This window comes from Triturus cristatus, chromosome 11 (assembly GCF_964204655.1).
Source record: "Triturus cristatus chromosome 11, aTriCri1.1, whole genome shotgun sequence".
Classification (NCBI taxonomy): Eukaryota; Metazoa; Chordata; class Amphibia; order Caudata; family Salamandridae; genus Triturus; species Triturus cristatus.
This window is the reverse complement of record NC_140594.1, coordinates 438411007-438555185: the sequence shown is the minus strand read 5'-3', so window position 1 is coordinate 438555185 and position 144179 is coordinate 438411007. Positions and strand designations below refer to the sequence as shown.

Below are 144179 nucleotides of genomic sequence, written 5' to 3'. Positions count from 1 at the left end.
TATATAAATCTATATGTGTTTATACATGTGATGTACATGGGTAAAGAGTGTTCCAGCCGTCTCACCCCATGGTTTGCGGTACTGGCATTAATCGATCTGCACCTGCACGTTTTCTCCGCCCTCTGATGGGATTTCAGGGCCGTAAACTGGCGAGTGCTTGGTGGGATCAGAATCAGACGGGCTGGGGCAGGCAGCGGTGTGAGGAACGCGTGGTGTGTGCTCATGACGTGCATGCGCGTGCACAAGCGCCGCACATGGAGCTTCCCCGGGCCCCCGTGCCTTGTTGCCTACGCGGCATCTGCATAGCGTGTCAAAGGAGAGGGGGCTTTGTGGAGGGCCTGTGTGTGTGTGGGGGGAGGGAGGAGGGCAGTGGTGGTGAAACTACTCCTGACAGGTCGAGAAGGTGCAAGGTGCATATGATGGTCGTTCGTATCTCACGTACATCCTCCAGCATGCGTGTTTGCCTTCTTTGTGTTTAATACAACAAATGTATGCCCATTTTTGATTAAATAAAGCGAATATAATATCCATTCATCTTTGGGCATTTGAATCATGTCTATCCCACGAGGAGAGAAATGCAGATTTACAACACTGGCCACTGGGACATTTGCAAGTGTGAAAGGAGAGTGTGTTTGTGTTTGTGTGAGAGTGTGTTTGTGTGTGTGAGTGTTTGTGTGAGTGTTTGTGTGAGTGTGTGTGTGTGTGAGAGAGAGTGGGTGTGTGAGAGAGTGTGTGTGTGTGTGTGTGTGAGAGTGTTTGTGTGTGAGAGAGAGTGAGTGTGTGTGATAGTGTGCGTGTGTGTGTGAGAGAGAGTGTGCATGTGTGTGTGTATCTATCAGTGTAGGGCTGGGTGTTCCTGGATATCGGTGCACCTATGTGAGTCTACTGATGTACATATACGTATGCGGGTAGGTGGATATAAACCTGTATATGCATATGTAAACCTTTCCACGCGCGTGCACTATGTATATATCTAGCCTTACTAGCCTTACTTGATAGATGTGTTTCTATAGGGGGCAGAGGGGGGTCGCAACTGTCTTTAGGTGGGTTTTCAATTACTTCAGATTAGTGAATACTGGCAGCCCAACCAACACGCAGGAAACCCTCTGCATAACTCCTAAAATATGGCGTCCCTGTGCATGTGCTCGTAGGGTGGCACTGTCGTGCATTACACCAGCGTGCTGCGGCTGCATTCATGGCCTGGGAGAGCACGCCTCTCCCCTCGTGTCTGTGCTCGTGGTGCGTAAGTGTTGTGCACTGTACACCCCCTTGCTGTGCTCCATTCACGGACTAAGAGAGCACGGCCCCTGCTGTCCTGTCTGTGCAAGTGTAGAGCACTGCAAACACCCGTGCTGTGCTCCATTCATGGACTGAGAGAGCGCGGCCCCTGCTGTCCTGTCTGTGGTGTGTCAGTGCGTGCACTTACTCGTGGCTGTGCTCCAGTCAGGGGCTGAGAGAGCACGGCCCCTGCCCGCGTGTCTGTTGTGTGTCAGTGCGTGCACTTACTCGCGGCTGTGCTCCAGTCACGGACTGAGAGAGCATGGCCCCTGCCTATGTGTCTGTGGCATGTCAGTGCGGTGCACTGTACACCCTCATGCTGTGCTCCATTCACGGCCTGAGAGAGCACGGCCGTAATAAAATAGCAATAGGGAATAGGATTGGTGACGTCAGCGCTCTTTGTTGTGCATGCACTAAGAGCACGTTGATTGCAGCAAAAGTGATATGTTCGCTGACTGCACGCAGGATCACCCGAAAAAAAACCTTGTTGAACTGATGGAGGGAGGACGGGTAGATGGATGTGTGAGGGGTGGCTAGATGGATGGAGGGACGTGTAGATGGATTTGTGAGGGGTGAATGGATAGATGGAGGGACGAATAGGCAGATGGAAGTGTGAGGGGTGGATAGATGGAGGGACGGACGGACAAGTAGATGGATGTATGAGAGGTGGGTGGGTGGGTGGATAAAGGGATGATGGGCAGATGGATGTGTGAGGGGTTATGTTATGTTATGTTATGTTATTAAGTCATTTGTTAAGCGCGCTAACACTGATTAGTTTCTTGGCGCTAACTTGACAGTAACACAATCAAAGGCGGAAGAAATGAATTAACATGCTTGTCTAAAGAGCCATGTCTTCAGCGTTTTCCGGAAGAGTAAGAGATTTTGACAGGACCGGATTTCCAGGGGAAAGGTGTTCCATAGGCAAAAGGCCAGTGTGGCAAATCTACGTCCACCAGAGCGTTTGAGTTTAAAGGGAGGGGTTTGAAGAAAGCCTAAGTGGAGTGAGCGAAGATTACGGGGAGGAACATATCTGGAGATTAGTTGATTAATAAATTTAGGGCTTTTACCATGTAGTGACTTAAAGATCATGCAGCCTGCTTTGAAGAAGCAGCGTTGCATGACCGGAAGCCAGTGCAGCTTAATAAGAAGAGGAGTAGCCGCCTGCCACCTAGGCTGCTTCAGGATCAGCCTAGCAGCATGGTTCTGCACCATCTGGAGACGCTTGAGTAAATAGTTTGGGAGACCCAAGTAAATGGCATTCGCGTAATCCAGATGGGACAGAACAGTGGCGATCACAACCTGGGTAATTGCTTCTGGCATTAAAAATCGCCTGACCTTCCTAACTTTTTTTAGCTGATAAAAGCACTTGGAGACCACTTGTTCTACTTGTGCCTTTAGTGAAAGGTCGCTGTCCACAATGACTCCAAGCGTTTTGGCCGATGGTGAGGGTTGCGGAGCTTGATCCAGATCCAAAGGCCAGTAGTGAGGGCCCCAGTACTTGGCACTGTCCCCGGTCAATACCAATTCGGTTTTACCTGGATTTAGTTTCAATTGATTTTGATCCATCCAGGATTTAATAAACCTCATTGTTGACTGGAAATGACTTACGGATTTTTCAGAGTTGTCAATGGTAAAGAGTAACTGCAGGTCGTCTGCGTAATTAAAGACTCTCACCTGTTTGTCCCTCAAGGTTTGTATGAGGGGGAGTATGTATATGTTAAAAAGATGGGGTGACAGGGAAGAACCCTGTGGCACTCCGCATGAGATGAACTGTTTAACACCAGTCAAGTCCCCCAGACGCACGGCTTGGGAGCGATCCTCCAAAAAAGACCTCACCCAGCAGGCCGCCACGCCCTGTATGCCGGCCTGTCCGACACGCTCGACCAAAATATTATGGTCGACCGTGTCAAAGGCGGCCGACAAGTCCAAAAGCACCAGGGCCTGGGGAGAATGTCTGTCTGCGCAGTCTCGAAGTGTGTCCAACACTGCAGTGACCACTGCCTCCGTAGAGTGTGCAGGCCGGAATCCAGCCTGATGAGGGTCAAAGCAGGAGGACTCCTCCAAAAAATTAGAAAGAGTTTTCGCCACGTGTGCTTCCAGGATTTTTGCCAGGTAAGGCAATAGGGAGATGGGCCTGTAGTTTGCCTTACAACCAGGATCCGCTCCGGGTTTTTTTTTTTTTTTAAATTTGTTTATTCAGGTCAGCAGGTAAATGACAATACAGTTAAAGGTGCTGCAAGCGCCCGCTGCTGTGGGCTGTGTCCGAATATATCAAGCACTGTAAATCAACGTGAATGCAATATTCAGTTTTCATATAACACCCAAATACATTTTTACAGAACCAAAACTAACACGAACTCCGGTACAGATGGAAATCAGCAGCGCACAAACCGTACACACGTGACAATACAGAAGTGAAGTCTACAAAGGGGGCACTACATAGCAAGCGGCACACAGCAGTGACGAACCTTGGTAGGCATCGGACCCAAGTGTGACGCGACCCACGTGGTTCCAGCCATATCCCCCACAGGCCCATTATCCGGTCCGGCCGGGCGAAACACCCTGCCCTTCCCACCTCCCCGTCTCAGAGCATGCACACCTAGTCAACCACCGGCAGCTGTAAAGTAGGCTGGAGCCCAGCATGCTAGGCCAACCCCGCCCACCCCCCAGCCCCCTCAACCCATGTCGTCTGATACTGCCCCCGCCTGGGAACGTGGAGAGTCGGGGGAACCCGCCCCCTCCCGGGTCCACTGCAGGAAGGGCTCCCAGATGTCCCTCGGACGGGAAGCGGTCGGCATCGTCTCCCAGTAGTATGCCAGCTGTGCATTGCCATATGTAACATCTCTCACCCATTCCGTAAATTTGGGCACGGATTTACGGCCCCAGCGCACCGCCACTTGTCTTTTAGCATAAAGGAGCAGTAGCGCGTGTAGTTTCCTGGTCTTAGGTGGGGTAGCCTGGACACAACCCAACAGCCCCAGAAGTGGCGACGGCGCGTCAGTTCTGTGAAGGATTTGATTTATGGCCGTGAAGACCTGCACCCAGTATTCCTCCAGGCGCGGGCAGCTCCATGCCACATGCAGGAAAGAGGCCCGCTCGGCCCCACACTTCCAGCAGTTGTCATCCTCCCTCAGGCCCATACGGTGCAGCGAGCGCGGTGTGCGATAATACCTGTGCAAGAACTTGAAATGAACCAGGCGCAGCCTGTAGTTAGGGGACAGCTCCTTCAGCTGCCCACAACAAAAGGCCCATTGCTCTTCGGACAAAGGGGTCTCTAGTTCCTCGTTCCACACAGTGAGCGAGGTAGGTACAACCACTGGGGCCTGCTCTTGCATACAGTTGTAGAGCCGGGACACCCGTTTTTTGGGGGAAGCTCTCGAGAGTAAGTTTTGTAATGCCTGAAGTTGTGGGGGTTCCTCCGGGAATTGCGGCCACAGCGTTTTGCAGGATTCTCGTAGCTGGTGTAGGGTAAAGAGATCACTAAAGGTCTCCAGCGAGTCCGACTCTTCTACCGTCGGAACTCCAAAGGTGCCCTCCGGGTAAATATCAGCAAACGTGCGCAGCGTCTTTCCTCTGACCACAACAGGCCCCCCTCTATCAAGCAGGCAGGGAAGCAAAGGGTTGCCCCTCAGGGGGGCTGCCGGTGCATACAGGAGGGGAAGTCGCGCCCGCCGTCTCAGCTCCTGCCATGTCCAGCGAAGCAGGGCTACCGTGTCCACATCTCCGGTGGGGCGGGACGGCTTTCCGAATACTGCCACACTCAGGGGTAAGGAAGCAGCGGCCGCCGTCTCCACTGCAATATGCGGTTGGTAAGGTGTGGGGAACACCCAGAAGTGTAGAAACTGCGCCTGCGCGCAGAGCGCATATAATGCCATGTCTGGGGCCCCCAGTCCGCCTTGTCGCAACGGGAGAGTAAGCAGCGCCCAGGAGGATCGAGCCTGGCCCCCAGCCCAAACCAGCGACAACAGAAGTGAACGCACCCGTGTGTGGAAATGCGTCGTCAGAGGCAAGGGTACATTCACGAATAGGTATAAAAACTTAGGGAGGACCACCATTTTTACGAGGGCAATCCGCGCAACCAGAGACAGGGGGAGCTTATTCCAGAGTTCAACTTTCCCTTCCAGCCAGTCTACTGCCCTGCCGAAATTCAGCAACCACAAGTCGTTCAGGCTACGGCTAATCCAGATCCCCAAGTATTTGACCGAGTCAGTCTCCCAGCGCAGGGGATAATCCGAAGTTACCTCCAGTGTGGCATCCGTCAGGGGGAACGCGACCGACTTGGACCAGTTGATCGCCACACCGGCCAGTCCCTCGAACCGCACGAATTCCCTCAGAAGCGGGCTCAGGTTCTCGGCTGGATTGGTGACATATAATGTCACATCGTCTGCGTACAGGGAGATCAGCAGGCTGCGGGAGCTAAAGCCTATACCCCGTGCGGTATGATGTTGGCGGACCCGAGCCGCTAGAGGCTCCATGGCAATGGCAAAAAGTAGAGGGGACAACGGGCACCCCTGCCTGGTCCCGCGCGATATGCCAAAAGGCTGTGAGATCAGTCCATTCACCCGCACTCGTGCTCTTGGAGCGGCATACAGGGGCCGTATCAGGTTTATGAAGAGGGGACTAAATCCCATTCTCCCAAGAATCCTAAAAAGGTAGGGCCACTCTAGCGAGTCAAACGCTTTCGTTGCGTCTAGGAAAACGACCGCCGCCTGTACAGAGGGGTGAAGGTGATGTAGGACAGAGAATATCGTTCTCAAATTGTGGGACGTGGCGCGGCCGGGGATAAACCCCGATTGGTCGGGCAGCGCCACCATCGGTAACAGGGGTTGCAGCCTGTCTGCTATCAGTTTAGCGTAGATTTTGACGTCCACGTTAATAAGGGAGAGCGGACGGTACGAGTCCAGCAGCTGGCTATCCTTGTCTGGTTTCAGCAGCGTGATTATGAGTGCCTCTCGCATCGAGTCCGGCAGGGAGCCAGTCTCCTGGGCCTCCGCAAATACCGAAAGGAGCTGGGGGGCAAGTTCATCAACGTATGTTTTATAGAAGGTGGTGGTCAGGCCGTCCGGGCCAGGGGCTTTATGCGCGGGCATGCTCTTTATCACTTGCGCCACATCACGGGCGGTGAACGGGACATCCATGTAGCGGCGGTGGTGGTCGCTAAACCAAACAAGGGCGATCGAGTCGAGGAAGGCGTCTAGGGACCCAGGAACCGTGGTCTGTTTAGAAGTGTACAGGGATGAGTAGAACTGGGCAAAAGCAGTCAGGACTGCGTCGTGCCCTAGCCGGAACCCACCCCCCATGTCCTGTATGGAGGCGATAAAGTGGGACTGCGCGCGCGGGGAAATCAGCCGCGCCAGGGTCCTGCTAGGCCTATCTCCCTCCCCGTACCGACGGGCCTCCGCCTGCTTACCCAGGAATTTTACCTCACGCTGCGCCTCGGTTTCGAACTCTAGGAGTTTGGCCTTCATTTGGGCCGCCAGTGAAGGCGACGGGTCAGCACAGAATCGTACCTCTAAGTCCCGTAGCTCCCTCTCCAATCTGCTCAGGATCCCGCGGATGGCCTTGAGAACCCCGGCCTGCCTGGAAATGCACTGACCTCTGATCACCACCTTAAAGGCGTCCCAAAGGGACGCCTCGGTAGCCACTGACCCCGTGTTGGTTTCAAAATACTTCGCAATGTCCTCCCTAATTTCTTCTGTGAAAGCAGAGTCTGTGAGCGCGTGCTGGGGTAGTCGCCAGGAGAACGCGCGGGTAGGGGCATCAGGTACGCGGATCTCCAGCATGCAGGGGGCGTGATCTGATAGTGACCGTGCTTGAATGTCCACCTCAACACCCCAGGTCGCCACCTCCGGCGAGACCAGCCAGTAATCCAGCCGGGACCATGCCGCATGCTGGCTCGTTATGCAAGTTCCCACAGCATCAGTGGGGTGCCTATCTCTCCATATATCCGACAGCAGTCCCTCGGCCATGATATCTGAAATGACTTGTCGCGCTCTGATGTGGGTCGGTCCACCCGCCCCCCGACGGTCCATTGCGTCCACCAGTGCCACATTAAAATCCCCGCCTAGAATGATAGTGGAACAATCCCGTAACACAATCTGAGCCCATAGTTCCCTGAAGAAGCCGGGATCATCAATGTTAGGTCCGTACACTGCAGCCAATACAATCTCCCTCCCCTGCAGCACCCCGTGTGTGATGGCATAGCGGCCTTCCTTGTCCAATACAGTGTGATGTTCCTTCCAATCCAGCCCGGCCCGTATGAGTATTGCCACCCCTCTAGCATAATTCGAATAAACAGCGGAGTACACCCCTGCCCACCGTGAGTGTTTCAGCCTGTGTGAGGGAGAGGAGGAAAGGTGCGTCTCCTGCAAAAAGCAGATATCTATCTTGTGTCGGGCAAGATACCCCTGCATTAGTCGAGCTTTCTTGTAGTCCCCAAGCCCTCTAACGTTCCACGTCAATAACCTAACGGTCGTCGCCCTATCAGTCATGTGGTGTTTCTACGCCCTCGCCCCTGCACCGTATCGCCAACCCAGTGTATAGTCCGTGCCCCATGTGTGTCCTCAGTGTGTTAAAATGCCAAAAATCATATCCATCGTACCATAACATGTTGAACTGCAACAAACCCAACTTCCCCCGCCGCCCCCCACCCTCACCAACCCCCCAAACAGGTTGTGACCGATCCCCAACATGTACACGCAAAACACATGTGCACATGTTACCCACAAACAATGGGAGATACCCCACGGGGCGTGGTGCACCAAACGTACTCCCCCGCTTTCACAGGGTGGCTGCAACATAAGCAACCCAGAACACATCCAAGTCCCTTGTCCTGTCGAGGAGTCCCAGTTCTGGAGTTAAATCGCACACACCAGGGGTAGGCCTCACTCGGCACCCCGGAACCCCGAATCTGGCCCACCGGAGCGATCACCGGCGGGAAGCGAACAACCCAACTCGCAAATCCCACATTAAACAGCATGGGTGGCCCTGGCCGCCTACTCACGTCCCGGTCAATCATTGTCACTCAGGCGATCTTCTACCAGCTCCGCACGTGGCGACGTGCGTCTAGCCGCAGCTCCACCGAGCCGCTTAGCGAACTTCAACGCCTCCTTTGCCTCGGTGAAGTAGTGAGTTGTGCCTTCATATGTCACCTTCAGCTTGGCTGGATATAACAGTGCATATGGGATGTTAGCCTGTAGGAGCAGCTTTTTGGCAGGCAGAAATTCTTTCCGGGCAGCCTGCACCAGAGGGGTGAAATCCGGGTAAAAGGAGATGTGGTTACCTTTATGTTCGATTTTCCCCTTCTCACGTGCAAGGCGTAGGATAAGGTCTCTGTCTTGAAAGTTCAGGATCTTAGCCAGGATCGGGCGCGGCGCCGCCCCCACTGGTGGCTTCTTCCCCAGCGACCGGTGTGCCCTCTCGACCGCGAACATCGGGGAAAGCGCCGGATCAAAGAGCTCGTGGAGCAGCTCCGACACATAGAGTTCCATCTTGCCCATGCTCGTCGTCTCCGGGATGCCAGTGATGCGGATGTTGGATCTGCGGGACCTGGCCTCTAAATCATCAGTCTTGGCCCTGAGGAACGCCAGTTCCTTATCCACAAACGAGAGGTGTTGCTTGGTCTCCTGTCGAAACTCACAGCATTCAGTGCGTTCGTTTTCCAGGCTGTCAAGCCGTGATTCGTGCGAGTCCACCTGTTGCTTGACTGACTCCAGCTGTGAGGCCATGGCGTCCAATTTCGCATCAATACTCTTCAGGCTTGACCTCACCTCGAGCATCAGCGTGCGGTATTCGCCCTCAGGCCCCGACCCCTGCGAGGAAGATTCCGCCGCCACTAGGTCCGCCGCCTGCTGCTTGGCCTGGCGTTTGTGTTCAAATGTGAGCCGGGACTGTTTCGCCTCGTTTTTCCCTCCCATGGCGACTGGCCTGACACCGTCCCCTGCAAGGAGGTGACCGCTGGGGCAGTCCGGTATGGCAGCGTTTCCCGGTCAGCGCCTCTCGCGCCGGGGTCCACCTTCGGGGTGCAGCCTCCCCGTCTCCTCTGCACCCCTATGGCCTCAGTTCGGTTGGAGCACAGCGAGGAAGCACGCCCGCCAGCCAGGTCTCGACTGCCCCCTCTTTGCCGTGCAGCGCGGGTGTGGTGTGATGGGCCCCGTGCGCTCCAACTGACGCTCACCTGTGGCGCCGCGTATGGTCACTCTGCCGTCCCCTCCGTTTCCGCAGGTGTCCACAGGAGCTCGACCGTCCCGGCCCAGCCGCCCTCAGCGAGGTCAGGCCGCGTCTTCAAGTCGCCAGTCTCCAGGCCCAGCAGGAAATATGCAGTAGTTACAGGCTACCCCTTCAGCAGGTGTGTAGGGGCGCGGGCCAAGCTGTCGGCCAGTGATCGCCAGGCGCCGCACAGGTCAGACTCCCGGCTGCCTTCTACGATGTCTACAAGATGGCGCCCGCGCCGCCCGGGCAGTCTCCTTCCACGGCCGGGCGCAGGCCGGCCCGGCAGCGCTCCACACAGCGGGGCAGACGGGGCACAGCGGCCGGGACCCCAGATGGTGCCGCTCCCGCGGCGACGGACTCCTCTCTACTACTCTCTCCCGGTCCGTGGGAGCAGCCAGCCGCTCCACCCCAGGCCCGCACAGCACCGGCCTCGCGCAGCCGCAGCCAGCCGTCTCCAACGCACTCAGCAGCGGACGCTCACCAGAGGATCCAAGCGGGCGGGGAAGACAGGGGCACAGCTCAGCTCCGCGGCCACCAGCTGCCTCCAGACGATCGACAGCAGCGCTGCTCGATGTGCGACACCCTCCGGTTCAAACTACGGGACTTTTCGCGTATTTGGGTAGGATTAATTCAGGATTTGATAGTGCAGCCGGCGGAGCTCGCTCACAGAGCGGCCATTTCGCTGCCCGGTTGGCCACGCCCCCCGCTCCGGGTTTTTTTAATAGTGGTATGACCGTGGCTTCTTTGAAAGCGGACGGGACTATGCCCGACGAGATGGAGTCATTTAGAAGGGCAAGGACAGGGGTTGGGTAGGTGGAGAAGCATTCTTTCAGGATACGCGGGGGACAGATATCCAGTGGGGAACCTGATTTGACTCTTATCATTAGTTCCAAAAGCTGGTCATGGGTTATGGGTTGAAAATTACTAAGGGTGGCAGAGCCAGTCTTTATTGCCATGCCAGTTGTTATTAAAGTCTTAGATTGGGGAATGCTCGTTTTTATGTCAGTGATTTTGTCACTAAAATAACAGTTCAGTGAGTCACACAGACACTGGGTGGGGATTACTTTAGGACGAACGTTCTCCAGGTTGGTCAGTTCATTAAAGACAGAGAAGATGTCTTTAGATTTGTTTGAGGAATCAAGAATGCGGGAAGAAAAATACTCCACCTTAGCTGCAGAGATGGCATTCATATAATCCTTCCTCGCCCTAGTATATTTAATTTTCCCCTCAGTGTCATAATCACGGCGCCACAAGCGCTCAAGCTGACGTAAAGCCAGTTTCCTGCTTTTCAGATCAGCGGAAAACCATCTATTGGCATCCGTGCGCCGTGCGAGTTTGATTCTTTTGTACGGGGCATGGAGATTGCTGGCCACTTGTAGCCAGTCAGTTAAGGAGGAAACTGACAGATTTATGTCATTGTCCAGGAAGGGGAAATCATTGGCTAGTGACTGTAAAAAAGCAGTCTTATCCATAGCATTCCAATTCCTGGCTAATCTGCCCGCAATCGGCACAGTGGTCCTAGTGTGAGTAACACAAATTTTAAATTTAAGAATAAGGTGATCTGACCATAGGCAAGGCAAAGTTAGCGGAGAGGTCACACAAGTGGTATTAGACCACACCTGATCCAGTATGTGTCCTTTATCGTGAGTGGGGGAAAGCACCAGTTGCTTAAAATTGAGGTTAGACAGGAGGTCGGTCAGTTCCGCCGATTGAGAGCCCTCTAATGGATCTTTATACCAATAATTGAAATCACCTACTAACAAGACCCTGGCGTGATCCAAAGCTAGATTAGCAACTTGCTCACTAAAGGCCAAGGGAAACCATGCCATTGAGATGGGCGGTCTGTACAAAAGAACACATGCTATAGTCATGTGAGTAGTGACAATTTTTAATACAAGATTATCTGTATTGACTAGTGTCAGACAAGTAAGAGTAGTGACATCCAGACTAGAGCGAATGATCGCCGCAACTCCACCTCCTCCTTTCCCGCTAGCGCGGTCTGCCTGGATAATATAGTAGTCAGGTGGTAGAGCTGCTATAATATCAGGTGCTGAGGTGGAAGATAGCCACGTTTCTGCCAGCAAAAGGATGTCAGGTTTCTCTGTGTCAAGCAACAGAAAGATGTCCATCTGATGCTTGACAAGGGAACGAGTGTTGAGGTAGAGGATAACAAGCGAATTGAGGGGTGGACTGGGTAGAGCCACACATGCTGCACGAGTGGAAAGATGACAGCCTTGTCTCAATATACCATTCTTACAGAGGGTTGGTGGATGGATGGATGGGCAGATGGATGTGTGAGGGGTGGGTGGATGGATGGAGGGACGATGGGCAGATGGATGTGTGAGGGGTAGCTAGATGGAGGGATGGATGGGCAGATGGATGTGTGGGGGGTGGATAGATGAGGGACAGGCAGATGGATATGTGAGGGGTGGATGGATGGAGGGACGATGGGCAGATGGATGTGTGAGGGGTGGCTAGATGGATGGAGGGATGGGTAGATGGATGTGTGAGGGGTAAATTGAAAGAGGGACGGATGGGCAGATGGATGTGTGAGGGGTAAATGGATAGAGGGACGGATGGGCAGATGGATGTGTGAGGGGTGGTCAGATGGATGGAGGGACGACAGGCAGATGGATGGATGAGGGGTGGATAGATGGAGGGCGGTTGGGAAGATAGATGTGTGAGGGTGGATAGATGAAGGAATGGGAAGATAAATGTGTGAGAGTTGGATAGATGGAGGGGCGGGCAGATGGATGTGTGAGGGGTGGATGGGTGGAGGGACAGGTGGATAGATGTGTGAGTGGTGGGTGGATGGAGGGACAGATGGGTGGATGGATGTGTGAGTGATGGATAGATGGATGGGTAGATGGATATGTGAGTGGTGGGTGGATGGATGAATGCGTGTATGAATGGTTGACTGGGTGGTGGCTGGAATCCGAATTGATGGCTGCATCCGAGGGACTGTACGTTTTTGGATTGCTGGACGGGTCGCTGATGTAACTGTGGGGCCAGACCCCTGAAGGCCCCAAGGCCTGAAGTGCGGCTTTGTCGCCATTCGCGCTGGCCTGTGTCCTCTGTGTGTGACCTGTGGCCACCTTGAGTGTCGTATTTCCTATGTTTGGCTTTTCTTTTGCAACCAATCCTGTCCCTAAACTTCTATAATCGGTTAATTGGCACTAAAACCAGACTCTGGCCCTCAGGATGTATTAGTTGCTCAGACATGGCACACGTGTGGCTTAGCTCTATAAAGCCACCCTCCATGGGCACTCCAATCGTGTCTTTCCACAGAGATGTGTGAGGGCTACAGGCGAGGGGTCAGTATTACCCCTGGAAGTGCAAATAACCCCTCTCCTGCCGGCCTTGATTTCACGCTATAGGACAGCCATGTCAGTGCTGTTCAAACATCTCTGCCTGCCGCCCTTTCACCCCTGTCACTCCATCATTCCATTCACAGACTGGCATTCACCCACCTTCGAGTCCTTTCATCTGCATAACCATTCGTCCATCCACCCACCCACCCATACATGCATGCAATCACCAACCTCCACTACACTCGTTTAAAAATATTCTAACACTTTCATTTACAGGGCCCTCCTGCCATGTACCCATGGAATCACGCGAGCCCCCTCCCCTCCCCGCACTCCTCCTCTCCCCCAGCCACTCACGCGTCTTCTCAGGGTTCCCTCGACGGGATATTCTTTCAAACCATCCCCATACCCATCCTCTCCACCCGTTTCCCAACTCACTAACCGCTTTGCCTACGAGGGTATTCTTCTATTCACCCACCCATCCATCGAGTGAGGCATGCACCCAGCGTCACCCCAGCCACTCACGCGTCTTCTCAAAGGTCCTGACGGGATCTTCTTTCACACTATGACCACCCCCCTCCCCCACCCCCCCAACGCCTCCCACGGGTCCCCCAACAGGATCTTCTTTCAAACCATCTCCATACCCTTCCACTCCACCTGTTCACCAACTCACTGACCGCTTTATGTACGAGGGCATCCATCCGTTCCCTCATCCAGCACCATTCCATAGGCACACCCCGGACCCAACTGCCCATCCAACCCAATGTTCAGTCATGAACTTAGATATGCCGTCCGTCCGTTTCTCTACCCATATGCTCGCCTGCCCCCCGACCTCTTTCCAAAGTCCCATCTATCTATTCCCTCACGTTCACACCTGCTCCTACTTGCACATCCCGACATGCTTCGCGTGTCCATCGCTCCACTCATGCACCCAGCCATCCACACATGTACCCCCCCCCCCCCCCCCATCCAGGAGTCAGTTACCCCGCTAAGAACCATTACATTCATCCAGGTATTCATCCTTCTAGCGTCGTTGGCTGCAGAATTACTACGCTATTCGCGCGCGCACGTTTGCAGTAGGTTTATCAATGCGCGACTCCCTGGTATAGGAAGGGTTCGTGGGAGGAGTCAACGAGCCCCTCGGCTGCACCTGGACGGTGGAGTCCTTCCGGCCAACCTGCTGCAGGGCCTGCCTGGCAGAGTTGTATCGGAAGCTTTCTGTGCCAGAGAATTTCATGAAAGCAAATTGACACTTGTTTTTTGTACTAAAATATACCCAATGCCTGCAATGTGTGTTCTCTAAAGAGGGATCCGTTTCTATATATATTTTGGGTGCTTTAGTCTTCTTTCCCTCTTTTATGCGGAGTGTGGAATCATTTTGCCAACCTGCAGGAGACCCGTATGAAGCCAGTGAAAGCCCGTGTAGGCGTCTGACCGCCACACTCGCCTGCCCATGTACGGGGTAGTAGTAACAATGCACATTGCATGCCGGGATTCCGAGTGCAGTGTCTGGGCATTCACCCCAACCTCCTTAACGTTGTTTTCAAGAATAAAACACCCAATTCATCGGGAGAAGATGCGACAAATTAGTCTATACTCCTAGCTTCACTACTGAGCCAAATGTGTGATTCTCGGGAAATCACGATATCTCCTTTGACCTCATTTCCCTCAGATGGAGGGTGCTTAGTAATGACTCCAACCGTGAATGAAAAACTGCAGCGAGGAATTATTTTCTCAGCACCATCGAAAACAAGGCTGTTTTCACTGTAGTGTCAAGACTGCCCGGGGGGTTGCGCAGCGGCCCCTCAATAGGGCGGCCGCCTTAGTGCCACAGGAAAGCACTGGAGTCGTCAGTTTAGTTCCCTGGGCCAGGTCCAGGGAAGACGTCTGGCCGACCCCATTTCCAGGGAGGGGGAGGAGACAGGGGTACTTAGGCTGTCCCCCGGCCACCTTTCGGCCTCTTGTCCCTCGCCGTCTCGCCGTGCCCGCCCCTCCGCTTACCCGGCGGACGGATGATATACGGTTTAGGGGGGGGGTTAGGTTCTAACATGTTGTTTTGTGTTGCAGGAGGAGTTACAGGGCGATCCAGAGTCTGCAGATACCAAGGGGTACTTCATGCAGCAGCACAGCGTGGTGCTAAGCCAGGATACCCAGGGATGTCTTAGCGTTGTCCCCTGGAAGAACTACGGCGCCCCGTTAGTCCTACGGGCGGTTGTGGGTCTGAGCAACCGGGGGCTGCCAGGAACGCTCCGCCCACCTCTTTAGGGGGGGGCGTGAGTAAGCCAGTGGACTGGTGGTCCACGGATGGGAGGGGTGGCCCCTCCCAAGATTTGGTATGCACCAATTGGCGACTGCCACGGTGTAATTTAGGCTTATCAGACGGGCAGGCGGCATACGGGTTGGCTTGCCCTGGGATCGCCCGTAAGATAACCCACCATGTTTGCATATTGGTTATGCTAATAAACCTGCAGCAAATTTTTCCACTAACAAGGTGTTGTGTGGTTTATTGATGTATTGTGTGTGTATATGTGACTACAGTTGCCAATATTGGCACTATGAATGATAACCAGGCTGCGTGAGACAGGAGGCGCCTAGAAGACCTGCACAACTCAAGCCACACATCCAAACATGTAATGTAAGGGCCCACGGATGGGCGCATCCCTTGTACGACACAAGGGCACGTTCATTCATTCAATACCTGGCAGACAAGGGGGGCCCAACTGAGCTAAACCGAAACTTGACTCAAACCAGACTTAGCACCAAAATTACCCAATTAAGAGACTCCAAGTGGTGTCCCATGGCGCCTACTTGAACCAATCCCTGACAAGTGGTAACCTGAGGCCCCAAAATGGGCCAATCAACGCCAAACGCTCTTCAGGCATGCCGATCGAATTTAGCCCTGGCAAGTGGTTTCCACCAGCACGCAGTTTATTTCAGGGCCACAGAGTGTCTTCTTGATGACGTGGTGGTAAAATTATCACACTGAAATCATCATTTCACAAAGATCCGGAGAATTCTTAAGTAGCGGGTGAAAAATGTTGCTTCATTACGTTCTGCATCAGCTGTAGTAAACAAGCATTGGCATAGCCAATAGGTCTCGCCTTTGGAACCGTATAAGTATTTAGTTATGCAGCACAATATCCTTACTGCAACAACATTAACTGTTGCATGGCTAAACACTTTTAAGGTCCCAAAGGCGAGACCTATTGGCTATGCCAATGCTTGTTGCTTTTTCCATGTGTGCCACCTTGTGCAGCACACATGGAAAAAGCAAAATGCCATTGTTCGTTTATGTACAGGAAGGTGTCCCTTCCTGTACATAAACAAACTTTTTTTTAAAAAATGCCATTTTGTCACTTTCATGTGTGCTGCATACACCGCATGAAAGTGACAGAATGGCATTTCTAGGATTGTTTATGTGCAGGAAGGGACACCTTCCTACACATAAACAATCCTCCCCTGCACGCAGAAACTTGCACTCTGGTGCAAGGGTGCCTGCGTTGGAGCTAAGTTGCTAAACTTAGCACCAATCGCAGGTGGAAACGCAAGGCTGCCCCACATTCTTGTAAATATGGTGCAGGCTTGCGTTTCAGAAGTGGAGTAGAGAAGCTTTAAGCCGGGAAGGCTAATGCATCTCTCCTCCACTTCCTAGTACATATCCCCCATAGTTTGCTGTTTACCACAATGTTATCACTTGCAGGATGTCTGCTCAAATATGACTATTTAAAATAGGGATCCCATTCCTTAGCACCTCTATGGCAATCTTGCCTACTCGTACTACCTTTTTTCACATCAGAAACAATTTTTTAAAACTTCTTTGTATCCTTCCAATCTGAGGCTTCCGTTAATTTTATCCACCGGCTGCTGTGAGTGTCCAATTGTTTGTTTTTTAATAGCTTTTAGACTCTTTTCTAAATTTCTGGAACAACACTTCTTTAGTCTGGGAAAGGTGTTGGGTAATTAGTGTGTTTGAGACTTTGCATTTTACATCTAGTCAATCTTGGATCAAGGCATTCGGAATCGCGGACTGCCAACACTGCACTATTCAGTGTTTTCCCAGCGCCTTCTCGCTGACACCAGAGGCCCGGTATACCAGGGCGTAACAATTCTATATTCAAAGTAACCACTTATTAGGGTGCTGTAATAGTGGTACTTATTTTTAACACACTTAGTCTCACACGCACATCACAATAGGGCCCCCACTTGCACTCACCAACCGGCAATGAATGGAATAAAGATCTCCACTAAAAGGCGCCTCTAAGGTCGCTGATCGGGGATTGCAGCGACGCTCCGATTCGGAGCAGACCTGATGATGATACCTGACATCTGGGCCACCTGCTGACGATATATGACAGCTAGTTTGCCGGATGTGTGAGGGTCTCTTTCCTGAAGGAGGAACCTCCTCCTGACTTATACTTTTCCACAATCTTTGACAGCCTCTATAGGAACAGCATACCTTTGTACTTTTAGATTCATGCCTGGGCTAAGTATGCTGGACCTGTCTTAAATAGCCCCCTGTTCCTCCTTGTTTTACATATTAGTCGCCCAGAACAGACCATAACCCACCATATAGCAGGGAATCACGTTATTATCATCCAGAACAAGCCACAGACCGCGGCGAATCACGCAGTTGTACCTCAGAACAGACCAAGTACCGCAGGGAATCACGCAGTCAGCCAGAACAGACCACATACCACAGGGAAACACGCTGTTATCACCCAGAACAGACCACAAACACCCCGTATACCACCCAGCACCTTACCGCATGCGTCAAATGACAAGCAATGAGCTTAGGACCCTCGAGGAAGAAGCTAAGTGGAAGGCCAGTCTCATAGGTCTTTTTAAAGGCCCTCCAGCCCCTCCCCTTTACTCCAGGTGAGGGCCGCACGCGGGCTACACAGTGTCGGACTCACTTAAAGGGCAGCCAGACAGTGCTCGATGGGTTTATCTGACAGGTCAGTGTGTGGGCCGTTTTTAGGGCGGTTATTGGTCTCTATAAAGATCTGCTGGGCCTGTTTTTGCTGTTCACTTCCCACACATTGTCTGCAGCAACATCAAATCCATGCAGTATTCCCTACATTGCAAAACACTTACACACCGTGTCTTTTTATACGTTCAGTACTGCCCCAATTTGCACATATGGGCCACTTTTTTAGCTACGTAATTTTCAAACGGGGGGCACTTTTACTTTGGGGGCCTATTTTATATCTCAGTCCCATCCTATTCAACCTCAACGGGTTTGAAGCTTCCCAAGACCTGGTTGACGCCTACTCAGAGTAAATACCAGATTTTCAGCTTCTGTTTTTCCAGAAAGGACTTTGATGTCACTAAAGTCCATAATTAAGGATCATTTTTTCCCTCTGGGTGTTTAGACGTATCCAGATTCTCATAGAAACCACAGCCCTGGAAGCATCGCTTTCATGGACGTTTTCTCCCTTTGTTTGTCGCACGAGTAGGCCTGTCCCGTTTATCCAGCCTCACCTTGACACAAGAAGGAGGATTTCCAGGGCTCTCCAGTTCCCATTTCCATGCGTAACTCACCTAGTTCATGTTTGTACTGTGCATTGTAGGATTTGTAGTCTCCTTTATCCATTAGAGTAGAGACTACAAATCTCAGAGTGCAAAGAATAGTCCTGGACTGGATGATGAGCCACTGATTATGGACCTAGGAAACTTGGGAGCTCTGGGATTTCTTCTCCACGCCTTAAAACACAAACAGGAGAAATTGGTTGTCCTTGGAAACGCTTTATTGTTGTTGTTTTTTACCAAATTCATCTCATGGATGCTTGCTAAAGATATGCATTTCGTTGTGGGAGTAACTAAACCCACTGTAATGCAGGTATGGATACATTTTATGAAGCACATACTCTGGACTGAACGGCTTCCAGGCACTTGAGAGAACATTGCGTGTGTTTGTATATTTGTATTCTGTGTCTAGGCAGCACCCGATCCTTCCTCAAAATAAATATCAGCTCCTCACTCTTCCCAACATAGATCACCAAGGTCCGCAGTAAGTTTTGAAGTCCAGACCCCCATGGCCATTCAGCACTGGCCCCCGCTAAGATGGCTACAGGGGTGGAAGTGTTGAATCAATTGTTTTGTCAGAGATCTGAGATGGTGTCACCTCGGGTGTCAGATGAGCTGTCAGTTGCCAAAAAGAGGCCCCACTGTCCAAGCAGGAAGCCCGCTTGAGGCGCTAGCTGATAATCAGGGCAATGCCACTGGACGACCAAGGAAACCATCATCTCTCGTAGAAGCCAGCCTTTCCCTTAAGGGCCAGTGTAAAATTCCAACTTTTAATGTCATCAGGAGTCTTAATGGGTTTATTGAGAAAAAGAACAACGAGTAATCCGCGAATCACAAAAAGGGTTTTTCCCAAATTGTCTCTCAGTTCTCAAAAGTATCTTTTTTCGTTTGGTAGTTCCTGTGGTAACTAAGGTTGGATGTTGTTCAATGTTTTCCACTGGCCTCCAGGACTGATTTTGCCCTTCAGGTAGAACATACAAGAACAAGGTAAGTAGCCATATTTTTTTAATGTAGTAGTCACCCCTTTTTTAGATTTCGCATGCACAGCGCTTGCGCTGTGCTTGAGAAATCTATTGTTTTTAATATAAATCTTAAAAGGGACTTACATCCCGCCCCTTCGCTTTCCTGGGTTTTCATTGGTTCCTGTGCTTGGCATCTCAGGGATGGTGTGGGGAGGCCTGGAGGGGGGGGCTTCATATTGTGCCAGTTACAAGGAGTCCTTTTTGCAGGTGTGTCCTGCTATTAGGCCTGCTGCCTGGCTGACCATTGAGAGACACTGCGAGACACCCATTGTCAGCACTTTACAGTCTTCACTGTTTTAACTCTCAGCCCCCAAGCTATTCGCACACCTTCAGCCCGATATGAGCTGTGAAAGAGGTCCTTGTAGGTGGCAGAGAGGGGAGCTGTGGCCCAGGAGGAGACTCCACGAAACAGCTTCCAGAGCCCTGAAGGTGTCACTTATGTAAATTAGAGGAGCCTTGCACATTCCACTTCGCCCAGGGCCCCAAAAATTCTAGCACAGGCCCTGTGTGTGCATGTGTAAAATGTGGGGTATTCAGAGGGGTATTCACTAGCTGGGAATAGCCCCGGCCTGTGCCGCCACTCCTCTTGAATGTACGCGGTGCTCTGTGTCTGCCTGCGTCTCGCCAGTCAAGCCGCACTTTATTAAAACTCCATCTCCGTACTCTGGGCCTGTCGAGTGCTTCTGAGGCAACCACATCTGATGCCCACATAGCGGAACAATGCTGCATTTTTCTAGACAGCAGGAAACCCTTTCCCCTTTCTTGTGAGACTCGGACTCTCCAGGATTTGCCTACAGGATAGGAAACAGGCAGTGTCAGAATAGCCGTAGTTTACATTGCCACTGTTGGCACATTTTCCCAATTGCATACCGCCTATCACTCAAGACACGAGCTGTCAGTATTGTGGCACCATTTTGCTTTCCGTGTCCAAGTCTAAAGTACAACTTCTCCCATCCGACGGCTTGGGGATAGTTTTAGAATCATATTTAGAGATGTGAATGGTAGCGCTGTATTTCCCGTTTTTCAGATGCTGCTTCAGGCAGCATGGCAAGTGTCATCTCAGTGAGAATACTGTTTTATTAATTCATGGTCCCATATGTTATCTTAGGAGCCCTCTGCCGCCAAATATCAAGACTATGTTGTTTCGCTTTCACTCTGTGCCTTGTTCTTTCACCACCCTGCACTATCCGTCCCATAATCACACTATGTGTGATCTTGTACATGTAGAGCCCAGTGGAGAGTTTAAGGAGAAACCTAGTGCATTTACCAATGCTTGTTTTATTTATTTTCTTTCTTCTTATTTCTCATTCTTCTCTGAAAGAAATGTGACTCAGCCTTTTCCTTATGGACTTTTCTTTCCTTTTGATCCTAAGGTTCTCAAAAAAGACAAGCATTGGCATAGCCAATAGGTCTCGCTTTCTGGACCTTATAAGTATTTAGTTATGCAGCACAATATCCTTTGTGCAACAACATTAATCGTTGCATGGCTAAACAGTTCATAAGGTCCCCATTGCGAGACCTATTGGCTATGCCAATGATTGTTATTTATTGACTTTTGTAGCAATGGCGGCACACCACGCTTTAGCTTTAAAGTTTAAAGCTAAAGCGCTGCATGCCGCCATTACTACAAGTCAATAAATAGAGAAAAAAAATTGTGCAGCCGCTTTTTTTTCTGTTTATTTACTATTGAAGCAATCACAGCACGCCGTCCTTTAGCTTTAGATTTTTAAAGCTAAAGCGAGGCATGCGGCTATTGCTATAAAAGTAAAGAAATAGAAAAGAAATGCAGCGCACGCCCGCTTTTGTTTCTTTATTTATTGACTTTTGTAACATTGGTGACACGCCGTGCTTTAGCTTTTGATGTTTAAAGCTAATGCACGGCATGCCGCCATTGCCACAAAAGTCAATACAGTCTCGTGCAGGGTGGTGGGGCATGCTGGAACAAACAATAAATACAATGTGTTACAGTCAGTAAAGTTACCAAAATGCAATTACATCGCCATAAAAGTCATTGCAGTGTACTGCAGGGGGCTGGAGCATGCCGGAGCGAACAATAAATACAATGCGTTAGGGTCAGTAAAGTAATCAAAACACAATGCATTATATCAGCAGGTCAGCTGCAGCGCAGGAAGGACGGAAGCAATGACGGGATAGAGGGGTGTGAGCGAGATGGTCAGAGATGGCCAACCCAAAAAACAATTGGTGATGTCCACTGGGAGGGAACCAAGCACACAAAGGAGGGACCGATGGACAGTATTGACTAACCAGACTAAAGGAATTTAGGACCCCAAAACCACCCTCAGAGGAACCCTCATCTACAGACCCCCCGGACCACGCACCAATTTCAGCGAAGACATCGCAGACTTCGTCAGCCCACACTCCCTCCCCTCCGCCGACTACATCCTCCTGGGAGACCTCAACTTCCACCTGGAGAACTGCAACGACAACAACACCACCACCCTACTGGATAACCTCTCCAACCTTGGACTCAAGCAACTGGTCAACACCCCCACCCACTACGCCGGACACACGCTCGACCCCATCTTCTCCTCCAGCAAACACATCTCCTTCAACCACACCACCAAACTCTCCTGAACGGACCACAGCTGCGTCCACTTCAGCTACAGGAAAACCACAACCCACCACCACGCTCAACAACCACCGAGAAGACAATGGAACCGAATCACCGCCGACCAACTCACATCAGCTCTCTCCCAGAACCCGCCTACCAGCACCTCAGACCCCAACGAAGCAGCCAACAACCTCACGAGCTGGATCTCCGACTGCGCTAACATCCTGGCTCCCCTGAAGACCCGAGCGAACTGAGCCAACCACAAAAGAAGCTCCTGGTTTAACTCCACCCTCAAGGACTCCAAAAAACGATGCTGCACCTTCGAGAAAACCTGGCGCCTCGACCAGACCGACAAGAACATGTCAGCCCTCAAAAACGCCACCCGCAAACACCACCAACTCCTCCGCGCCGCAAGAAAATCTTCCTTCAAAGACAGACTTGACAACAACTCCCACAACAGCAAAGAACTTTTCGGCATCGTCAGAGAACTCTCCAACCCTGACGCCGAAAACAACGCCATCACCCCCTCACAAGACCTCTGCGACTCCCTCGCAGCCTTCTTCCACCACAAAATCACCGACATCTACAACAGCTTCACCACAACAAACGCGAACCCACCACCAGAAACCACCCCCCACAGCACCACCATCCACGCCTGGAACCCGATCACCACCGAGGAAACCACCCGCACGATGAACTCCATCCACTCAGGATCACCCGCCGACCCATGCCCCCACCACATCTTCAACAAAGCCGACAACATCATCGCCCCCCATCTCCGAGACGTCATCAACACATCCTTCACCACCGCCACCGCCACCTTCCCCGAGAGCTGGAAACACGCCGAACTCAACGCCCTCCTCAAGAAGCCAAAAGCAGACCCCACAGACCTCAAGAACTTCCGACCCATCTCTCTCCTCCCGTTCCCAGCAAAGGTTATTGAGAAAACCGTCAACACTCAACTGACTACCTTCCTCGAAACCAACGAATCACTCGACCCCTCGCTGTTCGGTTTCAGGGCCAACCACAGCACCGAGACCGCCCTCATCGCAGCCACGGACGACATCAGATCCCTGACCGACAAGGGAGAGACCGTGGCCCTCATACTCCTTGACCTCTCCGCAGCCTTCGACACGGTATGCCACCGCACCCTGATACAGCGCCTCAACAACGCCGGCATCCGAGGCAAGGCCTTGGACTGGATCATCTCGTTCCTCGCCGGAAGAACTCAGAGAGTCTGCCTCCCCCCCTTCAGATCAACAGCGACCAAGGTCATCTGCGGCGTCCCACAAGGATCCTCCCTCAGCCCTACCCTCTTCAACATCTACATGACGCCCCTGGCAAACATCGCACGCAAACACGGACTCAACCTCATCTCCTACGCAGACGACACTCAACTCATCCTCTCCCTCACCAACGACCCTTCCTCTGCTAGAACCAGACTACACGAAGGAATGAAGGAAGTAGCGGACTGGATGACGGACAGCCGGCTTAAACTCAACACCGACAAGACGGAAGTCCTCATCCTAGGCCCTACTCCCACCCACCGCATGGGACGACTCCTGGTGGCCCCCCGCCCTAGGCAGCACTCCCCAACCCACCGACCACGCCCGCAACCTGGGCTTCATCCTGGACTCCTCCCTCTCAATGACCAGACAAGTCAACGCAGTCACATCGGCATGCTTCAACACCCTTCGCATGCTCCGCAAGATCTTCCACTGGATCCCCACCGACACAAGGAAGACCATCACCCACGCCCTCGTCACCAGCCGCCTGGACTACGGCAACACCCTCTACGCCGGCACCACGATCAAACTACAGAAGAAACTCCAACGAATCCAGAACGCCGCCGCACGCCTCATCCTGGACGTCCCGAGCCACCACCACATCTCCGGACACCTGGAAAAGCTTCACTGGCTCCCAGTCAGCAAGAGGATCAAGTTCAGACTCCTCACCCATGCACACAAAGCCCTTCACAACCAAGGACCCAAACTCATCAACCACCGCGTCTCCTTCTACATACCCACCCGCACCCTGCGATCGACCGGACAAGCCCTGGCAGCCGTCCCCCGCATCCGCAAAGCCACCGCCGGACCACCTCTCCTTCAGAAGGCAGCTCAAGACCTGGCTGTACGAGCAATAACCCCCTCCCCCCCCCCCCCAGCACCTTGAGACCCTTACGGGTGAGTAGCGCGCTTTATAAATGCAAATGATTGATTGATTGATTGAAGGAAGGCCAACTAACTAACCAGAAGCGCTGGGAGTGTTGAATGCCCATATCCTGAATAGAGGGCATGTCTCTGAGAGACAGCGCACGTGCTGCCTAGGTGAAACCTAAAGAAAGTCTTAAAAGGGGCTTAAAGCCCACCCATTACCCCGACACAGCCACATCTCCGGACACCTGAGAGACCTGCACTGGCTCCCCATCAGCAAGAGAATCACGTTCCGACTCCTCACCCACGCACACAAGGCCCTCCACGACCTGGGCCCCAGGTACCTCAACAACCGCCTGACCTTCTACACTCCCACCCGCCAGCTACGATCGACCAGCCACGCCCTCGCCGACGTTCCACGCATTCGAAGAACCACCATGGGAGGAAGATCCTTCTCCTACCTGGCGGCCAAGACTTGGAACTCCCTCCCCATCCACCTCCGTCTGACCCAAGACCACCTCTCATTCAGGAAGCAACTTAAGACCTGGCTGTTCGAGCAGTAGCGGACCCCCCTCGCCCAAGCCTCCGGTGAGTAGCGCGCTATACAAATTTCTTGATTGATTGACCTTTACTTACCATTGGATGGCTCCCACGTGACCCCCACCTCATTATACTTACCATTGGCTGGCTCCCACATGGCTCACTTGTTACTTGACTTACCGTTCTTCCTATTGGTCAGTGACTGCTCCTCGCCTCCTGGGCTGCCAGTCTTTGTCCTGCCGTGGAGTCCAGGCCAAAAACAGCTTCTGGTGTCCAGTGTCTTTTCACTGCAGGCTTAACTATGTACTGTTTTTAACTTCACAGTAGACAGACTATAAAGAGGATGTGAGCGTGCGTTTAACATGCGAGTATCTGTAACGTTAAACTCAAAAATCATGCATAACTATCTACAGTTTAATGCAAAGATCTCCTCTTTGTTAGTTGACATAACTCTTTTCCCCTCTTCCACCTCGGTGCCTCGCTATTTCTTGTCTTACATTCGTGGTTAAGCGCTGCTTTAGGCCCTGCGGGCTTCTCGGCGCTTTCCTTAACATTCGCTCATTGATAGTGGGGCAGGCCTCTATCACTGCCAGATGCCTCTCCAAAACTTTATTTATAATCTTCTGACGGGTTATAAAGAGACAATACTTGGCGCGAGGCTCGCAGAATAATGCCAGTTAGCGACTATATATAATAAATATCTGGCTGCACCCAGCAGACTTGGGGTGGTCAGGGGAAGCATCGTGTGATTTATGTGGAGGCTGGTGGGTCAGGATGAGAGGCGAGGGGTGTGAGAGGAGCAGTTTTATGGTAATAACAGCGGCATGCGGAAGACCCATGAATTATTCCTCTATCTCTGAAACAAAATCATTTCCATGTGCTGCTGCCATCCCAAGGCCGCTGCTTCCACTGAAAATAAAGACCAGAGAAAATTAAAATAAAATGGTGGTGCTCCCCAGTGTTCCACTTGGAATAGTCTTGTAAAAGAGAGAACATTTGCAATAAGATGTAGAAAGATACGTTTTCTTTAACAGCGCCTGTATTTCTATCTAATGGGTGTTGGCGCCATATGGCAGACACTTTGTGCTTTATGCATGGACGCACCTAACAACAAGCTCTGGCAAAGCCAACAGGTTTCGCCTATGAGCTGGATTCATTTTTAGGATAGAATCCATTTATCAACACTAACTTCTTTACTGCTGTCTTCTATGTGTTATCAACATTATTTGCAAAACACTAAAAAAATCATGAATGAAAATAAACATGCATTGGCAGATCCTAAATGTTTGATGTATGCAAAGTGCTGATGTTTTTGGCAATGCATGTTTCTGCACTGGAGATCGAGCGCAGACCAAAACCTCTGTAAAAGGATGCTACGGAAAACAAGCATTAGCAAAAACCGAATGTGTGGTGCAAGTATATGCCACACAAATAGAAATTTTAAAAATATGCCACCGCATAAACATATTGTGAGAAATTGGGTTGATTGTTGAGGGGGGTTGAGCCCTTCTCAAGCAGTAGCCACAGTCCCCGTCATGGGGTAAATCACATAAACCTCAATTAACCTGTGCTTAACCCTCTGTTAACATTGCACAAAAGTAGTCATACTTAACTTAAAGGCAATGTGCTAAGTATTTATGCAGCAAACAAACAGCAATAAACATAAACACAACAAAGGACAAATCCAAAACCAATTTAGAAATGTGATTAATATTTAATACATTATTTGGTATGAAAATGACAAAAATCCAATCAGTAAAACTGGAGATATCTAATTTGAAAGATTTCAGGTAAGTATATTCCCAAAAAGCACAAAGCGCCTCTCACACTTATCTGGTCATGTGAGACCAGGTAAAAGTCACAAGTTCAGGTAGACCGCAATAGAACATGGGCCGGATACAGGGACAAGGTTTATCCTGCTGAAAAAGTTAACTTCTAAAGTCTAGCGCAAAGAGTTCCATTTGCAGTGGATGAGACCGTGAGGAGCAGGGGAGCCGCGCAGATGGTCGTCGCTAAAGCATGAAGATCTGTCTGGCCTCATGAACATCGTTGCTGGAGATTCCCATTGGGGGTCACTGCTGGTTGTCGATGCTGTACCATAAAGTACAGATCTGTGTTGCCTGTTTTCACTGGCAGTCACTGTAGCTCAAAGAATCAGGTTCACCAGAGTTTCACATTGAAGGTTGGTGTGGGCGGCAATATCTTGGTGCGAACAGTCACGTTCGCAGTCACAAAGATACCACAACTTCAGGATTTCTCCTTTTTGAGTCAGAGGAGTGCACTCTGATGCCAGGCAAGGGCCCAATAGACTTTAATCAGAACTCAGGCACCCGCTGCTGTACCTGAAGATGGAATCACAAATAACTTATGTAATTTAATATCAGTAATCCATGTATTAAATATCAATAAAATGTGTTTTCAGCAGTTGACCAAATATTTTTATAAACAGCTATAGGTAAGTGAAAAGCCAATTTATTTCTGAAAGCTTGGCTGTTCTTCTTGCGGCTGCCTTTTACTCTGGATCTGCAGACTACAGTTCACAAATTGTATTTCTTGCACTTAAACCACTAAAAAGTGTGGGGGAAGCAAGAGACAGAAAGAGAGACACTGAAGGGACATTCCACCTAAAATGTAATCTGATCATAATATTGTGGCCAGAATGTTATGACTACAAAAGTATCATAGAACAAAATATGAAATATTGTGGTCACAATGTTATGGCTACAAAAATATCGAAAGTGATCTGGGATGTACTAATTTTGTAACAGAGAGCCCGTCGGGTGGTACTTGGCCATTGTGCACAGCCCTTATCAGTTCGTACTGGACCTATACCTTGGCAATACAAAGTTTTGTGCCTATGTCAAAATGATTTTAATTATGTAGCCACCTGCACGGATATTGAAAACTGTCAGATCCTTTGGGACTGGATTGTGTGTGTATGTATATATGTATATACTGAAAGCAAATCCTACCTGTGTGTGGCTCCTCTGATGGGGTAACTCTTTTGCGGCGTAATGTTTAACGGCTGGCCCAGCCGTAGAGGAGCACCGCTGCGCAAAGCAGACCCTGGGCGACGCCAACCGGCGTGCGCCCCTGAGGGAGAGGCGCTGGGTATTTAGGCGATACTGTGTCTACGTGGAAGGGAGTTATGACACAGCAACCCACTTGGGACTTATTTTGATTTTATGAAGGGATTGCACAGCAACACATTAGAGTAAGACAAGTGACACTGCAAATACCACAATGCCGTGCGAACGGCCACGCCCACTGAGGCCAGGTATTATGATATAAATCAGGTGCACTAAAGACTGCTGTGTTTTCCTGTTCACAGCAGAGCCTAGACAAAGGGCGGGAGCCCGAAACGCGTCGGCGTCAAGCTGAAGATTTGACTGTGTGCAGTATTTCGGTCCACGAAGCAGCCTTCATTAAAATCCTGAGAGCAAATCCTACCTGTGTGTGGCTCCTCTGATGGGGTAACTCTTTTGCGGCGTAATGTTTAACGGCTGGCCCAGCCGTAGAGGAGCACCGCTGCGCAAAGCAGACCCTGGGCGACGCCAACCGGCGTGCGCCCCTGAGGGACAGGCGCTGGGTATGAAGGCGATACTGTGTCTACGTGGAAGGGAGTTACGACACAGCAACCCACTGGGGACTTATTTTGTATTTTTTGAAGGGATTGCACAGCAACTCATTAGAGTAAGACAAGTGACACTGCAAATACCACAATGCCGTGCGAACGGCCACGCCCACTGAGGCCAGGTATTATGCTATAAATCAGGTGCACTAAAGACTGCTGTGTTTTCCTGTTCACAGCAGAGCCTAGACAAAGGGCGGGAGCCCGAAACGCGTCGGCGTCAAGCTGAAGATTTGACTGTGTGCAGTATTTCGATCCACGAAGCAGCCTTCATTAAAATCCTGAGAGCAAATCCTACCTGTGTGTGGCTCCTCTGATGGGGTAACTCTTTTGCGGCGTAATGTTTAACGGCTGGCCCAGCCGTAGAGGAGCACCGCTGCGCAAAGCAGACCCTGGGCGACGCCAACCGGCGTGCGCCCCTGAGGGACAGGCGCTGGGTATGAAGGCGATACTGTGTCTACGTGGAAGGGAGTTACGACACAGCAACCCACTGGGGACTTATTTTGTATTTTTTGAAGGGATTGCACAGCAACTCATTAGAGTAAGACAAGTGACACTGCAAATACCACAATGCCGTGCGAACGGCCACGCCCGCTGAGGCCAGGTATTATGCTATAAATCAGGTGCACTAAAGACTGCTGTGTTTTCCTGTTCACAGCAGAGCCTAGACAAAGGGCGGGAGCCCGAAACGCGTCGGCGTCAAGCTGAAGATTTGACTGTGTGCAGTATTTCGATCCACGAAGCAGCCTTCATTAAAATCCTGAGAGCAAATCCTACCTGTGTGTGGCTCCTCTGATGGGGTAACTCTTTTGCGGCGTAATGTTTAACGGCTGGCCCAGCCGTAGAGGAGCACCGCTGCGCAAAGCAGACCCTGGGCGACGCCAACCGGCGTGCGCCCCTGAGGGACAGGCGCTGGGTATGAAGGCGATACTGTGTCTACGTGGAAGGGAGTTACGACACAGCAACCCACTGGGGACTTATTTTGTATTTTTTGAAGGGATTGCACAGCAACTCATTAGAGTAAGACAAGTGACACTGCAAATACCACAATGCCGTGCGAACGGCCACGCCCACTGAGGCCAGGTATTATGCTATAAATCAGGTGCACTAAAGACTGCTGTGTTTTCCTGTTCACAGCAGAGCCTAGACAAAGGGCGGGAGCCCGAAACGCGTCGGCGTCAAGCTGAAGATTTGACTGTGTGCAGTATTTCGATCCACGAAGCAGCCTTCATTAAAATCCTGAGAGCAAATCCTACCTGTGTGTGGCTCCTCTGATGGGGTAACTCTTTTGCGGCGTAATATATATATATATATATATATATATATATATATATATATATATATATATATATATTATCTACTGGCAGTCGCCAGTAGATAGTTATAGTTAGGACCTATTTTCCATAGGAAATCCGCAACATTCTATTCCCAATAAGTCTGGCGCCGGTTGACGAATCGTCGCGAAATTTTCCAAACTTTTGGCCAGCTCCACTCCGCTCCTACCCTGAAAGTTTTGTGGTGATTTGTCAAGCGGGGGCTGAGAAAAAAGGGGGGTCCCAAAACGCGTTTTCCCCATGCAATTTCCCATAGGATCTGTTGTCGCAGCTACAGCCCGAACCGCTGAACGGAATGACACCAAATTTGGCAAAGAGGTAGTCCTCAGTTCAGACTCATGCCTTTTGCATAAATGGTGTGAATCCATTCAGTAGTTCCTGAGAAAATTAGAGTTAAAAGTACATAAATATCTATGGCCGGGGAGGATCCGCGGACCCTACCCGCACCGTGAGCGCACCCTCCCCGAACCGAGCGCGCACCCTCCCTATCGCGCGCTGAATGCTAATTGGCTGTCGAGTGTCTGTCTACATTCGAAGCCAGGAACTGTTGGCGGCCATTTTCTGCCTCGGTAGAAGCGAGGCTGAAGAAGCAAGGGGAATAAGTGTGTAAAACTTATAAAGGGGGCAGAGTGGAAATACTCTGACCCTCTAGAGGTGCTTAGGGGGTCCTAGAAGGACCCTTTTAAAAAAAAAAAATGGCGAAATGCGCGCACGGTGTGCGCTTCCTATCGCGTTGGGTGCACGGATTCTCTCGCGTTGGGTGCGCGGATCCACGGAATTTTTGGGGGAAAAAAGACAAGAAATCATTGGTTGTATGACTACTTTCTACACTGAAAGGTAGGGTGTATATTTCTGTTTTTTAAAGTTATGATTCTTATTGTTAGTAAGGAACATTATATATGATAAGCTGATATGTTGAAAAGTCAAGCACACTTCCTGTCTTGTTTAGCAACATTGTGTGCTGAACTTGTGACCTGTATGCTCAGTGCAGTGTTTCATTACCTGTTTCTATGGTAAGAGGCAGAAGGCAGATTGGGGGAAGGGTTGAAATGTATTTCAGTTGGAAAGGGTTGAAATGTTTAACCAATAGAAATGTGTGTTTGCTTTTGAGTTTATGTGCGAAGGATTGTGATTTGATGTTTACATATATATGTGTGGAAAATGAAAGGGAAACTTTTCCATTCTTTGTTTTTGCTGAGAGGTGCACAGTGCAGAGATTCTGTCAAAGAAAATCTGGTGTGTGACTGATACACTTCTTAATCTACAAAACAACTTGAAAGGTGAGTTATTTAATTGTGAGGGGACGTATGTAGACTATTTTGATTTTAATCAGACTAATGTATTTCTCCTGCTAAAGTGTAGGGAGTACTTTTTTTCTCTACAATCTTATTGACAGTGTGTGTGCATGTAGAAACCATTCTGTGATAAGCATTTGTGTTTTTCATGTGTTTGCAGACAGATAACTGTGCTGTTTTTATATTTTGGTAGAATTAGAAACCAGTCATTGTTTATGAATTTGTGAAATGAGTTATGTTATGTTTCTATACTAAAATGTAGTACTTCTTCTAGATGAAGAAATGTGTTTTGGTATAGTGCAAGGTATAGTGTTGTTTGTCTAGAATCACACAGTGAGTATGTGTGCATTTGGGAACCACTGTGAGAGAAGCATTTGGTAACATCGTGTATTTGCTGACAGATAACTGTTTTAAATCCTGTCATGTTGTCAAGTTTTAGTAGCATTAGAAGCCAGTCTTTGCTTATGCATTGATAAAATAAGTCATGCTTTGACACTAATGTGCTGTACTTTAATATGTAGATTGTGTGTAGATTGTGTGTAGTCTCCTTACCCCTTGCACAGTAGTGAATGAGTTTTGGTAAGCTGCTAGGGATAGTGTTGCTTGTCTAGAATCACACTGTGAGTCTGTGTGCATTTGGGAACCACTGTGAGAGAAGTATGTGGTAATATCGTGTATTTGCTACAGATAACTGTTTTGAAACCTGTCTTGTTGTCAAGTTTTAGTAGCATTAGAAGGCAGTTTTTGCTTATGCTTTGATTAAATGAGTCAGGCTTTGACACAAAAGTGCAGTCCTGAAATATGTAGATTGTGTGCAGTTCCCTTACCACTTGCACTGTAGTGAATGAGTTTTGGTAAACTCCTAGGGATAGTGGTGCTTATCTAGAAGCACACTGTGAGTTAGTGTGTATTTGGGAACCACTGTGAGAGAAGCATTTGGTAACATCGTGTATTTTCTGACAGATAACTTTTTAAAAACCTGTCATGTTGTCAAGTTTTAGTAGCATTAGAATCCAGTGTTTGCTTATGCGTTCATTAAATGAGTTAGGCTTTGACACAAAAGTGCAGTCCTGAAATATGTAGATTGTGTGCAGTTCCCTTACCACTTCCACAGAAGTGAATGATTTTTGGTAAACTCCTAGGGATAGTGTTGCTTGTCTAGAATCACACTGTGAGTCTGTGTGCATTTGGGAACCACTGTGAGAGAAGTATTTGGTAACGTTGTGTATTTGCTGACAGATAAATGTTTTAAAACCTGTCATGTTGTCAAGTTTTAGTAGAATTAGAAGCCAGTTTTTGCTTATGCTTTTATTAAATGAGTCAAGCTTTGACACAAAAGTGCAGTCCTGAAATATGTAGATTGTGTGCAGTTCCATTATCAGTTCCACAGTAGTAAATGATTTTTGGTAATCTCCTAGGTATAGTGGTTGTTGTCTAGAATCACACTGTGAGTCTATGTGCATTTGGGAACCACTATGAGAGAAGCATTTGGTAACATTGTGTATTTTTTAGCAGATAACTCTTTTAAAACCTGTCATGTTGTCAAGTTTTAGTAGCATTAGAAGCCAGTCTTTCCTTATGCGTTGATTAAATGAGTCATGCTTTGACACTAATGTGCTGTACTTAAACATATAGATTGTGTGCAGTACCATTACCTCTTCTAGACTAGTGAATGAGTTTTGGTAAACTGCTAGGGATAGTGTTGCTTGTCTAAAATCACACCGTGAGTCTGTGTACATTTGGGTAAGGATTGTGAGAGAAGCATTTGGTAACATAGTGTATTTGATGACAGATAGCTGTTTTAAAATCTGTCATGTTGTCAAGTTTTAGTAGCTTTAGAAGCTATTCTTTGCTTATGCATTGATAAAATGAGTCAGGGTTTGACACTAAAGTGCAGTACCATGTACTATTCTCTTCACTGTGCCAGAACTGAAAATGTAAACGTTTTACCCAGGAACTAACCTAGCAGTAGTCTGATGATTTAGTCAGTTTCCAAGTACTCATGTTGTGAACCATACATTACCACATAGATTGCTTCAAATGTCTATGCAGTATGCATGCAGTCTTCTAACATACTATACACTTGTCTTTCACATTTTCAATTCGCTAGTCAGTATCCATACACTTCCAGGAAACACCCTGTAACTCCCTTTGCAGTCCTCTAGGGACCCATTCAGCACCATGTACAAATCCATTCACTGTGCCAAAACCCAAACACTTATAAATTCACCAAGATACTATCTTTGCAGTACTCTAATCATTCAGTCAGTGCCTAAGTATTCATGCACTGAGCCAGGCCTTAGCACATGGACTGCTTCAAACCCCTATCCACTATGTATGCAGTCTTCTAACCACCTAGACACTTGTCTTCCACACTTTCAATTCCCTAGTCAGTATCCATACAGTCCAGCAAACATCCTGTCACTCCCTTTGTACTCCTCTAGTGACCCATTCAGTACCAAGTACTAATCCATTCCCTGTGCGAAAAGCCTACCACTTGTAAATTCACCTAGGCACTCTCCTTGCTGCACTCTAATCATTCAGTCAGTACCCAAGTACTCATGCAGTGAGCCAGGCCTTAGCACATGGACTGCTTTAAATGCCTATCCAGTATGGATGCAGTCCTCTAATCACCTACACAGTTGTCTTTCACACCTTCAATTCCCTAGTTAGTATGCATACACTTCTAGCAAACACCCTGTCACTCACCCAGTGTGTCTCCTTATAGTGCTGTAATAATTTAGTCAGTTAGCATGTACAGGCACATGCATCAAGTAAAATACCGGTCGCAAACGGGCAGATTCTCAGAATCTGACCCTTTGCTCCCGGTATTTTTGCATTTGGGATGCATCATCCCAAATGCAAAAATCGCTATTTAAGGAATCTCAAAATTGGGATTCCTTAAATAGCGATTGCATTTAAGGAATCCCTAATTGAGATTCCTTAAATGCAATGCATTACAGTTTAAAAAATAGCGATTTCGCTATTAGCGTGAGCAAATTACCATGAGGCTGGACCTCATGGTAATTTGCGAAAACTTAGAAAAATGCACTTATTTGCATTTTTCTAAGTTTCATGTTGCCCACACACATGCCCTTAGAGCATGTGTGTATGCAACATTTGTGCAGAGTGAACATACATGGGTGCAATAGGGTGTCATTTTGACACCCTTGCACCATCGAAATTGCGGGAGCAATTTGCGAGTACCTACTGGTACTCGCAAATTGCTCCCGCAATCTCTAATTCATTCCTATGGGCCTGGAGGCCCATAGGAATGAATGGGAAGACATTCCTTAATTGCGACTCGCAATTTGCTAGTCGCAATTAAGGAATTTGTGGGAATCGCTATTTCTTTAGCGATTCCTACATGCATAGGGTTTTGCTATTCCTTAATTGCGATTCCTTAATAATCGCTATTAAGGAATCGCAAAACCCTATGATGATGCATGTGCCTGGTAGTCTTTTAGTGAGGTAGACTTTAGGGCATGAACTGCTTCAAAGTAGTATGCACTATGCATGTAGTGTTTTAACGATCGTCACACTTGTGGTTCAGGGCTATAGTTTCTTAGTCAGTTTTGATATAAAATGTGTTTGTACAGTAATGGAATAGTATAAATTTGAAAGTTATTAATATACATTTATTTGTGATTCTTTTTTACTGATACAGAACAGGAGTGTTTCTCATCTGTTTGCACTCTTCTCGTGCAAGATTGTTTGGATGAAGGGTCCTTAGGTGTTTCATCATACTTGCCGTGCCGCACGAGTATTTTTTGTTAGGATCCCCTCGTAACAGAACTCTTTTGCAAATCTTGCGCGTGACGTAGGTGGCATTGGTCTTTGTTTGCCCCTTGAGAAAAGTAGAACATTTCCTCCTATGTCTAGTGGTTGTTGTCTAGAATCACACTGTGAGTCTGAGTGCATTTGGGAACCACTGTGAGAGAAACATTTGGTAACATTGTGTATTTTTTAGCAGATAACTCTTTTAAAACCTGTCATGTTGTCAAGTTTTAATAGCATTAGAAGCCAGTCTTTGCTTATGTGTTGATTAAATGAGTCATGCTTTGACACTAATGTGCTGTACTTAAATATGTAGATTGTGTGCAGTACCATTCCCTCTTCTAGACTAGTGAATGAGTTTTGGTAAACTGCTAGGGATAGTGTTGCTTGTCTAAAATCACACTGAGAGTCTGTGTACATTTGGGTAAGGATTGTGAGAGAAGCATTTGGTAACATAGCGTATTTGATGACAGATAACTGTTTTAAAATCGGTCATGTTGTCAAGTTTTAGTAGCTTTAGAAGCTATTCTTTGCTTATGCATTGATAAAATGAGCCAGGGTTTGACACTAAAGTGCAGTACCATGTACTATTCTCTTCACTGTGCCAGAACTGAAAATTTAAACGTTTTACCCAGGCACTAACCTAGCAGTAGTCTGATGATTTAGTCAGTTTCCAAGTACTCATGTTGTGAACCATACATTACCACATAGATTGCTTCAAATGTCTATGCAGTATGCATGCAGTCTTCTAACATACTATACACTTGTCTTTCACATTTTCAATTCGCTAGTCAGTATCCATACACTTCCAGGAAACACCCTGTAACTCCCTTTGCAGTCCTCTAGTGACCCATTCAGCACCATGTACTAATCCATTCACTGTGCCAAAACCCAAACACTTATAAATTCACCAAGATACTATTTTTGCACTACTCTAATCATTCAGTCAGGGCCTAAGTATTCATGCACTGAGCCAGGCCTTAGTACATGGACTGCTTCAAACCCCTATCCACTATGTATGCAGTCTTCTAACCACCTAGACACTTGTCTTTCACACTTTCAATTCCCTAGTCAGTATCCATACAGTCCAGCAAACATCCTGTCACTCCCTTTGCATTCCTCTAGTGACCCATTCAGTACCAAGTACTAATCTATTCCCTGTGCGAAAAGCCTACCACTTATAAATTCACCTAGGCACTCTCCTTGCTGTACTCTAATCATTCAGTCAGTACCCAAGTACTCATGCAGTGAGCCAGGCCTTAGCACATGGACTGCTTCAAATGCCTATCCAGTATGGATGCAGTCCTCTAAATACCTACACAGTTGTCTTTCACACCTTCAATTCCCTAGTTAGTATTCATACACTTCTAGCAAACACCCTGTCACTCACCCAGTGTGTCTCCTTATAGTACTGTAATCATTTAGTCAGTTAGCATGTAGTCTTTTAGTGAGGTAGGCTTTAGGGCATGAACTGCTTCAAAGTAGTATGCACTATGCATGTAGTGTTTTAACGATCGTCACACTTGTGGTTCAGGGCTATAGTTTCTTAGTCAGTTTTTATATAAAATGTGTTTGTACAGTAATGAAATAGTATAAATTTGAAAGTTATTGATATACATTTGTGGGCGTGGTGCATCCTCCAAAAATTCATCCTTAGATTCGGTGAATATTTTAAAGCGACAACATGTACAGTTTTTGTAAGTTAAACTTATAAAATTTTGTTAGCTGTATGCATTTTATATATCTGTGATTTGTATCTTGTTTTTTTGTTTGAGAATAGCATGTTGGGTTTTTTTTTAACAATCTTTGAGATTGTTTTTTTTTTTGCCCGCTGTTAAGTGATGAGTACGATTGAAATCACTATTTTTTGTGAAATTTAATATATTCTGAGGACAGCAAAAAAGGCAAAAAAATTACTTTGTGGAAATTATGCTGTGTTGTAAAAAATGTATTATTACATGTTATAATTTTTTTTCCTTTTCTTTAACAGATCTAAAATTTTAAAATAAGCAATTTTTATGAATTTATATTGGAATGAAAATGTGAAAAAAATGTGTACCATTTTTTATTTCTATTACTGTGAAGGTAAGTTTAACTAAGTCTCAATATGCAGAATGAGGAGGTCTGCAAGAAGCTACAAAGATGAAACATGTTTCTAAAAACACTCTGTTTACACCTATGTAGTTTTGAAATCTGACCATAATCAGATATCATGTGACCTGCAAAAAAAGAGATTTGAGGGGTTCATAATATTTCCCATTTTAGCTATTGAAGGACTGCAATTATTTCAATCATTCTTCTTTGAACATCTTTGCAGACAAAACTCTGTGCTTACCTTTTATCATTCGCAAGGAATTTTAAAAATGGAAATATGTCACTTTTTGTAACATAGTTATTGTGTAAGATACTCGTTCATATTTACAAAGAGAGGAAAAGGCACTCTGTGCACTTTTTATACTCCATGTAAATACAACCTCATCATGTAGACCACTTTGTGTTGAAAGGGTGTTCTATAAGTGTTGTTGTGCATGATTGCACTTAATACTCATAGAACAAGACACATGTCTAGATTTATCAGAAATCATAAATCTCGATATGTGTGTGAATGGTGCACCATTCTAAAATTGGTGTAGGAAAGCACAACAAGGAGAATTGTTTTAATTTCTCCACATTTGTATATCTTCAATGCATGCTGAAATGTTCAGCATACATTGAAGGAGAAAAATGCATTTTCTCATTGTTTTTGTGCAGGAAGGTGTGTCTTCCTGTAGAAAAACAAACAGCATATGACACAGATATCCTTCCACTATGGTGCAAGGGTGCCTGTGTCACCACATGGCTGCAGTTTAAGCAGCCGTGTAGGCAGAAGCATAGATTTGCAACATATTTATGTACATATGTTGCATCCCTGTGCTTCGGAAGTACTACAGCACACTGCAGTTAAAGAGGTTACTTTGTGATGCTGCAGCACTTCCTCATAGTTCTGCACTTATACATTCACCATACGCTACTAATGCATTCATTCAGTCAATTAAGTACTACACATACATTCATCTAAACTTTCACACACTAACAAACAAATTTAGCTCTTTTTTTAAACCAGGAAAGTTAGTTACAAGAACTTTTTTATTTCTTCTTTCTTCTTTTATAAATTTTTTGGGGTTTTCTGAACAATTTTTAATTTTTTTTGGTTTTTCTGCAACAAAAAAAAACAAAAAACAAAACAGGAGAAACCAAACAATGAACTTCAGGGAACAATAAAATTTTTTTAAAAAATAGCAAATGTGACTTTCTTGCCTGCGGCAGATCAGATTGATCGACTGCTCACCATAGCACAAAGTCGCATTGCACTTAGTGCAGAGCACTTTTAAAAATTGAAATTGAGGACGGATGTCCAAGGTTTGGGCTGATGGATGCACTCTTGATGTGCTCGGCTGCGATGAGGTGGAAGGCGCAGGAGCAGGAGTGTTTCTCATCCGTCGGCACTCTTCTCGTGCAAGATTGTTCGGATGAAGGGTCCTCATGTGCTTCATCATACTTGCTGTGCCGCACGAGTATTTCTTGTTAGGATCCCCTCGCGACAGGACTCTTTTGCAAATCTTGCACGTGACCAAGGTGGCATTGGTCTTATTCTGCCCCTTGGGAAAAGTAAAAAATGTCCACACCACTGAGGAAAAACGTTCCTTGGGTGGTGCCTCCTCCAAAAATTCATCCTCAGAGGAGATGCAGGTGATGCCTGCTGCCCTGAAGCCATTTTTGGTTGAAAAAAGTTAGAGCTAAGTGTAAACTTAGTCTAAAAAAATCTTCTTCTCTCCAAAGAGATGGTTCTCTAAAGAAGGTCAAAGAAGAATGATTGAAATGGGTGGGGTCTTTCAATAGTTAGAAGAGGGAGTGTAATGAACCAATCAAATCTCTTTTTTTGCAGGTCACATGGGATCCGCGCACCCTGCGCTAATGCAGCACGCACCCAGCGCGCATCCGCGAAATTGAATTAAAAAAAATTATAGGATTAGATGTAAAAATATATTACTTTTAAGACTAGTTTAGAGTTTGTCTTCAATTAAAATTCACATGAAATACATATATATGTTTTTTTAAATGTTAAATACTTCGCAGGATCCACGCACCTACCGCGTCATAGACGCAGATGACGCATCGCGGAAGCGTGTAAACATCGCGTTACGTACATCGAACGTGTCGCATATAGGCTGGGAGTCGCGTACCGGTCGCATTGGAATCGCGCACTAACCACGTACCCGACGCATACCATGCGCGGATGCTAACGCGTAGGAATCGAGAACGGAGCGCATAGGGTGCGCGGATCCAAAAACATTGAAAAAAATATATAAATTAAAGTTTTGAAAATATAGTTAAAAAAATATTTTGAAAAATATAAAAAATATGTTTGAAAAACCCATTAAGTTCAAATAATATTTTTTAATTTTTAAAAGTATTAATTGAAAAAATAAGTTTAAAAATTGGTGATAAAAAAGTATTTTAAAAAAACGTAATTAATGAAATTGACACACTGAATTTGAAAAATATACAAATCCAATCAAAATCATTAAACATGATATCTTCAGAGATAAGTTATAGATAGGAATTAGCATTTAAAAAACCTTTGAAATTCACTGAAAAAACCATAGGTTTCATGCACGTTATAGTTAGAAATTGGCATTTAAAAAACCTTTGAAATTCACTGAAAAAAAACAAAGGTTTCAGGGGCGTTATAGTTAGGAATTGGCATTTAAAAAACCTTAGAAATTCACTGAAAAAACCTTAGGTTTCAGGGGTGTTATAGTTAGCTGGACATTTCCCTCATACAAAACCCTAGAAATTCCCCTGTTATAGTTAGTTCAGCTAACTATAACTCGCGCCCCCGCAATGCACTGCTGATGACGTCCCATATTACATCACTCATGACATGGTCAGTGACATCACTGATGACATCACTGATGACATCTATATATATATACATATATATATATATATATATATATCCAAGAAGAAAGATGCCTGTTGTGAAGGAGCCCACACGGGTAAGTTTCATTCTGCCACAAATTTATTGAAAGAACAGCAATGTCCATGCAGTTGTAAAGGCCTCGCATTCATAAAAGTTCAACCGACGCGTTTCGAGCGTGAAAGCACTTCTTCATGGGCTGGTTATCGCTTTTAGCAGGAGTCATGGCTTTTTTCTCTCGGCACTAAATATATACAATTCTCCCGCCTCAGTGGGCGTGGCAACCCAGTGGCCTGCTGGTAATTGTAGTGCTTCGTTTCTTGCTCAAGTGAGTTGCCTGATTCTTGCCAATGATAAAGCTTGAATTAATCCCAAGTGGGTCGCGGGGCACATTAGGACTGCTTGCCATGCTTGTTACCATCTTCCAAAGGCAATCACCTGTCCTTAGTGCTGCAGCGTCGGTTGGCGCTGCCGCAGGGCTGCACACGTGCAGCGGGGCCCCCTCGCAACTCAGGCAGGGCCACTAAATCACCCAAGAAGAAAGATGCCTGTTGTGAAGGAGCCCACACGGGTAAGTTTCATTCTGCCACAAATTTATTGAAAGAACAGCAATGTCCATGCAGTTGTAAAGGCCTCGCATTCATAAAAGTTCAGCCGACGCGTTTCGTGCGTGAAAGCACTTCTTCATGGGCTGGTTATCGCTTTTAGCAGGAGTCATGGCTTTTTCCTCTCGGCACTAAATATATACAATTCTCCCGCCTCAGTGGGCGTGGCCACCCAGTGGCCTGCTGGTAATTGTAGTGCTTCGTTTCTTGCACAAGTGAGTTGCCTGATTCTTGCCAATGATAAAGCTTGAATTAATCCCAAGTGGGTCGCAGGGCACATTAGGACTGCTTGCCATGCTTGTTACCATCTTCCAAAGGCAATCACCCGTCCTTAGTGCTGCAGCGTCGGTTGGCGCTGCCGCAGGGCTGCACACGTGCAGCGGGGCCCCCTCTCGACTCAGGCAGGGCCACTAAATCACCCAAGAAGAAAGATGCCTGTTGTGAAGGAGCCCACACGGGTAAGTTTCATTCTGCCACAAATTTATTGAAAGAACAGCAATGTCCATGCAGTTGTAAAGGCCTCGCATTCATAAAAGTTCAGCCGACGCGTTTCGTGCGTGAAAGCACTTCTTCATGGGCTGGTTATCGCTTTTAGCAGGAATCCTGGCTTTTTTCTCTCGGCACTAAATATATACAATTCTCCCGCCTCAGTGGGCGTGGCCACCCAGTGGCCTGCTGGTAATTGTAGTGCTTCGTTTCTTGCTCAAGTGAGTTGCCTGATTCTTGCCAATGATAAAGCTTGAATTAATCCCAAGTGGGTCGCGGGGCACATTAGGACTGCTTGCCATGCTTGTTACCATCTTCCAAAGGCAATCACCCGTTCTTAGTGCTGCAGCGTCGTTTGGCGCTGCCGCAGGGCTGCACACGTGCAGCGGGGCCCCCTCGCGACTCAGGCAGGGCCACTAAATCACCCAAGAAGAAAGATGCCTGTTGTGAAGGAGCCCACACGGGTAAGTTTCATTCTGCCACAAATTTATTGAAAGAACAGCAATGTCCATGCAGTTGTAAAGGCCTCGCATTCATAAAAGTTCAGCCGACGCGTTTCGTGCGTGAAAGCACTTCTTCATGGGCTGGTTATCGCTTTTAGCAGGAGTCATGGCTTTTTTCTCTCGGCACTAAATATATACAATTCTCCCGCCTCAGTGGGCGTGGCCACCCAGTGGCCTGCTGGTAATTGTAGTGCTTTGTTTCTTGCTCAAGTGAGTTGCCTGATTCTTGCCAATGATAAAGCTTGAATTAATCCCAAGTGGGTCGCGGGGCACATTAGGACTGCTTGCCATGCTTGTTACCATCTTCCAAAGGCAATCACCTGTCCTTAGTGCTGCAGCGTTGGTTGGCGCTGCCGCAGGGCTGCACACGTGCAGCGGGCCCCCTCGCGACTCAGGCAGGGCCACTAAATCACCCAAGAAGAAAGATGCCTGTTGTGAAGGAGCCCACACGGGTAAGTTTCATTCTGCCACAAATTTATTGAAAGAACAGCAATGTCCATGCAGTTGTAAAGGCCTCGCATTCATAAAAGTTCAGCCGACGCGTTTCGTGCGTGAAAGCACTTCTTCATGGGCTGGTTATCGCTTTTAGCAGGAGTCATGGCTTTTTTCTCTCGGCACTAAATATATACAATTCCCCTAAAAAACAATTGAGTTTTTCATTTGTGACACTGAGGCGAGATTTGAAGGCCTGCACAGCTATTTGTTATAGATATTTTGCCTTTGTTTGGTTTAAGTTCCTGGGTCCATTAAGTAGGGCATTGCGTCAAGGACCTAAGGAGTTGGCACGCGAGTTGTTGTAGGATGTTTGTTGGATGATGAATGGGGTATGTAGTATGATTGTCGGACATTGTTTGAGAGTAATGTATGAGTGTGATGTGGTTAAAAAATCTTAATTTTTCTAAAAACGTATTATTTTTCTAAAAACTTGGTATATGTTTATAGTGGTGGCTTGTTTGTTGTATATAAAGGTTTAGAGAGATAATTGAAAAAACATAAAGTAAAAAATCTTTTTGGAATAAACACTATTAAATAGATCTTTTGTTCTTGCTCCTTGTAAACTTGGTATTTATCACTAATGATCAGTATTGGCAGTTGGTTTGTTTTTGTTGCTAAAAGGGCTCAGCCTTACTGATTAGAGCCACACCCATTGTTGTTTCCTTCCCTAGTCAACAGCAGCACTGGACTTAACTCAATACATACATTAAAAAGATTTTAAATCTATAGGCAAACACTTATTTAAAGGTTAACTTAAGTTAAAGAAAGGAAATAACTATGGTGTCCTGCACTGCTTAAATTTAGAAACGCCTTCAGTTGTAAAGACATCTTGCAGCAAAAGTGTAAAAGTATGATAAAGTCTGTTCAAAATTCTAAAAGCATATATTATTAACATGCAAATTGTTTCACCTTAGTACAGGGATACTCAAAGTACGGCCCGGGGCCACATGCAGCCCTCCTGAACTTTAATTGCCGCCCCCTGGTGAACAGCAGCACTGGGCTGCTGTTCATTTGACAGAGCAGGAACATTCAGAAAACTGTGAAAGAAATGGGATTCCTTGATTTACACGTTAACTAAAGTAACGGAAAAGAAGAAAAGAAGGTGTCCTGGATAACTTATCTTTAGGAACACCTTTAGTTTTAAAGATATCTTGCACTAAACATGTAAAACCATGATAAACTCTGCAAACTTCAAAAAAGTGTATTTTATTAGCATGCATAAGCGTTGCTTTGACTTTACTTCTTAGTGCATGCCAATAGAGCATTGTGGCAGTCAGGGTTCACGTGAAGGCTCGGTTTGATGTCCACACCATGCTTCTGTTTCGAGTACCCCCTACGTCCACCTTTTATCCCTCTGACCATTGCCCTGCTGGCATTGAGGTTCTGTAGCGATCCGAACCCGTGAAATCGGTATCGTAGTACTGACACGATTTTGGTACCAATGAACCGCAAATGATCCATTACATACATGACAGTGTTTTCGCTACGCAACTAGCATGAATTCACTGAGAAATAGGGCATTCTGTTGTAAAGTCATGGCATCCATTTTAGTTACGGCATCCATTTTGTTTCTTGCCCTCACATAGCCAATGAACGGGCAATGACCCCGACAGAGTCACCTTGTTAAGGACCCGAGGAAGCTGACGCTGCGTGACTAGGCAGAATCAAGATGCCTCCCTTGCCTGAGGCCAGTCCTGCTATACTGGTTCTCGTGTCCGTTGTCCTGACTGAAAGGCCGAAGACGGTAGCCATGCCCGTTTATGATCCATAAACACCTTTTATCCTACTTTTCAATCCTTTGCATCTGGCTCTGCTCCTCTCCTTCTGGGCTTTTACAATGGGGAGGTTACGATTTTTATGATGGGGAGGATCGGGTAAAGAATGGAAAACTGACAAGGGGACCTGATCGAATACCGAAAACCTACAACTAATTATTGTTTGATGTCTATTTACTGTTTATTTGGGATACCGGGTTGGGCATGAGAAATATTCATGTAATGTTGCCTAAAGACATTTTCCGTGTATTTAAGGAACAACCCACTTAATGCAATTCGAACAGTCTCGTAGATTCTGCCTCTGTGTGGTTCCTATGACTTCTGTGTCCCTGCAGTAAATAAACCTTGGTCTTTGACGCCACCATCGAGAAGCCCGTGTCTCTGTTTATTTGTGTACCGAGACAGGAGGAACTCAGGGGTCTTTGGGTGTTGTTTCCCTGACACCTCTGGACTTTTGAAAGTCCAGAACCTCAAATTGGCGCCCAAGTGGGGCGACGTCATCCGGTACCGGTCCAAAGCCTGAAAAGTTCAAGAAGTTTCGTGTGAAGATTCCAGAGGGAGGTACCCCGCTTCATCGATCCCTGCATGTCGTAAAAGTGGCCCGACGATCTCTTCCACGAGGGTTCCCGTTCCCAGACGGCTACAGAGGACCGCTGCCCTGACTGTCGCCCTATCTTGGACCCGAGGTGCAGACCTTAGTACGGCGAGACGTAGACGGGATCTCCTTGGTGACGTCTTCCACATTTCAGTTAAGTATTAAGTGGGTTACGCTCAGTTTGGTTGTTCTTTGTTGCTCTGGTTTAATTCGTAGATTATCATTGGTTGCTCTTGTTTAGATAATCTTTGTTTTGGTAATAGTTCATTTTGGTAGGCCTAAGTTCTTTGCGCATTTTGGTTGGAATTTGTCTTTGTCTGTCATGACTACCAGTAGTAATTGTTTCCTGTCCTGGTTACGTTGCAACGGGGATTCCCGGTTGGAGGATTCGTGTTCAGTTCCTCCGATTGGAACTCCTACATATGAGCTCTATTGTAAACATGGTGTGGGTCCTATTACGTATAATGAAGTATGGGTCCGTTATACCAGAAAAGATGGTGTCCTTAGTTGGCCACCGCATGGTAGCTTCGAAACCGAAATTCTAGACAATCCAGAAATGAAGTTGTTTAAGAGAAAAGCCCGGCCGGCAATGTTTGATTCTTTTCGCGTATGGCGCAAAGAAGCCAAACAGAGAGAAATTAGGAAGACGAAGAAAGAACAGTAAGAGAAAGGGTTGACTTTAATGGAGTCTGCTAGGCAGCTACATGTCAACGAGACTGAGAAAGCAATGGAGATGGCGAATAGAAAATATAATTTGGCAATTGATAAATGCTACCCTGTACTGCCATCTTGTCCTACTAAGCCGATGGAGGATCATGAAAAGGATCCTCTGTTGTCTTACCTGTTGAATTCACCTCCACCGTATGCACAGGGTATTACAGTACCACAGTTACTACCTGTTGTACAGCCAGCTGCTGGTCAGCCTGGAATAGTTGCTCCACTTCCTTTGATTCCAGCTCCTGTCCTTCCCGTAGTTAATGTTCCTTCGGCACCCCCTCTTCCTGGGTCGCCTGTTCCGCCTTTGCCTGTCGTTACGCAAACTGCTTTACCTGCTACTCCCACCCTTACTATTTCATCTGCTCCAGCTGCCCTATCCCCGAACGCTATGAACATCCTGACTCCGCTTTCCGTTCGTCGGAAAATAACCGACTCTGTAACTAATATCTTAACTCCTCTCTACAGGTCTTTAATTGGGACCCCCGTTTCTGACTCTATACAGAGACGTAGCCAGCTTCCTGGTCCTCAGGAACGAGACATGTTAGATTCGACAGCTCTTAGGTGGATGTCGAAAGCTGCGAAGTATGATGCACAAAAAGTGTTAGATACCTTTATGCAATGGAATGAACCAACTCAACGTTATGTTTTTGACGTGATGTGTTCTCTTGTGCGTGAAGAATGGGAAGATGATGACTTAGATTCTGTCCCCTCAGATCTGATAAATATTCAACAGAAGTTCGCCGCAGGAATGGTGATAGGTTCAGGAGTAAGGGGAGCGATAGAACTGATTTTAGCTTATAGGGATGATTCCCCTCTTCGAGCGACAAGGGACCCTGATGGTTCACCGATTACTACTAGGAAAAAACGAGGTCAATATCCGATGAGGGAAGTTCCACCGATATGGCGTGATGCAGTTCAAGCTGATGCGGCTAATGGTATTGCAGCTGCCCCGGCACAATTCCAGAGAGTGTGGATACACATCCCTTGGAAACGGGCTGAAGTATTAGCAGTAAAACAAGCGTTGCCAGACCCACGTAAAAATCCTGCTGGTTATTACAAAGAGTTAACGCAGACAGTTCAAGCGTGTGTCATGAATTTGGCAGACATTGAAATGTTATTTGGTAATGTAGTGCCACAGCCTATATGGGCCAAGATTCGGCAAGAGAACCACCCAGTCGCCTTAGGAGGTGATTGGCCAGCTATTGTAGCAGCAGATGCGCAACAAGTTGGCGGTGCTAAACCTGAACCTCTGATTGCTGCCCTACCTGGCAGAATAATTAATCTGATGAAAACGCTGATGCCAGCGTTACGAGTTAATTGGGATAAACTATCGGCATGCAAGCAAAAGAAGGACGAAAGCGTCTCTGACTTTTTCACTAGATTTGAAGAGACCTTCGTAGACCACAGTGGACAAGATATGAGTACTGAGGGAGGCCAGAGATTATTTGTCGACAAGTTCGTGTTTAATTTATTACCCGAACTTAGTAACAAGTTAAAGGATTCTGAAAGTGCATGGGCAGTGTCGACGACAGCACAGATACTTGCAACTGCTCAGTATTACGAGAATAGAGAGAAGGAAGAGAAGGAAAAGTCAGAAAAGAAAACAAAAGATTTAAAGACTAAAGTTCTTTTGCAACAGGCGTATCCGCCTCGCTCGAATCAGTCAGATTCACAGTAGCGACCCCATTTAATTATGGTTTTTCCCGACAACAGTTAGCATGGAATCAGTGTGCCTATTGTAAAAAGGAGGGCCATTATAAGAAGGAGTGTCCGGTACTGCACGCACAGACTAGTGGTGTCCCAGCTCAGAGAGGTAATGTTGGGTTTATGCAAACTCCTAGGGGTAGAGGACGTGGTACAATGACACCACAGGCTAATCACCAATCGAATTATTTCGATCAGCGAAATGCACAATCTGCGCAAGCAGGTAGATCTCCACAGTATCATGTTGAAGATTATTATGATCATAATGAAGAGATTCAGAGAAGCGAGTACTAGGACAGCCACAGGCAAAGAGAGGGAGTAGTATCAGTTCCAGTTGATCAGAGTGGACCTTATGTCGCAGTAGTTACATCAGGCGTGGTCGAACCGTTTCTGTTGGATACTGGTGCGGCAAAAAGTTCAATTATGCATGCGAAACTCCCTGGCGCACCTTTGTCTGGCTTAACGAACACTTCAGTAGGTTTCTCAGGCGCCCCTGTTCACAATCCTGTTTCTAGTCCTTTATCAATTTCTGTTGGGCCATGCGAACTAGAAGCACCCCTTATTCTAACAACCGGTTGTAATGAGAATCTGCTTGGTTTAGATCTGTTGAAACGCCTACATGCGACACTGTACTGTTCTCCTTCGGGAGTACAGCTCACATTAGGCAAAAGAGTAATCTCTCCAATGTATATGTCGATGGATAAGCTCCCACCGGAGCTGCGTTCTCTCCCTGATACTCTTTGGGCAACTGGTCCTAACGATGTAGGCCTCTTGGAAATTCCCCCTTATGTGGTAAGTCTAAAAGCGGATGTTAAATTCCCACGAATCCCACAGTATCGGATTTCGAATGAAGGGGAACGTGCACTCTTGCTGATTGTGAAAGACTTGATACAGAAAGATGTGATTGAGGAAACTAGAGGAAATATCTGCAATAGTCCTGTTCTACCGATTTTGAAACGCACTGACCCTTCCAAACCTCCAATCTACCGGTTTGTGATTGACCTCAGAGAAGTTAACAAAATAGTGATTCCACAGTTTCCTGTGGTACCAGATATCACTGCATTATTAACGTTGATTCCTGCCTCAGCCTCATGGTTTACAGTTATCGACTTGAAAAATGCCTTTTTCAGCATTCCGATAGCCGAGGAAAGTAGAGACATTTTTGGTTTCTCCTTAGGAGGTCGCAGTTTCAGATTCAAACGCGCTCCACAAGGTTATTGTGAGAGCCCTTCAATTTACAGCCAAGCATTGAAGAGTCAATTAGATGCTCTTGTACTTCCTCCTGGTGTTGCTCTAATCCAATATGTAGATGATCTTTTACTGGCTGCTGATGACAAGGGAACTTGCAAAGCAGCTACAATTTCTCTATTACGTCATTTGTCAGACTTACATCACAAGGTGTCACCTTCTAAACTGCAATATTGTTGCCAAGAAGTGACCTACTTAGGTCATCTTTTGTCAAAGGAGGGAAGAAGGTTGACCCCAGAGAGAATCAAAGCAATTTCGCAGATGACTGTACCAAGCACACAGAGAGAAGTGCGCGCGTTTTTGGGTATTACGTCATACTGTAGGCAATGGATCCCAAATTTTTCTCTCATGGCAAAACCATTGGTAGCCCTGACTGGAAAAGGTGTTCCGAGCCCTTTGCCATGGTCTGACGAATGTCAACAGAGCTTCTCTGACTTACGTGATGCGCTGTGTTCAGCTCCTGTGTTGGGTACTCCTGACTACAGTAAGCCATTTACACTATATGTCCATGAAAGAGAAGGTTGTGCGTTGAGTGTATTAACGCAACAATTTGGTGACAAACAGCGACCTTGCGCATATTTCTCATCCACATTAGATCCGGTAGCCAGAGCATTGCCAAGTTGTTTGAGAGCTACAGCAGCAGCTGCAGTGTCTATTCGACAGTCTGCTGGACTAGTCATGAACAACATGTTAGTAGTCATGGTTCCACATGCTGTGGATACACTCATGAATCGAACGAAAACTCAGCACCTCACCAGTGCTAGACTATCAGGCTATGAGCTGACGCTTTTGGCAAACCACATTCAGATTAAGCGATGCAACATATTGAATCCAGCAACGCTGTTTCCGACTACTCAGGAGTCGAGTGATTCAGAGCCCCATGATTGCTGTTTTAGAACTGAGGAAGAGACAAAAGGTCGGATTGATTTGAAAGATACTCCGTTACTAGATCCAGACGGCACTTTATATGTCGATGGGTCGTGTTTTAAACTACAGAATGGTGATGTGACGGCCGCGTATGCAGTTACGACTTTGAGTACGATTGTTGAGACTGCAAGAGTAAGTCAGAATTCTGCCCAAGCTGCAGAATTAATTGCATTAACAAGAGCGTGTGTTTTAGCTGAGGGAAAGAGAGTGAATGTGTTTACTGATAGCCAATACGCCTTCAGCGTAGCACATAGCTTTGGACGTCTCTGAAAAGAAAGAGGTTTTCTCACGTCCCATGGAACTAAGATCCAACATGGACAGTTAGTCAGCGATCTATTGGAATCTCTGACCCTACCGAATGAAGTTGCGATTGTGAAGTGCAGTGCACCTCGAAAGATTACGGATGATGTTGGCCGTGGGAATGCGTTTGCTGATGAGGTCGCTAAAGAAACGGCCAAGAACATGACGAGCCGAATGTACGTTGCAACGTCTGCAAGATGGATTGCTGAATCAGGGATGTGTGAGAATACGATTGAAAGTGTGAAAGCAATCCAGAATGAAGCAACTGAAAATGAGAAGAATGAATGGAAGGAGAAAACGGGTAAAATGGATTCAAGTGGATGTTGGGTTGATTTGTCTGAGCAGCAGCGTTGGATGTTACCTGATGCGTATGTGCTCGCAGTAGTCACGATGGCGAATGGAACGGCGCACATCAGTTCGAAAGGGATCTGTAAAATGTTAGCTCCAGTATGGAAGAACGATGGAATTACTAAGTGTGCGGAAAGAGTGGTGAAGAACTGCATGATATGCCTGATGCATAATCCTGGCAAGGGAACCCCAACCCCAACTGGTCATTTTGCTCCCCCTTCTTGTCCCTTTGAAGTTATTCAGTTGGATTTCATCCACATGGATAGGTGTAACAATCTTAAATATGTCCTAGTGGTAGTCTGTGCCTTTTCAAGATGGATTGAGGCATATCCGTTAAAGGACAACACTGCTATGTCCACTGCCAAAATCCTCCTTAAAGAGTACTTCCCCAGGTATGGTATGCCACGGATTGTTTGGTCGGACAATGGAAGTGAGTTTGTAGGGAAAGTTATGAAGAGTGTGTGTACGGGTTTAGGTATTACCCAAAAATTTCACAGTGCGAATCACCCGCAGTCAGCGGATTTGGTTGAAGGGTACAATGGCACTCTGAAACTGAAGCTTGCTAAAATTCAAGCTTCCACTGGTCTATCTTGGCCAGATGCACTGCCTTTAGCTCTATTGTCCACCAGAGCGACTGTACACTCTCGAGTAGGGCTTAGCCCATATGAGATTGTGTTCGGTCGTCCTGCTAATGTTTGGGGAGTCCCTAGGCCAAAGGAATTCAAACAGATTGAATACCCAATGTTGATTGATTATCTTTATGACCTGACTGCTAAATTAAGCCTTATTCATCAACAGGTATTCGAATCCTTGCCTAAACTGCCAGAGAGTCCAGGCCACACGTTGAAACCAGGCGACCAAGTTGTAGTACGGAACTTTGAACGAACTCGGAACCTCCAGCCAAGATTCGTGGGTCCGTTCCAGGTACTCCTCACAACAAGAACTGCTGTACGCCTAGCTGGAAGGAAGAATTGGGTGCACGCTAGCCATACGAAGCGTGTCCCTCTCCCACTCCCCTATGATAACTGGGTTAGACAGGGATTTGGCGTATCCGAGACAGAACCTGTTCCTAGGCACATCCCTTTCAGTGATGCAGAGTACATAACGGACCACCCACGAACTGAAACACAGAACTTTGACACCTCAGCAGGAACCGCTCCTTTGAATCCTGGACCGAGTATTGTACAAAGTGAACATTTGTCACCTGTGGAGTCGAACATTTCCGCACCTGTAGACCAGCTATTTCAAGATCAGACAAGATCCGGAAAGTACAGATATAATCTACGTTCTCATGTTATGAACTAATGACATTGCATAATTACCTTTCTGTTTGAAAACTGTTTTGATCTTACTGCATTCCATTCAGTCAGGAAGTTTGCTCAAATTTTTATCTTTTTGTTTTTATTGTTTCTCTCACCTTGCCGTCTGGGTTACCGTAGGGTCGTAACGTGTGCCTTGTTTTAATTTGCAGGGAATCAGACATAAGGTCGGTTTCTTCTGTCTATCTTGGGAACTCCCAGGGTAAACAGAGGCAAGTTTTTAACAGGTACAAACCATCCGTTGCGAACGGTTGTAGAAGATGGAGCTTCCTGAACTGCGACGAAATGTGCACAAGACAAAGCTATATGACATATTATATAGCAAATGTTTTCTGATGCAATGTACTCTGACACTTCTAATTGTTTTAATAACTTTGGTAGGCGGAATTATTTTTGGTATTCAGTTGATCTTTACACCTGTTACATCTACAGTATCTCCCCATGTTCCTGTTTCTCCGACTGTTGTCTCTCTTCACTCTTTCCATCCTTTTCCTGCCCACGAGCAAGCTCAACGCTCTGAGTTTATAAATAACACTTTCATTCAGCTTTTGCACCAACATCAACTAGTAGTTAACACAACAAACTGCTGGGTGTGTGGCTTGATACTACATACCATGGACAAGGGCATCCCTTAGCTGGTTCTGCCCTTTAGTTATAATGGATCATTCTGGGCATTTCAGACCATGTTCGCTTATGCCCTAGAGACCTATCCTCCACGACCTCCGCGTTCCACTCGGTATAACTCTGCTAATAGAGCCTTGGTAAAAGGAATCACTGACATGGTTAGAGATGTCAATAACACTCCGTTCATTCCCAAGGATGAATTGCGAGTTTACATGGGTTGGAATGTTACGGAATATGGCATTACTCTGGGGGAGAACAAACGTAAAAGCTCAACTCCGATCTGGGTCGTACCCCACCAAGGTCAGGTCTGTTTGCAAGGAAATGGGAGGAATCCGAAAGCTCGACTAGGGAAGAGTGACTGTATTGAAACATATGTTTTCCCGTCTCAGTCTTCCCCTGCATTCTTAGCTGCTAAGGGTACCTATTTTGTTTGCCAAGACAGAGCATACACATGGCTGCCTGCTGACTTCTCAGGCTCATGTTATATCGCTCAACTGCTACCTCCGACATACACTGCTGCACCGGACTATCACAAAACTAGAGTTGTGAGAGGTGTTTTCAGTAAAGAAGATACTGCTGGCCAAGAAGCAGGAGACTTCTTCAAAGGTTTCCTTCCGTTCTGGGGGCCTATGGTTAACAGTAGAAACTTACGTCAACTAACATGGGTAGTTGAATCCACTATCACCGAAACTGCGGGTGCCCTTAGTAACCTGACAGCTGAGCTTCAAGCGGATCGCCTCATGACGTTACAGAACCGTATGGTTCTTGATGTGTTACTTGCAGATCGAGGTGGAGTATGTAAGATGATCCAATCGAGTTGCTATATTTTTATCCCAGATAATGCGCCAACAGTATACAAGGCCATCTCTAAGTTACACAAAATCTCTGACTCTATTCATGTAGAGGAAGGTGACTGGTCATTAATGGGATGGTTCTGGAGCCTGTTGTCTGCGTGGGGATGGAAGGTTCTGATAGTCACTGGTGTTGCGTTGGTATTTTTATTTTCGTGCTGTCTCATTGTTCAGTGTGGTCCTGCCTTATGTAATCTCTGCATTTCAACATGCGTAAGAAGACCACCTGTTTTTAGAGATACGCCACGGGATAGAGTAATGCTTCAACAACATATCAGTGACCTGATGAACATAGAAATGGACTCTGACATAGAGTAAGTTATTGCCTATGTAAGGGCAAAAGGACGGTCTGAGGTTCTGTAGCGATCCGAACCCGTGAAATCGGTATCGTAGTACTGACACGATTTTGGTACCAATGAACCGCAAATGATCCATTACATACATGACAGTGTTTTCGCTACGCAACTAGCATGAATTCACTGAGAAATAGGGCATTCTGTTGTAAAGTCATGGCATCCATTTTAGTTACGGCATCCATTTTGTTTCTTGACCTCACATAGCCAATGAACGGGCAATGACCCCGACAGAGTCACCTTGTTAAGGACACGTAAGCTCGAGCCCGAGGAAGCTGACGCTGCGTGACTAGGCAGAATCAAGATGCCTCCCTTGCCTGAGGCCAGTCCTGCTATACTGCTTCTCGTGTCCGTTGTCCTGACTGAAAGGCCGAAGACGGTAGCCATGCCCGTTTATGATCCATAAACACCTTTTATCCTACTTTTCAATCCTTTGCATCTGGCTCTGTTCCTCTCCTTCTGGGCTTTTACAATGGGGAGGTTACGATTTTTATGATGGGGAGGATCGGGTAAAGAATGGAAAACTGACAAGGGGACCTGATCGAATACCGAAAACCTACGACTAATTATTGTTTGATGTCTATTTACTGTTTATTTGGGATACCGGGTTGGGCATGAGAAATATTCATGTAATGTTGCCTAAAGACATTTTCCGTGTATTTAAGGAACAACCCACTTAATGCAATTCGAACAGTCTCGTAGATTCTGCCTCTGTGTGGTTCCTATGACTTCTGTGTCCCTGCAGTAAATAAACCTTGGTCTTTGACGCCACCATCGAGAAGCCCGTGTCTCTGTTTATTTGTGTACCGAGACAGGAGGAACTCAGGGGTCTTTGGGTGTTGTTTCCCTGACACCTCTGGACTTTTGAAAGTCCAGAACCTCAGCATCGGTACAGCCCTCAGGCTTGCCACAGGCAGTACTTTGCGTTAGTACATCAGGTTATATAAGTGCCGAATAAGTATTTCTTTTTAAATGATAGTTTTAAAACATGATTTTAGAAACTTTTATTCTTCCGCCCTCACCCTAAAACAATATCAATAGTGAAATAAGAGGCACTCTTTTGGTAGTCTGGGTTTATATTATACATGATCAACATTATGGTTTAATACATCAAACACAGGAGAAGGTTTTGTAGAGCACACATCCTGAAGTCATGTATTTCAAGATCTTCACATGAATTAATGACAAAGGAGGGAAAGTGAAATAAAACAATTGCCTATGATCACACAGTTTAGCTAAGTGTAGAAGCCCGGATTAATCCCAAGTTTTTGGTTTTACATTGTGCAATTCAGACACTAGACGTATATGCTGCACTTCCCCTGCACCCACCTTACTGCCAATCCCCCCCAACTGCCACCCTGCGGGCATCAATGCGACCCTCCTTCACAGACCAATTTTTGTGGCCCCCAGGAAAATGTATATGAGTACTCACTCTAATATGTGCCCATTTCCCAATGGTTGTTTGACAGGAGCAAAAATAGTATATTTGATGCCTACACAGCCCATTGTGTTTTTTCTTCAATTTCTCTTGCATTGGGATTTGATTAGTAATTCTTGTTTGTACTGGGTTGTTTTCTTTTTTTATTTATTTCTGTACCTGTTCAAGAAGTATTTTTGAGTATTAAATGTAAAAGTATTTTTAAAATTATCGTTTGTTTTGTTTTAATTGTGTTTTGTTTAAACTTTGTGTACTTATTTATTATTTTGCATATTTGATTAATTGATACACATTAGTTTTAGAAATGTATTATTAAAAGATATTTTAATATTTTTTTTAAATATTAACAATAGTAATAGGTATATATTTTATACTGTTTTGTTACATAATATAACTTTCATATCATTTTAAAGTAATGTTAAAGTTAGTTGTATGTCTCGGAAGCAGGAGAAGGACTGGAGTGTTCTTCACCTTTTCCAGAAAAAGATCAGAAAGTGGGGAGAGCTTTGACGGGAAAGTGTGTGTGTAGCACTTTCCTCCCTTCAGAGAGAAGCTGCCTGAATCAGCACATAGCGAGCGCTTTATTCTCCCTGTTGTGGTGCCAAAACGTTTATGGTGAATGCGTCCTTTTCCCTATTGTTGTGCTAACAGAAAAGCACATGGTGAGGGCTTTATTCTTCCGGTTGTTCTGCCTTGAACCAAGCGTGTGGTGAGTGCTTCTATTCCTCTTGAACAAGGGACCACTGCACTGTGTAAACCCAAGCACGGCTGCCTCACAGGGGGACAGGGCACGTGTCTGAGGCCATAGTGTCAGCACGAGCCCGGGCGTGGCCCCCGCAGGATGCTGTTGCAACGAGGGAGCCACCACGTAAGAAGGAAGTCCCAGGCAACATCCTTTCCCACGTTGCCTTGCAACTCCGATGTCATAGGGCAGGGCCCAGCCTTGGAGCAGTGGCGTAACACATGCCCCACAGCCCCCGCAGTGTGGGGCCGCCCAGAGCTGTAGGGGCCCCACTCTGGCCTAAGAGCTCCTGATTAAATCCGGAGCGAGGGCCCCTCCATGTACCTTGCATGTGGCCCCCTCAAGTTTTGTTACGCCACTGCCTTGGAGGAGTAGTACCAGAAGAAACGAAGCGGCAGAGTGATCCCATTGGAGCGAGCAGCGCTTTAAAGCCTCTGAGCACCCCTCGGTCTGAGAAGCTCCAGCTGGCGTGTGCGCCGCTCCCGCCTTCCCCTCCCGAGTCACACAGAAATGCCAGCCCAGTGGCTTTTGGGGCATCTTCTGTGCAGTCCCTGTGAGTGTGGGCATTCGGGGGGCACAGCTGGTCCCGTCAACCTGACTGGAGTGGCCGTGCCCCCACCACATTTTTGTCAGTGGCTGCGCCCCGTGTCTGCGGGCAGCTGTTCCATTGTAGAAGTTTGGGGGCATTTTGTTTCTTGTTGGCCTTAAGGGGGAAGACCCCAACGAAGGTCCCCGGTGCAAGTATACCCCACTACTAATTATAGGCGCACAGGTGCACCTGCAGCCTACAGTTTTGGCTGGGCCTCCCCAGTACCGATTTACATGTTCTCTTAGTGAGTGATTGAAGCGAAACCTATTCTGCTGCACCTCATGCCCTGATGTGTTATGCATGTTGTTTTTGCCCTGCTTGGTCAGTATAACAAGTACTGCTATCTTTAGAAACTGCATAATATGTACAATAATGGTGTTATGCATAATGTTCTTGTATGACTTGTGTAACTTATAAGTATTTGCTTTATTGCACTAAATCTAATGCCATGATAATTGCCTAACCGGCAAAGCGATCTATGATGATAGAGCAGAGGTATTCCTCTTACAAATTTGTGACAATTTAGAAAGAAATGATTTGTGATACTACTCTGCATAAATGATGACAAACGTGTGTTAAGTTCCACGTTTCTGGAAAATGATAAAAAATATCATTCTGATTTAGATACTGCATTGTAAAAGCATGCAGAATGCTAGAAAAAGCTCATGTTATATTTTATGTTTACTTTAAATAGATGTGAATTGTTAACATTTTTAAGGACATTGATCTTATGGTTAAATAATGTGATAATAATAATAGCAAAGAAATTGTATATGCAAAAATTAACATTTCACGTGTTAAAAATAAATAGTAATTCATGTCTAATGTGTGCACTGAAAATGACAAAAGAAAAGTAGGTGCTACACGCATTTTATTTAAAACTGTTTTCGTGACTCTTTCTTCAAATGTACCTTTAAGTATGTGCCCCTTAATAACATATTGCAAAGACTTACATGTTCTATATGTGTGAAACCGTGACACTTTCAAAATGTATAAGTACCCCATACTTACATGAATTAATTACAAATTGATTGAAATGTTTATTAATAAATGTATGTGAGAGATTAATACTTTGTGTTAAGCAATGCGAGATGAATAATTTAACATCATGAATTGAAGTGTATCTCACCTAGGTCTCAAATGTTGCTTCTTTTCTTTTTCCAAACAGGAACTTATGAACTGAATAGTCTGAAGCCTATGGGCACTTTACGTAAAGCTGCCACTTGTGCTCCAACTATCAATTGCTTCCTTTGACATCTAGAGCACAGTTTGACCAAATTTGCAACAAAAACGGTTACTTGCTAGAACAGGTGCTTGAGAACTAACTAGAGGAAATACGAAAGCATGCTCTTGCTTACTCTCTGAGTATCTCACTGTTCATATGACTAAACTTACAATGTTTTAAGGAAAACTATGTAATTTGTATTACTTAATTCTTCTGGATTGTATACTTTTTAACTACTCCATCTTCTCTTCCTATCGAAGACGTCCAACGGGACATAGTGGTCTGACAATTTTGGTGATGCCTAGGGGTGTCAACCTGAAACTGATGGAGTATAGTGGCCCAGATTTTGGAACTGAACCTGGCTTGGTTTTGCTTGGCTTTTGGCTTGGCTCACCCACTTTGCAGCTTTGAGACTGAGAAGAACAACGTGAACTGTGACGTAATACTGCGATTGGTATGCTAGCGTAGTGGAACCTTTTCAGCTGAAAGGTTCACGTCATGCTGCTGTGACTTTGATTTCCCAGGTACAGACTGAAACAGATTACTGTTTTATTGAACTGGAACTGGTCATTTGGAACTCACTAAACTTTCCTAAGAGTTTGTATGAGGCTCAAGTGATTTCCTTTTGATTCAAATGCTATAGACGTCTATAATCACACTCAGCTGAATAAGATTCTTTCCACAATCAATTGTGGGATCTGGCAGAGTTTAGTATTACCTTATTAAAGCCAGTATTAGTTTAATTCTAGGATTGTATTGCTGTTTTCATTTGATGTTCCTTACCCTTGAATGAAATACTAAAACTTTGAGACAATCTAAACTCTGCTGATTCTGACTCATTATTTCCTGAGGGATAAATAACTTGAAGGATTTCCTTTCGGGTTGATAAATTTGGGATTCTATATGTTGTATAATAATCTTTTGGATATAGCAATTATCTTATTCCTGGTCCTCATTCGATAATTGCTCATCCTCCGAATAGCCTGTCCCTTTCAGCACAGAACAAGATCAATCGGAGGACCAAAGGATTTTGATAGATAGCAAGAAAGTTGTAAGATTAAAATAAGTGTTTCAGATTAAAAATTTTAGGCCCAGCACGCCAACGCTACAACAAGGTATTGGTATGACAATTGCACACTGGTAAAGTTATTTATGTGAGTGTGGTCTAATGTATTGTACATATAATAGAAAGTGATATTTTTATTTAGCCTTATATGGAGTCTCTTTTGTAGTGTAGTCTTTGTGTCACTGGTGTGAGTGTGTGTTCTGCAAATGCTTTAACATTGTGTTAGACCCGGCCCTCGTAACATAGCTAGACCTGGCCCCTGCACCTCACACCAGCCCCCAAAACCCACGGCCTAGCCGATCCTTCCCTCCAGAACTCACACGCACCCAACCCGGACTTCCCCGTCCGTGGCCTTTCTCCCTTCGGCCACACCGGGCCCGCGTGCCCACTTCATGCACCAAGATGGCCGCCCGGCCCCAGCGCGACCCTGGCCTAGAGGCGCCACTCCGGCTGGAGGACATCACGCTCCCCTTGGGATGAGAGAGGGCGGAGCAGTTTCTATCACACCTCTGCGCTTCCCTGGGACGGTGGGTTTCGATCGACCTGCCGGCCTCCCCGAGGGCTGGCTCCACGCCTGCTGGGTGTCTGGGACTCCTCCCGACCCAGCCCTGAAAGGATCAAAAGACAATGGCAGGAAACCCCAACAAGCGACCCCCAGGTGACAAGACCCCTGCCTGCACAGACTCCGGACATCAAAGAGGAGTCGCCCTATAACAAGGGGTGCTCTGGGACTGTCCGGCAGATTCGCCTTGGAACACCTGAGCCCTGCTGAGTGACTCGCGGCTCCCTGAAGATCGTAAGACCTCCGAACTTGTGCTTGAGCCCTGCTGAGTGACGCTCGGCTCCCTGAAGATCGTAAGACCTCCGAACTGGTGCTTGAGCCCTGCTGAGTGACTCGCGGCTCCCTGAAGATCGTAAGACCTCCGAACTTGTGCTTGAGCCCTGCTTAGTGACTCGCGGCTCCTCGAAGATCGTAAGACCACCGAACTTGTAACCGAGCCCTGCTGAGTGACTCGCGGCTCCCACCGACTCTCTTGGTCCCGCCGGACCCCACGACGACAAGCGTATCCCCCAGCTCGAGGATTGTGAGCTGTGCGCCGGGTACGCTCCTGCATTTGATCCATATCCCCAAAGACTGTCCCGCTACCTCCTAACCCCCTCCAAGACTCTGTGAGCCCACGCTCTGCTTGTATATATTTGCCTGGCTGATCATAAAGATCCTACCACCTCGATCTGATAAAGATTTGCTCTTAAGAACTCCTCGTGTGGTGTCTCTCTGTCGTGTGGTGCCGAGTGTGCGATCCTAGATACGAGGTTCCTCCCCTGAGGAGTCTCCCGCCAGTGCCCGGCTACGATACCTCGAGGGTGGGTCTCAGGGCAGTCAGGGCCCCCTCCGGGCCCCTCTGAGGCAGCCTTCTAACACATTGCTTCTGGAATAAGACTGACTCCTCTGCCAAGCTACCAAGGGGGTGAGCAGGGGTTATCTTGGGTGTGTAACTCCCTTATCCTGACTAGAGTGGTGGGTTTTGCCTGGCTTAGGTGCATACCCTAGCCAACCAGAAACCCCATTTCTAACAGGTGCACATCCATTAACTACATTTAAAACATTAAAGAAAAGAAGAAAAAAAACTCACTTACCTTGCGGCACATCTGCGCTCCAGTCCGATGTCCTTTACTCCTCCAGCGCACGCCCCAGGAAACCTCGTAACCAATCCTGGCGCTGCCCTTATGCTGTTAGCAAGCTTGAGAGCAGCGCCAGGATTGGATGAGGCAGGCTCTCTCAGCACTCCAAAGAGCACTGGCGGCCTTTGCTCTGTCTCAACCCAGCTGTCCAGACAGCTGAGTTGAGAGGTTTAAAGTGTACATGTCTGACTGGCTGTCGTCCGACAGCCAGCCAAACTTACATGCGCACTTTAAACATAAGTGCCCGGCCATAACTTCTTTCTGCTGCTGCCAGTCAGCAGCTGCCTCGCCCCCATCCTCACACTCGGCTTTGGGTTAATAAAAAATAATATGGTAATACATCCATTTTATTTTCTATCTTTGGGGCACGGGGGTCATTCCAATCAGTGGGTGACGCTCCTATGCCTCAATGGAGGAACCTCCCCTACTGTGCTTGAAGCTGTCCTTCCTTATAAAATATCCAACAAAATTCTGTTGTTACTTCACCCTGAATGGCCGCAGATTTTTTTACTTACCAAACCAACCTCTTGCAATTATCCATTTGAGCGCCACTAGCCATCCTGTATCACAAAGCCCTAAATTGCAGCACTCTTGAAGTCACAACCACTGCATTGTCCTGACTGCACTCACTCAACTGACCCATCTCCCTCCTCCCCTTCAGGGCCAAAGTCACAGAGAAGATCGTCAATGCCCAGCTAACAAAATTCATCTAAGAAAACTCCATCCTCGACCCCTCCCACTCCGGTTTCCGCAGCAACCACAGCACCGAGACCGCTCTACTCGCCGCCACAGACGACATCCGCACCCTACTCGACCAAAGACACACCGCAGCCCTTATCCTGCTCAACCTCTCTGCAGCGTTCAACACCGTCTCCCATCGCACACTCACCCCCAGCCTCCACGACGCCGGCATACAGGGAACCTCCCTTGACTGGATCCGCTTGTTTCTCACCGGCAGAACCCAAAGAATCAGACTGCCACCATTCCTCTCCGAACCCACGGAAACCAACTGCGGAGTACCCCAAGGATCGTCTCTCAGCCCCACGCTCTTCAACATCTACATGGCCCCCCTCGCCACCATCGTCCAACACCGTGGAGTCAGCATAGTATCCTATGCAGACAACACCCAGCTCATCCTCTCCCTCACCAAGGACCCCATCACCACCAGGAAGGAATGAAGGATGTCGCATCCTGGATGAGCAGCAGCTGCTTGAAGCCAGAGGTCCTTGTCCTTAGACCCTCCCCCTCTTCATGAGACAACACCTGGTGGCCTACGGCCCTCGGCAGTCCCCCCACCCCCACTGACCACGCCCAAAACCTTGGCATCATACTCGACTCCTCCCGCTCAATGACCCGACAGGTCAACGCCGTCTTCTCTAGCTGTTTCAACATGCTACGCATCCTCCAAAAGACCTTCAAATGGATCCCCCCGAATCAAGGAAAACCGTCACCCATGCACTCATAACCAGCAGACTGGACTTCGAAAACGCCCTCTACGCAGGAATCTACAAGTCACTGCTCCACAAACTCCAGACCATACAAAACACCGCAGCCATACTCGTCCACGGCATCAACCGAAACAAGCACATCACCCAGCACCTATGCACCCTCCACTGGCTCCCCGTCGAGAAGAGAGTCACTTTCAAGACACTCACCCACGCCTACAAATGCCTTCACAACATCGGACCCCAATACGTCAATGAGAGAATCTCCTTCCACGTACCCAATAGAAACCTCCGATCCGCCGACCTCGTCCTCGCTGAATCCCCACGAATCCACAAAGCCAGAACAGGTGGAAGGGCCTTCTCCTACATCGCGGCCAAGACCTGGAACAAGCTCCCTATCGACATCAGACACGCCCCCTCCCTGAACGCTTTTAGAAAGGCACTCAAGACCTGGCTTTTTGACTGAATGGAGCTGCTGACCCCCCACACCTCCCCCCCAGCGCCTTGAGACCCTCACGGGTGAGTATCGCGCTTACAATTCACCTGATTGATTGATTGATTGACGCCACTCTCTGGTACTTACGCACAAGATGCAACCAGAAATCTGCTTCTATGTAACAGCCAGTCTTCAGGAGAATCTGTCAGGTTGTGAGCGTCACTTTTTGGGTGTAATTATGGGAATGTTTGAGGAAGTCAAAGATGTCAATGCACCAAAATACCAGGAGTGACAGAAGTGACAGCATGCACCCTTTGACCGTGATGACATCACAGATTTAACCCCTTTGTCTCACCTTTGGCCTCTAAATATCATCCTCTGTTCTGCTGACAGATTAGGGAGAGGCTAGGGGTAGAAACTCCACAAAGCAAACATGGCTGTTAGAACCTCATTAATTTCTGTGCTTGCTGCTCTCAACACGTTTGCAGAGACTAGGGGGGCAAGGACAGTTCCAGGGGGTCCCAAAAGGTAGGGGGTAGAACCTGCTACCCCGGGTCGTCCTAATTTACATCCAGCAGCACTCGATTCACGTTGAGATATAGAAATGATAAAAGGGCCATCCGGTGAGTGATGTCACAATACATCTCAAAACCCCGACTGACGTCATCCACCAAAGGAACATTTTAGAATGCATTGGTCTGTCGTTTTTTTGCGATGGTGAGCCTTAGCTATGCATATTGGGCCATACTGCTTGAAATCCTATCACTGTAAACTGCTTGGATGTATCCAACAAAACTGTACCTTTACCTGTAAATAAATCCATGCATACCTCACTAGCTACCTGTTTATATTGTAACGATGCCCAAGAAGACCTGTAACCTACAAATGTTTTAGACCCATACTACGGAACTGCAGCATTACTTATATAGGGACTGTTGGAAACGGCCCTTTTTGCAGGGTTATCCCCAAACTTTTTGCTTCTTCCTCCTTTATTTTTCTGACCTGTGGTTGTTGGCAATAGGACTCTGAGCACTTTACCACTGCTGATCAGTGCTAAAGTGCATATGCTCTCTGTATAAATTGTTATATTGATTGGTTATCCATGATTGGTATATTTGTTTCACATGTTAGCCCCTAGTAAAGTGCACTGGGTGTGCCAGGGCTGGTGATTCAAATGCTACTAGTGGGCTGCAGCACTGATTGTGCCCCCCACAGGAGTAGCACTAAAATGATGTCTTAGGCCTGCTTGCAGTGCCTATGTGCAGTCCAGGACTGCCATGTCAACCTGGCCAGTGCACCCACTGGCCAGGCCTTATCCTTCCCTTTCTGTACATGTCAGGCATCCCTATGGTGGCCCTAGGTACCCCCCTGGGCTGGGTGCAGTGTATCTGAAAGGTAGGGCATGTACTGAGGTGTGTAACATGCCCTGGTAGTGAATTACAGCCATTTTCGTTTTTCACTGCTGAGAGGCTATCTTGCCCATAGGATAGAATGGGGAAGGCTGTTTACATGCCTATCTTCCCATAAGGGCAAGATAGAAAATCCAAGTTTGGTATCTTTGTGTTCAGAATTTAATTATACATCTTTTTAGCAAGATGGTTTTTAAATTCACTGTGTGAGAATAGCACTTTTTAGAAAGTAGCTATTCTCCTGTTTAACCTTCCTGTGTGCCTGTGTGCTGGTTGGCTGACTGGTGTCATGTGATGGGCTAGGTGGCTCCAGGAGCCTGGATGAGTCAGCAGCAGGGTGAATAGGGAGATCTGCTTTAGATGGGTGGGAGGAGTAGTCCCTGGGTTTGAATAGGGCTGTCCCTGCCAAACACAAAGCTGGCTCCACCCCCTGCTGGCCAGGCTGAGGACTCTGCCTCTGCTGGCACAAAGAAGGCTCCACCTCCTGCTGAGCGTCTAACGACCCTGCCCCTCACTCTGAAAGGAACCAGGTGCTCCAGAGCAGAGCACACCCAGGAACCGGTTTGAGCAGGGGAATCCCCCCACTGGAACAAAGAGAGACAAAGACTTGCAGGGGTATAAGAAGAGGACCCCAGACACCTAAAACTTTAGATCACTTTGGAACTAAGGAGGAACCTCTGACAAGGAGAAAGCTGAAAAGAACTGAAGAGGAGAAGACTGCCTGCTTGCTGTTTTGCTTTGCTGCCAAGGAGAGGGGAAGGACTTTGCTGTGTCCCCTTCTTTTGATTCTGATCTCCAAGGGCCTGAGAAGAGCTGTCTCCCTGTTAAGAAGTCCCAGGAACAAAAGGACTTCACCACCAGCTCCCCTGGAACTCTGCTGAAGGAGTTCTGACCTGCCTTGGAGTGCTTGCCCAGTCTTGGGGCCTCAGGAGGTTGTTTTGCTGTGTTTGGGAGCTGGGAAGCAGAAGCGTGAAAAAGAGTAACTGGTACCCAACGCATCATCCGATTGCGTGTCGCAAGAACGAGAGTGCGTGGAGAATTTCATTGCGGCGTCATCGCAGCACCCGGAGTCCCCGCATTGCCGAGTGCGTCGAGCATCGTCCCGGTGTGAGAAGATTCCTGACGCTGCGTGCGTCGACGCAGAGTCCCGTTCCATGGCGCATCGAGAGTTGCGGCGCCGGAAGTCAACGCTGCACCGCGCATCGTGCCACACCAAAGAGTGTCGCATCGAACCTGTGCGTGAAGCTTCCCCCTAAGAAACCTACGCAACGAAAGCCAAAGTCATCGCATCCTCCCCCTACAGATCGGAGCCGGCGCATCCACCTCTGCTGCGTGAAGCAGGGCTGCTGCAAAGCCTCCCCAGGATCTCAGGAGTATCGCATCGCCTTTGCCATCTTCCTTGTTATAGCTTTTGGGAACCTTATCGCAACTACAGGTACTGTTGGGCACGAAAGTGTCGCATTTTGTGCATTGAGAGTCGCATTGTGCAAGACACTGACTTTTACATCCTGGAGTACTTTCTGCAAACTCTTGAACTATCTTTAAAGTAACCTTTTTGAATTATATGTTGGTTTTTCTGTAGTATTTGGTCTTGTGAAGTTTTTATTAAAGATACCTTATTTTTCTAAAACTGGTGTGGAGTAAATCTGTGGTGTTTTCACTGTGTTACTGTGAGTGTTGGTACAAATACTTTACACATTGCCTTTGATAGCCTAGACTGCTCAGGCCAAGCTACCTAGAGGGTGAGCAGGGGGTATCTTAACAGTGTATCCCCCTTTCCCTGACTAGAAGCAAGGGTCCCTACTTGGACAGTGGTACCTACCCTGCCAACTAGAGACCCCCAGATCTAACATTGGTGGTCAGCGGTGGGATTGAACTTGTATTTGTACTTGACCCACAGTAATTGGTGTACATCACTAGGAGTGCAGACCAATAGACAACCACATACTGTATTTCTCTATTTTTGAGTAACTCTTCAAGAGCATCATGTCTCAGGTGGCAACAAGTGAGAGGGCAGAATTGGAGTTTTCCATTGAGGATTTGTATTCGTACAAAGTTGAGGAGCTCAAGCAATTCTGCAAAGACCTTGGTTGCCCTGTGAAAAGCGGATCTAGAAAGGATGTGCTACAAAGATTCTTGAAGGCCTGTTGGGAGGCCCTAGAGGAAGATGATGCACATGAAGAGAATGGTTTTGTTCCCCAAGATCTGCCTGTGGGCAGAGCAGTCTCAAGGGCTGGCAGCTCCCATTCCAGTAGGGGGCTCTCTCCAGAGGAGTTGGAGGAGAATCAAAGGGTGAGAAACCATGAGTTGGAAATAATGAAAATGAAAATGAAGCAATCGGAAGTAGACAAGGCGGCGGAGGAGAGCAGGAATGCCCGTGCCTTGGAGGAGAAGAAATTGCTTCTGGCTCATGAGTTGAGGATGAGGGAGCTTGATTTGGAGCTCGAGAGGCTTGAGGCCATGAGTGTCTCAGCTGAGGAAGAAAAATGGGTAGCTCAAGAAGTGAGCTTTGCTGAGTTGGAGGTGGAGTCCAGCTTAGATGGTGGCAGCAAGATTGCAGTTTCTAGTGCTGAGAGTAAGGTACAAACACCCAGAGATGTGGCACCTGACTTGAAGGAGGGGGTTGACATACACCAGAGGGTTCAGGTTTATGATGTAGTTCCAGTGGAGTGCAGTGTCCCTGAAGTGGATTGGGGAACTGGCACAGGGGACCATATTCCTAGTGGTGGGAGGGACACTCTACTGACCCTAGATGAGAGGTACAGGGAGAGGGGTTCCCCCATGGTAGAAACCTTGGTGTGTGAGTGTGAAGACCGCCCAGAAGAGTGTGAGTTGTGTGACAGAGACAGTCAGGTACTGTCTTGCCAATCTCAGGAGAGTGGTGTGGGGTACTCGTGTGAGGCACTGGAGGGTGAGGCAGAGGGTAGCTTGGTTAACAACTGTTGGGGGCTGTATGATTCATTTGTTGGAGAGCATATTTTAAGTCCCCGTTTTCCAGAGCTATGTCAACACCCGGTGGAGTGTGAGTTCTCTGGTTCCAGAGAGCTTGCGTTGGAGGCAGACCTTTGGTTGGATGCCAAAAGGTCTGGAGAGGCCTTGGGGAGTGATCCCAAAAGGAGTGGCCCAGATATCTTCCAGACCTGTGAGGTGGAACAGGTTCAGTGTAGCCCGGTTAGGTCCCAGTGTAGTGGGAGGGGTGTAGGGGCTCACGTCCTGTCTCAGTGGAGAAGGGGTGAGTGTGGGACTGTGGGTCCCAAGGTGCCCGAAACCCAGTCTCAGGGCCTGGAGGGTTCCTTAAGGGAACACCAGGTTGGGGGCCTAGACAGTGCTAGTAGGCCATTTGAGGAGGATCTCCTAGTGTCAGGAGAACCTGGAGCCTCTGTAAACAGAGCTCCAGTGGTTCTGGTGTCTGGCGGTACCGCTCCAGTTGGGAGGGTGCAGAAGTCCAGACTGAGGGGTGAGAGGGGGATGTGTTCCCCAGTGGGAGAACCAGTGGGTCAGGGACCAGCCAGAAGGGCTGAGTCCCCTAGGAGTGACCATGGTGACACCACTTCTGTCCTGGGGGATCTTCACGCACTGTCAGGTGGACAGGGGCCGGGAGATCTGCGCCAGGCAGACTGTCACGAGACACATGAGTCATGTGTCACCCTCGGGGAGATACTGTGTGAATCCCCAGAAGTCCTGGCATGCCAGGCAGGTGTGCAACCGCAGGGTTTAGTCCCTGGGTTGGGAGGCCAGGTTCAGGATCTGCCTGACCTGGAGGGAAGGACATCTGTAATCTGTGTCCTGACCGGTTTGGCTTCCAGGGGTACCACTCCAGTGGGGAGGGTGCAGCACTCTGGAAGGGGGTGCAGAGGGAGGGAGTCCTCGCCTCTGACCCCGGTTGACCTGGAGGGTGTAGACCCTAGGTTGGAGGGCCAGGTCCGGGGTGTCCCCCCTGACCTGGGATCCCAGTTGCAGGATAGAACCCCTGAACTGGTAGGTGAATGGTGCAGGACACCTGCCACAGGTGCCCTGACTATTATAGAAGGGGGTACCGCTCCAGGTGGGAGGGTACAGAGCCCCAAGGAAGAGGAGGACTGGGTATGGAAAAGCCTACCCCAGCCTCCTGTCCAGCCACCGGATACAGGCCCGGGGCTGGTCGGTCAGTGCCAGGTTGTCAGACCCGACCTGACAGGGAAGGGAGTGGACAAAGGGTGCCAAGCACCTGGGGCTACCGCTCCCCACCCTCTGACGCCACAGGGGTTTGAGGGCCCTGAGAGGAATAAGGCCTGGGTCTCATCCCTGACCACTGTCAGTGGTCACTGTGGCTTGCTGTCTGTCTGTTGGGACACACCCGTGAGCAAGTTAAGGCTAGGTGCTGCACAGGTGGTGTCCACAGGTGAAGAGAAGGGTTCCACATGGGTTGGCGTAGTGGACCCTGAGAGTGTGGATGGAGAGATCCAACCGGGTTCAGGAAGGCATAGAACAGGAATAGTGCCCTGCTGTTTGGGCCAGTTTCCGTGTTCTATCGCCCTAAGCAGGGAATCCCATCGAGGTATCGCTTGGTCTACCCTGGCTTTAGGCTGGAAGGGGGTTGTGTTGGAAACGGCCCTTTTTGCAGGGTTATCCCCAAACTTTTTGCTTCTTCCTCCTTTATTTTTCTGACCTGTGGTTGTTGGCAATAGGACTCTGAGCACTTTACCACTGCTGATCAGTGCTAAAGTGCATATGCTCTCTGTATAAATTGTTATATTGATTGGTTATCCATGATTGGTATATTTGTTTCACATGTTAGCCCCTAGTAAAGTGCACTGGGTGTGCCAGGGCTGGTGATTCAAATGCTACTAGTGGGCTGCAGCACTGATTGTGCCCCCCACAGGAGTAGCACTAAAATGATGTCTTAGGCCTGCTTGCAGTGCCTATGTGCAGTCCAGGACTGCCATGTCAACCTGGCCAGTGCACCCACTGGCCAGGCCTTATCCTTCCCTTTCTGTACATGTCAGGCATCCCTATGGTGGCCCTAGGTACCCCCCTGGGCTGGGTGCAGTGTATCTGAAAGGTAGGGCATGTACTGAGGTGTGTAACATGCCCTGGTAGTGAATTACAGCCATTTTCGTTTTTCACTGCTGTGAGAAGTTGGCCTGGTATATGATGCTCACTAGTTAAAGTGATCACCTTGTACCATGCCAAGCAACCCTTATGGTGTGGTTGTAAGTCAACCTTTTCGGACTAGCTGCCCTAGTGGTAGCGTAGGCTAAGCAGTATTTGAGGCTAAACTCGTGAAGCGTGTTAAGCCAGCTGTTTTACCAAATGCAACCCCCTTTTATACCAATGAAAGGACACCACACAGATATATATTCAAAATATATATGTATTTATTTCTCAAAGTAACCCCTAGTCTCTTTATGAGCACAGGAGCACAAATCGTCAAACAAGATTATCACAGAATACACAGAAGTTGCACGTTATATGGATAGGCCCTGGTGGCCACTCAAACCATATACTAAAATAGTGGTATAAGTACCACAAACAGGAAAGGGAAAAGGCCTACGTCCTCTAGAATCGCTGGGCCTACAAGGAGCTAACGTCAGTTAGTGACCAGGAGGTCCACGGGTGGCGTGTGCAGAGCAAATAGTCACACGCGTGCTCCCATAGGTTTCAATCGGTGCGTAAAAAGTACAAAGTTACTGCAAAGAGGATCTTCCGGATGGACTAGGAACTCAAGATTTGGAACACAGGCACTAGAGATGTAATACTACACTTGGGCACAGGTGTGCCAGCTTTACCTCACCCACAGGAAGCGGGTGCATAGGCCTCGAAGTGCGTCGGGTTTCTTCTATCTGTTCCGTGGAGCTTGAAGACAAAGATGCTGCAGGCGGTCGGTCCGGGAGAGATGCAGTGGATCCAAGAGTGGATCGGAGATGTTGAAGACCTGTAAGCAGAGGGGACAGTGTTCACAGTCACTAGCCAGTGACCAGCGTGGCACCAGGTGGGTACCAGGCGATGTCGGGTGCAAACAGGAAGGAAGGTGTAGCTTGACTCTGCAGCCACGTGGTCCCTGAAGGTCGACGACGTCCAGGAGTCAAGTCACGAGCTGTCCCACGCAGGCTCTCGCTGTCGGCGGTGTCGGCGACTTGATCGAAGCAAACAAGCCTTGGCAAAAGCAATTGTTGTAGGCAAGGAGATAAGCTGATGGTTCTGACCAGCAAGGTCAGAGGATCTGCTCCTTTGGAGGGGAGCAAGGGCCAGTCTGGAGCAACCAGACCAGCGGTGTTTGTCGTAGATTTCGTCGCCAAGATGGCCACTAGCCAGCGGGCCAGCAACCGGTTAGGCGCGTCGAGTGGCAAAATGCAGAAGGGCCCCACGCAGAACGTGGAGATGCTGGAGGGCTCACCTTTGGTGCAGATGCTGCTCGAGGGTTGGGCTTCTCAGGACCCAAAGCACAACTTGGAGGGAGCCTCGGTTGTTGCACTGGTCAGCTTGTCGTAGTCGTTCCAAGATGGCTGGCTCCACGTGTCTCGGTGCCTCCACGGGTCTCTTCTTTTCAGGGACTGTGGATCGGGCGGTGAGAGGTCTGAAGGTCCAGGTCTTGTCAGTCTCTGGGCTCGGGCTCCGGCGGGAGGCGGCGGCAAAGCAGACGTTGATTCGCTGGATGGTGCTTGCGTTAGCAAGGTGGTCACTCCCTGACCACAGGGGAGATTTTCTTCAGTCTTCTGTGCAGCAGAATGTCGAAGTTCCCGTCTTCTTCTTAGTTTCAAGTTGATTCCAGGATGTCTTAAGTCTTAGGACACAGCTCCTACCTTTAAGCGGATTCTAGGGGCCGGACTACCTGCTAGGTCCCTCCCTATGGGTGGGACCAGGAAGGGGGGTGGTTACACCCCCAATCCTTTGTCCAGCTCGCCCCAGGCCCGGGACTGGTGTGCCCCAGGACCGGTTTGAACTGGCATATGCACCGAGGCTCCTTGTGAGCCACAGGCATGTCTGGTTTCTTTCAAGCCCTACCTGACCAATACACAAAATCCTGTCTGGGGTGGTGCACGCACCTCCCCTGGCAGGAAACCCTTTGTCCACACCTCCCAAGCTGGAAGGACTCCCAGCAGCAGGAGGGCAGACTTGTGTCTGTGGTGGCAGCATCCATTTTGTGGAGCTGAGGCTATGTCTGATTTTACCCGGGTTTCAGGTACTGTACATGTCGTGTCCCTCTAGAAGGGTGGAATGCTAACCCCGTCGCCAGAATTGGCGAGGGGTTAGTATTCCAATTCGTATGACACCTTACTCGACATGTTTTGATAAAGCCAAACCAAAGATAGCATTTAACCGCGAGGTTCATAATGCACTTAAGAGTATATGGTATGACGATATCTGGAAACAGTAGAAGGAAGTTGTTCCGACCACTGCAGACAGGCTCAGCTCATGCCAGAGCACCATCTCACATGGAACCAAGCACTCTGCCTTCAGGATTGTTAAGGCCTGCCATAGGAGTGACTTATAGGTTAACATGTGTTCCATTTAAGGTTAGGTATAGGTATACTACACCTAAGTAAGAGGTGGTTACACCAACTTACCCCAGCTGAGTGATCAGCCAGTTGTGTCAAATTTGTTAGGCCAAGCCTGGGGTGGCATAATACATGCTTCAACCCCTGGCAGGCCTTGGGTACACCAATGCCCTGGGTACCTAGTGTACACTGGTACAGGGGCTCACAGGGTGATCCACTTCCAATTGGTTATGCACCTAGGGTGCATAGTTTTAATTTAGTAGAGAGAACAGCAGGCTGGGGGTCTGATTGGCAGGCCCACAGCCTCAATATGTCAAAAACCAGTGAAGCAAAAAGCAAAAATTTGGGGTGACCATAGGATAGCAGACCCTACTCTCCTACACAACCCCCCCCCCCCAAACGCTGGGACATTAAACTAGCCTTGACCAGTCTCGTCTTCATGTCCTAAGTGGAAGTACCTGGAGAGACCATCTGCATTCCCATGGTCAGTACCTGGCCGGTGCTCCACTGTAAAGTCCATCCCCTGTAGGGAAATGGACCACCTAAGCAGTTTGGGGTTTTCACCCTTCATCTGATTTAGCCACAAGAGGGGCTTATGGTCGGTCTGAATCTTGAAGTGAGTGCCAAACAAGTATGGCCTCAGCTTCTTCAGGGCCCACACCACAGCAAAGGCCTCCCTCTCAATAGCTGACCAATTCTTCTCTCTGGGGGTCAACCTTCTGCTAATAAAAGCAATGGGTTGGTCTTGACCATCTACATTAAGTTGTGACAGCACAGCTCCCACACCCAACTCAGAAGCATCTGTTTGGACAATAAACTCTTTGGAGTAGTCAGGACTTTTCAGGATAGGTGCAGAGCACATGGCCTCCTTCAGGTCATCAAATGCCTTTTGACAGTTTACTGTCCACTGAACCTTTTTGGGCATCTTCTTGGATGTCAGATCATTAAGAGGAGTCACAATGGACCCATAGTTCTTAACAAACTTCCTGTAATACCCAGTCAAGCCCAAGAAAGCTCGAACTTGAGTCTGGGTGGTTGGAGGGGACCAATCCTTGATGGACTGTATCTTACTCTCCAGTGGTTGAACTTGGCCCCCACCTACAAGGTGGCCCAAATACACAACCTTACTCTGCCCTATCTGGCACTTAGTAGCCTTGATAGTGAGGCCTGCCTTTTGCAGAGCCTCAAGAGCCTTCTTCAGGTGGATCAGGTGATCCTCCCAGGTGGAACTAAAGACAGCAATGTCATCAAGATATGCTGCGCAAAAGTCATCCAACCCAGTAAGGACTTGGTTCACCAGCCTTTGGAAGGTGGCAGGTGCATTCTTCAGACCAAAGGGCATCACCACAAACTGATAATGCCCACCTGGGGTTGAGAATGCTGTTTTGGCCTTAGACTCCTCAGCTAATCTGATTTGCCAATAGCCAGCTGTCAAGTCAAATGTGCTCAAAAACTTTGCAGAAGCTAGTTTGTCTATGAGCTCATCTGCCCTTGGAATAGGGTGTGCATCTGTCCTGGTGACAGCATTGAGTCCTCTGTAATCCACACAGAACCTCATCTCTCTCTTGCCATCTTTGGTGTGAGGTTTGGGGACCAGAACCACTGGGCTAGCCCAGGGGCTCTCTGAGGGTTCAATGACACCTAATTCCAGCATTTTATGTACCTCAGCCTTTATACAGTCCCTGACGTGGTCAGGTTGTCTGTAAAGTTTGTTCTTTACAGGCAGACTGTCACCAGTGTCCACAACATGGGTACACCAGTCAGTTTGACTAGGTATCAAGGAAAACATATGTGAAAATGATTGTAGAACCTGTCTACATTCAGTCTGCTGATGGGCAGTGAGGTTGCCTCCAAGGGTCACTCCTTCAACTGAGCCATCTTCAGGGTTCTGAGACAACAGGTCTGGGAGAGGGTCACTCTCTTCCTCCTGTCCCTCATCTGTAGCCATGAGCAAGCCCATGTCTGCCCTGTCAACATATGCTTTAAGCCTGTTAACATGGAGTACCCTGTGGGGACTCCTGGGAGTTCCTAGGTCCACCAAGTAGGTGACCTCTCCCTTCTTTTCCAAGGATTGTATGGGGTCCAGACCATTTGTCTTGGAGTGCTGCTGGGGCCACTGGCTCCAACACCCATACCTTCTGTCCTGGCTGATACTCAACCAAGACAGCCTTTTGGTCATGCCAAGCTTTCTGTAAGGCCTGGCTTGCCTCAAGGTTTTTAGATGCCTTCTCCATATACTCAGCCATCCTGGAGCGGAGATCAAGTACATAGTCCACTATGTCTAGCTTAGGCTTTTTGAGAGGTAACTCCCATCCTTCCTTCACCAAGCACAGTGGGCCTCTCACAGGGTGCCCAAACAACAATTCAAAGGGGCTGTAGCCAACTCCTTTTTGTGGGACCTCTCTGTAAGCAAACAGAAGGCAGGGTAGAAGGATGTCCCATCTTCGCCTGAGCTTTTCAGGTAATCCTTTGATCATACCCTTTAGGGTCTTGTTGAATCTCTCAACAAGCCCATTGCATTGTGGGTGATAAGGGGTGGTGAACTTGTAGTTGACACCACATTCCTTCCACATAGCTGTCAAGTATCCTGACATAAAGTTGGTACCTCTGTCAGATACTACCTCCTTAGGAAACCCCACTCTGGAGAATACTCCCAGCAGGGCCCTGGCCACAACAGGTGCTGTAGTGGTCCTAAGGGGAATTGCCTCTGGATACCTGGTGGCATGATCCACTACCACCAGTATAAATCTGTGCCCAGATGCAGTGGGAGGATCCATGGGACCCACTATGTCTATTCCCACTCTTTCAAAGGGGACCCCCACCACAGGTAGTGGTATTAGGGGGGCCTTTGTTGTGCCACCTGATTTGCCACTGGCTTGGCAGGTAACACAGGAGCGACAAAACTCCTTTGTATCTTCATTCATATGAGGCCAGTGAAAGTGAGGGACAAGCCTGTCCCAAGTCTTGTTCTGGCCTAAGTGTCCTGCTAAAGGAATGTCATGGGCCAAGGTAAGAAGGAAGCCCCTAAATTGCAGAGGTATGACCAACCTCCTGGTAGCACCAGGCTTGGGGTCTCTAGCCTCTGAATAAAGGAGCCCTTCATCCCAATACACTTTATGGGTACCTTGAGCATTCCCAGCAGCCTCAGCAGCAGCCAGCTGTCTGAGGGGTTCAAGAGAGGGACAGGATAACTGAGCCTGCCTCAAGTCAGCCCTTGAAGGTCCCCCTGTCCCCAGAAACTCAACCTGATCAGGTTCAAGCTCTTCAGGGACAGTTCCTTCAGGGTCCTCTAGATCAGCTTCCTGGGAAGGCTGATCATCACTCTGAGGCAGGGGGGAAGGCACAGCCTTGACCCTCCTGTTCTTCTTCTTGGTAGGTGCTTGGTCCATTGTTCCAGGATCCAAGACCTGAGGTTCAGTGAGGCACTTTTTGGCCTGTGACCTGGTCACAGCAAGGACATGTGATGATATACCTAACATCTCTGCATGAGTCCTGTACTCCACTTCTGACCATAGAGAACTCTCTAGGTCATTGCCCAACAAACATTCTACTGGGAGGTCTGCACTAACCACAACCCTTTTGAGGCCAGTTACCCCTCCCCATGAGAAGTTAACAACTGCCACACTGTGTGAAGTAGTGGCATTGCTGGCATTGGTCACCAGGTAGTTCTCACCTGGTATGTACTGTCCAGGGTCCACAAAGCCTGGTGTCACCATAGTGACACTGGCACATGTGTCCCTGTAGGCCTGAGCCACTTTGTCATTAATTAAAGGAGTCTGTCTGTACTTGCCCAGGTTACTGGGGCTCACAGTCAGGGACAAATCAATGTCCCCATCACAGATCAAGACTGCCTGTGTAAGGGTTCTGTCTAAGTCAGAATCTCCTTCAGTTCCCATAGTGATTCCCACTACACCCTTTGTCTGGGGACCAACACTGCTAACAGTAGTACTGGGAGCAGGTGCCTTAGGGGCAACAGTGTTGGGGGCTCCACCCTTTTTGCAATCACTAGTCCAGTGAGTTGTATTTTTACAATGATTGCACCAGGGTTTCTTCTGACCTTCTTTCTTCTTCTTGGACTGTTGGGACCCACCCTCCTTAGCAGTAGTTTGGGGCCCTGTTGAAGACTTCTGGTCTTTAGGTTTCTGATCTCCACCCTTTTGGTCTGTTTTCTTCTGATCACCCCCTTGGCCCTGGTTCTGGTTCTTTTGCTTAACCCTGGTTCTGACCCATTTGTCTGCCTTCTTTCCCAATTCTTGGGGAGAGGTCAGATCAGAGTCAACCAAGTGTTGATGCAGTTGCTGGTTTTGACAGTTATTTAAAATCTGTTCTCTCATCATCAAATTATACAATCCTGTAAAATCAGATACCTTACTTCCCAGCAACCAACCTTCCAAAGCCTTAGTGGCACATGCAACATATTCAGACCAGTCCTGAGTCTGTGTCTTTTGGGTGTCTCTGAACATTAACCTGTACTGTTCAGTGGTTAAGCCTAACCCATCTACCAGAACACTCTTCAGGACTCTGTAGTTTCTGACATCCTCTTCTCTAACAGTGAGGAGTCTGTCTCTGCCTCTTCCTTCAAAGGAGAGCCAGAGGATTGCTGCCCACTGGTCTTCAGGAACCTGCTGTACTTTGCAGGCTCTCTCAAGAGCAGTTATCCATTTGTGGATGTCATCCCCACTTTTGTAGGGGGGCACAACCTTAGACAGGTTCCTATTATCAAAGACCCTATCTTTGTCCTTAGGGACAATGCTGCCACCAGTGGGTATAGACCCACTCTCTCTAGGTTGCCTAGCCTTGTTCAGTTTTTCTTCCATCAGGGCTACTTCTAGCTCCTGCTTCCTGATCCTCAGCTGGGCTTCCTGCATTCTGGCCTCATGTTCCCTCCTCTGAGGGGTGGTCATCCTTTTCCTGGAGTGACCTTGAGAGCCTCTAGAGCCATGAGAAGCATTGGAGTCACCTGAGCGATTCCTTTGCCTCCCAAGCCCTGTGTTAAGTCCACTGGGGAGATCCAATGGGGTAAACCCATTGTCAGTCCCTAATAGCCTTAGTTTAGCTGGGCCAAGTATAACACTTGGCACTGGGCTAGTTCTCCCTTCATCATCACTACTTTCTGTATCCTCCCCACTTTCCTCCCCTGTAGTATGGTTCTCATCTAAGGGATGGCTATTGGAACTGGGTACCTCTGTAGTATCTTCAGAAGGGGGGCCTCCTGTTCCTGACCCTAAGGGGGCTAACTGGGAAGCTTTCTTGAGTGCTCTCTGATTCTCATCATTCTGTAAGAGCTCTCTGAGCTCAGCAGAGTTTGGGTTCTTGGGCTGTTTAAGGCCTCTAAGAGTTGCCAAATGCCTGAGCTCATTCTGATTAAGGGTAGCAAAGCTGGATGGTGCCCTCTGGGGGTCACTCTCAACAGAGATGGGTACAGTGGACCCCTCTGCCCCGGCCATTGCTCTTAAGTGTGGGTGGATGTGTTGCAATCTACCTACACTTGGGTTTGCCTACTAAACCTATCTAGTAGTTGTAGTCAGGGTGTGCTACTCCCTTTGCTCTACAACAACTAAGTTCAGTAGAACTTATGTATATCTAATCTTGTTTTATATGTACCTACAGGTACCTATGTGATCTTTCAATTGGTAACCAAGAGATTACAATGGTAAAACACAGCAAGCTCAAATCCAACCGCTGCTCACCAATGTGAGAAGTTGGCCTGGTATATGATGCTCACTAGTTAAAGTGATCACCTTGTACCATGCCAAGCAACCCTTATGGTGTGGTTGTAAGTCAACCTTTTCGGACTAGCTGCCCTAGTGGTAGCGTAGGCTAAGCAGTCTTTGAGGCTAAACTCGTGAAGCGTGTTAAGCCAGCTGTTTTACCAAATGCAACCCCCTTTTATACCAATGAAAGGACACCACACAGATATATATTCAAAATATATATGTATTTATTTCTCAAAGTAACCCCTAGTCTCTTTATGAGCACAGGAGCACAAATCGTCAAACAAGATTATCACAGAATACACAGAAGTTGCACGTTATATGGATAGGCCCTGGTGGCCACTCAAACCATATACTAAAATAGTGGTATAAGTACCACGAACAGGAAAGGGAAAAGGCCTAGGGCCTCTAGAATCGCTGGGCCTACAAGGAGCTAACGTCAGTTAGTGACCAGGAGGTCCACGGGTGGCGTGTGCAGAGCAAATAGTCACACGCGTGCTCCCATAGGTTTCAATGGGTGCGTAAAAAGTACAAAGTTACTGCAAAGAGGATCTTCCGGATGGACTAGGAACTCAAGATTTGGAACACAGGCACTAGAGATGTAATACTACACTTGGGCACAGGTGTGCCAGCTTTACCTCACCCACAGGAAGCGGGTGCATAGGCCTCGAAGTGCGTCGGGTTTCTTCTATCTGTTCCGTGGAGCTTGAAGACAAAGATGCTGCAGGCGGTCGGTCCGGGAGAGATGCAGTGGATCCAAGAGTGGATCGGAGATGTTGAAGACCTGTAAGCAGAGGGGACAGTGTTCACAGTCACTAGCCAGTGACCAGCGTGGCACCAGGTGGGTACCAGGCGATGTCGGGTGCAAACAGGAAGGAAGGTGTAGCTTGACTCTGCAGCCACGTGGTCCCTGAAGGTCGACGACATCCAGGAGTCGAGTCACGAGCTGTCCCACGCAGGCTCTCGCTGTCGGCGGTGTCGGCGACTTGATCGAAGCAAACAAGCCTTGGCAAAAGCAATTGTTGTAGGCAAGGAGATAAGCTGATGGTTCTGACCAGCAAGGTCAGAGGAACTGCTCCTTTGGAGGGGAGCAAGGGCCAGTCTGGAGCAACCAGACCAGCGGTGTTTGTTGTAGATTTCATTGCCAAGATGGCCACTAGCCAGCGGGCCAGCAACCGGTTAGGCGCATCGAGTGGCAAAATGCAGAAGGGCCCCACGCAGATCGTGGAGATGCTGGAGGGCTCACCTTTGGTGCAGATGCTGCTCGAGGGTTGGGCTTCTCAGGACCCAAAGCACAACTTGGAGGAAGCCTCGGTTGTTGCACTGGTCAGCTTGTCATAGTCGTTCCAAGATGGCTGGCTCCACGTGTCTCGGTGCCTCCACGGGTCTCCTCTTTTCAGGGACTGTGGATCGGGCGGTGAGAGGTCTGGAGGTCCAGGTCTTGTCAGTCTCTGGGCTCGGGCTCCGGCGGGAGGCGGCGGCAAAGCAGACGTTGATTCGCTGGATGGTGCTTGCGTTAGCAAGGTGGTCACTCCCTGACCACAGGGGAGATTTTCTTCAGTCTTCTGTGCAGCAGAATGTCGAAGTTCCCGTCTTCTTCTTAGTTTCAAGTTGATTCCAGGATGTCTTAAGTCTTAGGACACAGCTCCTACCTTTAAGCGGATTCTAGGGGCCGGACTACCTGCTAGGTCCCTCCCTATGGGTGGGACCAGGAAGGGGGGTGGTTACACCCCCAATCCTTTGTCCAGCTCGCCCCAGGCCCGGGACTGGTGTGCCCCAGGACCGGTTTGAACTGGCATATGCACCGAGGCTCCTTGTGAGCCACAGGCATGTCTGGTTTCTTTCAAGCCCTACCTGACCAATACACAAAATCCTGTCTGGGGTGGTGCACGCACCTCCCCTGGCAGGAAACCCTTTGTCCACACCTCCCAAGCTGGAAGGACTCCCAGCAGCAGGAGGGCAGACTTGTGTCTGTGGTGGCAGCATCCATTTTGTGGAGCTGAGGCTATGTCTGATTTTACCCGGGTTTCAGGTACTGTACATGTCGTGTCCCTCTAGAAGGGTGGAATGCTAACCCCGTCGCCAGAATTGGCGAGGGGTTAGTATTCCAATTCGTATGACACCTTACTCGACATGTTTTGATAAAGCCAAACCAAAGATAGCATTTAACCGCGAGGTTCATAATGCACTTAAGAGTATATGGTATGACGATATCTGGAAACAGTAGAAGGAAGTTGTTCCTACCACTGCAGACAGGCTCAGCTCATGCCAGAGCACCATCTCACATGGAACCAAGCACTCTGCCTTCAGGATTGTTAAGGCCTGCCATAGGAGTGACTTATAGGTTAACATGTGTTCCATTTAAGGTTAGGTATAGGTATACTACACCTAAGTAAGAGGTGGTTACACCAACTTACCCCAGCTGAGTGATCAGCCAGTTGTGTCAAATTTGTTAGGCCAAGCCTGGGGTGGCATAATACATGCTTCAACCCCTGGCAGGCCTTGGGTACACCAATGCCCTGGGTACCTAGTGTACACTGGTACAGGGGCTCACAGGGTGATCCACTTCCAATTGGTTATGCACCTAGGGTGCATAGTTTTAATTTAGTAGAGAGAACAGCAGGCTGGGGGTCTGATTGGCAGGCCCACAGCCTCAATATGTCAAAAACCAGTGAAGCAAAAAGCAAAAATTTGGGGTGACCATAGGATAGCAGACCCTACTCTCCTACAACTGCTGAGAGGCTATCTTGCCCATAGGATAGAATGGGGAAGGCTGTTTACATGCCTATCTTCCCATAAGGGCAAGATAGAAAATCCAAGTTTGGTATCTTTGTGTTCAGAATTTAATTATACATCTTTTTAGCAAGATGGTTTTTAAATTCACTGTGTGAGAATAGCACTTTTTAGAAAGTAGCTATTCTCCTGTTTAACCTTCCTGTGTGCCTGTGTGCTGGTTGGCTGACTGGTGTCATGTGATGGGCTAGGTGGTTTCAGGAGCCTGGATGAGTCAGCAGCAGGGTGAATAGGGAGATCTGCTTTAGATGGGTGGGAGGAGTAGTCCCTGGGTTTGAATAGGGCTGTCCCTGCCAAACACAAAGCTGGCTCCACCCCCTGCTGGCCAGGCTGAGGACTCTGCCTCTGCTGGCACAAAGAAGGCTCCACCTCCTGCTGAGCGTCTAACGACCCTGCCCCTCACTCTGAAAGGAACCAGGTGCTCCAGAGCAGAGCACACCCAGGAACCGGTTTGAGCAGGGGAATCCCCCCACTGGAACAAAGAGAGACAAAGACTTGGAGGGGTATAAGAAGAGGACCCCAGACACCTAAAACTTTAGATCACTTTGGAACTAAGGAGGAACCTCTGCCAAGGAGAAAGCTGAAAAGAACTGAAGAGGAGAAGACTGCCTGCTTGCTGTTTTGCTTTGCTGCCAAGGAGAGGGGAAGGACTTTGCTGTGTCCCCTTCTTTTGATTCTGATCTCCAAGGGCCTGAGAAGAGCTGGCTCCCTGTTAAGAAGTCCCAGGAACAAAAGGACTTCACCACCAGCTCCCCTGGAACTCTGCTGAAGGAGTTCTGACCTGCCTTGGAGTGCTTGCCCAGTCTTGGGGCCTCAGGAGGTTGTTTTGCTGTGTTTGGGAGCTGGGAAGCAGAAGCGTGAAAAAGAGTAACTGGTACCCAACGCATCATCCGATTGCGTGTCGCAAGAACGAGAGTGCGTGGAGAATTTCATTGCGGCGTCATCGCAGCACCCGGAGTCCCCGCATTGCCGAGTGCGTCGAGCATCGTCCCGGTGTGAGAAGATTCCTGACGCTGCGTGCGTCGACGCAGAGTCCCGTTCCATGGCGCATCGAGAGTTGCGGCGCCGAAAGTCAACGCTGCGCCGCGCATCGTGCCACATCAAAGAGTGTCGCATCGAACCTGTGCGTGAAGCTTCCCCCTAAGAAACCTACGCAACGAAAGCCAAAGTCATCGCATCCTCCCCCTACAGATCGGAGCCGGCGCATCCACCTCTGCTGCGTGAAGCAGGGCTGCTGCAAAGCCTCCCCAGGATCTCAGGAGTATCGCATCGCCTTTGCCATCTTCCTTGTTATAGCTTTTGGGAACCTTATCGCAACTACAGGTACTGTTGGGCACGAAAGTGTCGCATTTTGTGCATTGAGAGTCGCATTGTGCAAGACACTGACTTTTACATCCTGGAGTACTTTCTGCAAACTCTTGAACTATCTTTAAAGTAACCTTTTTGAATTATATGTTGGTTTTTCTGTAGTATTTGGTCTTGTGAAGTTTTTAGTAAAGATACCTTATTTTTCTAAAACTGGTGTGGAGTAAATCTGTGGTGTTTTCACTGTGTTACTGTGAGTGTTGGTACAAATACTTTACACATTGCCTTTGATAGCCTAGACTGCTCAGGCCAAGCTACCTAGAGGGTGAGCAGGGGGTATCTTAACAGTGTATCCCCCTTTCCCTGACTAGAAGCAAGGGTCCCTACTTGGACAGTGGTACCTACCCTGCCAACTAGAGACCCCCAGATCTAACAGGGACATATTAACAATGGCCTTATCTCCGCTTTTTTTGCTTTAAAAGCCAAAAAAGCGGAGATAATATTATCGCCCTATCTACAAGGGGATGCATTAGCGCATGTTAGCACCCGTTTTCCCGACGCCTCGCTTTGCATCTCTAATGAGATGCAAAGTGGGCGTCACTGGGCAGTACTGCCTGTATATTATCGCTGATGTGCACATTGCGATATTTACAAGGAGGCCCACGTATTTTAGCAGGTGTTAGTTTTTGGCAAAAACCGTGGTTTTCGCCAAAAACTTCCATCTGCTAAAATGCTGACTTAACTATATTTCCCATTGGGGGGTGGATTATGCTGATACGACCACAGGGTCGTATCAGCAAGGTTATCGCCGTTTTCAATGGAACATCACTGGAAAAACAGCGATGTTCGATGGAAAACATCGCTATCACTGGGATAATTATCGCCATTGCGCTATGCGTTGTTAATACAGCGCTAGCATGGCGATAATTATCAGCGATAGCCGACGATAAACATTTACACGCTGAGGACGGCCAGCGATAATTATCGCTGCCGCTTGATAATATGCCCCATATTTCGGTACGCACTGTTACCTACCTGTATATATTGTAAGATATTATAACCAACATGCTTAAACTGGTATTTACCTGTAAATACTTTGTTACCCTGTATTTTTGTATGTCTATGATATTCCGCACAGGGCTCGGATACCCGCGGGCCATGTTCTTACTTAATAACATTCTCAATAAATAAATTAATAGAATGCCTAGCGTTGGTGATTGTTAGGAATGCAGGAAATGGAGAAGAAAAAAGCTTTTTGCTCTAGACTGGATGGCCATTTTAACGTCAAGGCTTTGCGTACAAGCACCTACTGAAAGCATCCTGGGCAACCTGTTTAGCTTCTAGTTTCTATGATTTCTTAATGGGCCTTAGCTAATAGCCCATGACGCACCATCTCCCTTTCAGCCAGTTTCCATCTGCTGAATTACTTCCTGTTTTACGAGAGTTTGAAACGGGGTAGAGTGCAGTATGGTCTTCGAAAAACAAAACGTCTGCTGGGTCAGATTAGGAGTAAAAGCCGCAACGATATTAAATCCACGCTTTTCCAGTACACTAATTCATGTGTACTCTTCCTTTTTCTTTTTCAAAGGTTTTAACTTTGAGTTTTCAGGGGAAAGTAAATGTGAAAGCAGAAAAATTTCACTGTAATAACAAATGGCAAATTCCAAATAGGCTTTCCCTCCATACAACAGAGGCCATTATTGAGAGCTTGATGGAACCAAATACATCGACTGTTCATAAAGGATGTAAAAACACTTTTACTATATATACATTTAAATATACGTACATATTTTCATCACACAAAGCATCATAAAATGCGATGATACAGAAAGACAAGTCATACCAAGGACTGTAATTTAGCTGCGCATCTACAAGGACGCAGGTGTAGGTCACTCGTCGGGAAATTATGCATTGCATCTGCAGCTGGTCTAAAGTTTCAAAACATCTGGAGAGATAATTGTGAACATGTAAAGATCCACAACTTCAAATCTCTTGCAGTGCCCACAAGTCTGTGCCTGGAATACCTGGAACTGAAGATGAGGTATATATTCGAATTTTTAAAGGAACCGCTCCTGCAATAATATATGTCGTTACTGCCAGGAGACATCTATTTCTAGTGCGTGCTATTACATTATTATTATTACTGCTGGTACATATGTATTATTATATTATACTGCAATCTCAGAAAAAAACGAATCTCTAATGTTCCTACTAGAGTCCGTTGTGACATCTCTAGTCACTTGTAATAATGAAAAAATGTACTAAGCTATTGAAGTCAAGTTGTAATATCAGAATGCAGGCTTCCAGGGGCCAAGGTCAAAATAGGTCACAGAACATCAATGTAGCTACAATTTAAACCAAGTAAATGAGTAAGTGGCCTATTCTTTTCATAATCTGTTTTTCTAAAATGAACAGGGATCAGCAACAATGAGATATCTATGGCAATATGTGTGTACTTTGCCCATGCTATACAATATTACAGGAACACAGACTTTCTCTGCATGTTTCTACACATTCTGACCAAAAGCATTTTTTAAATCTGACTTACTTTAAACTGAGTCGTACATCTTATTGCAACAAATTGCTTATTGCATTTCTGTGTGTTTAGTTTTGCAGTAGAGTCTAATTGTATTCTTCATGTATGAAACATACTATCTCTTTTATATGAAAGAGCAATATGATGAAAAAGGAACACACCAGGATTTAAGTGGCTTGTGGGAAGGTTGATGGTGTGACCATTTATTATGAGTAAGGCTCCATGTTTTCTGTTTTTTACTGGTTTTAACAGATAAATACAGACAGAAAACCATTTATTTTCCTGTCTGTATTTATTTTTAAATTTGGATAAATATGGAAATTAAATTATTTTTTTGGTGAATCTAAATGCTGTCTGTCAGTCATGACTACCAGGCCAATAGCTCTACAGATGGAAAGGTAAAGGGCTAAAAAACAGAAAGGAATTTTAGTAAAGAGGCTTAAACAACAGTAGATATGCACACCCTTGATACAAAAATGTTCATGTTTTCATATTCGTGCATTGATTTATCATCTGTTGGTGTTCATATCATTAAAACCTAACAGGCGTTCAAGCTTGAATGCACATTTATGGTTACATAAATGTGGAATTATACTAGTTTCAACTTCATTTTTTCACAAACCTCAAAATAAATATGGATGAATACAGATAACATTAGCAAAAAATAAATATGGATGAATGCAGATGGAAATGTAAAAAAAACATAAACACCATAAAACTGGGAGCCCAAATTATGAGGAATAAAATACCATCTGGCTCTATGTTAAAAGGATATTGCAAGTCACTAAGGAGTTTCATGACCTTATAAAGGAACTTGGCTTTTGGCCCCCATTCCTTCATATGATCACTGACCTCCTCTGTCACTTACAATATCCTTGTAACGTGCAGCAGAAGGTACCTTATCACAACTATTATTAAAACTATCATTTGTATTATTATTACTGTTATATCTATTCATTTCAAGCATTTTGAAAACTAGCTTTAGGTATCAAGTCTTGATCACTATTAGTTTCTAAGAAACTATTCACACATCCTACAGCTAGTTATACAGGTTTTTGCTAAGTTCACAATTATGGTACAGGTTCATAAGGCCCTTGACTAGGCTAGCATTGTTCCTTGAAGGGCTACTTAGACTTGAATCAGAGTTCCAAAGCCCAATGCACAGATACACAGGAGTAGTATGTGGTGAAGTCCGTAGTGGTGTCCAGCAGCAGCACTGTAAGGGTCACCCAGCGCAAAGTCATAGGTGTCGTTAGAGCCCCGATTGGTGTAGTAGGTCTGCCCGCTGCCTCTGTATCCATAACTGCTGTACCCATAATGGTGGGGCCTTGCAACAGAACCCATGCCGTATCCAAGTACTCCGCCTGCGACAGCACCCATTGCAGCAGCTCCCGCCATCTTCATGCCCTGGTTAGAGCTGCCCTGAGGGCGATAGCCACCAACGCCCATTGGGGGAGCACCTCCCCGAGAGAAGGAGCCACTACGTGCCCATCCCCCGCTTCGCATTCCTCCTCCACCAAAGCCTCGCCCAGTAAAAGCAACATCACTGAAGGCTACCAGCAGCAGCACCACCACGATCCAGGATCCAGTGACGGGGTGGTAGTCCATACCTAGATTACTGCAGGAAGGAGTAAATATCAAGTTAGTGTATTCATTTTTTTTTTAAATATTTCATCATAATGCCGCAAAAAGCACTTTCTTTGAGCTTGAGCCAATCGAGTAACCATGTACACCATATGCAATAATATAATCAATGTTACAGAGCAGAATTTGTTGCTGCAAATATAAGTTAATGCAACAAACAACAATGTTGTTGTAAGCATCCCATCCTCGTCGCCAAATGTAACAAGTGAACACGCAGGTAAGTGAATAAGATTAACTTCTTTATTGGTTGAAACCATAGACGCATCCTCAGCTTGTCAGTTACAGCATCTCTCTGAACAGAAATCGAGCTTGTCAACATTCTAAGGTCGACTTCATTCCAACATTCTACAACTGTACCATAGTGGGGTAAAGGGGAGGGGTGGGCGGAACATACCAAGGGAGGAAGTTACAACAAATGTCTCAACTGGAAATCATTAAAACAGGACAGTAAAAAAACAGTGATACAAATCACAACGGGGTGGGGAACAAAAGGAAGGGAGACCACAACGATGAAATTGGAGTGAAAAAGGTATTAATTGTAAGCAGTTATAGCAGCACTACAGTACAATTAAATATACAATGACTATAACACACATAGTGAGCACTGGACGTGTTTAATGATAGTGAGCGGCGCAGTGACGCAAGAGTGATGAGAACAGCATGAAAGGCGACAAGGGGTAAGAGGAATGTGGTAAAAATTTACTAAAATATATATACAACATTGATGTTTTAAGATTCAGACTAAATAAATTGACCACAACAGCGCCCAAGTTTATGCTGGGTAGTCGACGGCGTTTCAACCTGATTGATTTCAGGTCATCATCAGGACAAAGGTCATTAGTTTGAAAGTAGTGTTGAACTAGATAGGGGTAAGTCAAGTATCCGGATCAGAACAATCAGGAAGTGGAAAACCAGCGAGGCGTCAGGTATCCGCATGCAAACCAAAGTTGATTAGGTACCACAGCGTGATGAATCGGGTAGATGCTTCATTCGTCCCCTGCCTAGCCGCAATGTGGAGGTTTTGTTCCTCTGTTGTAGCTCCGGAGAAAACTGAATGCCACTTTGCGACTCCGCTCCTGGATTTCTTAACATTTCAAACCTGCCTTGATCGCCTGACACTCGCATACATCGCTTGAAACGTCAGACCTCTCCCCAATTCATTGCGCTGTGATACCTAATCAACTTTGGTTTGCATGCGGATACTGTCCTGTTTTAATGATTTCCAGTTGAGCCATTGTTGTTTGTTGCATACTTTACCCAGTCTCACCTGGGTTAACGCCTCTTACTCCTGTATTGGTCTCTTTACAAATATAAGTTAAAGCATACTTCTAAAACACATTTGTCTAAACCTAAATTTGAAAGAAAATGTTTGGCAGTAATTAGTTTTTGAGGAAAATGGTCCAAATAAATATTTGTCACTGAGATAAATTGGGTTATTGGTTGAGCGGGGTGAAACCCTACTCAAGCAACAAGAACTCTTGTCGGAGTGAAACACAAGCAGACTCAAAATTAACCTATGCTTAACCCTCTGGTATTTTGGCACAAACAGTCAGGTTGAACTTAGAGACAATGTGTAAAGTATTTATTCAGCACTTCAAACAGTAATAAGGTGGAAATACAAAACAAGCAAAATCCCACATCAATCTAGAAAAATCAGATTACACTTCAATAAATAATTTAAGACCAAAACCACAAAAATTTAATTAGTAGGACCAAAGATATGCAAGTTTAAAGGTTTTGAAGAAAAAAAGCGCTTACAAACAAGAAGCCCCAATTGCGTTTGTCTGGTAACGGAAGACTGGGTCCAAGTCACCAAGTCAGGCCAACAGCGATGGAGCGCAGGCTAGATACAGGACTGAATTCAGTCCACTGTTGAAAGTACATTGTGTCCTGGGCATATAGATGCAAAGTCCTTGTGTTGGCCTGTGTGGCACAAGCATCAAGGAGCCTTCAACAGTAGCTTGTGGTGCGAGGTCCTGCATCAAGATGCGTAGCACTGTGTCCATACTGGTGAAGCCACTGATCAGGAGCTGCGATGTGGTCGTCGGGGTGCATCGCGCTGTGTCTAGGTCGATTAAGGCACTTGTACTGCAAGGACTTGCATAGAGATGCATCACACTGAGTTGAGATACGTCGAGCTGGGCTGGTTGTTGCATCGAGATGGGTCACACTGGGTTAGTGCTTGAGAAGCCTCTGAACAGAAGATGTGATACGTGCTCCTGTGTTGAGGTGCACCAAGATGTGTAGAGCTGGGCCGATTTTCAGGGTCGAGATGCTTCACGTTGGGTCGGTGCTGCAAAGCCATCAAATAGAAGATGCAATGCGCAGTCCTATGTCGAGATGCGCTGACTTACATCTGCACAGAGAAGCCTGTTAAATCCCAGGTGATCAGAACAGGAGGCCAGCCAACTAGTCCTTGGAGTCACTCTGGTAGTCCTGGATTCACTGGTAGGTTCAGTCCTTCTTACTCAGGCAGCAGAGCAGTCCTTGCAGGCAAGGCAACAGAGCAGCAGGCCAGATGTGCAGTCCTTCTTACAGCAGAGCAGCAGGACAGTCCTTCCTCTGAGACTTCCACAGGTCAAGTAGTGGCCTGAAGATTTAGGGCCTGAGGGTCGTCTTTTTACCGAATGCCCACTTTAAAGTGGGAGCAGCTTCTGGAGTTTTACTGCTACAGAGATGTCTGGAATTTCATGCCGCCCTGCTCTGATCCTAGTCTGTCTGAGGGAACAATAGGCTATTGAAGTGCTTTATGTGTGAACTGAGCCAGTGCCTTTGAAGTGAAAGTGTGGAAGGTGAGAGCTTCACAACCCTCCCCCTATCCTGCCAGAGATGACCCATCCTGCCAACATCGAGACCCTTTATTGTGATGCTGTCTGTCTGGAATGAATATGCCTCATTAGAATGCATGCCTTTTCTCCGCATGCAATTACAAGTTGTAACAACGCTACCATAACCCCCAAGTCGTAACAGCGACTTGCTCCAGGGGGGCACTGGATATTTGAATACTATTATTTACTATTCCAACTCTAGTCTGTGCAACAGTAGAGAAGGTGTTGGATTTTAAATCCAACACCTTATGCCCCCTGGAAGTCATTGTAACGACTTGTGGCGTAATGGTATGCATTGTAACGACCACGTTGTAATTACATGCGGAGAAAAGTATTTGTTGTAAGCTCTGTTTACCGTCTGGAATACAGAAAGGCCTACTGCCAACTACACCTAGTGACGTGACACAGGAACAGGCTGCAGTCGCCAAATGGATAGAACAAGAAAATGCCAACTTTCTAAAGGTGGCATTTTCAGAACTGTGACCTACAATCTGACTTTAACATTAAAAATTGTTTTAAATCACAATTTCTCAAACACCAACCATCACTTTCCTACCTGCTCCCAATCAAACGTTATAACTTATTAAATGTAATAAGGTAGCCCAATGCTATCCTATGAGAGTCGTAGGCCTTCCTGTAGTAAAAAACTAATTTGAGAGTTTTTCACTACCAGGACATTTAAAACTTAAAAGTACATATTCAGCTTTTTAAATGTACAGCACCCTGCCCTATGGGCTGTTTAGGGCCTACACAAGGAGTGCCTTATATGTATTAAAAAGGCAGAGTTAAGCCTGCCAAAGGGTCTATTTTTCCAGGTCGAAATGGCAGTTTAAAACTGCACACACAGACTGCAATGGCAGACCTAAGATGTTTAAAAGGCTACTTAAGTGATTAGCACAATGAGTGCTGCAGGCCAGCTAATTAATAACAATAAACAGGGTCAACCCTATGACTCTAAGAACCATGGTAGTGTAAATATGTGTCAAATAATGGGTTCTCCCACGAGTGATCCCATTATCTGATACATATGCAGGTCAACCAGTAGCATTTCATTTATAGGCCCTGGGTACATGCAGTACCACTTTAATAGAGACTCACAGACAAAATACATGTGCCAATGGGGTGAAAGCCAATTTCACCATGTTAAAGAGAAAGCACAAGCACTTTAACACAGGCTAGCAGGGGTAAAGTGCACAGAGTCCTAAAAGCAAACAAAAATGAACTCGGGAAAATAGGATGGGCGAAGGCAAAATGTTTGGGTGTGACAATGCAGAGAAGGCAAGTGAAACAGTCACCCTAGAAACTAGGGGTCAGATTTACAAGCCCCCTGCACCACCAGTATGTCACTTTTTGTGACGTACTGGTGGTGCATGTTACTGCTCCATATTTACAAGGACAGGAAAACCAACCCTGCGTGGCTTTTCCTGTCCTTGAAAATATGGAGCTTTACATGCAGTACTTTGCGTGAAAGGGGAGTTCCATGGGTGTTGCTGTGGGTGTTCCCACGCTACACCCATGGAACAAGACACATTTCCAGATTTACGAGGGTTCGTGAATCTGGAAATGCATCAGTATGCTACTGCACCCTAGGGGTGGCGTAGCGAGGCGCAACGAGGAGAAATGTTTTCATTTCTCCTCGTTTTTTCCTCTTTCAATGCATGCTGCATTCTGCAGCACACATAGGACAAGGAAAATGCCTGTAGTGATTGTTTTTGTGCACTAAAACAATCTCCCCATGATGCAGGCACCCTTGCACCATGGTACATGGTTGCCTGCACCAGCGCATGGCAGCAGTTTGTGCGCCAGCGCAGGGGAGAGCACAGGAATGCGACATATTATTGTAAATATGTTGCATTCCTGTGCTTTGGAAGTGCCGCAGCGTGGCGCAGCCAAAGGGCTTGCGTTGCCGTGCTGCGGTACTTCCTTGTAAATCTGCCCTTAAGTTTTCTTTAACCTCTCAATGCATAGCACATTTCGTAGATCCTAAAGGTAAGCATTCTGAAGTTTTCAACACATGCTACAAGAGTTTGCTCCCTTGCCATTCTTTTGACTATTTAAGATTCGATAATTCAGAATTTATCCAAGAGTCTAAACACTCAATAGACATCCTTGGTTAAACCAGTCCTTTTAACTAATTTGTAACTTGGCTATGCATCAATCTTATTGGTTTAAATGGTCACTTTTTAAGTAAGAAAAATACCCATATTTCCCGATATAAAGTAGCTTGCAGTTTTTTATCCATTTTTCTCAAAAACAGTGGTCAGATGGTTTTCAATACTGCACTTAAAACAGTACATTGTATTGGCATGGTACCAGAGAATCACATTTTCAATATCGACATGCAAAAATATTGTGACCAAAATATCGAAAACCTAAATATTGTGATGGATAGTGCATATATAGGGAGGTATAGGCTTACTATACTTAACTCCCCATATATGTTTCTTGACAATCTATGCATAGAATTAATGATGGTAAGTCTACACTCAAAACTATTTACTTACAGTCACAATATTCTGGTTGTTGATATTTTGGCCAGCATAGTATTGCATGTGGATATATTTTTTTTACTCGATATTCTAGTATACAAGCCTTTTGTCAGACCAGTCCTGTAATGTTTCAACCTAGACTAATGTAAATTGCCAGATTTTAATACTGCATACGCATGGTGCTCAAAGGAGAGATGACTATTAAATACATTACACTGGTTCTTCCCAACCGTCTCAAAAAAGACAAGTGGGTCAAGGAATGTGTAGCCTAGTAAAATAAATACATTTCAACAGCTTAAAGCAGGACTGTATTCTTTTGCCACAATCTAGATGTTTCCCTACGGTGGTGGTCGTGATTCCAAATAGGCTGGTAATTCTGTTTTATGAACAAAATGGGATTCCAAATAGTCCAGTACGTCCAGTCACATATCCACCTCCATTAGCAGATAGAAATATGCAAGTAACATGGGCTAGAATCTGGAAAAAACATGGGTAAAGACCACTTCCTCATGTTATGCCATAATCCTGATGTTAGAATTCATAATCACGTGGTTAAGGCAAATGTATGCCACATGGTATCAGTAATAGTGTGTTGTATTAGCATGCCTTTTTACCAGGCAATGTGTAATCCCTAAAGTTTTTTGAAAACGTATACCATCCTACTATGTGCACATGATCTTGCTTTAGACCACAAATAGTTCTTCAGTGGCAACTGGTATGCTTACATGTACACTGCTCTAGGAATAAACTAGCTTTTACTATAACTAAGATGCAGTTCCTCCCTTTTGTGAGAAACTAAACCTCATTCAGCTACAAGCTGGGAAGCTTTGCCTTGAGTGATGATGCGTCGTCTGGGCGGGCCGCACTTGATGCAATGTCTGCAATTAATGAATCAAGACTGAATTTGAATTGTGAGCCCTGCTGACCACAGTGTAGGTCGGAGGCAGTGGTCAATATTTAGGTATGGTACTCAATGGGAACCTTAAATGGAATGTGCAAAAGGAAGTGCCCACAGATAAAGATTTGGGCATCACAAATAAGATTATATTTTCTTTTCAGGGGCTTGTGGTTTAAATGCAAACATTTTTCCAGTTGGCCAATGTGGCTTTGCTCCTATAGTCCTGGACAAAATGTAAGACTTTAGGATAGAGGAAAGTAAATAATGGGAAAAACATTGTATCATTTAACAGCAGTTGCATTGAGGCTTCGTCACCTGGGCTGGGCTTGCAAAGATTGAGACATGAAACAGAAGCTGCAGGTATAATTTTTGTCCACCTTAGTAAATTGATGTACTCCCTCTTTAAAGGGTTATTCTTTTGGGAGCTGGAGAGAGATAGTGTTATATTTGTGTAGGCTGTCACAAGTGTAGGGCAGCAGCACTCACTTTTGGAGAATATAACTTATTTTCCATTATTCAGACTTTGACCCAGAGCAAGATATAGAAGTGCAGAAAATGGAGAAAGGAGGAAGAGAAATCTAGGTAAACCATGAAGGAGAAAGCAGTAATAAAAAAGAGCCTATAAGTCTAAGATAAGGAAACAGGTTGTGTAGAATGGTGGAAGAGCCTTAGATGGGGATGTGGCTTTGTGTCAAAGATGACCTGCGCAGGTGGAGCTAAATAGCCTGCCGACTGGAGATTTCCTTCATGTTGCTTTTAATTGCTGCTTAGAGAGAGGTGTAAAAACTACTTACTGCTGCTCAGAAGATAGGTTGATCAATTTGGTCCACCTTTAAAGAGGGATGGTGCTTGTTTATATATGTTGTACTATGAAAACTATCTGAGCAACATTTAGCGGTCTACTCTGATAGTCATCCATGCTTCTCTCAGCTCCTCTCAGTGAAGAAATCCTGCTTAGAATGCAGTATATGTATATCCTACTTCATTTTGGATTTTAAGGCTACCCTACAGTATCTTAAATATTTGTTAAACAGTAGTATGATTTGATCTTGTAACGTTTTCACCACAGAGCATCTGCCATTTGGAGTAAATGCTCATCTAATATGTGTTTCTACTTGATTTTTTGCTATATTTAAACTGCTTCTACTGTATTTAATATGGCGGTTTCTTATCTATCTTGCCATAAATTCTTCCATTATTCACAAGGTGTGTTACTTGTTAACAGTAACAATGCATCGGGTCGCTTGGTGGCAGTAAATCCTCCAACCTTCCACTTTATTTATCGCACTCTTTTTATTGACAGAACAAAATGACATGAAAATTGAAAGAAGCAGAAAGTTTCTAAAATGTCTTCTGAAGCCTCTTCATATATTTATATATATATTCACTGAAAAAAGCATAGGTTTCAGGCCTGATATAGTTAGGAATTAGCATTTAAAAAACCTTTGAAATTCACTGAAAAAACCATAGGTTTCAGGCCTGATATAGTTAGAAATGAGCATTTAAAAAACCTTAGAAATTCACTAAAAAAACAATAGGTTTTAGGGGTGTTATAGCTAGCTGAACATTTCACTCAAACAAAACCATTGAAATTCCTCCGATATAGTTAGTTGTACTAACTACATCTCGCGCGCCCGCAATCCACTGCTGATGATGTCACATATTACATCATTCATGACATGGTCAGTGACATCACTGATGACATCTCAAATGACATCACTGTTATTGTTATCCTTTGGCAGAAAATTCACTTAGCAGGTAAGTAGTGTTATCGCTACTTTTTCTTACTCAGTGGTGGATCCTGGATCCAGCACTGGCCAATCTCCTGTAAACAGTTGAAAGAATGTGTTTAAGTCATACAGACGATTTTTTAGGAATATTTTTAGTTTGTGAAAATAGACACTTAGAAACTTTTCTGGTGAAAACCACACAATGGATTCCTATGGAAGGAAATACAAGTTACTAGTAAGTACGCTTAGAATTACTTTTCAGGGTCAGTGCTGGGCTGAAAGATGCAGCCCTGGGTTCTCTCCTGATAACAGGTGAGTAAATCGGAATTCGTAGTTCGGCTGATTTTAGAGGAATATTTGTACAATGGTGAAGGAAGGGGGCGGGCCTGAGGTGACATGTGCAAACACGCCCTGTGGTGCGTTTTAAGTTGGGGAATTAATTCCTCTTCAATCCAGAGGTCCCCTGGGGGCCAACTAGCCCACCAAGTACCTCCAGTATGTGCCAGGGAGCTGCGTTGCGGAGAGGTGTTCAGAGGCCACGCCCCTTTTTACAACACTCTGCAACGCAGCTCCGTGGCGCTTACTGGAGGTACCTGGTGGGCTAGTTGGCCCCTAGGGGACCTCTGGATTGAAGAGGAATTAATTCCCAACTTAAAACGCGCCACAGGGCGTGTTTGCACACATATCACCTAAGGCCCCACCCCCTACTTTCACCACTGTGCAAACGCACCCCGTGGCGTGTTTTAAGTTGGGGGATTAAGTCCCCTTGAATCCTGAGGTCCCCTGGCGGCCAACTAGTCCACCAGGTACCTCCAGTATGCGCCAGGGAGCTGCATTGCAGAGAGGTGTTCAGAGGCCACGCCCCTTTTTACAACACTCTGCAAAGCAGCTCTGTGGCGCTTACTGGAGGTACCTGGTGGGCTAGTTGGCCCCTAGTGGACCTCTAGATTGAAGAGGGATGAATTCCCCAACTTAAAACGCGCCACAGGGCATGTTTGCACAGTATCACCTCAGGCCCCCGCCCCCTACCTTCACCACTGTGCAAACGCGTCCTGTGGCGCGTTTTAAGTTGGGGGATTAAGTCCCCTTGAATCCTGAGGTCCCCTGGCGGCCAACTAGGCCACCAGGTACCTCCAGTAAGCGCCACGGAGCTGCGTTGTAGAGAGGTGTAAAAAGGGGCGTGGCCTCATTACACCTCTCTGCAACGCAGCCCCCTGGCGCATACTGGAGGTTCCTGGTGGGCTAGTTGGCCCCCAGGGACCCCCAGTATTCAAGGGGAATTAGTTCACCCTCTGCAAACATGCCAGGGGGCGTGTTTGCAGAGTGGTGTAAGGAGGGGGCGTGGCCTCCGGCCCGATCCCAGTCTTTTTTTTTTCTTCTTTTTTTTTTAGAAGGGTGGCTGTATAGCCCCCCTTCTTTTCCATTTTTTTGGCCCTGGGGACCCCATCCCCCAGGGCCTGCCCCCAATTTTTGTTTATAAAAAAAATCGGGAAGGGGGCCGCGTGGCCCCCCTCCTGAGGCCATAATTTGCCCCGGGGACCCCATCCCCCGGGGCCTGCCATTTTTTTTTTTTTTGGGGGGTTTAATCTGGGAGGGGGGCCGTGTGGCCCCCCTCCTGAGGCCACTTATGGCCCAGGGGACCCCATCCCCCGGGGCCTGGCCTCTGTTGGGGGCCGTGGGGGGGTCCCCAATCCCCCCACGGTCCCAGCCGGCTCCCCGCGTCCTGCGGGAGCCAGCATTGCTTTTCCACATGGGGAGCAGCTAACATGCTGCTCCCCATGTGGAAAAGCAATCAGCTTTGCTTCATTGAAGCAAGAGCAGGTTTCCCTGCTCTCGCTTCAATGAAGCAAAGCAGTTTGCAATGACAGGGCGGGAGCCGCGAGGCTCCCGCCCTGTCATTGCAAACTACAGTGTCCCGGGGGTGGGCACCACGGGGCACTGCAGGAGCCGGCCCTGGGGGGTGGCGGTCCCCATGTCATGAGTGATGTAATATGTGACGTCATCAGCAGTGCATTGCAGGGGCGCGAGTTATAGTTAGCTGAACTAACTATAACAGGGGAATTTCTAGGGTTTTGTATGAGGGAAATGTCCAGCTAACTATAACGCCCCTGAAACCTATGGTTTTTTCAGTGAATATATATATTTATATATATATATATATATATATATATTCACTTTTCAACCTCTGTTGAAAACTGAAGAGCCTAAGAAATGATCAACCTTCTACAATTGCTGCATTGAACAATTCTATTTTGGATCAAAACGTAGACAAATAAAATGTTGAAACAAATTGATGACCGGTGGGTTGCTATGCAGAGTAGAACTTTGGAAACGGAACAGCTGATTAATGATGCTAAGATATTACTTCTAGAATTACTAGCATATAACATGATATCCAACAACTCCAAAACATATATGAGAGAAAAAGAAGTGGCATAGAAATCTTAGATTGAATGGTTTGAGGGCAGAGGTGGTGGGAGACAATCTTCTGTGATTCTTTTTAAAAACAATTCTCCCTGACTTGATAGGCATTCCTAAATCTCTACAACTGAATAAATGGAGAGTTTTTGCATAGGGAGAAAAGCTGTCACCATCTCCAGGCATTCCTGTAAGTTGGAGTTGTGGGGGGTTGCTAATGTAGGAAGAAATTTCATTGACATAAATGTACCATGTGAGACCAAGGGAACGATTATGCAAATAAGCTATGTCATGGAAGCATTGAAGTGTGGTGAGAACATGGTCGAATCTTGGGTACTCTGCATGTTATCTGGTTGAATTGTGATGAATAAGGTGTCCTATGTGTTGCATGAGGTTAGTCAGTGAGGAATGAGGTAACTCATCTGAGTGCTGACCTCTTAATCCTTATGCTTTTAGTTTGGAAAGCAGACAAGATGGGTACCACGTTGACAGGTCCTGTAGGATGAATATACCAGGACTGCAGCTGTTAGTTATGGGGCGATAGATTAGTCTATATTGATACCGGCCCCCGGTTAGTGCCAATCTTAAGGCAAAAGATTACTTGGGTAGAAAACATGTTTCTAGGTGGTTATTGAGTTGTTTGTATGAAAAATGCAACCGCAAAGTTTCTTGGTAGACTATGTTAGATGTGGGCTTGTTTTGTGGGGTCAGTTTGTTCAATTGAGGGTTTCTTCAAGGGAATTTTACTTTGGTGGCTTTGATTGAACTGAAGTTACCCCTAATTGAAGCGAAACAAGGGAATGGAAATGGAAGAGTTCCAAAGTGAAGGTATAGGTGAAGACTATTTTAAAGGTGTCAGGTGTGCATGGGTCCGGTGAGGCCCAGACATTCTGCTTCAAGACTGGTTAGTTTTTACAGGGTGATCTGCTGAAGTTGTGTAACAGCCAGTGGATTTTTCTTTTCGGAATTAAATAGGCTGTTAGGTTGGCAGTGGTGCTGGTTGGTGGGTGCATGGGTGTGGATGTATGAGGGATACTTTAGTCATGATGTACTTAGCTAGCTTGCAGAGTTCTTGAGGAGGAGATTACTTGGCTATAGCATCTAGGTTGTGGAATTCGTTGATTACTTTCAAGAGCTCTCAACCTCTGGGTGCATTGAACTAATGATCCTATGTGTAGTCTGACACTTTGCATCAAAAGCTGCTGTCTTCTAATGCCTCTGTTGTTAATGGAGCAACAGTTTGAATTGAATTGTGAATGATAAACATTATTTCTTCTGAAGAAGCCCATTTGCTCTTTTTAGTTTCCTTTGTGGCGGTGAGCTGCTGCATGGGTGACAGTTTCTCAAGTGGTGTAACTGTATGGAAAGCTTTGGAAGTTTTGGCTAAGATTTTGAGTTTTTTAGAGATGCTGAAACATATATTGAAATCTCTGAGTGTTGTGATGAGTGAGTGGTCAACTATGGAATGAATTGTATGAGCATGACTTTAATGTTTGTAGGTAGGATGCATTGGTGTTGTGAGAAGTAGAGCAGTAGATGAGGTGAGTTCCACAATCCAGGGTGAATTCTAAAGTGCATTTAGTGGCTATGTAGCCTTTATTAGATTAATTGTTGCTTACAATGTGCTATTTTGAAGGACTATTTTGTATTGCAGTAGGATAGTATGCTCTGTGATTAGTGAACATGTGAGAAGCTGCCCTGGTATATGATGTACACTTATGTAAGTGGGCACCTTGCACTAGTCCAGACAACCCTTATGTTGATTTAAGAGGTCTTAGACAACCTTAGAAAGCACTCTAAGTGGTAGCTGTAGAGAGCAGCCTTCAGGCTTAGTCCGAAAGGTGTGTAAAGCAGCTTGTTTTACCAGAATGCAATCTTATAGTATAGATTAAGAGTAAAAGAACCACACCAAGTATTTATAAAATATGTATTTATTCTACAATACTCTCTAGAATGCTCAAGTATCTCCAATATGGAAATAAACACAATGCACACAATACATTAGTCAGAAATGCAGTAAATAGCACGTTATACACAGTGGACACCGGGGAGGGGAGAAGGGGGGGGGAACAAACCACATATTAAGGAAAGTGGTATAAGAACCACAACTCGAGTCAGGATGATGTTGAGAGGATGTAGAATCGCTGGGGAACCACAGAACCACCCAAGGTAAGTAGATAGGGACCCTACGGAGAGTGTGTGTAGTGTGAGTACACAACTGCGTGCTCCGTACAATTCTATGTGCAAGTCACAGTTGGATTTTTAAAGATTAGGGACCCTTCCCAATGGACCCTGAAGAAACCTTTGGAAGTCAGAAGGTTGGAGAGCCACCCCACCCGTGGATACCCTTGTACCCACGTTACCTACACCAGGGACGCAGGGGGCATATGGGAGAAGTGGTGTCGGAAACCGCCGTCGATTCCAATGGAGGACTTCAAGAAAGAGCCACTGCTGGGAGGGGAGAAAGTGTCCGTGGGAATACAAACATGGATTCTTGAGGAGAAGTACATGAAAGAAGAGGATATAGAGTCTATGTCACTCGGGAGTGACCAGGAGCCCTGGAAGACGAATGGTCTCGGATGACAGGTGCTTCAGGGTGAAGAACAATGACCTTGTCTCTGCAGCTGCGAGGGCCAGGCGACGCTGAGGAGGACCAGGATCCAGATGCAAGCTGTCCCATGAAGGATGTCGAGTGCTATGGGGTCGTGTCTGGCGGAAGCACCAACAAGCCTTGGCAAAAGCAACCAATTCAGGATATCAAAGTTGGGAACAGCAAGGTCAAGGAGAATCACCACAAGGAGGGGAGTCAGGGCAAGCCTCAAGCAATCAGGGAAGCCCACAGGAAGAAAATGTAACCCTCAATTGGACCCACAGGCCAGAGGCACTGGAGTCGCGAGAGGACCTCGAGCAGCTCACCAAAAGGAGCAGGGCAAGGTGCCCACAAGGCGATGTGGTTGAATATCTTGATGGAAGAAGTTGCCAGAGGTTGGGGCTACTGGAAGCCCAATACACTTCTCGCAAAGTTGCCAACAAGCATTTGCACTTGCAAAAGTACAAGGTGCACAGGGGTTTATGTAATGCAGCCCCCCACAAGGGATTCTGGCCTCAAACTCGGTAAGAGGACAGCTCAGGCCTCGAGGGACGTAGAAACCCACCACCTGTGTTGTTGAACCCTTCGGAGTCCGCAGGAGCTTGAGATCAGCAGACCGGTCAGCAGTGTTGAGGTGCCTGCGAATGCAGGGAGGTGACTCCTTCACTTCAAGGGAGATTCCTTCAAGTGTCTTTGATGCTCCACAGGTCCTGAATAGATATTGTACGGTGCACAGGCACAGTCGATGCAGCAGACTGAACAGGATACGAAGTCAGGCCCAAACGAAGTCCAGAGTGCCCAAACGGTAGAAGTGCAGTGGTTTCAGTTCTGAATCTTATCCCACGACGAATCTAGGGACCTACATCCAGGTAAGCCCTTACATACCCTCGGGAAAAGGTTGAGAAGATTCAGGGGACCCTCCCAGGGGAGGGTCTGGATAGGGGGGAGGATTCTCCCATGTCCTTTGTCCAGTTTCGTGCCAGAGCGGGAGCCAACAGCTCCCAGAACTGGTTTGAACTGTACTATGCACAGGGACACCAAATGTGCCCCTCATGCAGACTTTCAGGTGCAGACAAGCGCACCCACACGGTCCCAATACACTAAATCCTGTCTGGGAGGTAGTCACACCTCCATGTGACAGGATGCCTATTGTTCCACCTTCCTCTACTCGAGCTTGGCTCACTCACCAGCAGGAGGGCAGAAATGTGTCTCTGGTCGGCAGCAACCATTTTGTGCTATCTGGGACTAGAAGTTTGGCACCGGTAACACTGAGAGACTAACGGAGGGCTCTGCCAGTGCTTGGAATCATACCTCCCACACTGTTTATGGTGTGGGGGTATGATTCCAACATGTTTGATACCAAACATGATGGGATTCGTTGCAGCAATTTTCAAGATGGTCATCGCGTAATTACCCGGTGCCCCTCTATATAGTATATGGCTGCAACACTGACAACCCGGGAGAATGGACTCCGTAGGCTGCAGGGGTGTACTGCTCATGCAGGGGAACCCTCTCACTTAGAACCAAGCACCCTGCTTTCAGGATTGCAAAGCCCTGCTATAGCGGTGACTTATAGATTTTAATTGCAGTAACCCTTAGATATAGTAATCCTGTATCTTTAGTAAGTGGTGCATGCACCAACTTACACAGGATGCAATGGCAGGTGTTTAGTTCCATTTTGCATGGTCTCTCATGGGTGGCATAATACATGCTTCAGCCCATGGGAGACCTCTGGGGTACCTATGCCCTGGGTACATGGGTAACATAAACAAGGGACTGACACGGGTACCCCTGTATCCAATCTGGGATTTACTAAGTACTGAACACAACAATTTAGGGAGAAATCAGATGGACTGGGGTCCTGATTAGCAGGATCCCAGTCAGACTAGTCAAAAACAGCATCATATCAAGCAAAAAGTGCACATGCCCTTAAGAAGCAGATTCTACTTTCCTACAGAACATTTATGGAATATAGCTGAATGTCAGTTAGGTGTTGGGATGCTGAACGTGTGTTCAGTAACATGCACCTGGTGGCCCACACTCTATAATATCCGGAGTATAAGAACTCTGGGTGGAGTGGTGTGAGGTCTTATACGTGGGAATTATGGGTAAATGTCAGCAAAGGGGATATTGGTGTTTTCTTCATGTGCTTTCCAACATTTACGTCAGCGAGATGTGGTGTAGTCTTTGTAGGGCTGTTGAAAATGTTTTTGGAACTAAGCATTTTCAGGATCATGATTGTCTTCTAGAATGATCTGGTACGGAAGGGGTGGGGGTCTCCCATTTTCTGTGGGTGGTCTGATATGTGTCACCTAACAAGAGAACTGCTAAAGAGAGGGTTTTATTTACAGTTTGGCATAATGAGTAAACTGCCGCAATCATTGGGAGTTGGTGATACCACGAGTTTTCTGATGGCAGAGTCTCAGCTCACTTCACTGTTGGAAACCTTATCCCAGTAGCCCCTTATGCCACAGGGCTACCAGTTTCAATGCATCAGAAGATCCGCCCTATTTAGGATGGGCCCCTGCATAATTTGAGCCAGTGGTTGCAGGTGGGGCTCATGGGCATTCATTTTTGGGGACAAGCATTTATTTATCCGCAATAGCCTTTGATGTAGAGCAAGACGGAGAAAAACACAAAAGAGAGAAGGAAAGAGGAGGACAAAGATGGAAAAAGAGTGACGACAGAGAAAGCTGTGTTGAAAAAGAACCTGCAAGAGTGAGATAAAGGGCAGAGAGTGCCTGGTAGTGTGTATTAAAGAGGCATGAGGTAGAATCAAAACTAAGCAGCCTTGGGATTTGGCAACCCGATCGTCTAAAGTGCTAGCTGCTGGCTTCTGGGCAAAACTGTGGGCACCAGAACTTATTGTTTTACAAATTAAGCAATGGCCTTCCCATGAACATTTGTCCTGCCAGGGACTTCTTGCACTTCAGGTCCAAATGTTTTTTTGGTATTTAAGAGACAAATGGAACAAGACTACAAAGAATATACAAAGCAGAAATTGTGCTTGTTTCTGTTGCAGAAGACATCTTTGAAGCCACAGACGAGGCAAAGCTGCCAGGTTTCCTAGGTCCATGCATGATGTGCTGTTCCATTACAGGATTTTTCCATTGAATTCTGGGACTTGTCCTGTTTTATAATGGAATTTACTACACTACAAGTCACATCAGGGGTGTCTTAAGGATTTTGAGGGCCCCTATTTGGAACAGCTTTGAAATGTATGATCCAATTTCACCCCTTTCTCTTTAGTCACACTTGTCCAAATTCTAAATCTGTTTAACATCTAAAATTCAGGGATAGTGACGTCTGTTTTCAATATTGTAACACAGCACCAGCTCACTAATATTACTGCAAATAATCTCTGTGACACCCTCCCATTTCTCATATGTGAGGTCTTGTTTTGATCTAAAAAAACATTTTTAATGGATGGTGCTTAAAACATAAACACAAAATTTCTCTGCAAAATGGCTGTATTAGAGTCTGACACGTTCACATTAAAAATGAATTAATGGAAAACGTTATTTAAAGCAATCTGTTTAAGAATTATTCAAGGTCATCCGGGCAACACTCTGCAAAACAGAGCTAGCTCCTGCAGGGGGCCACCTCAAAGGCTGGGGCCTCAGGCCAGAGCCCACTTTGCCCATGCCTTAAAATGCCTCTGAGTCACACAATTCAAAGAAAAAAACAGGACTGGAGCGCCACACTATGCATGGACCTGAAAATCATGAGAGGACTGATGAGTGCAAATTATAACTAGTTGTTGATCTGTCAGACACATTTGACACTCTAAAGTCTGACCTATTCTGGTTACTGCAAATTTGAAGCATTGGTCTCAAAGACAACTCTTGGATGGTTGAGATTGTTTAAACCAAATAGGACACAATATGAAAACCTGGCTAGACTATAGTGTTCCTCACAGGTTTCCTGTATCACCTACTCTATTCAAAATCTTTATAAAAGGGTTTTTTTCATTCTACAACAAAATGAGATTCTATACCACTTCTACGCTGATTAATGTAGATTCATCTGTGTGCCAATGGACCTGAAGATTACATTCTTTTAGCACTGAAACAAGAATGCTGGGAAATGGCATCCTGGGTGGGCCAGAGTAGTTAAAAACTTGGTGGTGCAAAGACCGAATTCTTACTTATTAGAGCAAATTTGAAAAGCTGTACCACACAGGTTTTACCACGGCTACATTTACCAAACAGACTTAACCCCTATGGGTCATATGAGCTGCTGAATAACGTTTTACCATCCATATAGGTTTAGGTGGCGCAGCTGCATTTTTCATCTCTGTCATTTAAAACAAACTTCCCCCTTCCCCCCACAGGTTCACCACAAAAAGGTTAATCAGCGTCATTCAATAATTCTAAATTGGACTATTCCAAACCCTTGCATGAGGGTCTGCCCCAATACCAAGCAGCCCAATGACAAAAGGCTTAAAATTCAAGCTCAGTTGAACCTGAAACTTATAATAATTTATAGTGTAAATGACCCCGGTTTGCGGATACAAAATTCGCATGAGTGAAGCTAAAAGTAAGTGTCAGAACGTTGAAAAAAGAGGGCGCTTTGCTGTACTGTCCCAGCAAAAAAATGTATTCTTTAAGTATTGGGGTGCTGCAGAGGTAACAACAGGAGGAGCAACAGAGATACTATAATGATAGTCAATGTTTGCAGAATTTGTCTCTGCAAGTTTATCTTTTCTAGAGCCCGTCTGCAGCCAGACTGCGCCCTGCGCCAGAACCCCTGCGCAATTCCCCACCCCCTCCTCAGAAGTATACTAGAGAGCACCTCCTGCTGCTTAACCACCCAGGTAGGAACTCTTTCCAACATGTTTGATTTTTGTACCAGCTTGGAGTGCCTTCAGTGTGTAAACTGCCATTTGCCCTGTAGACCGAAACCGCTTCTGAAAGTTGATACACCCAACATTAAGCAAAATGACCTCTCTGCCACTCTCCTTTTTTGTGCCACCAAAATTAACAGCAGCCTGATAAATGACAAATATGAAATTCTAGAATTCCTTGACACATATGTGCCAAAGATAGCTTTTCTCACAAAAACATGGGTAGACGAGGCTTCCGCCCCGCCCCGCCCCCCCCCCCCCCCCCCGACTTTGCGGCAGCGGTCCCAGCAGACTGTGCTATCTATAGACGGGATCGGGTATCTAAACGTGGTGGACGTCTAGTGGTAGTTTACCGGGAGGACCTGAAAATTACGTCAGAGCCTGTAACAGAATTAAATTGTGAAGCACTTATTTTTAAATGCAGACTCACTAATAATTATGCTTTTAATGGACTCTTAATGTATAGGCCGCTGAGTCCACAAGCACATTTTCTAAAATCTGTCAATGATCTCATGGAATTATGTATGCAGCTTTCAAACTTTACCATTTTGGGTAATTTTCATTTTCTCTTGGAAGATCTCTCAAATAGAGCAGGGTTCTTCAATGTTGGTCCTGGAGGGCTACATCCATGCCAGATTTGTAAGATAACTACAGTTATATAGATTTGCAAAAAATCTAGCATGGATCTTGCGCTCCAGAACTGACATTGGAGAACCCTGCAATGGAGAAACTGAACAGCTCATTGACAAGTTGAGCTGTTTCGACTTTAAACAGATTGCTAACACTGCCATGCACTCAGCAGGACATGTTTTGGACGGCATCTTTTCAAGCAACCAAGATCTTCAGCTAGAAGCTGTGCTCCCACTTACATGGTCAGATCATAATGCTACCAGGTTTACATTAAAACTCCCTTTCCCGGGGGGGCGTGGCTTGCAGCCGACAGCAATGGCCACAGCCTAGGAGAGCTCCGCGCTCACTAGCATCTCGCACCGTAAATCCTGCCACTAATCCGCTTCCACGGCGACAAATAACAGTAGCACCGACCGCCAGGAGGCTTCGGCAACGCTCGGGCGCTGTCTCGGGGCTGTCGGGGCCGCCGCAGGGACCGCATCAGCGGGGCCGGGGGTGCGGCCTACTTCCCGGGAGGCAACAGAATGGCTAGAGGGCTGGTGGAAGACCGCGGGACGCAATGGAGCAGCGCAGAGACCTGGACAATCCACGGACAGAGCGGAGGAATCGGACTTATCGCGAAAGGGGGCGGCCGGAGGACTATGAAACCGCACCATGCAGGATACACCACTGAGGCAAGAAGAGCAGCAGCAATGGCACGACGACCTGTGCTGCTCCTGGGGGGTGGCCCTGGGGGTTGGACTTGGGCCGCCTCTCCGGAGACTCTCACTGGCACTGAAACAAAGGACCTTCGCAGGCTGAGGACGGTGCCATACTGATAAAGGCTGTGAAAGAGGCTCGCACGGCCAGAACCTGGGACGTCTTCACAGCCGTGGACATATTGAACTTCTGAGGGGGAGACTAGGACTGGGTGCAACTGGCATCTCCCCCCCTGGCACGCAAGTACAAAGTTATGGGGAGAAAGCACTCTGCTCAGTTGGGGTGGTGGGTAGTTTGGAATCCGCCGGGCAGGGAAGCAGGGAGGAGGGTGGGGGGTAAGGGGTGTTTACAGGGGGTTTTGTTGCACAAAGTTCATCTGCATACCACAAGCCTAGTCCACATCTGCATAGACTCTATTGACTACATTCATTGTACAGTACGCATACAAGATAATATAGCATATGGGGCCGGACACGGAACAGTCATTAGGGAAGACCGACAACCCGTACGTCACTGACCACACCAGTAATTACAAACACCTCGCGGTCCTGTCATGGAATGTCAACGGGTTGGGGGACAAGATAAAGCAGGGGCTGGTATTACAGTACATTAACCCCTTGCATGCCCGCCCCTTTCCCCGCCCAGTGCCGCGCTTTGTATAAGCGGGCGGAGTTCATGACGAGCTGGACTCGTCATGGGCACAGCGCCACCGCAGCCCATGACGAGTCCAGCTCGTCATGGGCACTGAAGGGGTTAAAAGGAAAGGACCGGCGGTGGCGCTATTACAAGAATCACACTTGGTAGGTTCCGCGTGTCAAGCCTTAGACAGATGGGGATATAAAATGGGAGTCCATTCGGAGTTCACCTCCGGATCCAGGGGTGTAGGAATATTGATTCACAAGCGATGTCCATTGGTAATACAATAGACCTGGACCGACGCGCAGGGCAGATTTGCGGCATTGCCGGGCCAGTGGGAAGGGAGAAGGTACAACTTTGTTTCAGTATATATCCCGCCGGCATTGCATGGTTCCGCGCTCCCAGACCTAGGCGCATTTCTGCTTTCGCTCCCGCAAAGAGCAACGATTATAGGGGGGGATTTCAACGCTGTAATTGATGCGAACATAGATAGGCGACCCCCTAGAGGATCCAGCAGCTCCAGTTCAAAACTGAAGGATTTCATAGATACGATCGGCCTAATGGACACCTGGAGAGCGAAATTCCCACATGATAGGCAATATACCTTCCACTCAGGAGTGCATAACAGTGAGTCGAGGATAGATCATATATTTACCGAGATGCTAGGGTTGGAACAGATAGCAGAAGTGACACACTTGCCCAGGGGAATATCAGACCACTCCCCGATAATGCTAACCTACTCATCAGGCATCCCAGATAGGCGTAGGCTCTTCCCGATTTACCCATATTATTTAACAATTAAAGAGATTAAGAAAACATTGGTCACCGCCACAAAACGATACTTTACTGAGAACGAACGCACGGTGAAGTCACCAGCGGCGCTCTGGGAAGCCTACAAAACGGTCCTGCGGGGCCTGGCCATATCATCCGTGTCACACCACAAGAAGCGACAACGCCAACAACTCCATTCGTTAGAAGAGAACTTGCAAAGGGCAGAGGCGGAATACGCCGCTGACATCATGGTAGCATCCACGCACGGCTACAGCTGGCACAACAAGAATACAAGACATTTGTATGGAAGGAGGCAAAATCTAGCCTTCAGACTACAAAGCACACAGTATACGGACAGGGTGACAAAGCAGGTAAACTGCTGGCCTGGTTAGACAAAAAAGACAAAACAAATAGGTGGATAGCGGAGCTAGCCACACAGAATGGCACGGCTATCACAGACCCCCAGCAGGCCATAGTAGAGGAACTGGCGGCACACTATGAAGGTATATATGCGCCGACAGCCACGGCCACCATAGAAGACAACAGAGCCTTCCTGCACGACATCCAAATGCCAACGTTGGCTCAAACGGCAGTGCACGCGCTTGAGGCGGACATTACACAGGAAGAAACGACTCAGGCGATACTCGCACTCCACACAGTTAAAGCCCTGGGGCCTAATGGTATCCCAGTGGAACTCTTCAGGCACTTGGCTATGGTTCTAACACCCCACCTATTGAACATGTACAAAGATAGCTTGGAGAAGAGGGAACTTCCCAGGGACCAGCGCCTGGCAACGATAGTAGCGATACACAATCCGGGCAAACCAACAAACAGTTGCATGTCATACAGGCCCATATCCCTGGTCAACGCAGAAGCAAAGATACTAGCCAAGGTGCTTGCAATGCGGCTGCAGCCTTATTTGGGGGCGGTGGTTCACCCGGATCAATCGGGGTTTATGCCGCACCGGAACACGGCACAAAACCTGAGGCGAGTGCATAGTGTCATGGCACGCAAATCCCTAATTAAAGAGGACGCTAAAATCCTTTCCTTGGACGCACAAATGGCGTTCGATATGGTGGAATGGCCATTTTTATTCGCGGTACTTCACCATTCGGGTTTTGGTCCCAAATTCATAAAATGGGTGAAACTGCTATATACGAAACCGATGGCACAAGTGGTGGCCAATGGGAGAATCTCAGACACCTTTCCACTGGCAAAAGGGACACGGCAGGGATGTCCATTGTCACCGCTTCTATTCGCACTAGTACTGGAACCCTTGGCGGCGTGGATACGACAAGACCAAGTAATCCGTGGGCTCAAGTGGGCTCCGGGGTGGGAGGACCGAATATCGCTCTACGTGGACAACATACTACTATATCTGGCCTCGCCGGCCCGCTCCCTCAATTGCCTCATGGAAATCTGTGTGGCGTTTGGCCGGGTTTCAGGATATACAATAAACTGGACGAAATCACATATGTATGTACTCTCAGGCGACCAGCCTCGACTCCCACGCAACTGTGCTGCCAAGATAGTGCCTGATGGGTTCAAATATTTGGGCATCCATATCACGGCGCAGGATGCCCACTTCATAGCTGAAAATCTCAAGAAACCTCTGGAGCGGTTCCGCAGAGCTGTGCAGTGCTGGCGCGCATTGCCGCTCACCCTATTAGGCAGGGCGGCCCTCTTTAAAATGATGGCACTCCCGAGCTTTCTATACGCCCTGCAAAATACACCATTTCCGATAACCCCATCATACTTCCGGGAAATCAATAATGAACTAAACAAGCTGCTGTGGGATGGCATGGCGACGCGTATAGCGATGCACAAACTAGTGAAGGGCTGGTATGATGGAGGAATAGCACTCCCCAACATTAAGGTATACTACTGGGCCTCACACCTGGCGGTAATTAACCAATGGCTTCACGCTGATCAGGAAGACCCAGCCTATCGCATGGATAGGCATCTGCTGGGTGCAGACAATCTTATGGGAGTACTCTACAACAGGAATCAACATAAACATCTCATAGGCTCTACAGCCCACACAATTAAGATCTGGCACGAAGTGCAGAGGGATATGGGTTGGGAAGGAGTCATCACGCAGGCGACACCACTCTGGGACACAAATAAACTAGGAAGGCTAAAGAACACGAAGGGATTCAGACAATGGGACCTGATCGGTATCTCGAGGGTGGGGGACGTGTGGAAAAAGGGGGAGACCGTCCCGTTCACGCAGCTGCAACAGAGCTATGGGTTGGCTGACACAGAGACGTTTAGATACTTACAAATAAGGCATGCACTAACAGCACTAATACCACACGGCACGAAACTGCCAGAATCCTCACCCCTCGAGGACAGGCTCCTTACTGACCATATGACGAAGAAAGCTATATCACTCACATACAAAAAAATCATAAATAACCAACCAGACCCGACACAAACCCTAAAAGCTAGATGGGAGACTGACGTGGGTGAGCTGGATGAGACGGATTGGCAGGAAGCGTTGGCATCCCCAAGAGAAGTGGCGATTTCAGCTAGATTTAAATTAATACAACTGAAGATACTGCATCGTACTTACTACACCAGGACACTACTACATAAATTGCACAGAGCCGATACACCGCTTTGCATTAGACAGTGTGGGAAACAGGGCACGTTCTGGCACATAATATGGCAATGCGTAGAAATCCAGAACTATTGGAAAGCAATAATGCGCACAATCGCGCAGGTAACTGGTATAACGCTGGTTCCTGAACCAAGGGGTTGCATATTAAATGTCTGGGAGGCCACAGACCTCAATCAGGCAGTGCAAACATGGGTAACACTAGGGATGGCCTTAGCAAAAAGAGATATTGCGCAGCAGTGGGGAGCCAGGCAAGTCCCGACACTCCGAAAGTGGTGTAATGGTATGGACGAACTAATGGTAACCGAAAAATCGGTCTACATACACAGAGGATGCCCCAAAAAATGGAATAAGATATGGGGGAAGTGGAATGAATATCGGGGCAACATCTGTGATCCCCCGCAGGAAGAATCCCTATCAGACAATTCCGACTAGCTGGGGTGTGTATAAAGAGCACTGACGAGAGGTGTTTTGATGTGGTTAAAGAGACGGGTGCAAAGGTAATGGGGAAACCAAAAGGGGTCCTTAATGCACGACAAAGGCTGAAATGAGGAAGATGTAATGTACGTTGTGAAGAACGATATGGTATTGCAGAAATGGTTGGAAATGAAAATGTTAATAAAAAGAGTTTAAAAAAAAAAAAACTCCCTTTCCCAAGCACATTAGGAGACACAACCACACCGGCCATTAAATATCAAGCCTGGAACAAAATTAATAAAGATGAACCCACTGCTATTTTACACGCATTGCAACCCACTCCTGGAAATGCTACTCAGCTAGATACAGCTAGTTACTCCGACTGGATCAATCAAGCAGTTACGAAGCTAGCTCCCCTTAACGTTTAAAACCATGGAAATCAACTAACTGCTCCCTGGTTTTCACCCAAATTAAAATCATTAAAACAAAAATGCTGCAGGCAGGAGAACAAGTGCAGGAAAAATTATAGTCTTGATAAAAGAAAGAAATATGAGCAATGTATCCTTGAATACAAAAACATGATTATCTCAGACATAACAAACTACTTTACGGAAAAAATCCCCATAGCAAAAAACTCCTCTAAAGAATTATTTAACACTGTCAAGATTCTTTCTAATCCTACTATCACAAAATCCATGACTCCCAGTCAATCCTCGTGTGATAAACTGGCAATATTTTTCCTAACTAAGGTAGGGAAAGTGTATTGCGAATTTGATGTCAGTCACAATATCATCCATGCCAAGTCTAATATTGAACCCCTAGGAACCAGGAGGAGGCAGGTAAATGAGTTTCCTCTTCTCAAAGAAGAGGAAGTGGTCAAATTAATACAAATCACTAAGTTTAGAACTTCATCCAATCCCTGTCCCCCTAACATTCTTCATAAGATAGCAGCTACAGTAGCAGTCCCATTTACCAACCTACAGAATGGTATTATTCTTAAGGGTCAGGTTCTCAATGTCTGGAAAAAAGCATTTATCCATCCTCTGTTAAAGAAACCTTCTCTTGACCCCTATGTGGAAAAGAGTTCCCGCTCTATCTCATGCTTAAAAATGCCAGCTAAAATTCTCGAAAGACATCTCAATTCTGAACAGTCCGGCTTCCGAGATGAAAATGAAGTATTAGACTCTGTGCAAACTGGGTTTAGGAGAAATCATAGCATGGAGTCACCTCTGATAGCTGCTCCCGAAGAAATTAGATCAATTGTTGACAAAGGAGAAAAGGCTGCGGTGATCTTCTCGGACTTATATGCAGACTTTGAAACTGTGAGTCTCACAGTGCTAGTAGTGGCTTAGATGCCATGGGCATTGAGAATCAGCACTTGAACCGCTGTGTTCCTTTCTCTTGGATAGAGAACAGGCCATCTCCCAGGGAGGGTATACACCGCAACCCTTTTCTTTACCGTGTGGCGTTCTACAAGACTCCTCTCTGAGTTTCAACCTCTTAAATGCCTACATTGCCCCCCTGGACAGGTTGAACTGCTCTTTTGGATTCTCTACAATTTCGTATGTGTTCGATATGCAAATTGTGGTGTCAATCTCAACGGATGTCGATGAAGCCACCAAACTCTTCAACAACTGTATGTTTGAGGTAGTTAGTTGGATGAGAGAAAATTGCCTCAAAGTTAACTCAGAGAAAACGGAGGTCCTTTTGTTCTGGAGAGAGACTTCCTTTAGGAATATATCCTGGTGGCCCCAACATGTGGCCCCCCTCCTGGTGCTGGTCCATAAAGTCAGGAACTTAGGAGTAATCTTTGATGTAAATTTGACCTTCACAGACTAGATAAACAAGCTCACCTCCATCTGCTTTTTTTAATTGAAATCTCTGAGAAAGATTGTCCCGTTTCTTCCATTCGACTTGCAGAAATCTGTAATCATCGCCCTGGTGCTTTCCACACTTGATTACTGCAGTGCACTTTACATGGGTGTTCAACAGCAAATTCTGAACAAACTGCAAATTTTACAAAACGCAGCAGCCCATCTCTTAAAGAGAATCCCAAAGTTTAAATCAGCTGCACATGCATTATTAGAGTTATATTGGCTTCCTATTAAGAAGAGAAGAGCCTTTAAGGCATTATGCACTGCACACAAATCTCTTCATGAGACGGGCCCCGAGTACCTTAAAACAAAATTCAAATGGTACACACCTAGGAGAGCCCTTCGATGAGCTACATCAAGAACAGTAGAGACTCCTAAAACTAACAAAGCAACTTGGGATGGCAGAAGCTGTAGTTCTGCCACCTGTAAACTTTGGAACAAACTCCCCCAGCACCTCAAAGACCAGCCCAACTTTTTCTGCTTTAGATTACAAATAAAAACCTGGCTTTTTACATCTACGCCATTAAAGTAGCAGAACACAGCATGACATCCAGTAGGGGGAACATCCTGAACAACGACTTCAGAACAACGAGTTCCGGAGTCGCGCAAGCCAAACAACGACTTGCCTGAACAACGACTTAGCCTGAACCACGCATGTGCATGGTTCAGGCTAAGTTGGTCTAGTGTTCAGGATGGGCGGAGTTGAGAGGAGCATCGGAGGAACAGGACAGGTAAGAGCGGTTCAGTGTGGGGAGGGGGGTTGGTGTTAGTTTTTAGGGTTGGGAGGGGTTCGGGTCGATTTTAAGGGGTGGGGGTTCATGTTAGTTTTTAGGGGGTGGGGGTTCTTGTTATTTTTTTGGGAGTTGGGGGTTTGTGATTGTTTTTAGGGGGTTGGAGGGGTTTGTGTTCGTTTTAGGGTGGGAGGGGTGCGAGTTAGTTTTAAGGGGGGTGGGGGTTTGTATTAGTTTTTAGGGATTGGGGGTTGTGATCACCTTTAGAGGTGGGAGGGGTTTGTGTTAGTTTTTAGGGGGTGGGAGAGGTTCGATTAAGTTTTAAGGGAGTGGGGGGGTTCGTATTAGTTTTTAGGGGGCGGGGTTATTGATCGTTTTTAGGGGGTGGGAGGGATTTGTGTTTGTTTTTAGCGGGTGGGAGGGGTTAATGTTAGTTTGTAGGATGTTAGGGAGGGTTCATGTATGTTTTTAGGGAGTGGGAGGTGGGGGTACGGGGTAGTTTTTAGGGAGTGGGGGGGTTCGGATTAGATTTGAGGGGGTGTGTTTACCATGCATTCCTTTACCATGAAAATTTGTGGTAAAAGAATGCGTGGTAAAAGAAATAGTGGTTGAGAGATGATTGTACTACAGAGTGCGTGGTTTAGGGAGTCGTGGTTGAGGAACTTGTTGTTCCAACATACAACCATCTAATGGACATTAGCACCAAGACGCCTTTGGGTAATCGTGCGTTTTATAAACATTATCATTATCAATAGCTTAACTCTGCTCAAATGAATTTTATAGAAAAAAAATATTGATGTGGTCATTTAGCGGAGCAGTGCTTCTGCCATTAACCAGCTAATGTCCTGCTCTATCAAATCTGCTGTTACCCTGCCTCATTTAGAGTTGGTTTCTGGAGGTGGGGCCTGCTCTGGCTCACCTGTCCTAAACCGTTAACCTGTTGCCATACACCAAAGGCATGTTTGAATCGCAACTCATTCCCTATTTAGGGTAGGCCCTACAATGCAGCTTTTTCCTGCCTGAGTCCACCATTTAGTGATAAACCCAAGATTTGTAAATTACCTTCTAAAATACAACAAGCATTAAAAATGCAATAGGTCTCGCCTTTTATTAAGTTAAAGCCATTTGCTTTGCTATACCATACCATTAGCAAAGCAAATGGCTTTAACTTAATCAAAGGTGAGACCTACTGCATTTTCAATGCTTGTTTCTTGTGCTCCACAGGGCAGCCCAGCCTTTGACTTAGAACAGAACAGATTACTCAAACCCTCGGCATCAGCAGAGCCTCCTGCCTCTGGTGTTAACCAGAAACCTTTAAAAGTACAAACAAGCACTGGCAAAACCAATTGATTTGCCATTAGTTGCTGATCTTTTGACTTTGCCAATGCCTGTTTTGTTTATGAATGGTTTTTGTACGAAGGTGCACATTGTATGAAAACAAGCTTTGTCTAAAAGCCAAACTCTGTACATTTTTTTTAAATTTAAAAGCACTCATTGCAACAACAGAACCTGGAACTCGATGGGACCACTTATTGTGCAATAGAGAGCCCGTCACTCGTGTCCTGTTAGCCAGTGGCTGACATAGGCTGACACTGCCCCATGCTGTATGCATGTGAGGGACACTACAGCAGGCCAAAGGATGGAGAGGGCTGACTGAAAACCCATCAAGTATGCAAAGTTGCAGGGCTAAATAGCTCAGTTAGCACGTAACCATCTTAGTTGGCTACGCCTCCAACCATACTGCACAAACTTGCCGCACATCCATTTAATAATAACAAACATCAATGAATTCCATACTGCCCCTACAGATGGAGCTCGCAAACAGCAGCAAACACTAGTCTGACATGACTGGAGACTGTGTTAAGCCTCCAGTAAATACAGTCTGGCGTCCACCCTTAAGCACCAGAAGCTCAACCCCAGGAGATACTGTAAAGCCAACAGTAGACATTACGTGAGGTACAGCTGAGTACAGTAGTTGGCCTAGGAGTTGTTGTTTTTTTGGGTTAACTGAGGAGGTCCGGTGGTGTCCCATAGTGAGTATTCATTTATAAATATGGACATCGTTGTTCGCTGAGGTGCAGCCTAGGATTGTTTGTCTGTGGTCAGGCAAAGAACAGCTGACGGAGGAAGGTGTTGGGTGCTTTGAAAAAGGATGCAGTAGGAGATGACGGGACAGTGGTCAGGGCAAAATGGCAAGTGCTCTGGCCTTTGGAACTCTCAAGTACCACACAGATAGGATACCTTAGGAAGATACCCTTAAACACTCCTCCCTTAATCTTGCCACCCTTGAACTGACTGTCCTGGGCAGAGCGGTTAGGAAGGGTCGACATGGTGAGGAGAGAATCCTCCATCCCAAGAGGGCACATTCAGCAAGCAAGAGCCATAGGGAAAGGGGTGAAAGACATGGATCCAAACCCTGAGACCCAGTGATTGGAGGCCTGTAGAATGTGATGATTCTGTTTACAGCGCAGCAATTGTGGGATTACGGTGGCCTTGACTACTTTCTGGGCTGGAGAATAGTAGGATGCAGTATAGGGTTTCTTTTACTCTTTTCCAGGGTGGAGGACAGTAGGACCAGAGCGGATTCCAGGCTGTGAGAGTATGATAGGAGAGAAAGCCAACATCTGTCATTCTTTCCATGATGAAGGAGACCAGAGACTTCCGCTGCAATCTACTGTTAGGAGAATGAGAAGGCCGGGACTTGTAGAGTAACTTACACTACTGTCTCCAAAGTGGCTTGTGGAATGGCTTTCACTTCTCTTCCCAGATTGGAGAGATGGTTGGCAGAACAAGGTGACATCCTCCCCTTCTCTGGGATGGAGAGATGGATGGCTTTGAAGGATCACTTTCAGTAGAGTCTCCAGAGTAGGATGGGTTCCCTGCTCTCTTGGGCGGCGAGAGTTGGCTGGATTTTACCACTTCCTCCCAGGTGAAGATCAAGGGTAGAGCGGTGAAGGAGCAGGCTGTTCAGAGCCTGCTGATGTTTCGGTTTCGTGAGCGGGTTTGGGGCGGATGGACAGACCATGCTGGACCTTCACGTGTTTGGATGGACTGCAAGGAGGTGAATGTGCAGGAACAGATATTGGGGCTGCTTGTCGGCCGGGCCCTGCGACGAGTGGGACCTCATGATCATATGACATGAGGAGTTTGTGGAGGCATGTCCAAGGCGCTGTGAAGAGCCAGGGCACACAAACCCCTGGTGTGAGGAGCTCCTGGACATGGCACTTAAGGAGCTGCGGGCACTTTAATGGATATTGCGAGATGCCCTGAACAAGCCTCTGAGGAGCGAGTGGACCCAGGCAAATGGCACGAGGAGCTGATGGACAAGGCGTTGTGAGAAGTTCAGGGAAAAGGTGCTATGAGTAGCTTATAAATAAGGCTCCCGTTTTTCCATTTTTACAGATAAATACAGACAGAAAATAATGCGTTTTCTGTCTGCGTTTATTTTTAAAAGTGAATAAGTAAAGAAAATTGGGTTTCTTTTAAGGGACTCTATGCTGTCTTTCATGAATTATAGGCCAACAGCTGAGCAGATGCACAGCATGGGAAATTTAAAAAAACAAGGATGTAATTTCATTAAAAAATGCCATGTGTCAATATACCTTTGTGGTATAATGCTAATTTTTACCAGTGGGTATTTTGTTATATAATATTTGGCATCTTAAATAATTAAGACAGACACTTCAAAGTATGAGTGCGAATCTATCAATTATATAAATAGGGAAATGTACAGTTTTACAACTTCATTTGTCCCAAAACACAAAATAAATATGGATAAATACAGATAAAGTGGGCAAAAAAACAAATATGTATAAATACAGATGGAAAAGCTACAAAAAAAAAATACTATAAACCGGGACCCCTACTTATAAACTAGGCACAGTGAGGAGTTCAGGGAAAAGGTGCTATGAGTGGCTTATAAACTAGGCGCTGTGTGGAGCTCAGGGAAACGGTGCACTGAGTTGCTCGTAGACTAGGCGCTGTGAAGAGTTGGGAGATCACAGACCGGGAACAGATTGTGGGAGAACGATCAGTGATAGTGCAAGGAGCTTGTGGAGAAGGTGCTGAAGAACTTGGAGTGCGCAAGGACATCTGAGGAGCTCACGGATACAGGTCTCTAGCGAGGTGGGGCACAGAAACCAGTGAAGAGCTCCGCTTTTTTGCGCTGTGAGAATCTAGGGCAAGGAGGTGCTGGTGGATAGTGTGGTGTGAGGAGCGAGGGTCGCATGCATCAGATATTCTGTGAGTACATTGTGGATGAACCACACCTCAGGAGGATGGGACGCATCGATGGTAGTTTGAGGAGCGATGGACGAGGTGCTTAGAAGACCTCGTGGCGCACTGACGGACAGTTTGAGGAGTTGGACCTCGTTCAAGGTCATGGAGGCTTTTCACTCAGTTTCACCTTTCATGGGCGACAAAACCCATATGCGCCTCTGCCTCGTCAGGGGTAGTAATCGCTGTATAAATGCTATTTAAATGTAAAGGTACTTAATTTGACAGGTTGCGCTATACTACTTATCATGTGACTTTTCCTCCCGGTACTCTGTCTTGCTATACATTGCACTGATTCTGCTTATCCTGGCACGAGGATCCATATATGCGACCGGTTCCCTCTTATAAATGCCGTGTTGGCCTGCATGACCTCTGACCTCAGATCGGGGGTCTCAGACGCACGCCGGTAGCGGCCTGTGTGACCTCTGACCCCAGGTCAGGGTGGCAGATGCACGCTGGTTCTGGCACGAGCAACCTCTGTCCCGGCTTGTGACCTCTGCCCCCCCGGGTCTGGGTCACAGCTTCACGTGGAAGAGGAGCTGCAGGCGGGGTGGGGGGGGGTTGCTGCTGGGCAGACTGCACCTTGCAGCTAGGTGTGCACGCTGCTTGCCTTGGAATCTGCCAAAAAATGCTACCAATTGTGGCGCCTAGGTGAAGTCTATCGGCAACGCCAGATGCAAGGCGCTTTTTTTTTCATTTCTCTATTCAGACAGTTCAGTTGCTGCTGTTTAAATTGCTTGATCACAGGTGGTATGGGGGACATAGAGGTGCGCTGTGATGGATGACACACGGCCCACATCCCATTGGGGCTCTTGTGTGGGTCAGTAAAGGTTTTAGCGAGCTTCTTTATTATTATTATTATTTTTTTTTTTTTTTTAAATAAAGGAGTGTTTGCTCATTAGCACTACAATTTAAACATCTGCACACGAAATACGATCTTCTGCCATGTCAACGCTTCACTGAATAACATTTGATTGTTTCCAACAATAACGGCATAATTTCATAAATTGAAACTGCATAAAAAAATAGATAAAAATTACGCAGTCAAACGATTGTCTTGTGACACCTTTAACCTACCCTGCCTAAAAATACCAGCATCCAGATGTTGCTGGCTAAAAGGCTACGATTACCTGACGTAATCACGCACGAGACCGCCTAGACGCTATGTTTTTAAATATTACAAAGCAGCGAGTCCCATTCCTATGCTGCTTGTTGATCTGTATGGAAACCCACGCGCAAACCTTGTACCTATTTCATGGAAGTGCACCATTTCATTCCCCTCGACCATGACAATGAGCTGGCAGTGCCATTTGACTCTGGAATAGTGTTTAGACAATAGGTGTTTCCAAGCTTCACTAAAAGGTAAGCTTGGGTTATCAAGCGCAACATATCGGAAAAAAAGGCCTTGCGCGTGACCGAGTGGGAGGGAATGTGCGCATGTGCCGATGACCCAGCATTCTGGAAATCATTCTTGGCTTATGGAGGGGGCATCCCATGGCATGGGGTTGGGGCGTTCTCGTGGCACAGTGCAGTCCCGTGCACAGCGCAGGTAATATCTGGCATACGGGGGCAACCACGGCAAAAACCTGGTGCAGACATATTCAAGGTAATTCTTGGCATAAGAGAGAGCGCCAGGGTGTGAGGGTATCGATAGCAACAAGCGTGGCCCGTAATGGGACAGACAGAAGATGTGCATGCGGGGACTGCCTTTACTGGCGGCGAAAAAAAAGTCCCCAATGTATCACACGGCCAGTAAAGCATCCAATCCCCGCATGCACATCTTCTGTCTCGTTTGTCTCCCCGCGTGCACACTGGAATCGTATTGATTCCAAGAGGCCACTCCATGGCAGAGCAGCGCATGCGCTGCTTTCGCCAGGCCGAGACCTAAAAAAGGGTGCCGAACAGATCACCATGACATTGTAGCCCACCAGGCATTAATTTCGGTCCAAAGCGATGCTACACAATAAAAAGGAGCACTTTTGGTGAAAAATGGTTTGCCTAAGCAACAGGGAGCTGTGGTGACGCCTTCCCCATCCAAGTGAATTGACAGACCGCACGACATATTCTAAATGACCCTCTGTTTTTTGCAAAGCTTATCGTCTGCAAAACCATACTGATTGTTTTAAATAAAGATATACGTCAGATTGATTGTCATAAAAGTCAGGATTTTCACACCGAAGTGGTAAAACAGAAAACTCTACAAATTCGTGAGGCTGCAAAGTGTTCCATAAACTTTTACAGGTGTTGCAAAAACACTTTACATCTTTGCACACTCCTACTAATCAAATCTGTTTCCCTTGATTAAGGGGATTTCTAGAGAAATGTTCGACTCTAAGGTATTATAATGCCACATTTTCGGGCTATCAACTTAAAAAGTGACATATTAAAAAGGGCCCACGTGAGCATTTCCTGTTTTTACACTTAAAATATATATTTTTTTTATTAGCTTATCCAGTCCACACCATGTGTTTGGACATACCTTCTATTTTTCGTATTTTAAGGTTAGGCACTCCATTCCATATGTATAACTGGCTAGTCCATTTCTCACATTGGAACTAGTTAGCACAATTAACTGTGTATGCCTTTTTTGAGCTAAACTATTACATTCCTTACACGGGGATCATGCAATATCTTTCTTAGTTATTTGAGTTGTCTACTGCATTTATGTCTTGTGACACTTCAGGCGTCTTTCAAATTTTTGGCACAACTAGTGATTTTTTTGATTTTTTTAGATCCTCACAAGTACTCTTTTGATTTGGGCCGACTCATTGTATTTTTATCTTGAAATTAGGTCAAGCGTAACTTAATTGTAAACAACATAGTAAGCCAAATGTTTTTCTTGTTTTCATCTATTTCAAGTGCATTTCTTGTCACACTGCTTAGCTTCACAAACTCTTGTTTTTCGCAGTCTTGCAGAGAGGTCTTATGTGTTTTTGGTTGCCATAGACAACCACTCTTCGCAGCACTTAAAGGGGGCCCGGATCTGCCGGATCTGAACACGGGCAGTAATTGAAAAGGGTGATTGAAACAGGTTCCTTTCAGGCCCTGTATTCATCCCATTCATTTCCTGAGGTGAAAGACGAAAACAGCAGCAGGTTGGACAACCAAAATAGTTCCCTGAGTACTGACAGGCAGGGAGGGGGTTACCTGAACTGGCTCACGCTACACTTCTATCAGTCCCTCCCCATTCTGCACTGGAACAGAAACGACAACAAGAAAGCAAGTGCCTGAGAAGCTACAGCATTAGCTGGCAAGCCATTGGGCCTGTCGGCAGCTGAATTGTGTTTTTAGGTCGAGCCTAGCGCAGCGCGCATGCGCTATGGGAGACTTCTTGTGAGCACTTTGAACTTCTTCATGTGGGTTTGACTCCTCCCACATATCGGATTGGCCTTTGCGTGTATCTTTCAATAATGAAAGCATGCAAATGGCCAAAGGCGGGTGCATGTTCCACCTCTTTTGCAAATGTTCACTCCCACGGCGTTTTGCTTGCGGGAGCGCGCAGGGTGGCAGCTGCATTCCTCGTGTGTCAGGTTACACACAACGCACTGCGCTTTTGCTTGTTTCACCCTTACATTTGCTCTTTTTCTATCATACTCACCCTGAGCTGCAAAGATTGTCAACATCAACCTCTAGTCTCTCTGTTCAGTCTGTACTATAGTCTCTATATACTTTCTTTTTCTTTTTTTACTCCTCCGCCGAGTGCTCAGACTATTTTTGCCGTCATTATCGATGCTCAAAACGGTCGATTTGTAATTGTTTTACCCGGTTATGCACTGTAGCGTTATTCCCCATTTTGTGACTTATGTAACCCTATCTTATACTGAATCAAGGGTGATTATGCATGTTTTTCATTCTTGTTCACTGTATTTTGTTTTAGAGAGTTGGTGGCAAACCACTTCTCTCATATATGGAAGTCATTTGTATATTTTGAGTTTTCCTTGTTATATTATGTTTCTCTGTATCCTTAAAAATAATTAAGTGTTTTGAAAAACTGCACATCTCCTTGGACCGTAGCAGTAGGGTCACACGCTACTAAAGGGTGAATGTGCAACCCAGAGGATGCTGCACACTGCGGCTTGCACGGGCCCGCCTCACGTGCCACAGGTCGAGCCTTTTTTTATGCTATCTTTCTCCGCTCTCTCGTTTTCTAAATCACTCCCCTCCTCTGTCTTCTCCAACACACAACCAACTTAGTTTCCGGTCACTATTCTGTTATTTCTTGACTTCTCATCTCCCATCACTTTCCTGCCTGCCCCTGACCCTGCTTCTACCTGCTGCCCTGTTACTCTCCCATCTCCACATTTCTAACCTTCTCTCCCTTCGCCCCTCCCTCCATCCACAGTCCATACTCCCCATTGATTCTCCACTCATCTTTCCCTTCCTACGCCCATTTCACAGATACTTACTTTCCCCATTATCTGGATGACACACTACCTCATATAGAGACTCCCTCACACCCCTTTGATTCAGAGCCGACATTATCAACTGCTTGAAACCGTTCCTGGCCCATCCCCCACCCCCTTCCCCCTAGCCTATCCATTCTGTGTCTCTCGCACCCTATTCATTTGGAGACTTCTATAGCATGGACCATATTAAGGTGGTGTCAGCGCACTTATAGTTTGACATAGTAAGTGAAACTTTGTATACATAGTCACATAATGTCACATACGTATTTACAGAGGAAGACTTACACGCATGAATAATATAGTTGCATATTCAGGAATGCAGAGAACGCACACAAAGATATAGTTCAAACCAAACGTAATTTTTCGTGTTGAGATAGATTAATTATTTGTTAGCTGAGCCCGTTTAAGATGACATGGTAATGGTATCAGGTAAAGAGGAATCCTTTCACACTTAATGTAAAAACTATGGGCTAGTTTCACAAAAAAGTATGACAAGTATTTGTGGAGATATGCGCCTGAACGTACCTGTCCGAGTCCGGCCATATAAGCTTACATAGATATACACACACTGACGCATTCCCACACCCATACGGGCCTGCACACGCAGACACTGTTGCACAAATGCACGAACAGGCTCCAGACTCTTACAAAGCATATGCCCCTACACTCAGATACATACAGACACAAATATGTGCACGCCCTCAACCACACATGCAACATATGTACACATGCACACATATAGACACAAACACCCACATATCACACTGGTATGCTCACACATACAGTATATACACATGCACACAAACATATACACAGGGCTTTAAGTGGGATGAAAAAGCTGGGGGGGTCTACATTGCGAAGGACTTCTTGGGTTGATTCAATAAACCTCCTTGGGAATGCATTCTGCCCATTACTTAAAGTTGGCTTCATGTTTTGTAATTCGCAATTGCTTGCTTTCTGTTTGCTGGCTTTATTTATTTTAGGCTGTCCAGCATCTAGCATCTCTTTGTCCCACGTCGTGCTATAACAAAAAAAAAACAATTGCGATGCAATAGGTCTCACATTACTGAATCTTTGAGCTGCTATTGGTGTTGCATTATTATTAGCAATGCCAACAGCTCAAACTTTAATAATGCGAGACCTATTACATTGAAAATGCTTGTTTTATGTGGCAACAAAAAGCAGACAGTAGTGGTCTTCTCCTTGAAGCAACTGCAGAAAAGGCTGAGGAAAAGAGTTGCCTAACACAGGGAGACAGTCAGCTGATGAATCATGTTGTTAAAAGCCCCAATTAAATAGTTGCAATTAATATCTTGTTGGATTTGGGGAAGTTCTGAAATGGATTTCTAATGGTTTTATTTTTGCTGCGTACAGTACATGTATATGATTTGCATTGCCCCACAGAATTTCACATGCACCTTGTGAAGTGGTTACTTCTTTTATGGATATTCTTTTATCCGAATAAAGATTATTGAAATGAAATGGTTACTTCTTCTAATAAATAAATATCTTGTGCCTTTCTAATTTCAGATATTTTGTCGAGTAAGAATTATGAATCTGTGAGTGGCAGAACTTGTGATTTAGCCATGCCCCTACACTTTTAAAAATGGTCACGCCTTACTCCCATGACAAGGTGTTGAAGCACTTTTTAGGCGAGTAGCATGCTACTCCGGAACCCATGAAGGATTAGTAGTGAATTAGTATAGTGAAATATGAAATTATTTGAGCGGTGGATATTTTAATCTGTTATTTGGATTGAGAAGGATAGTGGAGGGCTAGAAGAGAGAAAAAGTTTGCATTTGTTTAGCGCTTGCTACCCCTGATGAGGTGTTGAAGCGCTTTTAGGTGAGTAGCACGCTTCACACTTGACTTTGAAGGGTTTTTCATATTATGCCACCAACATTTGCCTATGAAGAGTAACAGTTTGCAGCGCACACAGTAGTGTGCCAGGGCTTCATCAACAAAGAGGTTAGCAGTAACACGCTGGACTATGGAAGGATGAAAGGCCCAGGGTGAAATGGCAGAGAGGAGCTGGATCACCAAGAAGCAGGCTCAGGTTTGAGAACCGGCCTGCTTGAGCGATCACCCTGCTTTCTGTCTGTGACTGCTAGTTGAGAAGTGATGGGCTCCTATTATGGGCAGAAGAAAGCCTCTGGGAGCAAGTTAAGCCTTAAAATGGAATTTGGTGTTATATGGAGCGCAGCTGACCCACTAACTAGGAGTGAATTGTGTCCCGAACCAAAAACCATTAGGAGCAGGAGCAGACAGTGGCAGATCCTCTGCTATGGCGAAGGAGAACCGCCCCACTGCTTTCAAGCAGCGCGAGAAGCGAAAACATTATTATAATTTTATGTTTGTGCTACTTGGAGGGCAGGAGGGGCTGCTCTGCTCTCGGACCAGAGCAGGGCAGGAGTGGTTTGCCCACTCCTACGTGCGCAATGACTATTTGGGCAGCCCAACCAGTCATGGGCACTTTCCCTGTTCTCCATGCAGGCTGCATTACAGCCTGCATGGAGAACATGCCAACCCCTCCAGCCCCTGGCAGAGCGCCATGACACGGCGCTCAGACCAATCACAACGCGACCTACGCAAGTCCGCCCCCCACCCATGAGCTATGCCGGCCGCCACTGGGAGCAGAATCTCTCTGCTTTGGCATTAGGTAGAATAAAAACTCTGTTCTACAAAATGAAAGACCGGTCTTCAGGAATTAGGAGCATAATTCTCATATGCTCCAGAAGGGAGGCCTTCCAGACACAGTATTATTTTCACGCCAAGAGACCTTTGGTAAACACGCACTTAATAAATGCTACTTAACATAGCATAACATAATGGAAACCATGAGCTCAAGGGAGCTTATCGGATAAGTGAAGCACACACAAAATCTGCCACTGTAAATCCACCATCTACTAAAACAGCTCTTGCAGTTGTTGCTTAAGAATTACCAGCAATTATATAACCATTCAGCAGTTCCTAGACTTTCACTTGCCAGACATCCTTGCTGGAATCCTCTGTATAGACAGGATTCACATAAATAATCACGCATTATGATCATACAAAGCCTTTTAATGGGTTATTTTGATATAATCGCGAGTTTGTAGGTTCAGTAATTTGTAAACGATACCAGAACCCTGGGGCCACCTTTCAAGCCCATAGTACATGGTTACCTATTAAGTATTTCTTACATTACATAACATTTAAAACTTTATGCCAAAATAAATCATTTCTAACCAAGCAGTAGTGCTAAAACCTTGCACACTTGCAAGGTGCTAACGTACCTTGCAAATGTGAAATAAAATGTAAATTGAGAGCAAAACGTCTGGACTAGTACCCCTCTATCCCCATTAAGTCGCTTATGTGCTTTAAAAAGTGTAAATACAGGAAAACAGGTGCACACTAGCCTTGCGATGTCTTCCAGGGGCTCCGTCAGTATTAGCTGAGCGCTTTCATTTATGTGATTGACATTTAATGCTGAATTTCTAGAGTTAATGGATGCATTGCAGATGGCACAGCTCGGGAACCCTAGGATGAAATAATTGCTGACTGTTTCCAAGCTGTAATGTGTGCAGAACGTACAATAAAGCCAGGAAAAATGGACAGAAGGATGAAATCACTGCTCATTGTTTTCACGTTGTGCCCACTTCAGAACATGCACTAACTGAGAGAAGTTCTGAGTTAAATGTATGCACTTTGGAAATTACAAATGCATAAAAACAGGCGCACAGCAACGCCCTGAGCAAAGGCACGCCTTCAAGATACGGTCCCATCACCTCATGCTTTATGCATGTGCAATAGGCGCTGGCTTTTAGAAAACGTATGCTCCACACTTAATGACTGCAATGGCTCACAATGCAATGTTTATTAAACAGAAACAAAAACAGAAGTGTGGCAGGGGCGGCTCCTCCTCTAAGGCGGAGGAGCGTCGCCCCACTGCTCTCAGAGCAAGAAAAAACAAAAATAAAATGATAATAACATTGTTATTATCATTTTATTTTTCGTAGCTAGGGGGCTTGTTAGGGCGGGTCGGGGCTGGTGTCAAAGCCAAGGGAAGAGGAGTGGTTTGTGCAAAATAAGTGCGCATGATGATTTGGCCGGCCATCTCCAGTCATGCGCATTTAACATGTTCTCCATCGGGCTGTAATACACAGCCTGGGTGGAGAACATGCACAGGCTCCCCTGTCCCCGTCTGAGCGCCGAACCACGATGTGATTGGCTTTGGGGAGCCTGTGTGCTGCCTTCTTCTGGGACTTGTCAGGAAGTGAAGCAACGACGGAGGAGAGACGGTGGCCGTGAGACGGTAAATATTTTTTAAATATATATTTTCTTCACGCCCGCCAAGCTGCCCCCCACCCTGTTCCCTGCCAGCCGCCACTGAACTCTGGACGTTTTGCAATAGGAAAAACGTTAAATAGTAAATACTGAGTGGTAGATGTTCTAAGATTTTGCTCTGTGTTATATATTTTTATCATTTTACTTTCCAAAATTACTTGAAAAGTAAGGCACAGCAGCACATTGTGCTACTTTGCATTGCTTAGCACCAATGGGGCATTCCATGGGTCGTTCATGGGTGTTCACGTGCAGCCACCCAAGGTTTTTTATGCAAACCCCTATTAATTAACAAGCACTAAAAATGCAATAGTTCTCACCTTTCATTAAGTTAAAGCCATTTGCTTTGCCATACAATGCCATTAGCAAAGCAAATGGCTTTAACTTAATCAAAGGTGAGACTTATTGCATTTCAATGCTTGTTGTTGGTATGTGGACGATTGTTATGAATTATGAGGTGCTTGGAATACAAAAGTGCAGGAACTCGCTAATCACTATCCATAAGTACCCGTATGTGCACCCCTGCACAGAGAATTACAGGGACTTTTCCCTTAAAATTACAAAAATACATGTACTCGGTATCTGTGAGTAGACAATGGTTTAAAGCGCTGTGTAGCGCACATCCACAATTTCCTATGGCCTTGTACCGCTGTCTGGAATGTCGTTTTCGGTACGGTTCTGGCACTCTACCTCCCAGTATATGGGTGTGCCTACAGTGATGTGAATGATTTGAGTGTTGTTGGACGCGATGACATTGTGCCTTCAGCAGCACGTATTCAGTATGTTATTAATTGGAAGTAAACCTGTGAGGGTCGACCTAGGTGCAAGGCAGCCAGACCCCTGCACGATGCTCAGGATGTCCACAGTAGACATATTTACATAATGTACATAGAGATAATGTCAATGAAAACTATTTACGTAGGCAGCTGTTATCCGGAAAACACCATGCAGGACCTAGCCTTCCTGGACCTGTGTTGGACACCCTTTGAAAGCACGGACCCAGTGAATTGCATGTATTTTGACTGACCAAGTTCAAGTCATAACAGGTGATATTAACATGCCCTTTGACCCCCAAATGACATTGCAGGGCTGAATCGTAGTGTTACCTTTAACCTCTCAATAACATCCTTTGTTTTTGTTCCGAAAGGGTGATGGGGTGGAGGGGGGTCGGCAAGGTGTTGAAACTACAGGGAGTTCTGAACCCCTCTACTCTGTCCACGATTCCCGGGACCTAACGTCGTGAATGCAGTGCCAGAGATACCGAAGGACTAGTGAGAGCAAGGGGTGTTTCGTGTGTGCCTGTTTGTGGGCGTAAGGTGGAAAAAGAAACAGCGATATGGCGCTGTGAACGGGTGCAGTTGGTCCCGTGTAAGGATTCACAGAGGGGACTGGATCTCAACATTCCTTTATTAATCACAAAAAGCTGCTCCTAGAGTAGTGTGACCCTACTACAGTTCTAGAATTGTTGTGAGTTGGGACATCTCACAAAAAGTGACGGACTGGCCTCACACGCCACCTGGTGTCATGCTTCATCATCGGCCAGTCCTCGCCCTCCAAAACCTTCGTTTGATGGAGGGCGGGCATACACCTGGAGACAGGGATGCACTTCTAAACTAAAGAGTGGGGGCCCGTGGGGTGGAACGTGAGGTTAAAAATCATTATAGTTACCAGAAAAATTATTTATTGTGACCAATAACTATATGATAATAAAAACAAAAGGACGGTGAGTGGGGTATTTAGTGTCCCCTAGCCGTCTTGTGCAAGGGCGACATGTTTCTGTCAGTTGGCCCGAGCGGGTCCAGGGCATTCATCAGGACCTAGAGTTACAAAATGGGGCTCCGTTCTTACCAACAGGTAGCAAGAAAGTACCACTGCGCGGGTGTGGCGGGGGCCACACTCCACTACCTAATTGGCTTCCAGCTGTCAAGCCTATAGGGGAAAGTGAACAATCAAATGTAAAGAAAAAAACTGTAGAGAAAGGGTCAAGATATGAAAACATTAAATGGAAAGATACACGCATGCGTAATACCTTACGGTGAGTGACTAATCACGTGACATGTGCCACTCTATGTGAGTACACAAACATATCGAGAGTCAAAAAGTGCTCTCGTAAGGCTTACCCTAATTGGAACAACTACTTGCCACATGGGGGGAAGGGAGGAGACACTCCTGTTCAATCTAAAGGGAGAGAAGGAAAATATAATAGTCAACAGACTATAAGTGCCCAGAGTATGGACCCTAGCAAGCCTGCACGCAGGAAAAAACCACAAACATTCATACTGTAACCCACCAGAGGGGTTAAGTTACGTAGTGTTAACATTCATACTCTTACTGTCTGAGGAAGGGTGTCCTGTGTTCAGCCTATGGTGTTGCTCCTCGTCCTCCCGAATGTGGGAGTGAGACCGCGGGGTCGAGTTTAAATAGTGTGCTTGATGGTTAGATTAGAATCAGCCTGATGTGATTGCGGCTATGAAGAAGTTCCTGGTGCGTTATTTCCGGAGTCCGGAGTGAGCGTGAAGGGGATGCATGCAGCGCGGTGCCTGGTTGTGCAATGGCCGTTGGAAATGGCCAATCATATCGTCCCGGCTGCAACGTGAGCCCAAATAAGGGTGGCGAGTCAGCGAACCCGCCCACGGAAGTCGTCACGTGTGAGCGTGCGCGTCCTGAGTTGTCTGGGAAACGCAAAGGTGACGTAGTGAAAGTAAACAACGACACGTACTACGAAGCCCAGTCGAGGGTGTGGAAGTGGGCGTGGGCCAACATGCAAAGCCCGTAGTACTTGTAGAAACGGGGAGAGCTTAGGGGGTTGTCAAGGTGATGTGAGGATTGCGTGATGCAACGGTAGTGATCCGCAACAGACCCCCTACAACACTCAGAGCTAAAGTTGCCTACAACTTGGTTAAATATGAAAGAGCGACTCAAAGATGGGGGGGAGGAACCAAAAAGCCACAGAGACGTCCGTGGAGTTAGTGTGTTGTCGAGCAGTTTCTGTCTCTCGTTTTTTTTTGCTTAAGAGTAAGGGGGGACAAGGGGCGATATTACCAAGCCCTAGAGGCGCAATGGGAGACAGATGAAGGGGGGTCGGTTGTCGTAGCCATAGAAGGTATTACCAAGGGTATGGTACAATAGACAATGGCACAGAGGGGAGGCCAGGTTCCAGTCAAAGACGGTAAATGTACATAGGTAGATAGATTATCTATGCAGTTGAAGCCATGGGGTGTCGTCGTTAAGGCCCTTCTCGTGGGATCGCAGGCGGAATACCCAACGTTGTTCTTTAATATGAAGGGCTTTAGAGAGGTCAAATCTGCTTCTGTTCATGACTTCGAGGATGGTCCAACGGAGGTCAGTGTCTTTATGGTGTTTTTCCAAAAAGTGGCGTGTGAGTTTTGTATTCGTTTTTTTGCATCTTATGGTGCTGCAATGTTCATTGATGCGTACCTTGATTTTTCTGGTTGTCATGCCCACGTACTGGAGATCACAGGGGCATGTTAGAAGGTAAACAACATTCTCAGTATTGCAATTGCTAAATTTGCGGAGTTGCCACGGTTTACCTGTGCCTATGTTGACTTCTTTAGTGTTGGTAGTAAGCTTGCAGGAAGTGCATCCACCGCACGTGAAATGTCCCATCACTCGTGGTTGATCCCAAAGCCTCTGTTGTTCCGTGCCCTCTGTGGTTGGCATGGTGGCGTGAACAAGTTGGTCTCGCAGGTTTTTGTTCCGTTTAAAAGCAAAAAGTGGGGGATCCCACTGTTTTCCGGCGCTGTTCAGGATGTTCCATCTTTTCTTGATTATCTTCTGTACTGTGTTTGAAACAGGGGTGAATGTTGTAACACATACTGTTCTATCAGTGTTCTCCTTTGTTATATCCTCCAGAAGTGCTTCCCTAGGGTTGTTCCTTGCTCGTTTCTTAGCCTTACGTACCATTTTTTTGGGGTAGTGGCGAGCAACAAGTCTTTTCTCAAGGTGGGATGCTTGTTCTTCGTATGTGGAGATATCAGAGCAGTTCCTTCTAACTCGAAGGAATTGTCCAACCGGGAGGTTCTGTCTCAGGGCCTTGGGGTGGTAGCTCTCGTAGAGTAGAAGACTATTTCTGTCGGTGGGCTTGTTGTGCACTTTAGTGGTAATCCCCTCGTTATTCATAGTAATGTCCAGGTCGAGGAAGATGGCGTGGTTCTTATTGATTGTGTGGGTGAACCTAAGGTGTTAACCCACTGGACAAATCTTATTGCTTCTTCCTCTGATCCATTCCATATTATCAGCACGTCATCTATGTAACGCTTCCAAAGTCTGAGATTTTGTAGGAATGGATTGTGTGGGTTGTGGATGAAGTCGTCCTCAAACTGTTGGACGTACAGACAGGCCATACTGGGGGCAAAAGTGCTCCCCATTGAAGTACCAGAGATCTGGTGGTAGATGACTTTCTCGAATTCAAAGAAGTTCTCCGTGAGCGCAAGTTCCGCACATTCCATCACAAAATGTTGTGGGGTTAAAAAATCCCACTCTCTATTAAGGATGATGTTTTCCACCACTTCCAATGTGCGCCTCTGCGGTATGCTTGTGTATAGAGCTTCTATATCCATGGTTATCAACCAATCATTGGTTGTGTCCACCGTAAGGTCTCTGAGGAGGCAAAGGACATCCTTCATGTCCCTAAGGTAGGACGAAGATTCCTTAACAATAGGGCGAAGGAACCAGTCACAAAACTGTGATAGAGGTTCTAACGCTGATCCTATCCCGGACACAATTGGTCTCCCTGGAGGGGGCGTCCGGTTTTGTGGATCTTCGGGAGTGTGTAGAATTTGGGCATTCTATGTTCCTCATTTATGAGGAAGTCAGCCTCTTGTTTGGTGATCCAGTCGTTGTTGAGCGCTTCTGTGACCATGCTTCTGATCCTGGACAACAGTGGGCCTGTAGGGTCAGTTCTGTGTACGATGTAGTTGTTGGAGTCAGAGAGAAGTCTGAGGCATTCCTCTCGGTACATATCGCTGTCCATGATGACTATGGCACCCCCTTTGTCAGCTGGTTTTATGGTTAAGTCTTTATTACTACTTAGATTCATGAGGGCCGTGCGCTCTTTACCAGTTAGGTTGTCAAACCCACGAGTGTTCCGGAAGTCAATATCTTCAATGTCTTTAAGCACGGCCTGTTCGAATGCAAGTATGTGGCAAGAAATATTCTGATTAGGTGGTTGGAAGGTGGATTTTTTCCGCAGCCCCGTTGACTTATTTCCTATTTCCGTGCCCTCTTCCGTGTCTCCGAAGTAGTCGCGGAGTTTGATTTTGCGGAAAAATTGAGCCAATTCCATGTGTAAGACAAAGGGGTCGTTTTGGGGTGTGGGAACAAATCCCAGACCTTTAGAAAGGACGGTTGTTTCATCATGCGAGAGTGTGTGTTTACTGATATTCACTATGTTGGTTGCTCCCTGCTCGTCGAGCGCATCTCCACTCTCCCTCTGCTCCTGGTTACTACTACATGGGGTGGTTGTGGTTGATCTTCCCATTGGACCCTCGTGTTTCTTCGTTTTTGGCGGCCTCTCCCTCTGCCACGGCCCTGGAATAAAAAAGGCGGTTGGCCTTGTGGAAAGCCAAACCCTGGTTGGTAATATGGTTGTGGCCAAAAACCAAAGGGTGGGGGTTGGGGTTGTGGAACTTGCATCATCGGATGGTGGTAGCCCAAAGGTTTTCGGAATTGTGGTCCTGTGCTCTCATCACCGCTACTGTCACTTCTTTCCTCTCCAGAGCTGAATGTCCAGTTCTGGGGGGTGGGTCTGAACCGTTGTTTTCTCCCTGGTTGTTGGGGGGCTGGTTTATCATAGTGTTCGTCCGTGACGTAAGGGTAAACCGTTTCTTTACTAAATTTTTGTACATCCTTCCGGAGTTTCGTAAGTTTCGACTGTGTAAGGTACTCTTTGTAATCAGAGTGATCTTTGTTGATTTCCTCAAGTTTCTTCTTAAAGGCTGATAGCTGGACCGTTGCCTTAAGTTTACCCTCACTCTGTTGTATCTCGATAAGGAGGGCATCTGCCAGTTGTCTGGCGGTGTTAATAATAGAAATGAGCCAGTCTTTTGTACACTTCCAGGCAATGCTCGACCAATTAATTCTGAACTCCTTATTGCTAAGGAACAATCTTGGTTCGTTGGTGATGATAAGGCCTCTCGGGCCGTGTTCTTCCGGAGGTACTCCGTCATAAATGCCCCATGAAGTGCAGTGCGTATTTGTTCTTTTTTCTTAGAAGAGAGAGCTTCTCATTCATCCGAGTTTTTGACCGTGTTGGTGACTATGGTTTCTGCTAGTAGAGATGGTGTGTTGAGGATCTCTGCTAGAATCTCATCCCCGAACGAGAGTTCGGTATCCATGGTGCAAGTAGGGTAAGGGGAGTGTGATAATTTATCACACTTTTGAATAAACTGTTTCAGTTCGAGGGGCAGACACAGACGGGTCTGTCCGCTTGTTCTGGTCGGAAAGATATGCGGCTCAGAACATCACCCTATCCTGAGGGACTGGTACCCCAAATTATGTTCCCACATCCAGCAGCTGTACATAAATTGTAATCACAAGAGGAACTCCACAGTGTGTGGAGGGGGGAACGAGAGGCGCGGGGTTCTAGGAGCTAGCGGCCTCCATTACAAATATTAATCACAAAAAGCTGCTCCTAGAGTAGTGTGACCCTACTACAGTTCTAGAATTGTTGTGAGTTGGAACATCTCACAAAAAGTGACGGACTGGCCTCACACACCACCTGGTGTCATGCTTCATCATCGGCCAGTCTTCGCCCTCCAACATTCCTTCTCATCTCAAGACGCGTGGCCGCCTTGATGTAACAACAAGTTGGAGAGCTGCACACAATAATACGTGCTGCTGCCGGCCGCCATGATTCAATGTGTAAAAACAAAAACGAGTTGGCGAACTGCGCACAATAAGATGCGCGGGCGCCATGATCCAATGTATTAAAAAAAAGCATTTACAATGACAATCGGTAAAACTCACGTAAATGCGAGACCTATTGCATTGTAAATGCTTGTTCTACAATGTACATACATGCTGCCATCCCAGAAGCACAGCCAGGCCTGCGGGTGGCGTCCTCCGTGCCCCCTGGCAGCAGCTCAGCTGGCTGAGAGCTCCTGCCCCACCCGGGAATCCCCGCCTCTCCTCACCTCCATTCCCCTAGCAGGGGTTTTCCAATCATAACATAGATTTTATCCTTTTTAGGGCGTTTTGCGGACTAAATGAGCGCAAGCAAATGGAGAGCGAAGCCGAGATCAGAGACACTGTTTCGCTACCTGCTACCACACACTCACCTTGGTTGTACCTGCATCAAGCCACGCCCTCTTATTTAACCAACCGCAGCTGCCTGTATCTTGTATTCCACTTCTGGGTAATGTTTTCCAAGACAATAAGTGAAGGGGAGCACTCAAGCTGAAAGGCCTGCTTGTTTGTACCAATGCTCATTTATGTGTTCTCAGAGCAGGTCTTGACCTGCACTTACGGCATAAAGGGATGATGCACCCTGACTTCGATGAAACTCTGGCGCACCCCAAGGCAGGAGACACAACAGTGCATGTATTCGGTGCATGTCTTGCCCCCGTGTGAGCTGCCACGCGCTGCACTGCACATGGTGTTACAACCGATGTAGGCCCCGAGTGGTGTTTTTTAACCCGAGTTCCTTTTTAAAGTTTTGCACATTATTATTATTTTGCACTTGCTCGGTTGTGTAAAGCGCCTGAACATCGGCTGGTGCATGTGCGTTATATATGACTCGTAAATAAGCCGTTTCTGCAGTGCCTGTGGCCTGCCTGTAGCCCAGCACTGAACCACCACAGCAGCTCCCACCTAATTCCCGGCAACCGCCCGCAAATATGACCTTCGTTCTGTGCTCTGCAGAGGTCACAGCTTGGATGAGTGTGTTGTCCACCTCGCTGTCCCTTGCCCCTGCAGTTCCGCCGTATTTTTATTATAATTTGCTGTATTGTTGTATTCTGACTGCCTTATTGTATCAACGTGGTTGTTTTCCCCCTGTGCCTTGCCCGCCCCGCTCCCCGCCACCGTTCACGCGGCCACGCCCCCTTTTGTTCTGTGTCCTCCCCGCTCCCGCCTCCCAGCTGCTCCTCCCTCCCACTTGTCCTTAAATGGCGACCGCGCGGCGCAGGTGAGTGTGACCTGTTCTCAGGACACCCCCGCGCCGCACGGCCACCAACTGTGTGTGTGCCCCTCGCCCCTCGCTGCTGCTCGCAGCCTTGTTGTGCCGTCTGCCTTGCCGCCCTAGCTGCCTGCCTCGCTGTCCCTTGCCCCTGCAGTTCCGCCGTATTTTTGTTATAATTTGCTGTATTGTTGTATTCTGACTGCCTTATTGTATCAACGTGGTTGTTTTCCCCCTGTGCCTTGCCCGCCCCGCTCCCCGCCGCCGTTCACGCGGCCACGCCCCCTTTTGTTCTGTGTCCTCACTGCTCCCGCCTCCCAGCTGCTCCTCCCTCCCACTTAGCCTTAAATGGCAACCGCGCGGACGCGCAGCGGTCACGCGCAGCGGGCGTGCCGATTATGCGCCGAAGGCGTGCCAAAGGCAAGCCCGTCTGCGCCCGTCTGCGCCCGTCCGCGCCTGGACCGCGCCCAGTGCCAGGACCCCTGGCCCCCACCGATGCAAGACGACCCAACAGACCTACGACGCCGCTGCCCTCAACGCACTCAATGCCGGCCGGAACCCCACCTGCTGCCGGGCCGCCCCGAAACGCATTCACGGACCCTTCACCTGCAGAACCTGCAAGTTCACCTGCCTCCGAACCTGCACCGCGCCCGCCAAGCCAAGCTCCAGCAGCGACCTCAAGTGCATCCTGCTCAACACCCACTCCGTCCACAGACACGCCGTGGAACTCTGGAACCTCCTCGACACAACATCACCAGACATCGCCTTCCTCACGGAAACATGGATGAACGCCTCCTCAGCCCCCGACATCGCCATCGCCATCCCGGACGGGTACAAGATCATCAGTAGGGACCGCGTCAACCAGACCGGAGGAGGCATCGCCATCGTCCACAAGAACACCATCCGCATCACGACCGACTCCAACGACACCTTCGCCGCCGCCGAGCACCTCAACTTCCAGATTCACACCGACCCAAAGACGACCCTCAGAGGCACCCTCATCTACAGACCCCCGGGACCACGCACACAATTCAGCGAAGACATCACGGACTTCATCAGCCCACACGCCCTCCCCTCCGCCGACTACATCCTCCTAGGGGACCTCAACTTCCACCTGGAGAACAACAAGGACCGCAACACCGTCACCCTGCTGGACAACCTCGCCAACCTCGGACTCAAGCAACTGGTCAACACCCCCACCCACTACGCCGGCCACACGCTTGATCCCGTCTTCTCATCCAGCAAGCACATCACCTTCAGCCACTCCACCGGACTCTACTGGACCTACCGCAGCTGCGTCCACTTCAGCTTCAGAAAAACCACAACCCACCACCACCCGCAACAGGTTCCTCACAGGAGCTGGAGCAAGATCACCGCCGACCAGCTCACCACCTCTCTCAGCCAGAACCCACCTGCCAGCACAACGGTCCCCAACGAAGCAGCCCACAACTTCACGCAGTGGCTGACCGTCTGCGCCGACGACCTCGCACCACTGAAGAACCCTCCCAGCAGACCCAGAAGCAAGAAGGCCCCCTGGTTCACCGACGAACTCAAGGACTCCAAGAAGACCTGCCGCACCCTCGAGAAAGCCTGGCTCCTCGACCAGACTACTGACAACACGACCGCCCTCAAACACGCCACCCGCAAGCACCACCAGCTCATCCGCACCACCAAGAAGAAATCACTGAAGGAGCGACTGGACAACAACGCCCACGACAGCATCGTCAAGGAGTTCTCCAACCCCAGCACCGGCAACAACGACATCACCCCTTCACAAGATCTCTGCGACTCCCTCGCCTCGTTCTTCCACCGCAAGATTGCCGACATCCACAACAGTTTCGGCACACCATCCACGCACCCAACCGTCGAACCAACGCACCCCACCGCTACCCTCCGCACCTGAACCACGGTGACCACCGAAGACACAGCCCGCACGATGAACACCATCCACTCCGGATCTCCAACCGACCCCTGCCCCCACCACGTCTTCAACAAGGCCGACTCCACCATCGCACCCCAACTCCGGGACGTCATCAACACCTCCTTCAACACTGCCACCTTCCCGGAGAGCTGGAAGCATGCTGAGCTCAGCGCCCTACTGAAGAAACCAACAGAGGACCCCACCGACCTCAAGAACTTCCGACCCATCTCGCTCCTCCCTTTTCCTGGCAAAGTCATCGAGAAGATCGCCAACAGACAGCTTGCCTCCTTCCTCGAGACGAACGGATCCCTCGACCCCTCGCAGTCCGGTTTCAGAGCTAACCACAGCACCGAGACCGCCCTCATCGCAGCCACCGACGACATCCGAGCCCTGCTCAACAACGGGGAAACAGCGGCACTCATCCTCCTGGACCTCTCCGCAGCGTTCGACACTGTCTGCCACCACACCCTAGTCCAACGCCTCAGCAACACCGGCATCCAAGAGAAGGCACTGGAGTGGATCATCTCGTTCCTCGCCGGAAGAACACAGAGAGTCCGCCTCCCCACGTTTCGATCCAAGGACACCGAAGTCATCGGCGGTGTCACGCAAGGATCATCACTCAGCCCCACCCTCTTCAACGTCTACATGAGACCTCTTGCTGCCATCGCACGCCAACACAACCTCAACATCATCTCCTATGCCGACGACACCCAGCTGATCCTCTCCCTCACCAGAGACCCCGACACCGCCAGAACCAGCCTACACGAAGGGATGAAAGACGTCGCCGAGTGGATGAAGAACAGCCGCCTGAAACTTAACTCAGACAAGACGGAAGTCCTCATCCTGGGACCATCACCCTCCGCCTGGGACGACTCCTGGTGGCTCCCAGCCCTGGGCACCGCCCCCAAGTCAACAGACCACGCACGCAACCTGGGCTTCATCCTGGACTCCTCCCTCTCGATGACCAGACAAGTCAACGCCGTCTCCTCATCATGCTTTCACACCCTTCGCATGCTTCGCAAGATCTTCCGATGGATCCCGACTGAAACCAGGAAGACGGTCACCCAGGTCCTCGTCACCAGCCGACTGGACTACGGAAACACCCTCTATGCCGGAACCACAGCCAAGCTACAGAAAAGACTCCAACGCATCCAGAACGCCTCCGCCCGACTCATCCTGGACATCCCCCGACGCAGCCACATCTCCGGCCACCTGAGGGACCTGCACTGGCTCCCCGTCAACAAAAGGATCACGTTCAGGCTCCTCACCCACGCACACAAGTCTCTCCACAACCTGGGCCCCAAGTACCTCAACGGCCGCCTGACCTTCTACACGCCCACCCGCCAGCTACAGTCTACTAGCCTCGCCCTCGCCGCCGTACCACGCATCCGAAGAGCCACCGCCGGAGGAAGATCCTTCTCCTACCTGGCGGCCAAGACATGGAACTCCCTCCCCATCCACCTTCGGCTGACCCAGGACCACCTCGCCTTCAGGAGACAACTCAAGACCTGGCTGTTCGAGCAGTAGCGGACCCCTTCCCCCAAGCGCCTTGAGACCCTTCCGGGTGAGTAGCGCGCTATACAAGTGGTATGATTGATTGATTGATTGTCTGAACACCTTCATGAGAGTGAAACTCACACTGCTTTCACACTCAACTTTGGAGCGCTCAATTGTGCCAGAACCCCCTCCGCCATCTGACCTCCCCCGCACCGTAATAAGGAACTCATCTTGTGTGACGCGCTGCACAAGACTCAAGCTGCATGACAAAATGAATCAATAAAACAAATCTAGGGACGGTAGTAAATACTCCTGCTTATACTACACCCAAGTGAGGTCGAACGAGTAAAGATGTAAATGGGACTGCATCACTGACTTGTATAACCTTTCGGGGTTATTGAACATTCTGTAGAAACACTATTTTCCCTTCCACCATTAAGGGGGTGAATGTAGGAGTTGGTAGGGACCTTTACTGTTTTTAAATTGTCCCGTCCCACATGAACCTCTCGCCTTAGTCTTTACACCCCCGTGGGCTACTTAAAAGCCAAGAGGACAGTGATGCAAAAAGGCATTAATGCGGGGAGGGCGGGCAGATAACTGCCCGATTAACCTTAGCGGGCCGGGGCAGTAATGTTTAACAGTGTTTAATGTGGCAAGAGCCCGTTTATGTTACATAGCGCCACGAAGCTGCAGCCAGCGCAGTCCAGTAACCGCTATACACAAATTGTTTCAGTTGCACTCTGCATTTTAGCATTTCTAGGGCCCTTCTTCCTTGTAGTGCTCAAAGAGCCTGTCCTCGAACGATAGGCGCCTCCACATGTTATAATTGCAGTCAACCACCGAGACAGGCGGGCGTCTGGAGTAGTTTATAATGGTTTTAACTCCTTGCAAGAACAGAACATTTAGAGGCATGACATGTGGCATAGAGATATCCACCCGTAAGTAGTTACCTCGAGTACATTTTGCTCCACTTTTGCGTCAGTCGTTAAAACCAAAAATGTCGATCCTGGTATAAATATTTAATGTTGTAGCGCAGCGCCAACATGAATTATTTTGATTTCAAGTCCCTAAATCTACCAAAGAAATAACACAATATAATGCCGTGGAACCAGTGGTGCTGCGGTGATGGGTGGTAGCAGCGCGGAGGCGCTAATACCATGGCAGGGGCGGCAGGGTGGCCCTGAGGTTAGCAGTGGCAGTCGGGTGCTGGGGCTGAAGTTCAGTAGAACGTGTGACATAGGTGTTAATTAAGGAAAGTGAGCATCAGTCGAGTGAATGTGTAGGTGAGCGTATTGTGACGGGGAGAAGGTAGCCTGTCTTTTGGAGCTAATGGTTTGGTGCTGGAGAATAACTCTCGGAAGTGGTATTTTGTTTGGCAGTAGTAGTGTGTGTGAAGGCATCTCCTCACAGCACTGAACCGGAGCCACAAAGTTGCTTCAATGCACATTACTTGTGTTGCATGCGCCTTAAGCCTACACAAGGGAATGCATCGCACACGCAAGTCACAGCACTGAACCGGAGCCACAAAGTTGCTTCAATGCACATCACTTGTGTTGCATTGCCTTGTCCTCCCCATGACCCCGTGCGAGCTCCGTGCCTGCTTCACAGCTGTTGTAAAGACAGTTCTTATCTGCTTGTTAAATAAACAAGCAGATAAGAAAAGTCTTCACGGCACACGTAAAGCAGGCGACTGTGTCCGGAGGGGATGTACAAAAAAGCCAAAAGGAGGCACCCTGGACACCTTATTTCCAATGGCGGCGCACCGTTCAACATAAACGTTGACGCAAGCCAATGGGAATAAGGGGCGGGGCGTGAAGCCCTTTTCTAAAACTGACTTGATCACTATAAGTCTTGAGGCGAGGAACGCATGTGTGCTCCAACGCCAACCGAGACCTAAAAAAGTAGACAGGGCTTTGCGATAAGAAACAGCGCCTATTTCACATAGGCTCTATCACGGAGAAATGCTTTAATTTCTCCTTTTGTTTCCGACTTTGCCTGTGTGCTGCTCTGTACAGCACATACAAAGTGGGAAAAGTTTTAAAGTTAGTATAAGCATTGTATATTGTACTGGAAGGGTATCCTTCCAAGACCAAACCTAAGCTAGCCCTTACGCTATGGTGCAAAGGTGTGTGCGGGGCGCATAGCAGCAAATTCCAGCGCTGGAGAGTGCCATATTTCTGTCAATATGGCACTCTTCTGCTCTCTCCTTCTTGCGCAATACAGCATAGATGTTTTGGCTGCTGCACTGCGTAAAAATTTAGTGAATCTGCCCTAGAGTATCTTGCAGAAAAGCCCTCTACTGCCCGTGACTATGGGCACCCAACATTCTACAAGTAAAGTTACCGTGAACACCTCAGGCGCAGTACTTAGGGAAACACTAGGGAATGGCACCCTAGGTGTACCTTGTGGCAAGGTCAACAGTTCACTCTGAACTTCTGACCACTGTACTGACATTAGCACAATGCAGCATTGAGCAACTGTTCCTATGTCCTCTATAGAAGAAGCATTTTCAAGCACCAGCAGCTTCTTCCCCATTTAGTCTCTTCTCGTATACTGCTCTAACACAGCTCTTTGGTGCTGCCCCTTGACCTTGTGGCCCTGCTGGATGTTTTTCTTCTTTTTTCTTTACCCCGTAAAAATGTCAGCTGCTGCTTGAGTGAGTTAACAGAGTCTTGAATTCACTTGACTCACTCTGAATATTAAACTGCATATCCTATGTAATAAACACTGAGACCCAGGACTATTAAGAAGTCATGAAAAGTTGCTGTGCTGCGTTGCATGAAAGGGTGAGAGCATAACAGCACCAGAACTACTGCTCTTTTCATGTGCTGGCACATTTTAGTCAGCTATGTGCCAACACAGACACCCTTATGCCACAGTGCAAGGATATCAGCGTTGTCTGAAGCATAGGCTTCGTTTTGGAAGGAGCCTCTTCCAGGACAAAACCTTTGCCTTTTCCCACTTTGTGCTGTACAATACCGCACACATGCAAAGTAGGAAAAACGAGGAGAAATTGGAACATTTCTCCTCGGTGCTCCTGCCTCTATGAGGTGTAGGATTTTGTTGCAAATTCTTGTATACAATACTTTGTAGATAGGAATTTGCATCTAAACCCATGGGGGAATTGCATGGGAATGCCCATGCACCACCCATGTAATACACCCTTAACTCAAAGTCACATAACACAGCACATTGCACAACTTTGTGTTACTTTGGGTTCCTATCCACCAATGCAAATCGCGATTTGAGTTCGATAGTAAATTTCACCTGAACAATTTACGTCGGGTTTGCCTTAGAAAGGTAACGCAAACCCAATGCAAATCATTTGTAAATATGGTACTAGGTTTATACTTCAAGGGCCAAGTCACAGTGAAATAGGTCTAGTCCCAGGCCACTCAAATTGGAGCGGTGAAGCACTTAACACTTATATTCCACACGCGTCACACGCTCTCAGCACTCTGGCATCACTCAGACAGACACATGAGACTAACATAGAAAGGACATAACAAAATGTCAAGTAAACATGCCAGTTCTTCCATGCTCGGTTTTGGTCACAGATGCACAGGGGAAAAACTGCTAAATGCATTAGCCAGGCAGACTGAAAGTCAGAGGACTTGTGTTCTGTCTCACAGTAAAATTCCTTCACCATTGTTTTAATTCGGTCTGTTGGGAGATTTTAAACTGCCCCTTATCAGGAGTGAGTAAGATATTCAGTCCTGGATTCTCTGCTTGGCATTCTGGTCCACAAGTCGTGCAAGACCAAAAAACCACTAAAGCCAGAGTACAAGGCAGGGTGAAATATCCATATCGGACATGGGAGAGCTTCAGCTCTCAGAAGACTGACAATCAACCACCCACTCATTCACATTCAAAACACAAACACTGCAGATACTCACAGTTTCCTTAGGGTGGAAAATGGATCTCTGGGTTGCAGTGGATCACGACAGTCCCTCAGGTTGGCTGTAAATCATGTCCTGAAACACCAGCCTTCCAGAGATAGCCGGAGCAGCTTACATCCCCTTTAGCGGCTTAACGCAACTAAGCCCCAGCGCAGCCATTTGTCTGTCAGATGGAAGAAAAAATAGTTATCAGATGAGTGTGTCTCTCTGGAACAAAACTGTGCATGCCCTGGGATTTTCTGTTCACAAATTGTTGTTTTCAGATGTTTTGGTCTGGTTCAGTGTCCAATACTGGTCCATCAAGGCTGGTTCCACGGCATCTGATTCTATATGTGATTGACATTCAGAGTCATAGTATGGTATTTTGTCCAATCTGTGTATATACTGAAAAAGTGTCTAGGACCTGGACTTCATGGACTTACGCTGAACACCTCTGTGTTAGATGGACACCGAGTCCTGGGGAACGACACCCCCTCCACCTCTGGCAGCATCTGTGCTGAAACATTTGTTGCTACCGTTCCCAAATCCAATGTTTCAAATGGAAATGTAGAAGTGCTGGTACTCACTATCCACAGTACCTGTCTCATTCTGAAAAGTGCTGGTATTCTCCCATCGCATGTATTGTACTAGTGCTGAGAAGTGCTGGTACTCTTACCTTTAAATTACGAAGTGCAGATACTCACAACTGAAACGTTGAAGCACTACCAAAATCAGTACGTTTATTTGCAGCCCCAGGTGTTGAATAAGGACTGAGAAGAAACTGGAGATGCAGGAAAATGGGCACCCTCCCTTTCAATTCTATAGGTGCTCAGGTATCTGGAAGTGCAGAGATGTATGGGTTTGTGGAGGACAGTGATGAGTCTTGCCCTGCTCTCACCTAGCCCAGTGTGGCAAGGATTCATCTTGTGGTGCCTAGTGCACTCTGGGCCCAGTCAAATCAGGGATTAGGCCAGCATTTTTTCCACTACTGAAATGTGTGGAAGGAGGCAGGGCACAAACCTCTCATGCTTGCACCCAGTCATGCCTGCATGTTTTGCTCCAGGCTGTAGGGGGCAAGGTTTCCTATTTGATCAAGTAAAAGCGCTGGTTCCCTGGGGTGTATTACTGCTAGTTTGTTTTTTGGATATTGTAGGAGCCCTGGTTAATACCAAAGCATAGTGCTGGTTCTTAAAAGTGGTGTAGGTGTATTCGCAGTGGTGTCCATTCCTGCAGAAAAACAATCCTGCCTACATTGCAGACACCCTTGCAACGAATATGCCTCCTTATCCCGCAGTCTTTTTGTCCGCAGGGAATCACAACGCGGTCGTTACAACGAACGCCTTGTGATTCCGCATACCATTACTCCGCAAGTCGGAACAACGACTTGCGGAGAGGGGGCGCTGGATGTTGGAATAGTATAATTTACTATTCCAGCTCCAGTCTGTGCGGACAGTAGGGAAGGTGTTGGATTTTAAATCCAACACCTTCCCCCCCCCAACCCCCCCCCCCCCCGCAACTGACTGTTCCGACTTGCGGAGTAATGGTGTTATATCCTATACTTCCTAGTCCTGGCTGCTCAGCCTGTATGAGTGTGATGTCATGGAATGTTGGGAGTGTGTGCATGCTTTGAAAGAGTGATCAGTTAGATTGAAGGGGCTGAACAGCAGGATGCTGCTCCCGGTGGGGCAATCCTGTACCATCTTACATGAACCATAAATCTACTTAAATACATCTCTGGCACCTGGTCTACTGATGATGACAGCACTTTTCTTCAATTACAAAAATGGCGACGATTTTTAAAAGAACCACGCGTGAAGAACCAAGAAACAAGGAACTGAAAGAAGGAACTAAAAGAAGATGGCCAGTGTCTGGAAAAAAGCCTGAAAATTATGCCTGCGCAACGCCTTGGATGCCCCACCGGTGTCTTTTTCCATCAAACAGTCCACAGAGGTATGTGTTGGGCGTTAGACATTAGCTGGCTTTAGTGGTTTGAAACCTGCCTACAGACTGCACAAAATGAACGTTTTTTCTGAGGGATTTTGAAGGGAAGCACGTTATGGATCGAGTTATGGAGTTATGGACTGAATGCCACATATAGAGTAAACTGGCAAAATTAGTTTTCAGCAGCTGGCAGCAAGAAAATGTTTGAAGAGCGTTGATTTTGAAGCCAATCTACAAGTTTGTATATTCAGTGAACCAGCAGCCAGTTTTTTTTTATGCTAGCCATGCATGGACTGAACGTTGTGACGAAATGCAGTGAAACAGCATTGCATATTATGAAGCTACTCATGCATGAACTTGGTGAACATTGTCTGCAGTGTAAGTGGCAGTGCGTGAGCTTATTTAAAACGCGTTCCGCACCCGGGGGCAAAAGTCGAGCTCCGAGATGTGTTTGGCAGAACTTCGCGCTCACATCGAGGATTGGTGTGTGGTAACTGTCGGAGTCTACTACTGACTTAAAGCAGTGGAGACAATGGTGAGAAGTTGTACCTTGGTGCCTGCCTCAGCGTGTGTTATGGTTCAAACACCTACCGGCATTCTGTTGGCTGGCGCGAGGTTCTCTTGCGAGTATCACAAGTCCTATTGCGAGTTCTCCTGCTGGTTTCATTCCGATGAGCATCAGACGCGCATTGATGATGTAACTCAAGAAGTTCCCTTGGTAACCCCTTAGCGCTGATGTCATCTAGCGGCGTTCCTAAGTAACGCATTCTATGTGCTAGGGCGCCGGACGTTGCCTTGACAACTGCGCAGACCCGTGTTAGTCAAGATGGTGGATCTGCGTGCGGCTGGCATTAACGAGTTGTTTTTGGCAAAGCAGTTCAGTGGCAACGTATTGGCGCAGCGGAATCAGGCACTACGTAAGGAGGAAGATATCTCCGAATATTGAAGAACGATGTCTTTGGGGCAAGTGTGACAGACTTTTTGGTTGAAAGGAGAAGCCGATCCAACGCACGTATCTGTTCCTGTTTAAAAATGATAGCTTTCGAGCAGCAAACTGATGTGTCTTTCAATGTGACCAACACTAGCACCGTGCTATAGAGACCCTAGCATACTAGTCGATCTGTGGATGCATTCATACTTTGAACTAGGTGTTGTTGCCTGCAAGCCTGAGTTGTCACTCACCTAATGTTTTAATTGATTTGACTTGTTGGAGTATATAGCCATTCAAGTATGGTGCATACTGTGTTGAAGTTTTTTTTTATGTGTCGCCCAAACAGGTTATCATTTGTGGTAGTGAGTGATACGTGTGAGCGGTAATAGTGAGTGGTACATGTGAGCGGTATGGTAGTGCGTTATTTTGGCATGTGTATTATTTTATGTCATGCGGTGAATTTTCTGGTAATTAAAAGTGTTCAGTATGTAATTGAATATTCAGTGTGGGTGTGGTTGGACTAGTTGGATAAGTGCATATATTTTTTTTTAAAGTGTAGTACGTATTACATTTCTGGTGCACAGTGATTTCTGTTTGTGTTAAGTACTTTGTCCATTTCTAGGTGTACGCCGTGCTGTATTCATTTTTATTTTCCCTCGCACGTCAGGGTTGCGTTGGGAATGTCCATCACACGTCAGGGTTGTGTTGGGAATGTGATTTGCCTCGCACGTCAGGGTTGCGTTGGCAGTGTCCCTCGCACGTCATGGTTGCGTTGGGAGTGTCCTTCACACGTCATGGTTGTGTTGGGAATGTGATTTGCCTCGCACGTCAGGGTTGCGTTGGCAGTGTCCCTCGCACGTCAAGGTTGCGTTGGGAATATCCCTCACACGTCAGGGTTGTGTTGGGAGCGTCCTTCACATGTCATGGTTGTGTGGTGAATTTGTTTTGCCTCGCACGTCAGGGTTGCATTGGCAGTGTCCCTCGCACGTCATGGTTGCGTTGGGAAGGTGCTTTGCTTCGCACGTCTGGGTTGCATTGGCAGAGTACTCAATAATTAGTTTTGTAGTTCTCGAGTGCATATATTTTATCTTTTACCTCACACGTCAAGGTTGCATAGGTAGTGCACTAGTTATTAAATTGTAATGTTGGGCGTACATTACATTTTTGTTCTCCCTCGCACCTCATTTATTGTGCGTTATTACACCCTTCTGGAACATGTGCACGTTTTTCTTACATGTTTTTTTTAAGCAGAGGGAGATAGGTGTGTTGTGATGTTCTTCAGGGTGTACTGGGTAAGTGTTTTGAGTGCATTTTCCCTGAAACTTTTGCAATATGTTTTGTTGCACCCTGCATGAAACATGTGCAATCTTTAATGTGATCTTACATGTTTCAATACCATTCTATATGAAGAACACTATTAATATGCTATATGTTCTTATTATCCTAGAATGTTAATTGATTGATGTTGAGATATAGGTATGCATTTACTTATCTAAAGTGATTTTCGTGATCTAATTGATTTTATTTCCAAGTGACGAAATGTGATTTGTTGTATCAATTTGCTTCTTGTTGTTTTAATTGTTTCTAAAGGAAGGAGATATGTTATATCCTATACTTCCTAGTCCTGGCTGCTCAGCCTGTATGAGTGTGATGTCATGGAATGTTGGGAGTGTGTGCATGCTTTGAAAGAGTGATCAGTTAGATTGAAGGGGCTGAGCAGCAGGATGCTGCTCCCGGTGGGGCAATCCTGTACCATCTTACATGAACAATAAATCTACTTAAATACATCTCTGGCACCTGGTCTACTTATGATGACAGTACTTTTCTTCAATTACAAAAAATGGTATGCGGAATCACAACGCGGTTGTTGTAACGACCGCGTTGTGATTCCCTGCGTACAAAAAGTTTCGTTATAAACATTGTTTACCCCTTGCAACACGACGCATGGGTGCCTGTGTTGGCGCTAGGCACCCAAAAGTGTGCCAGCACTAGGAAAGGACAGGAATGCACCACACAATGTTAAATAAGTCACACTCCTGCCCTTTCATGCAGCACAGCAAAGTGGCTGTGTTGCACAGCATGAAAGATTGTTAAATAGGCCCCACATGTTGAAGATGTGGAGCTTATGCACTTTTAACACATTGTCAAAGACCAGATGTTCATGTGAAAGCCCAATTTACCTAGAAGGTCACGACTTCTGAATATGCGTAGGTTTTCAAATATGTGAATCCTGTGAGAAAATATTTTGCAAGCTCTTAGTAAATACCTCCCACAAACCAGCCTGGAGATGGTTTGAGGTGGACGAGCACTGAAAGTTCGAGCCAGGTTTGAGACAGATGCCTGGCTCTGGCTCAGCTCGAGGTCTTTTTGGAACCTCGAGCTCAAAACGAGCCGAGATTTTAAAGGAGGCGATGTGGCCGCGTGGCTACGGCTGCCAACTGTGTAACACAATGAACCGGATTCCAATGTTTCTATGTTCGTATTCAAAAACTCCCACTGTTGTTAAATGCGTCACAATGCAGCAGTATCTGATGTGCTAAGAAGTAACTCTTCTGCAGGTTACAGAAATACACTTTTTGAATTTTGAAGAAACCTTATCATATACATACGTTTCCTGTGGGCAGCGTCGAGGCACAGTCTCGCTCCAAGTGGTCTGGAAGCAAATGTAATTAAAAGGAGACTTCAGCCTCAAAGAAGGTTGTGTCTATGGGAGGGGAATAAAACAAGGTAAAC

General features: G+C 47.1%; 1 long non-coding RNA gene across 1 annotated transcript; it reads right to left on the bottom strand.

The window, feature by feature from the left end:
* Positions 1-81517: 81517 nt before the first annotated feature.
* Positions 81518-138750, bottom strand: LOC146784411 (uncharacterized). The gene is made up of 2 exons (XR_014970678.1): positions 138593-138750; positions 81518-83934 (listed from the first exon to the last, which is right to left on the bottom strand). It is a non-coding gene; the product is annotated as an uncharacterized LOC146784411 (long non-coding RNA).
* Positions 138751-144179: the final 5429 nt, after the last annotated feature.